We start from the raw sequence: 134828 nt of genomic DNA, 5'->3' as shown, positions 1-134828 counted from the left end.
CAATTGTCATTTTACAGACGCTTTTATCAAAAGCGACTTACATTTGGCGAATACATAAAGTGACTCTTCTTAAAGAGGCAAACAGACACAGGAAGTGCTCATAATACCAAGTTTCAGACATTTTTCAAGTAAGTACAAGCTAGAAAGGGAAATAATAAATAAAAGAGAAATAAAAGTTTTTTTTTAAATTTATTAAGAATGAAATCAAGTAGTGTTGAAAGAGATGAGTTTTCAGCTGTTGCTGTTAAATTGTCAGGGATTCAGCATTCAGCAGGATGATTCCACCAGCCAGATATAGTGAACAAGAATGTTCTGGAAATTGATTTTGAGCCTCTCTATGATGGTACTACTAGGCGTCACTCACTCCTAGATCTCAGACTTCTGGAGGGGATGTAGATTCGTAATGGTGAAAAAGTGAGTTGAAGTACGCCAGTGCTGAGCCTGTGGTTGTACTATATGCAAGCGTCAATGTCTTGATTTATGTTGCCACAATTGGTAGCCAATGCAAGGAGATAAAGAAAGGTGTAACATGGGCTCTTTTGGGTTTGTTGAAGACCAGTCGACCAGACTCTGCTTTCTGAATTATTTGTAGAGGTCTGATTGTGCATAATGGAGGTCCAGCCAGAAGGGCTTTGAAGTAGACCAGCCGAGAAATAGGAAGGGCCTGTACAAGAATTTGAGAAAATAATTTTCTGTGAGAAAGGGCATGATTTTTCTGCAAGATTGCAATGTGGTCTTTGAAGGTCAGCGGGTCATCAAAGATTACACCAACTAAATTTGACGGTAACTGTAGATCCTTACTGGATGGTGAAATCATGCTGTACTGTAGAGTTGTGGAGTGGCAGGGAAGATGAGAAGCTCAGTCTTTGCCAGGTTGAGCTGTAGGTGATGTTTTTTTCATCCATTTTTCATCCCGTTGGATCATTTGTTTGAAATGAGAGATAGAGCTGTGTGCTAGCAGCATAGCAATAATAGGAGAAGCCATGTGCCTGTATGATGAAACCCAGTGACATAATGTATATGGAGAAGAGGAGGGGTCCATGAACTGATCCCTGTGGGACCCCAGAAACCAGTTGATGTGCTTTTGATACCTTCCCTCCCCACCCTAAAAGACCTACCAGTGAGATAAGATTCAAACCAGCGAAGTGAAATCCCACTGATGAGAGGGCAGACAGGAGGATCTGATGATTGACAGTGTCAAAAGCAGCAGATAGGTCCAGCAGAATAAAAACTGATATTCTGAAATCAGCTTTTGCAATCTGCAAGTCTTCCTTGACTGGTAGTATTGCAGTTTCAGTTGAATGGCCACTCCTAAAATCTGACTGGTTAGTGTCTAGTTTGTTGTTCTGTGAAAGAAACTATTGCCTGATTGAAAACAACTACTTTGAGATTTATTTGCTATGAATGGAAGGAGAGAGACAGCTATCTATAAGTGAAGTGATTAATGTACATTCTTTGAGCAGTGGGGTTACCCGAGCCTGCTTGAATGCAGTGGGGAATGTGTTGATGATGTGTGTGAGTGCTTGTAAAAGTGTGGGGGAGATTGTTTTGAGAAGGTATGAGGGGATTGGGTCTAGAGGGCATGTTGTAGGATGGCTGGAGAAGAGAAGTTTTGATACAGATACAGTGAGTGGACAGAAGGAGAAGATGTGAGTTTAAGCAGTGGATGTGGTTGGTTTGAGGTCCTTTGAGTGGGGCTGAGAATTGACTACTGATTGTTCTAGTTTAGTCTGTAAAGAATATGGATTAATCATCAGCTGTTAGAGATGTGGTGGGAGGTGGTGGAGGGGGACATAGGAGATAATTGAATGTTTTGAAGAGATTACATGTGTCTGGGGCGCTGTTGATCATGTTTTGGAAATATGATGATTTGGCAGTATGGACTTCAGAGAAAGATGAAAGCATTCATACTAAGGGTTGAAGGATCTTTTGATTCGTACCATTTTCACTCTGCTACCCTGAGTTTAGTCTGATAATCAGAAAGAACATCGGATAACCAGGGGTTAGAAGGGGCAGCCCATGCAGGCCTGGAGGAGAGAGGACAAATATCATCTAGACAATAAGTTAAAGTAGAGCATAAAGTGTCAATTGCTGCATTCACATCCCGAGATGAGAAATGGGTAGGTGAGGGAAGAGAGGAGGATACTACAGAGGAAACATGGGAAGGTGAAAGGGAGCATAGGTTTCGTCTAAAAGTAAAAGTATAGGGGTTGGTGGCACACAGGTAGCAACATGTAGGTTAAATGTAATGAAGAAATGATCAGAGATATGTAGAGGTTTTACCAAATTGTTGTCTGCAGTACTATTACATTTGTATATTAAGTCAAAGTTTGTTGCCTGATTTGTGCGTGCTTGCAGTGGTAAGTTGTTTGAGATCAAATGATCAGAGAAAACATCTGTGGTTGCCTTCTAAATAGTACACCCAAGAGCCTATAGCAGGGTAATTTCTGTCTCTTCTGCGGACTAATCACTTCTCTTGACATTGGGTAAAACACAAGGGGGGCATGTATAATCCCTGTCATGTGAAAACAGTCACATCCTTTAATCCAGCCAAGTTAACAAGGGGCCACTCCCGAACAGGTCTGGTACCGGACCTAGTTGAAACACCCAGGCATGCATCTAGCAAGTTGCAAGTCATTGCCAGCGCCATCAGCTAGACAGAACAGTGCCATGCAAAAGAGGTCTCATGTTATAAAACTTAGCAAATGTGTTTTGTAAAGACAATCATGCTGCCAAGAAAATGTTCTAAATAGAGTTACATTTAGAGCAGGCCGATGATGACACCAAACATTAATCGAGTTTAAACATGTATTGGAGAGTTGACATTCTCTTTTTTTGTGCCCACAAAGCAGACAAAGAGCTGCTCGGTCAAATGGAACTGGCTGGTTTGTGGCTGTACACTTTGAGCATGCAGGGCAGTCACTGTCCGAATGCTCTAGCATAAAACACTACTGACAGAGATAAGCTAGACATATTTTATTTTAGGTCCACTGATAAAATCCAATTCCGAAGCCGATTCACTTCGTGCTCAACAGGCAGCTCGCCACTCGAGGGCAGGGTCAGCTGAGACCATGTCAACTAGATAAGACACAGAGACCTATCCCCTCCAAAGACCTCCACACCTAGTTTGTCATCAGGATAAGACCACAGGAACCAGATGAGTCCTCTGCACTTGTTGTCCTCTGTCTTGTTGCTCTGACTTTGTTGCACCATATAATTAATCTGATGGTTTTGTCTGGCCAGAGGAGAACGGCACATATTTCCGGTTTAATACTGTGAAGCTGTTTTGACAAAACCTGCATTGTAAAAATCTATTAAATTACATCAACGACATTACATGATGGTTATCAATTTCAGATCCCAGTAGGAAAAAAAGGCTGTTCTGAAGAAAAGATGGGAAACATTAGTTAAACACAACAAAGCACACACACAGAGAGAGAGAGAAAAAAAACTTGTTTAAAAGATTGTAAGGTTTGGACAGGAGCCCTGGCTTTGCAAACACGTGCAATTGTTTTGTCAGTCACTGTTTCCATTAAGGGCTCTTGCTTGACCCACATTTCCAATGTTTTTGTTGTCCGTATGTGGAAAAGCTGGAATTAGAGTTTGACACACGACTTCTTTACAGACCATTACAATTTCTGTAAATATATAAAATTAGTTTTAAGTACAATCCTGATAGTTAGTGGTACTCTCCAGCTGTCCTAAGCCATTTAGTTTACATTTGTAAAGTGAATCCATGCCGTCTCACTCACGTGCTTGTAAGATCACATGTGAGACAGGACTGAGCCCTTTCTGAAAGTTTTCAGTTGGGCTTACTTCAACTAGTGAGGCACACGATTCAGCACTGGGTGTCTTTGGAAACAGTGATGCATGTGAGATGTTTTGGTCATACCAAAACAGCTTTGAGAGAATTAGCTGGGTTTATAATTAAGTAAAGACAAACTCCATCTTAAGGTACTACCATATGGATATGCCCCAGTTTAATTAACTTCTCTTGACATTTTATGTAGCCTAAAGGTCCTTTTTATTCCTCCATGATAATGGACAGTTCCAGGTCTTCTAAGGAAGACACGGCTTAAGGGTTTGACCAAATCATGTTTGTACTTAAATAGTGATTTGCGCAGGTTTCATTCAAGTCAAATCACCTTTATTTATACATATCTTGTAACAATACAGATTGTATCAAAGCAGTTTTACAGTTTTAAATAGAAAAATAGTTTGTCAATAATGCAAAAAGAAAAAAGGGTTAGATTTAGATTAAAATAATTTTAAGAAATATGATGTTTTAAACAACTGATGTTTCTTAAGTTATGTTTTTAGTTGTTATGATTTCAAATTCTATTCAGTGACCAATACATTAATACTTGTATTCAGTGTGCTATATAGAATGTATTTGAAATTAAGAGAAGAGTAATATTAAGCAAACACACAACACCAAGGCCAATCATAATTACAGATTAACAAGTAAAAAGAACATTTTTTTTAAAGAAGAAAACTGTTAATCAGTTTAAATTATCTAATATGATTTACTAATTCACTAATATGTTTTTCATAAAAAATCCCTGCAAAACAAAAACTATACGTAAAAACATTGTCACAAAATCATCAGCTCTTTATCTTTGAAAACACCCAGCAATTTATCTTTAACTGACCTATGATTTCAAGAATTACAACATCGTCTAGAGCACACAGTAGTTTATAATCATAAATGCCTGAAGGAAGAATAAATTCACATGGTATGATTCTTCTATGACCCTCCAGACAATGTCTAATATGTTCCCCAAGTTCCTTTCCAAAACATTTTGGCATAAATATACAGCATGCACATGACTTTCCAAGGTCAATTTGAACAATCCTAGTGAAGAGTTAACTCCCTAACAGTTTGTTTGTCAACAATAAAAACATATAGACTATACATTTTGGCACAATATGTGCACAACATAGCTTATTTTTCCTAACCAAAACAACCCGTGACTTGTCATGTTGCTCTACATAAAATGATTTAATTCTTCATGACATGCAGATGAAGTCACGTTTGGCTAAATTCAGCTGGACTTGTGTTCACATTTTTATCAGCCTCTTTAAAATCTGTGTAGAATTATGTGAACAATATTAATGCCAAATCCCTGTTTCTGTCATTGACAGATGAGGTGAATTTAATTCAAAAACATCCTTGCCTTAACCAATAAATTGACCCTCATTATTACAGAGATCTCGAAGGATGAAACTTCACACAAAAAATGTTGGATTGGCCTGTAGCTTTAGCATGACCAGAGTCCAAGAGAGAGTCCTGCTCCAAGTCTCAGGTCTTGAACTTTGTGTGAAACAAGCATTGAGATGCGAAATTATAAGGTTTAAATTTAAGACAACTACAATCATATCTATATAACACACATTTCAAAACATGCTTGGCCCAACCTCAAACCAGTGCTTAAAATTCATATTGAGTTGCCAGGGATTTGATGATGTCTCGTGGGAGGGTTAACAGACAGGGCACGATGATTGGCCACTGAGGTTGAAGAAAATAAAAATGTGTGATTACTCTTCCATATGTACATTTTAGCTGTCCAAAATAAAGAACAAAAAGAAATGGCTTTTGGGAAAAAATCTAAATTATGATATGAGCTCACAATCATTATCTTCTTACAAAATTATTTCCAGTATGAACATTAATTGATTTTCAGCATCAAAGGACATTAGTATTTCATTAAGCAATATTACACAAGCAGTATACATCGTCCAGTTATTTATTTTTTTATTTTTTTCACCAAAGAAAGCTGTTTCAAAAGAATTTCCATTTGATCAAGTATCATACGAATTGGAACAATACATAAATATAACTGATCAAAATGTTCCTCTCATTCAAATTTATTACAGTTAACTTTATTATTGCATTTAACCAAAATATGATCTTATTTTTTAACTGAGTGGCCTAATAAACTTTTTATTTTTATTTTTTATTATTGATTTATTATTAAATAATTATCTAGGGCACTGGTTCCCAATCCTGATAAATACAACATTAGTGGGCCCGAAATCACTTACTGAGTAGGTATTTGACCATTCAAAAAGTGTCACGCTGTCAGTCTCTGTTTTCCTGGGTGTCCACTAGTGAGCTCACTTCTCCTTAGGCACTTCACCATAGGCACTATAATTCCTCTAGTCTGGTCCTGTCTTCACAGTAATTGCACTCCAGTTAGGTGCAGGCATCTATTGTCATTAGTCTCCTTATAAATACCTGTCTTTCCCTGTTGTTTGTATGGAGTCCTTACCCTTTGTGTACTGATGTTCTCGTCTCCCGAGACTTACCCTTGCTATCTTGTCCTCTGAGTTCCTGTTCCGTTTCATCCGATTCCCTCTTTTGTTTTGTTTGTCACTTTGAACTGTTTATGTTGGATTACCCTTTTTGTCAAATAAACGTACCTGCTATTGGATCTCTCCCTCTCCTCATGTTTTCCTGGTGCACGATCATCACAGAAGGACTCCATCACCCTGAGATCCAGCGGTATGTTTGCTCCAATTTCCTCCTCAGCCATCAAGCGGGAGAGAAATAGTTTTGAGGGTACTCGCCAAAGTGGGGTTCCGTGGAACCAGGGGAGGTCGCTCCGGAGCAAGTGGTCGAGATGAGATCCGGCAGCGATCCCCACTGTGGGCTCCCATTGACCCGGGGTTCGGTTGGGAGCCGCCATTTCCCCATTATGACCAAAGAAGGGAGAGGAGACGCAAATCGGCTGAGCCAGCGCCGCTGTGCAAGATGGCCGCCAGTGCTGTGCTGCTGCACAAAATGGCCGCCAACCCAACGCCGATGCGCGGCATGGCCGCCAACCCAGCGCCACAAGGCAAGATTATTTCTCCAGGCTGTCAAAAATCCTAGAGATTCCCAAGACTGTTTACGTCACATCTGCGGAGCCAGCACCACTGCACAAGATGGCCGCCAGCCCGGAGCCACTGCAGAGGAAGGCAGTTACAGTGGGCTTTCCTGAGTTGAGTCAGATTCCTGTTGACCTTCCAGAGTCGAGTCAGGTGCTCGTTGACGCTCCAGAGTCGAGTCAGGTATTCATGGACCTTAAAGAGTCAGGGTTAGTCACCGTCGACCTTCCAGAGTCAGGGTTAGTTACCGTTGACCCTCTAGAGTCAGGGCTAGTTCCTGTTGACCTTCCAGAGTCGAGTCAAATTCCAGTTGACTGTCCAGAGGCAAGTCAGGCTTCTGTTGACCATCCAGAGTCGAGTCAGGTGCCTGTGGACTTTCCAGAGTTGAGTCAGTTTCCGGTTGACCCTCCAGAGTCGAGTCAGGTGTTTATAGACCCTCCAGAGTCAGGGTTAGTCACCGTCGACCTTCCAGAGTCAGGGTTAGTTACCGTTGACCCTCCAGAGTCAGGTTTAGTTCCTGTTGACCTTCCAGAGTCGAGTCAAATTCCAGTTGACTGTCCAGAGTCAAGCCAGGCTCCTGTTGACCTCCCAGAGTCGAGTCAAGTGTCCATTGACTTTCCAGAGTTGAGTCAGTTTACGGTTGACCCTCCAGAGTCGAGTCAGGTGTTCATGGACCCTCCAGAGTCAGGGTTAGTCACCGTCGACCTTCCAGAGTCAGGGTTAGTCACCGTCGACCTTCCAGAGTCAGGTTAGTTACCGTTGACCCTCCAGAGTCAGGGTTAGTCACAGTTGACCTTCTGAAGTCAGGGTTAGTCATCATTGACCTTCCAGAGTCAGGGTTAGTCACCTTTGACCTTCCTGAGTCAGGATTAGCTACCATGGACTTTCCAGAGACAAGGCTAGTAACCGTTGACCTTTCAGAGTCGAGTCTAGTAACCGTTGACCTTTCAGAGTCGAGTCAAGTCACCGGTGATCTTCAAGGACAGAGTCAAGTCACTGGTGATCTTCAAGGACAGAGTCAAGTCACTGGTGATCTTCAAAGGGGGGGTGAAATGCTCGTTTTCACTCAATATCCTGTTAATCTTGAGTACCTATAGAGTAGTACTGCATCCTTCATAACTCCAAAAAGTCGTTAGTTTTATTATATTCATAAGAGAAAGATAGTCTGTACAGATTTTTCACGGAAAAACACGAGTGGTCGGAGGCGTGACGTGTGGGCGGAGCTAAAGAATCACGAGCGCCAGTAGGCTTTTGCGTTGAGCGCGTCTGGAAGCTGTGACACCGTGTTGACAAAACTAACCAAAACAAACCATGGCTAACAGTCAGATTCAGCGTATATTTATGATCCAGAATCAGATCCAGAGGCTGAAAATGAACAAGAGCAGCATCAGCAATCAGTCTCTATGTGGTATGTACTGAAACTGTATATATTTGCTTAGCGGTTTTGGAAAATGGTTCCACTTTGTCGTCTTTTTTTTTTTTAAGCTGTACATGTGGAAAGTGCAGTTTGATGACAACATCACATGTTGTTTACTTGATGTGCTTACACGCTGATAGCTAAGTTAACAACACAGAGATATTTGAAGCAGTTTTACTCGTGCAGTTTGATGACAACATCGCATGTTGTTTACTTGATGTGCGGCATGTTGTTTACTTGATGTGCGTACGCGCCGATAGCTAAGTTAATAACACAGAGATATTTGAAGCAGTTTTACTCACCGCCTGCGGTTCCAACACATGATCGTGACCCTTTTTCGTTGGGACTGCATTATCCTTAAGAAATAAACGATGTGCAAATCTGGCGTCAAACTGGACCTTGTTTGTAAAACAACATCTTCGAACTCCGTTGATGCTCTGTAAAAATAAACTCCATCCACTGGTCCCTTAATGCGGTTTCTCTTTTGGTAATCTGTGCAGGGTTGTCTTGCCCTGGCAACCAAAAACACACTCCTTTTGTGACATTTCGCGACGCTCTCGCTCTGATCAGTGAAGTCTGTTGTGCTCTCAGTGCTGTGCTATATGGGAGCGCGCGCTCTTCCGGCAGACATGCCCTCAGGACCCATATAAGGAAATTCCGCTCCATCTAACGTCACACAGGGCCATACTTGAAAAAAACTTTCCGAAACTTGTGATAAACCGGAAGTAGTATTTTTGGAACAGAAATACTCCTTCAAACGTACAACTTAATTTTTTTAACCTTGTCCAGGTTTAGCATGGGAATCCAACTCTTTAACAGTGTAAAAAACTCAGTATGCATGAAATAGCATTTCACCACCCCTTCAAGGACAGAGTCAAGTCACTGGTGATCTTCAAGGACAGAGTCAAGTCACCGGTGATCTTCAAGGACAGAGTCAAGCCACCGGTGATCTTCAAGGACAGAGTCAAGTCACCGGTGATCTTCAAGGACTGAGTCAAGTCACCAGGGATTTTCATGAACAAATGCAAGTCACAGATAATCTTCATGAGCAGAGTCAAGTCAGCACCGATCTTCTGGAATCCAGTAGAAACACCATAGGATTACCAGAGGTTCGTCCTCCCGTTGGTCTGGCCACACGGATGTGGTGGTCTTCTGCTCCGCCCTGGGGGACTCCGGCATCGACCACAAGGACGTGGTGGTCTTCTGCTCCGCCCTGGGGGACTCCGGCTTCAACCACAAGGATGTTGTGGTCTTCTGCTCCACCCTGGGGGGCTTCTTCCTTGACCACATGGTTGTGGTGGTCCGCCCTGGTGGGCATCACGTGATGTCCTTCATGGACCTATGTTTTTGTTTTCTTTTGTATTTCTGTCTGTTTTCTTTTTTGGACCTGGCCCTCCGTCCCTCGCCCTGATCCTCCGCCAGTTCACATCCCTCCTGGACTCCTTGTTTTGTGTCACACTTCTCTTGTCTCTTACTTTCCATTTTACCTGGTTGTCTTGTCTCTGTCTCCCCATTCTACCTGGATGTGTTGTCTCTGTTTCCCCATTCTACCTGATTCTCCTGACTCTGTGTACTATGTTTTCTGACCCTCCGTCCCTCCCCCTAGTCCTCTGCCGCTCCACCTCCCTCCTAGCTTCTTTATCTGTTGGGTTTCCCTGGGTTTCAGGTGGAGCATCTGGCAGCTGCTCTGTGGAGGAGGGGGTAATGTCACGCTGTCAGTCTCTGTTTTCCTGGGTGTCCACTAGTGAGCTCACTTCTCCTTAGGCACTTCACCATAGGCACTATAATTCCTCTAGTCTGGTCCTGTCTTCACAGTAATTGCACTCCAGTTAATCGCACAGGTGCAGACATCTATTGTCATTAGTCTCCTTATAAATACCTGTCTTTCCCTGTAGTTTGAATGGAGTCCATACCCTACGTTTACCGATGTTCTCATCTCCGAGTTCCTGTTCCGTTTCATCCAGTTCCCTCTTTTGTTTTGTTTGTCACTTTGGACTGTTTATGTTGGATTACCCTTTTTGTCAAATAAACGTACCTGCTATTGGATCTCTCCCTCTCCTCGTGTTTTCCTGGTGCACGATCGTCACAAAAAGTGTCACATGACTACATCCGCCATCACGTGACCTACCAGCATCAGTTTCGTCACTTCACTGCAATTCAGAAATCCTCTCCCGTGGCCTTACGGGATAGTAAGGTGTCCATCAGATGTACACTTCAGAATCAAAGTAGTAGGTCATCCGAGTACTTTTTGCCTTTCATGATAATATTATACATTTTTATTATACGTTATTTTCCATCCAGTTATTTTTCCTGATGTAACCAATACTGCCCACATTTTGATTAAGATGGTCTTTAGGTTCCCAAATGTTTTCGTAAGCCGAATATCAAAAATATTTACTTGAAGTACCTCTGAGATTTTAAGTTATTATTTCAATAATTTAACAGCACATGTTTCACAGTTCTTTGATGTTGGTTAATGGTCATGACATGTTAAAACATGTTTATTTTTTTTATTTTGTAGAGGTTTACCGATGTATACTGTTAGCTTTCACTGTTATGCTGATGATACTCCGCTCTATATTTCTTTCGCAGCCCGGTGAAACACACCAATTTGAAAAACTAATGGAATGCATAGTCGATATAAAATATCGATATCAAACACAGATTTTAAAATCTTGCTTATTACTTATAAAGCCCTGAATGGTTTAGCACCTCAGTATTTGAATGAGCTCCCTTTACATTATAATCATCTATGTCCGCTACGTTCTCAAAACTCAGGCAATTTGATAATACCTAGAATATCAAAATCAACTGCGGGCGGCAGATCCTTTTCCTATTTGGCGCCTAAACTCTGGAATAACCTACCTAACATTGTTCGGGAGGCAGACACACTCTTGCAGTTTAAATCTAGATTAAAGACCCATCTCTTTGACCTGGCTTACACATAACATACTAAAATGCTTTTAATATCCAAATCCGTTAAAGGATTTTTAGGCTGCATTAATTAGGTAAACCGGAACCGGGAACACTCCCCATAACGGCATTTACGCTAATATTTGTCTGTTTCTCTCTTATTCTGAGGTCACCATAGCCACCAGATCCAGTCTGTATCCAGACCAGAGGGTCACTGCAGTCACCCGGATCCAGTTCGTATCCAGACCATATGGTGGATTGGCGCCTAGAAAGGACCTCTACAGTCCTGAAAGACAGCGGAGACCAGGACAACTAGAGCCCCAGATACAGATCCCCTGTAAAGACCTTGTCTCAGAGGACCACCAGGACAAGACCACAGGAAACAGATGATTCTTCTGCACAATCTGACTTGCTTGCAGCCTGGAATTGAACTACTGGTTTCGTCTGGTCAGAGGAGAACTGGCCCCCCAACTGAGCCTGGTTTCTCCCAAGGTTTTTTTCTCCATTCTGTCACCGATTGAGTTTCGGTTCCTTGCCGCTGTCGCCTCTGGCTTGCTTAGTTGGGGTCATTTCATCTACAGCGATATCGTTGACTTGATTGCAAATAAATGCACAGACACTATTTAACTGAACAGAGATGACATCACTGAATTCAATGATGAACTGCCTTTAACTATCATTTTGTATTATTGACACACTGTTTTCATAATGAATGTTGTTCAGTTTTGTTTACAGCGCTATATAAATAAAGGTGACTTGACTTGACTTGACTTGACGAAAAAAAAACTGGAAACTGTGTGAATTGGTAAATACATTTTTTAAAGCACTTCCCAAAATTCACATTAAACTTACTGCACATTTACAGTCTTGTAATGTTCACTTCATACTATCCATGCAGTTCCTGATGGATAAAATCCAGTCCTGTTACCCATACCACGTACCACATTAGAGCATGTTTCACATTGACCATAGTTCGCTGTTGAAATGTGACATATAATCATTAGGTTTATTTGATGTACCTTCAAACTGCTAATGCTTTTTAACTTGTTTTACACACATGAATTCGATTAACAATTTAAAATGTTAAACTTCTGTCAATGCAGTGTTATCAGGATTAAAATGTGTCACATAAGGACTGGGTGTAAACTTCCACAAAACACATTGCCAAGAACATACTTTCCAAAAGCTATTACAAAATGCAGGCTAGTCCCAACTAGCTATTGCAACGTTGCTAAGAAATCATGTTTGTTAGCAGAAATATTATGCTTGATATAACACTCCCAATGTGAGGGTCACTGCACTGACCCTTAATTTCACATCCTCTTCTGCTGAAGGGAAGTGGCTGCACAAAATGAAGATGAAATTGTCTGTTCAGCAGCTATGTTATGGTGTATTGACTTTTGTACACTAAATACAATGAAAACCCATTAAACAACCTTGATCATACATTTTTCATATACTGTACTTTTCATGACCATATACTTTAAATGTAAAACGTAATATCTTTATTGGTCACAACATTGCTCAAATTGTGAGATAGATAGATAAACAGCCCGGAACAACTCAGCAGACTCTAGGAAAACCTCAAAGCAGAACAATAAACCTGGACTATCACTTTGGATAAAGAACTAATATGAAATGTTGGCACTGGAAGTAGACCTTAAAATACTTTTTCATATGTCTTGTTGCATATGTAATGAAGTGCCTTTCAAGAAAAAAAAAAAAAAAAGAAATATATATATATATATATATATATATATATATATATATATATATATATATATATATATATATATATATATATATAAAATGTAATCCATCCCAGGTGTTTCTTTGCCCATGGCCCAGGACCCTGAAAAACTGGGCTGTGGTTACAATGCAATCAGTCTTGCAACCTATTATCCAAGTAATTCTCTTTAAGAAAAGTCACAAATAGACTTATATCTCTCTTAATTAAAGCAAATGTTAAAATAGTATAATGCGTCTTTTTTTCTTTTCTTTTTTGCATTCATTGTCCTGTCTCACAGCAGCACTGAATTGGTAAAGACATTAGGATTGAGTGGGATTTTTTTTTGCAAATTATGACCTACATTTTGGCCTTTTTAATACTCTCTCATGTATTTATTACTTTCTTAGACTTATTGTTAAACTTGTGTGATCAATCCAAGCTAATTTTTATCCACTTTCTGTAGTTTCTATTAATATTTCAATTAGTCCATTGTGACCAAATGGAGTGACATGTGAGACAACTCAAATGAACAATGAAGGATGGTTGACAGAAACTGACCCCAGATTGAGACAGGCATAAAACACATGTCAAACACATTAGATGTCGCAATCCAGTTGGACCAAAGCCTGATTTACAACAGAGGAATATTAAAAACCCTTAAAGCAAGCTCTCAGAAATGGAACTGGTTTGCAGAAAACCACATCCAAACAGCTCTCAGCAAATTAAGTGTCAAGAAACTGGAGAGAATTTGAGAAGGGTGAGCGGCAAAACGTGAGCATGTGGAAGCAATTACTGGCTGCAGGCGGGATCTGTTAGCTTTCGGCTTACTGGGTGCCTCCACACTGCTGATCTACCAGTCAAGCCTGTTTCTACAATCAACAATCCCCACAATATTACCTCCTCAACTGACTACCAAACCCTCAGGAGCTTCATATATTGCTGCTTTCTCTATGCATCTCTGGTTGCGAGAGGAAAAAAAGTGTGAATCTGCTGAGACCAAAGGGGAAATCCCAGATGGAATTGTAATGTAGAGTGTGGAGAGTTCGATACTACATCTGGGAGGGGTCAGGAGGTTATTGATATTGTTTGAGTGTGGGGACCACTGGAAACGCATAAATAGCTGGAAGACACACAGTAATCTTGCAGTCTTCCTCTGAATGCCTGGGCACAGGTGACCTCCACTCAGCTTTTCTGCAGAAAATTTCATCGGCCACTGCAAACCCAGTAAGTGTTTTCTTTAACTAAGTTTTATTCATGCTACACCAGGTTGAATGTCCTTTTTTAGGACATATGCATTTAAAGGTAGTATTTTATATGGCAAATACAGTACTACTGTGAATGCATACTAAATTAATTATACTTTTAATATAAAGTCTAAATTAATTCTCATGCTTGGTGCATGTAGCTAGATAATACTAATATAAATTAATGCAACACTTCATGCTAATATAGTTATTATATCATAGTATTATATATATATATATATATATATATATATATATATATATAATACTATATTAAGTATCGCTTAACCAATTTCATTGTCAGTCACTCTTTTGCTGAGTACTGCATGTAAGAGTGGCTGGAAACAAAGAGAGTGAATATGGTTACCCTGACCTACATTCTTTCCTACTTACTCAGTGTATGACACAGTTATACAAAATCACTCATACAGAAGCTTATGTGAAGTCTTTAATTCCCCTGTTTTACCATTGTCTGTAGTTTAGTAAGGAAGGAGTGAAAGCTTTTAAAGCTGGCTATGACATGCATCCACATGCCTGGTAAAACAGTTCATTGTTCCCACACAGAACCAGCATGGAAAAGATGACATCTTTGAAAGTGAACTGCTGGCTGCGGTGGCTTACCGTGACTCTGGCCCTGCTGAGTAAAGTCCCTGCAATGCCGGTCGACGTGGATCGCGTGTGCATGGCACCATCTGCAGCCAAGTACAGACTGACATTTACTGGCCAGTGGACTCAGACTGCCTTCCCCAAACACTACCCTCTGTACAGGCCGCCTGCCCAGTGGTCCCCAATCATTGGTGAGTGGGCTGATCTTATAAGTAAGGACAGGGTATTCTTTTAAACATTTGCTACACACTTTTTGGGTCTGTTCACCCAAACCTTTCACACTGTTCCCGTTGAGGGGGTTTGACCCAGTTTAACCCCTCCGAGGGAAGTAAAAACAAAGGTTAGGTGATATATGTATTCAACATAAAGGTTCAAAAAGAGGGTTTTTACAGTAATGCCATAGAAACATTGATTGGTCATTGATCATTATCTATTACTTTCTTACATGTTTTTGTACAATATTACAAAAGTACATTGAAATAGTGTTAAACTGTAGTTTTCATTTTAGGAGTAACTCACAGCTCAGACTATCACATCTGGCAAGGGAACGAGTACGCCAGTAATGGGGTGAGAGAGTTCTCTGAGAGAGGAGAGGCTTGGACCCTGATAAAGGAAGTGGAGGCAGCTGGAGAACGGATCCAGAGTGTCTATGGCCTCTTCTCAGCACCAGCTGTGGTTGGAGGAACCGGTCAGGCAGTCACAGAATTTGAGGTCTTTGCAAGACACTCTTTAGTAAGTACACTGTGCACTGCACTGCAATATTAAATTCAATTAGAATGGTTTTCGGTTACCTGATTGGGCTGAAACACCACCAGGTTGACCAGATAAACCAGCTAAAATATGATTTGGTTGGGATACATGCTAGGCCATCGTTAACCATCTACAGTAAGACCAGCAAAGACCATAGGCTGGTTAAAGCTGTTTTTAGTTTAGTTTTAGTTTTTTCTGTTTTTTTTTTTTTTTCAGTTGTTTTTTAATAAAAAAAAACACAGATGTTTTCAGTCAGACGATGTGAACACTTGCATACTGTGTCCAAAGCATTCTTCTGGAACTCACTCTCTACATGCACATACTTCACTGGCCTCCCAGGCATTCCATATAAAATATTATAGAGAGAATTGTAAATAATAAAACTTTCCAAATGAAAAAGAGCCAGCAGCTTATACCAGCTAATGAGAAAAAGTTAAAACCACAGCACAACCCGAACACTAATGATCTTCTTGTTTTGCAGCTGTCCTTCATTGTCCGCATTGTGCCAAGTCCTGACTGGTTTGTTGGAATAAACAGTCTAAATTTGTGCGAGGGTGATAACTGGATAGAAAACATAAGCCTAGATCTCTACCCCTATGATGCCGGCACAGACAGTGGTTTCACCTTCTCCTCACCAAACTTTGAGACCATTCCTCAAGACAAGATCACTCAGGTAATGTCTAAAATGGACAGCCCTACAAGCCATATATATTTATGAAATTTTCCATGAAACAATTCTTCAGTGAGCTGGTTTACTGGTCTTTTATGGTTCATTAAGATGCTTTCCCAGCCTGGCCAAGCTGGTGTTTAGCTGGGCAACCATTCTCACAAACTGAAAAGTTTTCCAAGTCCTTCTAAGGGAGGGCTTCTAAACCAGACCTGGAGGCCAAAGGAGACCTGGAAACAATATTATGCAAGTTTTTTCAGCACAGTTAGACCACTTTGGGAACCAGTACCAGCTGAAAAAATTATAATCCATAATAATATATAAAATAAAATAAAAACTGGTTTGCTGGTTTATGCTGGTTCAGTTTGTCAGTAGTCAAAATCCCTCATACAATCAACAAAATGGACCACTTAATAGACCACCTGACCACCTTTTTTTCAGCAGGGAAGTAGGTATCATTACAATTCTTGTCACAAACACTGTATATCTTTTCTCAACAGATAACAGCATCATTCCCAAGTCACCCTGCAAACTCCTTCTACTATCCCAGACTGAAGCATCTCCCCCCAATAGCCAAAGTCTCCCTAACAAAGATCAAGAACAACCAGATCTTCAGCTTACCCATTGAGCCGACCCACTCCAATCAGATTCCAAGCGGGAATGAGATAGATGGGTCTCTCATAAGTAAGCAATACAAATTGTTTGTAAAATGAATTGTGATGTTGAATGTTGCAATGGTCTGGCATGGTCTCCTCATACAGAACTTTATAGTGCAATAGACAGAGTTGACATACTTGCATTTGAATCTTAAATTCTGTTTTCGAGGGAAACACTACAAATCCATAGAGATAACTTGTGGTGATTAAATTGCAGGCTGTAGAAAGGTTTATCCACTCCCATGGTAACCAACACAACAAACTGCAAACACGATAATGGAGGCCAACCCGTTTAAAAGTTTTCTGCCACTCAGCATTCAGGAAGTGTTTGTCATAGAAGTGAAATGTGTGCTTTGATTCCATCTTTCTGTTTTCCTACTTGTACAGAAGTCTGTGATACATATCAGCCTTTTACAAGCTCAGGGTTTCTGGAAAGCATCAGTGAATCAGAAAAAGCAATTATTTTAGCAAAATTGAAAGGATTTACATTTATTGTCTGAGTTTAATTTAAATTCAGCCTCAAAACTTTTATTTAGCATAAAACATTAAATAAAATTCTAAATAAAATTGATTCAGTTTAGGTAACTGTCAATTTATTTATGCTTCTCAAAATATACTAATGCAATCTTTATTTTACATCATAGTGTTTTATTTTTTATTATTTATTTTTTTTATCATAGTGTTACCTGACAAAAAATTGCATGGCAATTGTAATTAATGTTTCGGCAAATTGGTGGAAAACTCATAGAAATTATAAATATTTGCATTCATACATACACTTTCATGCAGTCTGGGTGCATCATCCTTCATGCTTTTATTTTTCTGCATTGTTTTTTTTTTCTCAAATAACTAAAATAATACAAATTTAAACCAATTTGTCAAAAAACATAAACTAGTTATTTTTAATCTTGAGTTGCTTAGCCTTATTAGCCCTATTCAAGGAATAGTGCACCAAAACATGAAAGTTTCAATGGTGATTTTATGATGATTTTAATTTATTGAACTGTAATTTAAAAAATGTGCAGACTATTTCTTTAACAAATGATTTGTTCCCAGTAAGGTATTAGTACTAATCAACATCTCTTTTTCTACAGAGACCCCTCTGGACTGTGAGGTTTCTGTCTGGTCCCCTTGGGGTCTTTGTAAGGGCCAGTGTGGTACGAAAGGAGTAAAACACAGAACTCGCTATATTCACATGCATCCTGCAAACAATGGGGCTGCATGCCCACCCCTAGAGGAAAAGAGGCTATGCATCCCTGACAACTGTGTGTGAATATAAAGAGGACCTACCAACCATACCTCACCAACAGGGAACAATCTACTGGTTAAACAGCTTTAAAATGAGACATTATAAATGGAATGACTTTGTTATTATAAACTATGATGTCATGGGTTAACAAGCTTAAACTTGGTAATGAATGCTCTACGCAACATATCCCACCTTAAAAAGAAGACTGAAGTACCTAAAGCAAATTCTCAGTAAGTGTATCACAAATGAGAGTGAAATATGAGGAACAGCCGATTCTATACTTTCAATACAGCAATATTTGCTGTATTTTGCAAAATAGCAGACAAACAGAGTTTTTTGGCTGGGTTTGCTGTAAGTTTCACACACTGTCCTCATGCACTGTTCATGGAGTCTGGTGCTCTCTGGTGGGAACATTACTGACATTATCAAGCTCAATCATTGAGACTAACATCTTCAGTAAAAAAAAATAATGTGTTCTCCTCAAAACATGTTGCATCAGTGGATGATATCTGTAAATAAATTGCAAAACTGTATATAAAATTGTACATACAAATAAATAAATCCTTCTGAATTGCTCTGAATCTGTCATGCTTGTGTGAAAAATTATTATACTTTCCTTAAAAACAATAACTGCAATATAACATGTCCATCTATTTGGACATGTAAGTCATACTTAAAATGTCTGAAAATCAAGGATCAAATCAAATGATGCCAGATATTTTCTTATTTCACTATTCAAAGCCATTTTTGCCATGTCTATTAATAAGCGTTTTAGTCAATGTAGCCAGATGTTGCTCATCACAATGATTATAGACGTAAATTATGGACAAAAAGTGTCACCAAATGTTTTGTCTTTATCCTATTTTGAAATGTTTTTGTGAAATATTTAGCTCAAAAACTGTGATGTCTTTCTAATAAATGACATCTGGTTTGATATTTTTTTATCTAATGCACAACATTTTCAAGTGTGGTTTGATAATAGATTTTGAGCCCAAGTATACAGGCTAGATTGTCTTTAATTACTACATATTAAGTTATATATCTTTTTGAAGCAAGGCATGTAATAAATTGACTATTTCCATCAACATATTTAGGTCTCTCCCTAGTCTTATCATGACTTTCTATTTACCTTGTTTAAACATGACTTTACAAACAGCAGCTGCAGATTTCTCACACTAAACCTGCTGAGAACATAAAGCTTTACTAGTGTCCTGTTATTATTATCTGTAGCTTTGTTACCTTAAAAATGAACTGTTTTACAGCAATGTATATGAGGCTGACAGGCCTGCTGCTAGCCAGTTGTGTCATTTTGGCTCCGGCAATGTATTTTGATTTAGGGGAACAGGAGGAAAAGTGTATCATTGAGGAGATTCCAGAGGACACACTTGTGTCAGGTCAGTGAAGATCAATCTTGCTGTTATACATATTTGCTCTATATTACACAATATGAAACAGTTATTTGATCCTAAATAGTCCCAGAACACTTTTCCTCACATGCTGCTTAGACTAACAGGTGATTTAATATCCAGGTTGAAAATGGAATCATAGTTTTAATATGTGTAGGACATTTATGTCTACTTTTTGTATGCAGTCCAAACATCAAGATAAACTCTAAAGGCAAACATAGATAAATTGTGTTATACATTTGGTTTATCCTTATCAAGACAATGACAGCTTGTTAACCACATTAGGTCAGAGACTATTTGGGGGCTTATACCTACTAAACTGAACCAAAATACTGTAGTTCAGTTTAATTTCAATTAAAGTGTAGTATCACAAGTAAATAAAATTTGTCATAACATGGCATTGACAATTAAAAAGGAACTGAAATATAATGGTTGTGGAACCTGCACAGACCATAGTTATTCCCTTCACAAAACTTGAATTAAATCACAACACAATGATAAAAATGATCCATTTAATTCTGTATTCCAGCAGCTTTCAATAGGGTATTCAGTTTTGTGAGTCATGGAGTAAAGGTATTGTAGTGCTCAAAGCAGCTACACTGGTCGTGGAGTACTGTAAAATCATTGTAATAAGGACTATAGTATCATGTTCCTCCCTTCAGGCGTCTTTCTGCTAGAGTACTGGGATGAAAATAAGAAGACCAATATCCCACACCTTGGTCTGACTGTGACTGTGAGAGATCCTAACAATGCGGTCTGAAGCATTCAACTCTTCATGCATAAATGAGAATCATACAATAAACTCTTAATTATTTCCATCTGCATCAATTCCTCTGAGACATTCTGTCATATGCAGGTGGTCTTGTTAAAACGCTTTGGGAGATATGGAAAATTCACCTTTAAATCCCATGCTTCGGGTCAACATTTCTTGTGCGTGCAGTCCAACTCCACCAGGTTCTCTGTGTTTGCTGGAGATCGTCTGGTAAGTTGTGAAATGCTGTGATCTCATATATTAAATTTAACATGCTTAAAATGTCAGCTAGTCATGCTCTTACTTTTCTATTTATGTACAGAAAGTGCATTTAGATGTCCAGATGGGCGAGCATACCATTGATCCTAATGCTGCAAAGGCAAAAGACACCATGAAAGCAATGGAGTACAATTTGCAACATCTCATTGACCAGATGCGTTACATTAGCAGGCAGCAAAATTTCCAAAGGGTAAGCAAACACAGGCAGGACGGTCTGACAGCAAAATGTTACCATATTAATTGCTTGCCAGGATCAGAATAAGAACCAGACCAAGTGTCATCTGTCCACATTTTCCAAGGTGCACTTACTCTCTGGTGATTATGTGCTATTTGTATCTGTTTATTTTACTGCAACCAGGAACGTGAGGAGAAGTTTCGCCAAATGAGTGAGGAAACAAATGGAAACGTTTTGTGGTGGGCCATTATTCAGACATCAATACTCCTCTCTGTTGGAATCTGGCAAATGAAAAACCTCAAAAACTTTCTCATTGAAAAGAAGTTGGTTTAGCTTTATGAAATGCCTAACTGTGTGTTTGGATTACTGTAACATTGTTTGAAGCATTTTGATAAATGTGTAAGTCTAAATTAAGTCGTCTGAGCACAATACCCTGCAATGAGCATGTCATTCTAATCAGTTCAACTGATTTTAATAAATTAATAATATAGCCTTAAGAAACCTACAGATTGTATTATTTGTATTTGTGTGTGTGGGTGTGTTTGCACAAAAAATGCACAAAGTTCCATGTGAGGGTTATGGTTAGGTGTAGGGTTGGTGTAGGGCCATAGTATATACAGTTTGTACAGTGTAAAAACTATTACGCCTATGGGATGTCCCCACTTTTCACAAAAACAAACATGAGTGTGTGTGTGTGTGTGTGTGTGTGTGTGTGTGCGTGTGTGTGTGTGTGTGTGTTATTCCACTCTAACAGTGTGTTTAACCTTGAATGTCATAAGGGTCTCTTTTTTTTATTATTATTATTATTATTATACATCATATGATAGTTGAATGAATAAGCATTTAATTTATGTTTTGTTACGATAGGAAAATATTTGGCCGAGATGCAACTATTTGAAAATCTGGAATCTGAAGGTGCGAAAAAATAAAAATTTGGCTTTGTGGTCAAGGGTCACATTTATTAAATTAAATAAATAAATAAAAATCTACATATTTGATTTAGTTTCCAACGAAATTTCAACCCCTTTAATTACCACAATTATTAATAATACAATAAAACTATCAACACCAAAAAAAAAAAAAAAAAAAAAAAAAAAAAAGAAGAAGAAGAAGATACAATAACAGACATTTAAATTATGTTTGATTGCTTTAACAATAAATGTTAAATTCATCATGATTATGAAACTACGGTCATCTTTTGTTTCATTTATTTATTTAGTCTTTTTTTAATGAGTGCGCGTGCGCGGTTACGTCACCGTGACGTTGTCGTTTAAAAAGCGTCAGAAAATCTGCTAATCTGTTTTATGATAATTAGTAAACATACAATTTTAGTGTACACGCGACTGATATAGATTTGGGTAACGTGCAAAAAAGTTACAGGTAACGTAACGTTATGTGTTTTATTCTAGAGTTTAGTGACCACAGCAACTATGAGACACTTTCGTGAAGTCCTCATGGACATTTTATATATTATTTTGTATAACGTTAGTTGGTTCAAACGCTATACATCCACCTCTATTTTTAGCCCCGTTTGATGTTCATTTAATCAGTTTGTCTTCTTTTCATATTTTAAATCAATCATACTTCCCTCAGAAGTAGAGAAAAAAAAGTGTTTTAAACGGGAAAAATTACTCGATATTATACTAACATAGATCGGTTTGCTATGAAATAATATGTGTGACCCTTGCAACACATAGGCTGTGTCTCAAAACCGTATAAGCGGTCTAACGTTACCTAGAGAGTGTTCTGGCAATAACGGGTAACTTACATACAACATTTTACTGGCATAACTTACAGTAGGCTACATGGTGAAAGCAGCAGTTTTGGTATTAAAGGCAGCTCTACAGAAATTTTAGATATGTATAGCGCCTAATAACTACCAGAAAGGCTATGCAATGTTAGTTAGACAGTTCACTTGTAGAGGTTTTAGCGCACAGCTTTGATGATGTTGTTGTACGTAAACAGAATAATGTCTCACTGGATCTGCTGTAACTCCTGCTTCGTGTCTCCTGGTCCTGAGCGTCAGCTGGCTGTCACAAACTGCGGTCACATCATCTGTAATGTTTGCTTTCAGAGAGGTAGCACACTCAAATAACATTATACATTATATATAACATGATTATTTACATTGTATTTATATATAATATAATATACATAATTATACTAATTATCAATATGATATATGACACTGTAATTTAACAGTAACATTTTATTATATTTAAATTATATATTGTCAGATTTCAAAATGGTATAAATGGTGCTGGCTTCACGTAATAGTCAGAACATCAATTAAATGTGTGCATATACTTCCCTCTGCTGGAAGTAATATCGTTCTACAGAGAGGGTGTATTTGTTTTCCCCTTTAGGAAAACAGGGTGTCTGCCTCATTTGCAAAGCAACGTGTCAGATCTCCCCACTGTCTGATAAAGTAAGATACAAGAGATTTGTGTGTGTGTGTGTGTGTGTGTGTGTGATAAAGATTCATTTTAATGAGATGTGATCTGTGTATTGTTCTCGCAGAGTAGCTCAGAGGTGCAAGAGCTTTTCTCAGATATCAGTGCAGTTGCAGTCAAATACTTCTCAGAGATAAGCAAGGTAGTCCTATTCATGAAATGAGTAGATTGCAGGCTATTGTTAATCATGAATTTAAGGCATAAAGTCATATTTATTATGCTTTGTAGGTTTTACAATTCCAGGCCAGACACCAGAAAAGATTACTGGCCCACTATCAGCAGAAGGTGAGAGCATCTTGTCCTTAACAGGACTAGCTCTGAGACTTGGATATGGTAGATGTGGTTGATGCTAATATGGCTTAGTTAATCCAGATCGAATTAATGTCAAATAAAACAGATCGAGAGAATGAAGGAGGATGGACTGAAAATGCAACAAGATATGCAGAAGATGTCCAAGTATGTATGATTACTACATTAGTGCAGCCATTTCTATTTCATTTTTGCATTATTTCTATTGTTTTCTATTTTGTGCAGGAAAATTTCAGAACAGAATGCTTACATATCCAAGTTAGAAATGACTGTGCAAAATCAAAGGTATGTCAACATGATAAATGAAAAGAGATAATATCCCTTCATATCAAATGAAAATATTCCTTCATATCAAAATGAAATCACATTTCTGTAAATTGGTATATATATGGTGTGTGTATATATATATATATATATATATATATGTATGTATGTATGTATGTATGTGTATGTATATATATATATATATATATATATATATATATATATATATATATATATATATATATATATATATATATATATATATATATATATATATATATATAATATAATAACTATAATAGCATAAGGTGTTACATTGATTTATATTAGTATTATCTATCTCATTAAATACAAATCCTTTATGGCAGTCTAGTTCCAGTCTTTAGTATACATGGAAATTACTTGTCTCCAGGGTAATTTGAGCTTTATTCTTAATGTTTTTTAAAACATTAATGCAACTCACTCAGAAAATTTAAAATAAATAAATAAATCTACTGAAAGATGACTCACCATCAGGCCATTCAAGATGTAGATGAGTTTGTTCCTCATCAGAGCAGATTTGGAGAAACACTTCCTCACGTGCAGATGTAATGCTTAATTAATCCAAATATGTTCTGATGAAGAAACAAACACTCATCTACATGTTGGGTGGATTTAGGCTAAGTACATTTTCAGCAAATTTTCATGTTTGGTTGAACTATTTCTTTAATTATTTTATTCAAAAAATGATACAGTAAATTGATCAATAACGAAAGTAAAGAAATTTATAACATAACAAAAGATTTCTACTTTTGAAAATGCTGTTATGAACTTTCTATTCCTCAAAGAATCCTAAAAAATATTAAGCATCAGTTTTCAACTGTGATAAGAATTGTGAAGGATCATGACACTGAAGATTGGAGAAATGGCTGCTGAAAAGGCAGCTTTACAAAGGAAATATATTCAAAATATATTCAAATAGAAATTAAAAGCCAGAGGCAGCGAATGCTTTTCATGTCCACTGTAAATGGGGCATGTCTACTTCTAAGACAACATGTGATACCCGTAGAAGAGAACACTGTAAACATGTACTGTATTAATGTAACACGTGTCTCTGAAATCATTCCAGTTCAAGACTGGCTTTACAGTCCAACCGAGATTTACAGTCATCGAGTCAGAGACAAGGTGCGTTTAGCTTGCTTGTTTTTAGATGAACAGATTGTTCAGACTGTTACAGTCTTGTAAGCAGTTCAAACTATTTTACCCCTCGTAAATCGGTCAATTTTCTGAGCAGTTATACCATTTCCGAAGTGCTGTTCCTCTGTTTATTTCAGCCTCCCCAGTGACAAAAATTCCCTATTCTTCCCCACTCTCGATGTCTCGATCCTTGTCCTCTGCTAGCCTGTGAGTAAATGTTCAGCTTCCATCTCTAAAGAAGGTTTAAACTAAGTTGTCATATGTAAGTAAACATTTAGAACAACATTTTAAAAGTCCCTTTGTTTCACATTTCACATGGGTTCATAATTCTTTCTTTTTATATTTGATTCAGTAACACTAAACTGTTTCATAATCAACTGTACAGAACAAAACTGACGTGATAGAGAAATGTATCCCTTTTCTGATTACATTCCAGCCGACTTTGTTTGATGGTTTCTAATTCCCATGGAATGTCTATGAAATATTATCTGTTATGGCTGTTTTCTCAGAAGAGTCTGGGCTTTAATCACTGAATTATTAATTGTGATTGATTGTGATTGATTGTGATTGTTCTTTCTCAGAGCTGACAGCATAGAAATCACCAGCAGGGGGCACTCTCACAAAGTAAACTCCATTTATTTTTCTGCATACTGTGTCATTTACTGTAGAGTATAGACAGCCCTGTTGTGATTATATATCTGTTTTTCCATCTAGCCAGAAGTCCTGAGTAGAATTTGTCTCAGAAGCTCACCGAAGGACTGCCGCATAGGTCTGTCATTGCAAAATCATTGCTGGTTTTTGTTTCAGTGTTGTGGATATTCTGGGCCAATGCTGGGGCAGGCTGTATAAACCACTTAGACTAGTCTTAAAAAGTTAGTCATCTAATTTTTTTCTTTAAAGCTCAGTTATAAAAAGTGTGAATGATCTAATTTGAATAAAATAATACCATTTATCTCTTTGCAAACTACTAGTTGGTCGAATTAGTACTTAAGACACCGTCTTAACATAACGGCTATGTTTATGCAATTTGCCCCTGATAATTAACAGCTTGTTGTGGCCAAAACAAAAACCAGTGTTTTTAATATTTACATTTTATCCATTTCAAGAAGAATTGTTAGCTAATTTATTAAAAGCAACCAACTTGACACAAAATAGTCTTTTAAAAAAGACTTTACAATAAATATACCAATCCAACCTAGTACTATTATTAACCAATCATTTTCATTTACTGAAAAAAAATTAATAAATAAACTTTGGTAAAATACATTTTCATTATCTAAAACTAGTAAAAAATAATAATTGCAACAAACTATTGGAGTCTTTGATAGATGATATATTATAATACCATGTTACAAAACCAGAAATCGAGGTTTAATAAATAGATTCAGTCTGTATTAAACTTGAAAAAATGGCACTATATGGGAGTGCTGAGAAATAAAAATCTAAATACTAAATATGAAATACTAAAACTAACATAAAAACAAAATAAACAGAAACTAGTAAATAAATCAAATAAAACTAACAATGATATTGTGAAAACTGTAATAAAAAAAGGGGGAAAGTTTTATTTAGTAATCCGTTGTAAGAGATTAAAACACATTAATTGGGTTATACTGTTTTGGACTGTTAGTTGGAAAGGTCTAAAATATATCAATCAAATGTCTCTACAATAACACTAACTACAGTGAGTATTTCTATATATACATGTACACTTGTGTTCAAATAGCAACTGATTGAAACAGAATGCAGTTGTTTCAAGTTGAACTACAGTCCATTTAACTCATGAAATCTGACAAAACACACACACGCACACACACACACACACACACACACACACACACACACACAAACCCTGTGTAAAACAATAACCGAAGACATTTATCTGATGCATATTTACATAAACCAACAATTACCTAAGAGAGCAGACAGAATGTTAATCGTTTGATGCTAAATAACTGTCATATCAATACTTCAATCCATTTAATAAAAGACTAAACACTGTATTTACAAACTTTCATTAAAAAGCAATTGGTTTTGATAATACAAATTACATTTTCCCATTGGCAGATATATTCCTCTAAAAAGAGTGGATAGCACTTTTGACATGTAATTTCTCAATGATATCAACAGTCCATTTATACAGTGTCTCTATATACTTTGTTCTGCAATGAATGGTCTCCTCCATTTAGGTTCAGTTCTTCACAGAGCATCAAGTCAGAGCCCCTCTATGGGTAGCCATTCAGCACCATTCAGCGCCACTGTCAGGTATTTCTACCACTAGAGAATGACTCCACTGTCTTGTATCCTGGAATACTATTCTATCTAAATATGGACACCCAGAGTAACAGGAGAATGATCTCTTGCAGTAGGCAATTCTCCATTGGTCTACGGGAGCCGGTGATGAATCCATCCCATAATGTGGCCTACCGCAGAGAGTCAGCATGGGAAACGCCTGTGTTCAAATTACCCTCGGCCTACAAATACGGCTCTGTGTCCTCCCTGGGACCCCCACCATGACATACACTCCGGTGCAAAAGCAATACGGATAATCACATCTCATAATCTCATATGTCACAAAGCTGTGCTATTTTTACCGGATACTTTTAGGCAAAAGGCATCAGGCCTATTAATGTAATCACTATCCAGGCCTGTAGTCAAACACAGTGCAGTGCTGACCTGTAACTGACTCTGTTAAGATTCCGCAATGCATTAATGCTAATGAACAGTGAACATCTGTGCTTTTGTTTCCATAAATGTATTGTAGTAATTAATCACAGACCCTCGTTGAACAGTTTGTGAGTGTGAATTTTAATATACCATTTTAGCGCATGACTCGCATTGTGTTAGCAGCATGTGCTGTTAATCCGATCCAGAGCGTTCTCTGCAGCATGTTTCCTCGAACACACTGATGCCATTGTACTGAGGTGTTCAAACCTTGTTCGCATTGATTAAAATGATGCATCTGATAATATGGATTGAGTTTGTTTGGGTTTTTCTGTTGTTTCTTGTTTGTTATCTTGGTATCTCATCAAAGATGAAGTTGTGAGAGTCATCTAATCAAATCTTGGGTTCAACCAAACAAATCAGCTGGGGTTTGGAGGTGGGCTGTGTATGGAAAATGTCTGTGTACATATTTCACACTACCAGATAAATATGAGCAAACAAGGACTAACTGAAGGCCTGCTGGAAACTTGCTAATGCTAAAGTCTCTAGGATTAAAAGGTCAAAGTCCCACCTTGAGTGTAAGTTTATTCGATTTTTAAGAGAGTTTGTTAGAGCTTTATCATCCAGCAGGCAAAAATCATATTTTTTTTTCCGATGGGGCAACATTCAGTTTACATAATCAAACTGAAATAGAATATTAATGTTTTAGTCCTTACAACGATATATATATATATATATATATATATATATATATATATATATATATATATATATATATATATATATATATATACATACATACATAAATTTCAACATGCTTAAAAATTAATATATATATATTTATTTATTTATTTATTTATTTTCACTTTTAAGCATGTTGAAATTTATGTATACCGGTTTATAACTATTAAAAATATTTTTGTCATATGTGAAACAAAGGTCAATGGGTTCCAAAACAATAATGGACTGCACCGACTTTCATAGTTTAAAAAATAAATTAAATAAAACTCTTTTGTGTTCTACTGACAAAGGAAAGTCATAAAGGTTGAGTGAATGACAGAATTATAATTTCTGGGTGAATGATGCCTTTAAATATTTGAACAAACCCTCAACTACAAGTTTAAACAATAGTAACAGCAATGCTTGACTTGGCAAACAGCACTGTTGGTCACTCCCCTGCTGGTCTCACGGCCAGGGTGTAGGCTAATCTAATGTAACATTTGGAAAACTAGCCATAATGCCCATAGAGGAACAAGTAAATGAGGAATATTTACAGTCGCAGCGCTCCTTCCTGCTGCAGTCCCAGAGCTCTTATTACTTATGGAAAAACCGCAAGAAGCTAAATGAGTTCCAGCACCTTCAAATGTCAAATGCCACAAGGTACTCCAAATATTTTATATAGTCTAAAAAACAATTCTTATAAATCTAGTGGCTGCATGCAGTAGAGCTGATGAACACTTTAGCTCTAAGTAAATCTGAAGAGCTGTGACAGCGTAAAGTGTGCAGTGAAAGAAGAGACGGTTATTCCTTGAGGGCCTTGAATGATCAAAAGACAGGAGAGATTGTTCCACTGTCATATCTGCCATGTTGCACAAGCTGCTGAGAAAGATGGCACAATTACGCTGAGTACAGCTCCTTAAAAGTTTGTCTTTGATTCGTTTAGGAAGTGAATGTCTAAAGGGGACAGGATATTAAGAAGACAAATGTTTTTAAAGCCGCAGACGCAGGTGATTACGTAATTGTATGGTTTTGTCTTATTTAAACCAACAGTTCTATTATATATGTACATTTATATGCAAGCGTGTACACACACACACACACACATATATAGCCTATAGTATATATGGTGCATGCTGTATATGGTGCATCCAGTAAATGCAAAATGTTCTAGTGATTTGCTGTGCACTATGCATCACTTCATATTACACTTCTTCTCACTCTACCTTTAATAGTCTGTGTTTCCTCTGGTCATTCTGCTAACAGCACATCTGGTTGCCGTTTTCTCCTGATGTGGTGGTGTACTTTCATATGGAGTACTGTGAGTGAGCGTGTGTGTGTTTACAATAATCACTTCCCACAATTACTACGACTGAAGGAGAAAAAAAAAAACCTTGTTGGAGGCAGTTAAGTTTCCAGGCTGCTCACCTCTTTGGAATGTAAAAGAAACTCACAAGAAATCCCAGATGAAGCCGTACCGGTGTGCACAGACCCTTCAACAGTTTGATAAAGTTAAAAGTAATGAAGACAGAACTGAATTAGGCCTGCCTCACTTATTAACGTGGCATGTTTGGATTCAGTAGGGGGAGCTTAAGGTCCCGTGCGTATGAAGTGCAGTATGAATGTTATAATAGGTTCATCTGAGACTTTGGCACACACACACACCTGGAACTCATTAGCCATCCATATGCAGAGAAACAGTCTATCACGAGGACTCACAACTCCATCTCTGGGACTAAAACTTTCAATTTCAACAATTGTACACAGCTTATATAGCACTAAATGTGGTGGGCTAGTCGATGTTCAAGGTGACTGGAATGGTGGTGGTTTTGTGCATTTCATTGCATCACCACAAATCAAGCAGCGGTTGGGCATAAAGTTTCAAATGGCTAACTATAGCTCGATTAAATGGCTGTAATTGAATGCCTGGTCACATATGTTTGCCTTATGAACTTTGTTAAAGCAGTGGCATGATTGAACAGTGGTTTAACTGTGTTGAACAGACGTTGAGGATGCATTATGCGCTTCATTAAAAGACATGCAGTTGTGTAATTTCACTATTAGGATGAAGTTGACAGTGAATGTGAGAGACAGTATGGAAAAGACTCACTATTTTTGGAATAGCAAACTACCATATGCTACGCATACTATAATCTATGCAGATAATGTGAATGTTGTGAATGTTTTTGTGTGGTACACTGCATCCCAAAATGCACTTACATGTGCTCAATATTTATTTTCCAGTGTGACAACTGAACCAGAAGAATCTGGACCTAGGCTTATTTTATACCACCAAAAGACACATGTATTACACAAAAGTGAGGTAAAAATGCAGAAATGGTTATATTTCTATATTTATTTATAAGTGCTTATTTCTTTATTTTTGCATACCACAGTAGTAGGTAGGATAGTCCCTTTAAAATTAGCTGTGTGTGTGTGTGTGTGTGTGTATGTGTGTGTGTGTGTTTAACATCTAAGCAGGTCCTAAGTACACCTTTACACAAAATTTCATGATTCCTGTGTCACTGAAATATGGTTATAGTATACTGCTGAATGTACTGAAAAAAATTTATTATATAACACAACAGTTACAATTATAATCAAGAATCTGATTTAGTATATTAGTCATCTCATCTAATTAACTGTACTTTATAGCATGACAAAAGAGTAGCCTATTAAAAAAACACTTATTTTAAATGTTTTAAGGTAGCACTCTCTTTAAGTACACTAAGTACACTTACAAGTCTCCTTTCTCATTAGTATTATATTATAACTTCTAAGATTAGCAGCACAAGTTGAACACTTCTTTTTCAGAGAGGGTTTTCTGTCTAGTGTATGGTAAGCAGTAAAGTCTTATTCTGAACATGTTAGTTGAACTCGGATAATGAGATACACACATAAAATATTACTGTGGTGGTCCCATGGTATAGTGATAGTATCACATGGTAATACCATGGTACTTATGATATACAATGTGATTTATAAAGTACCTTTTTGTAGTTTTTTTTTAAATAGTTGTAAGTGAAAACACATTCATTACAGACATATATCAAGCAGTCTTGAGATTAGTGTAGAAAACACATGAGCTGTGAAGAAAATTACAATGAAGAAAGAGTGAAATTTTCAAAAACATGCCACACAAAAATCACAGAGCGAAAAAAGAAATGAAACTGTCATCCAGTAACCACAGAAGAAATAACATCATCATGGCAGTATGTTAGCAAACACGACACTCAAGCACCACATCAAAGACGCCGACACACGCAATGAATCGTCAGACTGACACACAACATGCTAGCCACCAGCCAGAATAAAAGCAGTGACATCAAGCCCTAATTACAGTGTTATTCTAGCTGAAACTCTCCAAAAATATAGACTTTATGTTTTACATTACAGAATCTGAATCTGAATTGAAATGGCAGTGAAGTTGAGTTATTTGCACTGAGCCAGGGTAAACGGAGGGGAATATTTAGATGTAATGCATGTCAAGAGACAAATACATTACCAACAGGAACATTAGGAAACTATGTGTCAGGCACCACTGAATCACTGAATCATTTAAACCCCTAAAGCTTGACAGAAACACATGAAACCACATGATGAGCCTCATATTTCATACCACATACCATAAACTGAATCCTCCACTTAGCTGACAGGTAGATAATCAGTCCATGAAAAGACCCACATATGATCATTTATATCTTCAGTGAACATCACTAATAAAAAAAAAAAAAAAAAAAAAAAAAAAAAAAAAAAACTATACACTATTACGAAGACTATTACTATTACTGTTTTAAATTATTTTTTCATATGGTATTCATCAAAGTCCCTCAAGTACCTAATGCATAATTAAATCACTATTACTTTTGGTTAAAACGTAATATGTGGAGAAAGATTATTAAAATACATTGTTTATAAATTATTCATAGATTAATTCATTCAATAATTATATATTTATTTAATAAATAACTAATACTTTTTTAATATATCTTTTTTTAGAACAAATAATACTTTGTTAGGTTAATACGTTTAATTATATAGGTAGATATTAGTAATTGCTAACACTTTTTGCAATTAACAGTTGCAGATTTGCATGTTAGTATTTATTATTATTTTGAATTACCTTTCATTCCTATTTTTAATTTTTATTATTCCTATCATGTATTTTTGTTATTTGTATTATTTTTTTTTGTCATTAACAATAACAAAAGTGATTAATAACTGATTATAAAAAACTAGTACTACTACTGATAATGATAATAATAATAGTACTAAATACAGTAAGTATATAATAAGAAGGTATTAATAACTTCAATAATTAGTCATTAAAACACATACTTTATTAGTAGTATTAAGTAGGCTGTTAATTGATTATTAGTATTTTAAAATAATAAAGAGTTTTCAGTGTCTTGAGTTATTTATCTATACTCCTCATTCATTCTCTCTCTCTCTCTTTCTCTGTTAGGGATTTCATGCTTCATCCAAAACATGGCAGGTGATGCATGTGAATGGAGAGTGATTATCATCACTCGGCCTGCCGTGATCTGCCCCGGCTGGTAATTCACTGTCTTGTGTCGTGTGTTTCTTGAGTTGCCCAGTGCAACCGTTTCCAACAGTACGTCTGTTTTGTCAAGACATCCAGCTCTCTAAGAGGGGCGAGGTGCGAACAGACAGTATTGTACATGTGAAATGTGCCTGAACTCCAGGGCTTCAGAGGGATTTAGGGTAATTTCCTGTACCGGGTCCAGCGAGAGAGAAATTCAGCCCTCGGGCAGGCTGTCATTGTATCACGAAGCCTGAGAAAAATATAAATCAGACTTCCTTTGTACAGCCCCAGGGTGTACAAATGAGTTGTGCTGCTTAAATGAGATAAAGAAAACAGTTTGAGAGTTGGCATAAGTGATTGTCCAACGTTAAAACAGAGAGAGTCTTTGTGCTTTCAGCGGTAATGAAGTGATTTATGTTCCATGCTTCTGACCCCAACATATTGAAACGCTTAACCAAAGCAGGTACAATATAATTTATTGATTTGTATTAGGCTAAGTTAGCTAAGCTTTTATTAGGCTAAGTTAAGCATCTTTTCCGTCAGAGTAAACACAGAAGCAATTTTCTTGAGAAACAGAATTCCCGAATTAAACTTTGGTAAGGTGTAGACTACTTTAGCCTGAAATGACAACAAAAAGATGTCAACATTTAAAATTGACCTTGTTCCACACAGCACAAACGTCAATGTTAGTTATCAACACAGTCATGAATCGGCCCCACGTCATCAACTACTCATTCTAGCCACAGCTGTGATTAATGATATTGTAATTTCACAATGCGGCCGGTCATGACCTGCTGTCCTGTGAATAATTACAGGAAATAAGTTAAACGATGAGGATGCCCTTGGATGGTCGCATTTAATGCAAACAGTGTGTGGTAACACCTGTCAAACACAATGACGGCACTTCCTCCACGCTGAATCCTCTGGTTTCTTTCAAGGTGCTAAAGGGGGTTTTATCTGTGTGAATGGCTTTATGGAACTTCCTGTTTAATTGTTGGCACGTTTCTCCCAATTGCCTAGGATGATAAGCATCTGTATTATAGATCGAGGCATTTCAGATGTCTGTTGTGGCTTCAGAGGTGGTCTGAAGGAAAAGATGGACAGGTAGGGGTTGGAAAAGCACAGCGCTCGTATGTTTTAACACACTTGCACAGATGTCCCACATGTGAATGGCTTTGATGACCCTGATTTCATCCCGGGCTTTCATGATGTCAGCGGGGCTGTAGAAAGATTCCTTTCCTCTAAGGCAGCTTGGCAGGATGTGTAAAGAAAGGCCGAAAGACAACACCGAGATTAAGCTGCTTTTGTCATGGTTCTGTGGCGGACTTTAAAGGCTTTGGCTCTGGTCCCATATCACAGACACTTTTTTTTGTCCCTCCTCTCGCTCTCTGCATCTTTTTCTTTTTGTACGCAAGGTAAACATTTAAGGAGAGCCACTGGCAACGAGAGCGGGTGTGTGTGTGTGTGTGGTTTTTTTACACTCTTTCAAATGGCAGCTTTGTTGTTGAGGGAGCCATTATGACTGTTTGAATAAGGAGGAAAGCAAACAGAGAGTTCATTCATTGAAAGAATCAGCCAGGTATTCCCAGGTGTTGGTCTTATAGACACTCACGGTTTCTGTGCCTCATTGAAGACGCTCACTCATCGCTATACATGAAGAACTGCAGGAGCAGAATGAAGCGATTGAGAAGCAGCGGTAGTGCTTTCAAAGCTGTGTGGTATTTTAGCTTCCTGATTACGCCAAATCCTTCCTGATCTTATGCATACAAATGCTCAATTTGCAATGGCTATATATATATATATATATATATATATATATATATTTACACTGCAAAAAATGACTCATCTTGCTTGGTATTTTTGTCTTGTTTCTAGTAAAAATAAAAAATGAATAATAATAATAATAATAATTTATATATATATATATATATATATATATATATATATATATATATATATATATATATATATATATATATATATATATAAATCAATAAAAATACATAAAATAAAAATTAAATCAAGATACCTTTCCTATATAAGCCAAATGACTTAAGATATTTAGTCTTGTTTCCAGGGGGAAAAAGTACAGTAAATTAAGTGTATTTTGCTTAAAACAGGTAAAATTATCTGCCAATGGGCTAAGTAAAATATTCTATAAAACAAAAGTATTTTAGTTACCCCACTTGCAGATACATTTACTTGTTTTAAGCAAAATGCACTTAGTTTAGTTTTTTTTTCCCCTAGAAACAAGACTAAATATCATAAGTCATTTAGCTTATCTAGTAAAAGAATCTTGAGATAAGAATTTTTAAATATTTTGACTAGAAACAAGATAAAAATACTAAGATAAGCCTTTTTTCAGTGTATAGTATTACACTAAAATATAATGAATTAAAAATAATTCATAATACTTTATAATAATCTTTTAATAATAATAAAAAATCAACACTAGAAAAAAATATTGTAAAATTTACAGTAACTTACTGGCAATTTAGGTTGTCAGTAAGGCTATAAATTAACAAAAGTACTGTGAATCTTCAACTGATACTGTAAATAACACAGCATTTAACAAAATGCATTTACAGTACGTTACAATAATACTATCGTGTTAATGTATTTTATTTAAGGAAAATCATTTTCTTAAATTAGCAAATTACCATTTAATTAAAACAACAACAAAAATAACAACAAAAACGTCTCCGCTTACAAATGTAACCATGGTTCCCCAATGGACACTGCGTCCTCTAGGGGTCGCTATGGGGGGAACACATTATCGTGACCCGTGTCTGAAGCAAACATTGAAAAAACACCAATGATTTGGCCGGCAACAGCCTCTGATGTCACTACCGGCAGGGCTATAAACAGGCACCGGGAGAACACTTCATTGACTTCCTCATCTGAAACATGCGTCCAAAGCATGGCAAGGAGCTAGAGGATGCAGTGTCTCGTTCCCCTCATTTGTAACCTGAGATGTCCCTTTCAAGAGAACTTCAAACTGCGTTCTCTAGGGATCGCCATGGGGAACTGTATACCCACGCCGCCATGCTGAGGGGAGTGCAGGCCAAAATCATGGCGAACACTAAGTACCAACTCTACCATTTCCATGGGAGTTGCCCCTGGAACGTTTAGACAGCTGTTTGTGACAGTACCCCTTACTTAATTGTTAGGGCTTGGCACGGGGTAGAGCTGAAGGCTTGGAATCAGGAATGATTCCTTTAAAGGGATAGAGCTGAGAACCTAGCATTCTATGCTAAGTCTTGCCTGCCACACAGGGGATACTTCTTGCTTCTGCGTAAGCTTGCTGAAGGAGCTGTCTCAACAGATCTCTAGTAGCAACAACCTGTTTAGATAGGTATCTGAGGATACATAGGTGGAGTGGCGCCCAAGATGAACTCAAGAGATGGCCCGAAATAACCACGCCTCAACATATAGGATTTTAGAAAGAATGCAGAATACTAGTGTGCAAACTTACCACAGTGTGGATTTCAGAAAGTGCACAACGAATTCACGTGCACACTTACCATAGCATGGATTTTCCATATACAGAAGTATATACAGTATATACAGAAAGGGTTACATACCCTGGGGGAGGAGCGCGAGTCGAGACACTAGCCTTCTGTGTCCGTCTTTGAACCTCAGATCGAGACAGGCCAGGACCCCTATGTTGTTCGGGCTCAGACCTGGACCTTAGTGGAACGAAGGGTCTGAAAGCAGTGGAGCATGCCTTCGTCTCCCTGAACTTCTCGATCACTGTCTTAACGAAAATAATCGCCTCTATCCTGGTCTCTTAGCAGATCAGTCTGATATGCTTGTTAGCACGCTTCCATGGCAAGTCCAACTTTGCCGTGGCGCGATCCATAAACTCCAACAGCTCTACATACGCAGGGCAGGAGGATTGAGAAGGCTCAGCCTCAGCTTCTTCACCATCCTCAAATATCTCCTGCTTTTCCTGGGTAAAAACCCAGCAGAGCACTAACCTCAGTATCAGAAAGTGTTAAAGATATAACATCATCCTACCGAGGCTCTCTCTCGTCCACTGTCAACGATCATGAAAGGGAAAGTCCCTCTCTAAACCATTCAGACAGATCCACCTTTAATTCTCACAAGCTCATTCTCCTCCATGCCTCAGCAGTGGCAGGTCCTGAACCGCGGGAAGCAGATGGCAGCCTTTTTTTTCTCTTTTTCCACGGAAAGAGAGGCAAATGAGAGCAGAGCTTTTTCATTGAAAAAAAAAAAAAAACGCTCACAATGCATGTAACTGCCTCCTCAAAGACATCGCGTAAGTGCTCTAAAACAAATGAAGCAAAGATTGTGTGTGTCATCGGGTCAAATAACGCTGACATGGATGCACAAATTGTCTAAATGCTTGCTAGTAGTCACCATGATAGACAGAGAAAGCTCACTCTTACCAGTTCTTTCAGATGCACGCTTCAAACAGAACAGTCAGTGAAGACGAAGAAGAGAATGACGTGTTCTCCTGTCGCCTGTTTATAGTCACCACCGGTAGTTACGTCAGAGGCTGTCGCCGACCAACTCATTGGTGTTTTTTCATTGTATGCTTTAGACACGGGTCACGACGAGGTATTCCACCCATAGCGACCCCTAGAGGACACAGTTCAAAGTTCCCTTGAAAGGGAACTAATATTTATGCTGTGTTAATAATGTGAGTAGAATTGTTCTGTGAATTCATTTAATTTGAGTCCACTAAAACAGAATATATATATATATATATATATATATATATATATATATATATATATATATATATATATATATATATATATATATATATATATATATTTTTTTTTTTTTTTTTTTTTTTTTTACTGAATTAACTATAAAACCACTGAATTAACTCATTTAATTAATCTGATTTAACAGCATACATACATGCAATAATGAAATTAGCAAAGAACTTATCACTGCATCAGAAACTGCCTTTACATAAAGCAACAGCATAAGATTAATGTTTCTCTGCTCATCCTTGACTTAAACAGAGGCTCTTTAGCTTTATTCTGCTGTAACCCCCAAACCACAGATAACAGAAACCCTATTAATTCTAAATCCCTATTTTTTTTGTGTGTGTGTAAAAAACACAAAATACATACTGTAACACTTCAGTTTAACATTTACTCCACTGATCTGTCTTTGAATTTGCATAAAAAGTTTTTGTACTAAGTGCAATGAACTTACACTAATATTTGAGTGAAATTAGCTTTAATAATTAGTTTAATATTTAGTATACATTGCTTTATTACCTGATTTTACTGTAAACTATATTGACTTGCAAATCGCAGCCTTAGATTAAATCAACTGTAAATAAAAGAACACCAAATTATTCATTAAATACTGTGCATAAAACATTTTGAGGTGTATAATTACATAATTTAAACACAGAGAGATCATTTATCATCATATTAATTTAAATACTGGTGACATAACAAAATAATAAAAATGTAATATAAAATAAAATAATAAACAACTAATGACCATAATGGTGAAGAAACAAATCATTGTCAATTAAATGTCAACATTATCTAGAGCTATGTGCTACTCACCTACTATATATAAACTACCATTCAAAATCTTAGGGTCATTTTATTTTTTTAAGAAATTAATGGGCAACTTTAATCAGCAAGGACACATTATGATGAAGTGACTGCAAGGACATTTTTGATGATACACTAAAATTAAGTAAATCTATATATTAAAGGGTTAGTTCACCCAAAAAGGAAAATTATGACTCACCCTCTTGTCGTTCCAAACTCGTGAGACCTCCGTTTATCTTCGGAACACAGTTTAAGATATTTTAGATATAGTCAGGTATACTGTCCATGTCCAGAAAGGTAAGAAAAACATCATCAAAGTAGTCCATGTGACATCAGAGGGTCAGTTAGAATTTTTTGAAGCATCGAAAATACAAAAAAAAACTATGACTTTATTCAGCATTTTCTTCTCTTATGGTCTGTTGTGAGATTTCAAAACACTGCAGTTTAGTGATATCCGGTTCACGAATGAATCACTCAAACAAACCAATATCCCGGAGTAATTAATTTATTCAGACAGTACACTGACTGAACTGCTGTGAAGAGAGAACTGAAGACAAACACCGAGATGAACAAGATAACGAACGAATGACTGACACATTCACGAGTCAAGAACTATTTCTGTCAGACACGTCTGATTCTAGAATCAAGGAGCTGATGATTCTGCGCATGTGTTGTGTGATTCAGCATGGAGCAGACTGACACAGAGAAAAGAACTGATTCTTTTGGTGATTGATTCTGAACTGATTCTGTGCTAATGTTATGAGCGCGGGTAAACAGAAAGCTTGAATCAAGGGCAATCATTGCCAATGACGCCATTAGGTCAAGAGCAAAAGAACCGGTGAACCGTTTTCTTCAACCAGTTTATTGAATCGAACTGTCCGAAAGAAGCACTGGTGATCCGAAAACCAATGCAACTGGTTCTTGACTCGTGAACGAGTCAATGTTTTGTTCGTTATCTGGCTTGGCTCGGTGTTCATCTTCAGTTCTCTCTTCACAGCAGTTCAGTCAGTGTACTGTTTGAGTACATGAATTACTCCGGGATATTGGTTTGTTTTAACTCAGAGGGAGTGTCAGCCATATCAAAAAAGTTAACAGCTTAAGTAATTTATGGATTAATGCGTATTGGAGACGCGAAGCATTTCAAACGATTCAGTTAGATTTGGTGAACTGGTTCAAAAAGATCCGGTTACATCGAATGATTCGTTTGTGAACTGGATATCACAAACTGCTTTGTTTTGAACGCTCTCTCACAACAGACACGGAAGAGAAGACAATGCTGAATGAAGTTGTAGTTTTTGCTATTTTTGGACCAATATGTATTTTTGATGCTTCAACAAATTCTAACTGAACCTCTGATGTCACATGGACTACTTTGAAGATGTTTTTCTTACCTTTCTGGACATGGAAAGTATACCGTACACACAGCTTCAATGGAGGGACAGAAAGCTCTCAGACTAAATCTAAAATATCTTAAACTGTGTTCAGAAGATGAACGGAGGTAAAATTTAAATGTTTTTTTTGGGTGAACTATCCCTTTAAGCAGCACAATGATTGATAATAATAAGAAATGTTTCTTAAGCATCAAATCAGCATATCAGAACATCAGATATATATCTGAATATCAGACATTTAATTTTCTCATCCAACTTCATCCGAGGTCGTTGTTTTACCTTTTTTTGTAAAGGGTATTTGACTTTCTTTGCACTTCGCTTTGAAAACATTGGGTTGGCACTTCTACCTAGTTACGTGCAAACTTTCCAAAAAGCAGATCGTTTCGCTAGATAAGACAGTTATTCTTTGGCTGAGATCATGTAGAGCCATTTGAAACTGCAATGAAACTGCAGTTAGGACCTTCAACCCACTGGATCCCACTTAAGTATATAAAATAAATTTTTCCTCAAAATCCTTAATTTCTTTTTGAATGAAGAAAGACATGAACATTTTGGATGACATAGAGGCGAGTGAATTATCAGGAAATTTAATTTTGGAAGTGAAATAATCCTTTTAAGGATCCGCTGCTAATCCAACCCGATCTCACGGCAATTCGTAGATTTTTCACGAGGTGTCTTATTCGTACGAATTCGTACGACCACACTCGTACAAATTCATAACATTTTGCCAAATCGTATGTATTTTACAGGTTGCACAATTCATTGTGAATTTGTACGAATGACCTACACCTAACCCCGCCCCTAAACCTAACCATCACTGGGGTTTAGACAAATCATATAAAATCGTATGAGTGAGGTCGTACAAATTCGTACGAATAAGCCACATCATAAAATACGTACGAATTGGTCGCGAGATAGCATTGGCTAATCTTCGCAGGACATGTTCAGAGGTCATGTGCAGTCATTCCCTCAACACATCAGAGCTGTTTTGGCAGCACCTGCACAATATTAGACTGGTGGCTTTTGTATAATATTTTGTTACTCCAAGGAAGTATGTATAAAATTAGACAAATTTAATGGTATTCCAAATAAAGATACAAGTTGTTAAATTTGTAACAGCAGACATTTTGTGACTTCCAAAGAAAATGACACTCAACACATTTTCATACCTGGTGAACAAGAGCTTTATCATTTTATGATAATTATAAAATGATTTTAATGTTTCAATGTGACAAACATATATATATATATATATATATATATATATATATATATATATATATATATATATATATATATATATATATATATATATTACATAAAAACAGGCCAGACTGTACAAGATTGTCCATACAGAGATAACTAATTATAGGACCATTGTGTTATTTTTTTTCCCCCACAGCACATAAATATTTAACGCTTGATATACTGTATGCTACATAGCTTACACTGCAGCTAAGGGAAGACAATGCTAAGTATACTCATATTTGGTTTAAAACATCTAGATAATGCCCAATTCAAAGCATCAAAACATTGCTTACAAATAAATTAACTATGTTAGAATCACTAAAGTTTGACAAGGTTTCCTCTTTTGGCTGGCTTTCTTAAAATAACAGGGGCAATGAATTACAAAAAAATGTTATGCTGAAGTAGCTAGCAGTGCATTCCTGTATTCCCGCAGTCCTTTCAGGATAGACCTTTTATCATGAACAACACGGTAAACACATGCACGGACAATGAGTTTCAGTCTAACGTTTGTTTTTGAAACTCTGACTCACTTCTGTAAATATTAAAGGGGAGCCATTACATGAGCAGTCAAAGGCATTTTACACAGTCTTCATTATAGTGGTCAAGCTTATGAAAATACAACTCCTCTTTCACATAAACGAAAAAAAAAAAAAAACAAGGCCATAGAGGAACTATGGGATTGCGGTACCTCTGGTTATTCAGACCAGGCCCTGAAAATAAAAGCACAAAGTTAATGAAAACACAAGGAACCCTTGCCAGTACACACAATGTCAAAATCTCATCATATCTTTAGTTACGATATAACCAGAGCTCAAGGATATTCTCTTTTCCCATTAAAGATACAGTTAGAAAACTAGATTGAACCTACACCATTTCTTAAAGTTGAAACATGGTATACCATACCTGCAAAAACAACACGCACATACGCTCTCATGCATTCAGGCGGTCTTTAAAGATATAAACCGTTACAGGAAATAAACTTTAATGGGATCTCTCAATATCTGCAAACTATTTTCTTATGCATGCAAACGAATGTTTCACGGAGATTTGGTGAGAATCCAAAAAAATCCTTTTGGCCCCATCCACAAGAATAGGCAATGGGCTTATGAAAAAATCGTTCTAAAACACCGTAGCATCAGCAGTTTGAAAGCGAATTGAAGAGACAATACATTTGTGTCTTTTGTCCCATACAAATCTGCAAAAGTGTTTACTCTGTCAGCAGTTTCTGCGAAAACATTTCTCCATTTCAAAACAGACTCAAATATCGTCATTTGTTCGCTAGCCTTGCCCTTTTCCACCCTACTGTTCATAATGTCTTTATGCTTGCGGTATTCAGAGCGAGGGACTGGTTAGACTGCAACAACGTGGCTCAATTGTCTTTCCATTCACTAGGTTTTCAGCAGAAATGTTTGTTTGAGAAAGCCCTTGCCCATTCTGGCCAAAATGCTGCCCTATTTTGGTGACAAAATGTTTGGTCAGAGACTGAAGAGATATGTGAAGAATGAACCAGAGTACTGTAAGTATGAAGGCTAACATTGGTAGTGGATGTGTTGGTGCTGGTGAATTTTGCCGTCCACGTGTGAGTGGGTGTGTGTGTGAATGTCTGAATAGATCTTTGGATAGACTTTGGGAGCAGCTTGGGCCAGCAGAAGCTGTTGTTGTTGCTGTTGAGCCAAATACTCCTCGTAGGTGACAGAGCCGATGCAGTCTTTATCGGCAGCCGCGAGCGCCCGCTCTCTAGGTGGCTGCCGGTGGCCATTGGGTAAGGTCTGGGCTGAGATTATGGCTCCTGAGGAACAATGCTTTTTGGACTGGCAGAACCAGAGCAGGATGGTGCCCAGAATGAAGATCACTCCTGCCGGGATGCCGATAATGACAGGCCAAGGAAGGCTGGGAGGCAGAACAGACGGGATCGGGGAGAATGGCGGCTTTGGGTCTGGATAAGGACAAAGATGAGAAAACCACAATATAAAGAACAACAAAATTGACAGTGCAATTTAGCAGTGTCAGATTATCTTTGTAATGAGGAAGAGTATCGCACGAGACATTTAGGCTGGAAACACACTTAATTCCTAAATTATTATGGTAATGCATGGTATCACGACGATGAGCACATCAACACACCTGCCCAAATCTACATGCTTATCTAGTATTGAGCACTTGCAGGAATATGGACTAAAGGTGCATCTAAAAAATGTAGAATATCATTGAACATTTTTTTATTAAAAAAAAAAAGCTAACCTTTTTATATTCTATATTCATTTCACACAACCTGAAATATGTTTTGTTTTAATTCTAATACATAACATTAACATTTTCGATCAAATAAATATTGAACAAAATAAGGAAAAATATATTGAATAATATTATTAATAATAATATTCATACATATCAAACTACACTCTAAAAAACGCTGAAAACAGCATTTTTAAGAGTGTACTATATTATTGCTAATATAAAATAAAATACAATATTAATTGTCTTTTAGCCTAACAAAATTAATGCCAGTATCACCATCACCAATATGATACTGATAGTAACACCTCCATTAAATCAGTAATTATAGGCACTAATTTATCATTTTTGTATTTTTTAGCCCTAACATAAGTCTGTCTTACCTTTATATACAGTATATATTTACACAACTGTTCAAAAGTGTAATAATAATGCATGCTTCCTGAGAACCAAGTCAGCATCTGAATGATTTCTGTAAGGACCATGTGACACTGAAGACTGGAGTAACAGCTGTGAAAATTCAGATTTGCATCACAGGAATAAATTATACTTATAACTATATTTAAATAGAAAACAGGGACCCACTTTATATTAAGTGGCCTTTACTACTATGTACTTACATTTTAATTAATAATTTAGTACAATGTACTTATTGTGTACATACATGTTTTTACATTGTACTTATATTTAAAAAAAAAAAAACTACATGTTATTACATCTGTATTTAATTTCTGTAATTACATTTATAATTACACTGTTGACCCATACTTTACACCTTAACCCACCCTTAAACTTACCCATACCTCCAACCCTCTCCCTAACCTTACCCCATCCCACCTCAATAGCAGCAAAAGTGTTTTACAATACAATATGACACAATAAGTACATTGTACTTATTTTTGTATGTAAGTACATAGTAGTTAAGGCCACATAATATAAAGTGGGACCGAAAACAGTTATCTTAAATTGTATTAATATTGCACAACATTTATATATATCTATAAAACATAAATGCAGCATTGGCTTTGAGATTTCTTTCAAAACATAAAAACCAAAAACATCAAAAAACATTACTTCAAAAACGTTATTCATAGTGCATGTTTGTTCATGCTTTTAGCCATTGCTACAGCATGAGAAATGATGATTGTTTTGGAACAAGAAACATTGACTAAAAAGCCTATTATAAGTGAACTTCAAGGAAACATTAAAATGCTACATCACAGAAAATAATACTGACCAGGAAGAACAGTAAGGAAGGCACTGCGGAAGCTGTAGCCCATGGTATTGGCCCCAAGGCAGATGTACATGCCAGCGTCCTCCTCCTTGGCTCGAGTGATAAGTAGCTTGTTCAAATAGGAGCCGTCTGGTCGTGACCACACATCACCCGTGGGCAACACAACGAAGCGATGGTCTCCGACCTCAATGGTGGAGTTGTATTTGCTCTCACCTCCTGGTTCGACCCTCTTTAGCCACTGGATAACTGGCTTGACGTCACTGCGTACTTTACACTGGAAAGATGTGGTGCCACCGTAGTCTACTGTAGTGTTTACTGGATGAGTTCCTGTCAAGATGGGCTTGGAATTTGTGCGCTCTGTAATGAAATAAGGACAATTTTATTTTCTAATCAGTATTTAACACAATTACGGGTCTATAATGCACAGATTGTTTTTCTATTTTGTGTCCTAAGATAGTTTTAGGCTATTTTGAGTATGGAAACAAAAATCACATATGACTCTACAGAAAGCAAGATTAATTAACTTCTCCCTGTTAGGATATGGTTGTAAAGTAAGCAAATGCAGCAAATTAATTTGAAGCAGCAATAAAAACCAGAAGCTGCAAAATAATTTGGTTGAAATAAATTGTATAATATGTGTGTGTGTGTGTGTGTGTATAAACATACACACACACACACACACATATATATATAGAATTAAATGAAACAATTCCTTATCATGGATATAAAATAATAAGCCATTTACTGATTGAGACAGTTTGGCTGATGCTGCAGTGTGTTAGTGCTGCTAATAAAGAATGCTAACGTTATTTGTTAGGAATGATTGGGTCCTAAACTCTGACAGCATGCCAGACAGCTGTTAATTCCCCTTGAAGAGCCTTCAGCAACGAGAGAAATAATGTTAAACTGTTGTTAAACTGTTGCTGCATGTTCATTCTTTCAGTATACACTATATAAGTGAATCATTAAAAGCTCCATCACATTCCAGGACAACATCAAAGAGATGAGGGGGATGACTCACGGATGACTTCCACTTTATAGGTGGCGTTGATCTCCCCAGCACGGTTGGACACATGACACGTGTACTTGCCGCTGTGCTCAGGTGTAAGATTCTTCAGACTGAGAGTCCACTTCTTCTTTCGGCCTTCGCCCACCTCCTCGGGCGTCAGAGGCCTGCTGTCTTTCAGCCAGACGATGTCAGGTCTGGGGTTGCCGCTAGCGGTGCACTTGAGCCTTACTGAGCTCCCCACTGGCCGGGCGATCACACGCTTTCTCATTTTGGCCGGCTGTGTGAAGCGGGGCCGCACTACAAAGAAAGACAAAAGGTTAGACAGCACTTAAGTTTTTTGAAATACAGTAACTTAAAACCTGATTGGAATAGTATTCTCAGGTTTAAAGCCTACTTTAATGGTGCCATAGAATGCAAAAATCACTTTTATAAGGTGTTTGAACAGTTGTGTGGCCTCAGTGTGTAAAAACAACCAGCCTATAATGGTAAAAACCCACTCACTCATTGTTTTATAATTCCAAAAATCATAAATAGTCTCTCTACACAAGCAGATCCAGACTATAGCCGGTGAAAGTCCCGGCCATTTATGACGCTCTCTTCTCTATTAGCATATACACAGCCCTGAGTGAGAAGCTGCGGTCTGCCATTACTGTTCTCTTGCTGTAGCTGCTTGGAGACAATGTCAGTGCCATAGAGCCATTAAAAGTGTTGTGTGTTGGGATGCACCAATGAACATAGGAGTCTCCATAAACTGCTGTGAACATAGTGGTTATCTTTCATTCTCGAAGGAAATGTCCCGAAACCCCTCCCCAGAAAAGTCCTATACTTTGTGCTAACATTTTACACCGGACTGCCTCACAAACAAGGGTCAGTTTAGCGCTGGAGTTGTGGAAAGATTGCTTCTGAAAGAGGGATCGATACCAAACCTTCGTGCGCAAACATCCAGACTACAGACAAAGTAAGCATCACGCATAATATTTTGTTTTCCAAAATAGTTTTTTGGCTCTCTGTAAGGCTAATGTTGCTAAGGCTACCATTGTGTCTGACTGTTTTCACTTATCCTGCCTTCACGTGCTACCAGAATGATCATGAATAGGAATGTGGTAGTTAAAAATTGCTTTTGGAAGTAATGTGTGAGATCAGTAAAACAGTCACAGTGACACCGGTATATGCTCTTGAAGCTCCACACTTTTCTGAAAAGGAAGCAGGGTTGCCAGGTTATCGCAACAAAACCCTCCTGCAGACATGAAAAGCAACCCTTGGCTCATACCCTAAATGTGGCAATTTCAAGAAGTTATAAAAAACTATCTGTGGGGCATTTTGAGATAAAACTTTGGCTACTTGAATACTTGGCTGAATGTCACTTCACTTCACTTTCACTTTATAAAGGTGACTTGACTTGACATCACAATTATGAGAATTTGGGGCAATGAGAATAATATACTTGAATATTCTTTAGTGATGTGACATTCAGCCAATTATGGTGACCCATACTCAGAACTCTTGCTCTGCATTTAACCCATCCAAAGTGCACACACACACACATTGGGAACACACACCCGAAGTCCTTTAAAAATGTAAAAAAAAAAAAATTTTGATTTTGGTGTAAAACATTAATTAATATTAGTTTATTAGTGGAATAACAGTTCTATGACATTTGTCCAATTTAGTTTTAATTTCTAAGTCCGAAACTAAATAAAAAATAAAATGATCATGCCTACTACTTAAATAAATAAAAGCAGAAAGACTGATTCATCATAAGAATTTACACAACACCACTAACATTACAAAGAAAATAAAGCATAAAAGAGCGGACATGAAGTTCTTGTGTGGGCAAATTTACTGAGCAAAGCAAAACACCATGAATGCAATCAGACAAAGCAAACAGCAGCTCCTCTGCAGTTTCATTCTATAGTTCCCTGCTGACTGTTACAGCTCACAGCAGACTCTGAACAAACACCCCAAAAGCAAATACAATAGTGAACTAAGCAACTCCCACTAGCAGCCATCATAACTGCTATGCAACACAGTACAAAAACAAGCAGGTCAGGCCCTCTTTAAACACCGCTGAGTTTAGCGCTGCTCCGATATCAAATCAGATGGCAGCTGTCAGAGGCGAATGGAATGCTTCCCCCCTCACACTTCAAGCTCTTTGGCTTGTCAAATGTAATTACCAAAGCAAACACTGGGCTCCAGAGGTAGGAGTGTGTGACTCCAGGGAGTAATGAGCAACAGGAAATATTGTGGGGACCTTCCAATCCCAGACCACAGGGCTACCTGTCAGTATCTGGGAAGATTCAGACACATGTGTGCCGGTTTGGAGACGGGGATTGATGGGAAAATAAAGGGGTGACCAACTGTACATGTTGTCCAAACCCTCTGTGACAGGCTCAGTTTCCACTGGCCACATGTTTATCCATCAGGCCACAAATGTAGAGCAAATGTAGAGCACCAACACTCATCCAGCAAACACCATGCTGTCATATTTTGTAAGACCATGGTGCTTTGAATGCTGTAATATACTAATATGTTACAACAAAACAGCAGCGATGCTTTGCTACAACTAGATCTCATTACTACCGTACAAAATTTCATTGTTACTATACTACAACAGAACAGCAGCACTGCTATGCTTCAATTGATGTCATCGCTACTATATTACAAACAAAAAAGCAGTACTGCTGTGCTGCAACAAATTTTAAAACTACACTACAACAGATGTCACCGCTACTATACTACAACAAAATTGCAGCATTGCTTTGCCACAACAAAAACCATCGCTACTGTACTACAACAAAACGGCAGCACCGCTATGCTACATTTAAGTTCTACAGTTCTATTTTTTCCCGCTCTTTAAATTCTAATACAATCTAAAACTAATAGTTGCATTTCATGAAAAGCAGCTTATGAAACATCTTGGCAGCTGCAGCGCATATTTTCAGTGACTTTCTGGGCAGCAATTATAAATACCAGGAATGAAGGAGATCAAAGGGGATCAGAGGACTGTAGCACCTTACCCAGTTTTCCCGTCAGGTCAGTCGAGTACTCGGTTTCACCAGCTGGTCTGGCACCTACCCTCCCAGCACTGGAGTCATCTAGAGACAGAACGATAGAGGGAGAATGGAGTATTTACATATCAAAACAACCAAAAAAAAAAAAAAATGAGAATCAACTCTGAGATTGTTCAATAGCGTTACTATAATTCTCCGGCCAAATCACTGCAATCCTTCACCACCTAAACTGAAATGAACATCTGTCTCTTGGTCAGCTGACTAGTAAGCAAAACATGATACTGTAGCTGAGAGCTTTTAAATACCAACACTGCATTTTAGGGATTGAGAGTAATCCGGATGTGTTCTTGTTCAAGTTTACTAGCTTGTTGATACAAGCCAAAAAGATTATTTTCACTGCTGACATTTCAAGATACATCATCTTGCAGAATTCATGATCAAATTCAAAGAGTATGTTTTAGGGCTAAAAGTGACTAACACACAGTTTACATGCATTAACTAACAGGAAATAAAAGCCTTTTAAATGAACAGGTACAAAAGCAGAAGATGTTACATCATATCTGAGGAAACAAAAAATTAAGATCTTTGAAAATTTAGAAAAGCCAAAAGGATTCTTGGTTTATGTTTCATTTGTGCATTTGATGGAATTCACAAAGATCTTCACTCACAAGCCATCATTTATTGTGAAATACCAAACCTTCTAATCTGAGAAGACATGATAATGAAAATCTCATTAATATTTGTAAAGGCAAACATCTGAAGTCACGTGTGGTGAAGAGTGAAAACCATGGCTGGAAATCTGTGGCCCTTCTGCTCTAGTTACAGCCCCTGCTCATCCGTTCACCACATGACTGGCATTTTCAGGCCTGACAGCCCTTTGAAGCTGTCGGCGGGGAGGTTTGATCCGAGAATGTACACAGTTTAACACTCCTGCAGGAGAGGTTCCAGTTCGGGCAAAGGAAAACAGCTCATTGCTGGGCTAACAGCTTAATTACTATGGCTCATACCCTTCATTGAGCCCCTCAAGTTATGGTCACTCTACACATAGCTCTTTTGTTCGTGTCAGGCTCACGCTCATTGCAACCATCAAGCGTGCATTTTCATTGGCACCTTAACAGCGGTTTTAGAATTACACCTAGGTTTTTCATTTTAACTTCATTTATAAATGTAGCTTTCAGGCAAAAAAAAAAACCCTCCAGAACTTTCTTAACATATATAGCACTCTGTGAGCTCATAAAACATGCACACCTACTTCAAGACTTCAAACTGGCTATAAAGGTGTGTGAGGAAAAACTGAGCATGATTCATGGAAAGTCAACAAATCTTGGGTTGTCGGGTTTCTAAAACAAACAAACTCCTGTTTCCCTTTCATTAAGATGAAGTGACACCACAGCGTGCTGCATTTCACACATCTAGGTATGTTCATAATTTCGAACAAGCTCAATATGACTGAGATGTTTGCATAACCCTTCAGTATGTTTTCTTTCATGTCTGCAGTGGAGACGGCAGTAGAAAACATGCTTTTTTCCATAGGAAATCTGAGCACAGAGTTTCTGTTCCACTGGGTTTTCACCAGTTTTGTGGTCTTCTTCTTGTAATGTTCATTGGTGAGGTTGTGGACCAGGTACCCTCTTTTGCTCCCTGGCAAGGCTGGGATTTTCTGTAGATTTTGGCTAAGGCCACTGGTCCCTCGCTAAGAATGAAACGTCCAACTTGGCTGTGCCACGTCCGTCAGGGGCAGCAAAAACCCTCTGGTGTCCAAGATTTATTGAACTTGAATGTTCTGCTTACGACCTCCAGTGCTGTCAGAATGGTTACATCGATGAAGTTGTACAATTACCTCATGTTGTTCTGGAAGCAAAGCAACCACCTTCGCTCAAAGCAAAACAGTGTTTCTGAACACAACATGCTAATTAGGCTGTCATCCTTTACATCTATGGTGAAGTCAGCCATGAAACTGGAGATGGTTTGGAGACAATCCTTGTGAGTGAAACCTTAACAGGAGAGACAATATAGGGCTCTAGCTGATAGCTGTTACCTTGGCTTTGATTTACTGAATTCCAGCACTGGCTTATGGAAACCATTACCAACTCTGCTGCTACACAGCTCTATATTAACAGCCAGCTCTAAACTGTGAAAATTTATGGGCCGTGGTCACAGCAGAGACGTTACTACATTACTGACTACAGACTAACCCGAGAATGAATAACACTAAGAAGTTGACAGATTAACTGCCTGCCGAGCATATTTATGTTTGATCGCACCAATGTATCTTTTGGCCACTGCATACTTGGGAAATAGAAGAACTATGCTTGTGGATGTTTCACAATACGAAAAACTGTGACCTGGCCCAAATGTCTCTATTTTTACACGAGTCAACCTTTTGAATTCTGTCACCATGAACGTAGATGGCTGTATGATAGCTGAAGCGTTTACACAACAACACTTAAAGTCAACATGAAATTAAAATGAAATTACTATTTACTTTTTTAATACACAAACAATGGTTTATTTTGAATGTCTTTGCAATCCTGTTCTACTTGGAAATATGTAAGTGCTGTAAAATGAGTTGTGAACATCCTATATATATATATATATATATATATATATATATATATATATATATATATATATATATATATATATATATATATATAAATATATATATATATATTTATATATATATATATATATATATATATACAGTGTCTTGCGAAAGTATTTAACCCCCTTCATTTTTTTCTCATTGTTATGTTGCAGCCTTATGTTACACTGTTTTAAATTACTTTTTTTCCACATCAGTCTACACTCACTGCTGTCAATCACTTAAATCACGATTAATCATGTAAATGACACAATACATGTACGCGTATGGTGTATATTTATTAGGTATATATAAATACACACAGTATATATTTTGAAAATATTTCTGTGTATATACATTTATACATTAATATTCTTATATTTTATATTACATTTAAATATATTTAATATTCATAAACATATTTCTCTTAAATATATACATGCATTTATTTGTATTTATATATACATAATAAATATGTACAGTATACACACATATATTGTGTAAACAAGAACTTTTATTTTGGATGTGATTAATCGTTTGACAACGCTAATATATATATATATATATATATATATATATATATATATATATATATATATTCAGAAGCTGACATTATGGAACAGGCCTTTATATAAATTTACACAAATTAAATTTTTTTATTTGACCTCTAAAAACAAACTATCATTTAAATTTATTGGTCACATTTAGCTATTCTATGATGTATACATAATATATATACACACACACACACACACACACACATATATATATATATATATATATATATATATATATATATATATATATATATATATATATATATATATAACAGCATATCGGAGTGTTTCCAGTAGGTAAAAGGACTGTTGAGATCATTCACTAGTTTGCTCCAGCGGCTCCAGCATTGATCTGCTCCATAACAAGCTCATAATGAGTCAGCCTGATCACCTACAGTCATTCCTGCTTTGGCACAATCCCTAACAATCCCACTCCTGAATCCGTTTTTCAGCTGCGGAGACCCAGGCAGATTTAGAGAGGCCTTCTTTCCTGGAGCTGAGGACTGACCCTGCATTAAGTGTTTCCGTTTCTCTTTTAAGGATTACCGGAGCAGAGCAGAAAGAGGAGTGAAGACTCTGGCTGAGACTGTGTCGACCCTCAGGGCTTTTATGAATACCAGCTGAATTCACATTACAAAAGGAAAAAGTCAAGGAAGACCTGGCTAGTGTCCTACCTGGGCAATATGTGGTATTACATTTATACATATCAAAACAATCTCTGTTTCTTAAAACCTTCTTGCTTGCTGTGGAAACAAAATTGCGTTTGTGTAGAGAGAGAGAGAGAGAGGGAGAGAGAGAGAGAGAGAGAGAGAGAGAGAGAGATATTGAGGAAAGAAATTTGAACTGCCTTTGAAATCTACATTTTCTACTTCAAAAACAAAAGTTTTTTTTTTTTTTTTTTTTTTAAATGTAACTTACGTCTCCTGTTTCAAATACTCTAGCCAAGTACAAATTTCCTAAAATAACAAGTATATAATTGAGGCTTAATTACTGCAGTAATTACACGTTTAAAAGGTAAACTGTGGAACTGTCATGAGCAGTTCATACACTGTCCAGTGTACTTTGGCATCATACGTGATTCTATACATTTAAAGCATCAGGGTTGTACAAACACTGAAGTAGAACACTATGAAAGAAACATCAACAGTTCAAATGTGGATCACAAAAGAATGTTTGGGTCTGAACTAACAAATCTTCCAAACTTTCCACATTAAAGGGCCCGGACCCCAAATACAGCCCCATTCCCATGATTGCCTCACAATGTCAAGAGCAAACTGAAGGCTCCCATTTGTGTGTGTCAAGATGTACATCTTTGTTCAAACTCTAAATGTGTGCAGAGCTCTAGAGCGGCTTGTAACAACAGAGGTTTTTGATGGCATACGATTGGTGGGCTCAGTGGTAATTGCGGCCACCTGTGATAGAATAAAGAAAAACCTGCCTTACAGTCTGTGTTGTGGGGTGGGAGAGCACACAAAGTTCAAAAAGGTGCTTGCGCCAATTCCCATCACCCCTTAAAAATTGATTGTGAAGATTTAGAACTTAAAATGGACTAATAACCAAAACAAATCTCTAAAATGTGTTATTTTATTCAAGGTTTGTGTAAAAATGTCTAAACGTTTGGGAGTCCATTTAAAAGTAATTCAAGATGCAGATGCTAAAAACAAAAATCACTCTGGTTCAACCATTTTTGAAATAGAATGTAGTGCAATGCATTGTTGCACATTATTCCAGATTTAAATCTCTTCTACTTGCTTCTAAATTAACTTTTAAAAGTTATTTACAATTTTTTTGGGGAAAAAAAGCATTAAATGTTGATTGTGGTCTGTGCTTTGGTATATTTGTAGTAACTGATTTACTCTTTGCCAGCCTTTGCACGGCGCACCAGTTGGACAGCACATTCCCCTCGTGTCTGCATTCAGCGTCTGCTTTATATCATGTTCACACTTCATTTATATGTCACGAAATATGAAAGCTGAAAAATGTCCAGCTTTCTATCGGCATGGATGGACTGCTGATCTCAAACTATGTGGGATCGTCACGGCATGAGCTGTGGGAGGACTAGCTAAGACAACCCTACGCCCAAAGCACGGCCCATTCAAAGAAGCATTCATTGTGCTACTTCTTACAGAACAAGCTTTTAGCAACAAGAAAGCCTCCACTGTGGCATGCTGTGAAAGAGAAAGACGTCCCATCTTGAGTCTAAAGCTCTGGTGTTTGTACACTAATTTAGCGGGGGAACAAAAGTACTTGAGAAACTTTAGAAGACGGCCGTGTAACTCTAAAACACATCTATAAAACATCCCTTTGAAATGACAGGGGCAAGCTGGCATCCATTCTCCACAGTGCCAGGTTGAAAGCAGCTTAATGGCCTCTCTCCATGCTGAGCTGTCAAGACGAAAACAAGTTTGTATGGATGGCGCTGAAGAAGATTCGTGGTACGTTTGCAGGGGGTTGGCACAGGATCCCGCTTCCACTGTCCACCATTGGCGTCCCAGCTGCCTGCCTGTAACTCTAGCAAACATCAAGGACAGGACGGAGCTTTACCGAATTAACATATCTCACATATTGATCGTGCGGTGCTCTCTTTGAAACCGACACCTCCTCCCCTGCACTTTGAACTGGCCTCGGTTCTGCCCAAATTATTTCTGAAAAAAAAAAGGCTCTTAAAGGAGCAAGGCGTGGGAGCGTCAGTTACTCGCCGGCTAAATTAAAATCAAGTAAACAGGAAACTGCGCACACTCTAGAAGATGTTTGGAAACAAGCTGCATTTCACTGATAAATCGAGGAAAAAAATAAAAGTACAAGACTATTTTATCTGTTTCCAGAAAAAAATGATAAATCTGCTCTTAGTAATAATACTTTGCTAGACAGGACCGAGGTACAAAAAAGTTTTGGAATTGCATTGGGTAAATCACTCCATCCTCTTATTTCATTGCATCTAATTCATAAAGCACTTGTGTTTGCAGCCTCTTGGAAAGCAAGATCAATTGTGTGAGTCCATTTATGCCTTCAATAAATAAATTGAAGTAAATGTGCAAACTTTAAAATGCTGTTGCAAAATGCCAGAAATAGTATTGCTTGATGTTGTCATTCAACACATACTTTCAGTGTGAGACTGCAGCAACACCTCCTCACCTTTGAGGCTGTCAGGAGGAGTTGACAGATAAAGATATGGTGCCAAAACTGTTGAGTTTCTCCCTCCAGAGCCTTTTTTCTACCCCTCTTCTCTCTCTTTCTTGAGCTTTTTGCAGACTTGTACTGTGAGTTCCAGAGCACATCACATTTAGAGAGAACATAATACAGTGAAGGGTTTAAGACCACATCAAAGCACACCTTAAAAAAAGGGGGAAATATTGGCGACACTGGCTTCATTCCACGAATGGTAAATTTAACTACACAAGTCTCTTTTTGTTAACACATTTAAGGAAACCTTTGCATAAATTGTTGGTGTGTTGGTTATGGACTCAAAACAAAAAACTGTGAAAAACTACTTTTCATCCAAACTAATCACGGTCATCCATCAAACATACTTCAGGCATCAGTTTCAGGTTGCTGACCTCAGTGACGGCTTTGATTGATTTAAATGTTTAAATATGACTTATAAACAGATTTTTGAAGATGTATCAACATTTGCAATGAGAGTAAAAGTACTTAATGCCATTTAAATATTTTAGCCAAAGGCTCAAGGTTTGGCTGCTTAGCATAACTTTTTTAGTTAGTTTTCTAACTAAACTTCATCATCCAGATTTGCTCAAAATTGGGTTTTGGTCTCACTGTACATACAATAATGATACTACATATTACAAACATTACACAAACTGGTAACACTTTAAGGCGCTCTTGTTACACGTTACATGTACTTACTATTATAATTTATCAATTATATAAATTATGCATAATTACACGCAAGTAACCCTAATCCTAACCATATAATAATTACGTGTATAACTTGGTAATTAAATGTAGAACTACAGTGTAACAGGAAACCTTACAATAAGATTTTCTTCAAAAGATTTACGGTATAAATCTGTTTATATTTTGATATACTTGGTTTCCTATAATACTGACCAGATGGTAATAATTAATAAGGCATAATTAATCTGGGTGAGTTGTGTCTTTACTTATAAAAGCTCCTTTTCCGTAGACTCCCATACCATAGAATTTATCTATTGAATTTTGGTATTGATACATTTTACTTGCCATCCTTATAATTATATTTATTTTTACTTTATTTGCAGATGCTATTCATCCAAACCAAGCTATTGTGTTATACCTTAAAATAATCTCAACTATGCTGATGTAAACCATTTGCAAAACACCAGGGCTAACAGAAAATTCTAAATTTTCTTTCTTACAAATAAGTTCCCGTCAAGCCTGTTTACCAAAATTATTTGTGAAAGCTTTTTAAAGTGTGAAATGGTATTTTTATTTTTATATTTTTCCATGTCAATTCAGGATAGTCACTAGTGAGTAGGGCTGTCACTTTTTATTTGATATTCGAATATGCATTCGAACATGAAGTGAAATATCTGTAATCGAACTATAAATAAATTATCCGGGTTTTAAAATGCCATGTGTAGCGCAATTTTTACAGTCTATGATATTCTAAGTTGATAACCCGCTGTTTCAAACATTAAGTAAAAAATAATAATTATCCAGATAGTCCTGTTTATGACTCACTGGTAATACATTTGTAATTGAATCTCCATTATGCTACGGTGGATTTTTTTCTCATTTTTTTTTTTTTTTTTTTTTTTTGCGGGGAGCGGGCACATAGATATTTGAATATATTCAAATACATTGCATGATATTCGATATCCGTTTGAATTTGATTTTTCTAAAAAAAGTGACAGCCCTACTAGTGAGGGATTTGGCACTGTGTGCCAGAGGTAGACATATTGTCATTAATTTATTTTCCTGCAGCTCCAGAGTAAGTCACATGACATTTATGGCTCAGGTGATTGGCTCTAATTACGCTTGCAGCAGAACTGAACGCCCAAGAGCACAGATGACAGATTTTATATAGCATCTATGCCTTGTGCCAGGTGAGAGGAATTAATGGGTTCAATGCAAAGAGGAGTTCATTGCAGTATGTAGTTAATGACCATATTTATACAAGAAAATGTTTGGCAATTATGATAATTATTTCTGTCACACAGAAACACATCTATTACAGTTGAAACAAGTACTTTACAGGAATAGCAATGCATAGTAACAAGATGCTACAAAGAGTCTTCAAGTTCTACTTCACGATCAAAGCAAAAGCATCATTACCATATTTCTAAAGGGACAAACATGCAGTGAACAAAACAATACCAAATAGCAGGGCACTCCAGTGGAAGAGTGGAACAAACACAAAAAAAAGATTGTGAAGACTTCAAAGCGACTTGTCTACAGACCCTGTATCCTCTCCTCAAACACATCTAAACTAATTGGTGCATCTTTTCTCTCTGACCTCACTCTACTTGTTTCATTTCTTACAGGTTGCACGACTACGGAGGCGAGGTGCGGCATTCAGTGACCGGACTTACAAAAGCCTACAGGCAGACGAATAAAGGCTATGTCTAATGAGAGAGGATTCTTCCACTACACTAGCTACCAACCACAGAGGAAAGAAAAGCTATTATGGATCTTTAAAAGAGTGGAAACTCTGGATAGGTGTGCAGACACAGGCCTCAAAAGGAGTGAGGCACCTCCCTCTGTGACAGACCTTTGGTTTCTTCTCTGGGAACAATGAAGGAACAAGCTTAATCCAGCTAGCTTATAATGAGCTATAAGCTTTCTTTTCACAGCAAAAATGTCCTCCCTTACTATGGTGCTAATCAGGGACAAATGCCCGGTCCTTTTCAGGTCTGCCGAACCGCATTTTCAAGTGTCCTAGGTTGAAGATGAGATGGTTTTGAGATCCGTGAGAATGGTTGGCCTTTGGCTCGACGTATAGAAGCTCTATGTTCAAGAGACGCCATTCACAACTCATCTTTCCAATTGCGCAGGAACAATGGAGAGTTTGCAATTGTGCATTCGGGACAGTAAAGCAGGAATGAAGTCGGAGTTGCTTTCAATGCTAAAATTGCTAAAAACAGGCTTTTTGGTTGCAGTGTTGGGGCGCTGGTGTGGCCGTTTCGACACTTAAATGCGTCCACGGTCTGCAGTGGACCAGAACAACAGCCCGGGAAAAACAACAAAGAGCTCAAACCCCATTCACACTGTGAAAGGACTAGCATCCAGCCGATGAGGCATGTAGTGAACAGGCTTTTTTCTTTCCCTCCACCACACAAGAAGCAAGAGAGGTGTATGAGGAATCTATTAAAGCAAAATGACACGTAATCGGCTTATGAAACAAGGCAAAATGAAGTATTCTGGGGCCTAAACCTCACATTACAGTTCAGCTCCTAGTGGTGCTTCCAAATAACTCCAGGGGGTTACAAAAAGACGGCCATTACAGAGATGAGGGATCTACAAAGCGCTACAAATTAATAGACCCTCTAACAGGAAGCTTTATTCCAAACAGCACCACAAGAAACATTAAACAACCCAAAACAACCTAATATCAAATGTTTCATTTTTATACTTACACGTGTTCTTATTTATTTAGTGCTTGGCATGTGAATATTTGTTTTGACAATGATTCAAACTGATTATTTACTGATTCTTTACAGTATGATCAGGATATCAGTCTCATATGCTACAGATATTATGAAAAGATTATGCATTATTTCCAAAAAATACTTTAGAACTGTAACTGGAGAAACAATTTGCATATTGAATAAAAAATAAAAATAAATAAATAATAAAAAAGGCTTTACATTCACAGTTTTAAAATATGAACTTTAAGAAATAAATAAGATTAATAAATAAATAAGAAAAAAAATACATTATTTATTCAATAAAAATTCAGATTAATATCATGTCGGCAAAGTATCAAGCAGATGCTTAGTTTGCATAACAGATAAAATTAACAGTAATTTACATAAAAGATCAAACTAATAGTAAATTACCTGTCATATACAGGGAAATAATGAGTGCATTCAAATAAGCAGGGTCAAAGAATTAACTATATATTAATGGTGTGTAACACGCAATTAACAAATAATCATCATGTCAAAGCACGTTTCGGGGTATTTTCTCCAAATATTCTAAGAACATTAATTTAGCATTTGCCACATCTGTTGTAAGGTAGTATAACTACTAAAGTTATCGTAATCAATTATTAATTTTACTTTTTTTTTTTTATGCCAATTTCTATTACTGAATTAAAACATCATAGAAGCACCATTTAGTATAACGTCATTTGAGAACAATATATTAAGCATGTTTTTAAATCGTGTCAAAATGTTGCAAAACTCATTTGACTCATCAATCATTATTTCTTATTCATCCAAGGGTTCCTCTTCATCTGAGATTCCTAATCTATGACTCCTTGGAGTCCATCATGTCTCTTATGTGACTCATATATCTGGCAGACCTATCTGAGGCGCGTCTCATCAATTCTCAACCCTGCAGATCGGAATGCACCTCCTCTTTCTTTCTCTTTCTGGTGTCTGTCTTCCACAGAAGGTGAAGCGATGCAGAACGCCCGTGCTGGCTGGATGGAGGCCCCGTTAGACTTGCCTGCCTTTGCAGGACTTTCATAAACAGGGGGGAATGAAACGTAATCCCAGGCCTCGTGCATTCAACCGGCCTGACTGCTTCAAAGTTTTGTTTGTGTTTTTCCCTTTCCGGCTCTTTGAGTGTCTCCCTCCACCGGTGCCTTTGAAACCCAAGCTCACCCCCACCTGTAACGGGACAGGCGCCATGTTTTCATAATCGTATGTTTAAAATGGCATCTTTATTTCCTGAGCCCTATTTCCGGAGGAATTGTTCACAAACAATGAGAAGGAGGAGGATTTGCTTGTGGTTCGGCTGTGATATAAAGACAGTTGAAGGTTTAACAACAAATGTATCTCACTTTGAAAGAAATGATGCAATGGCAATTATTGTGGATAAGTATTTAGCAGTGTTTTATACACAGATCTTTTGTGAGCAAATTCCAGATAATCTCTTCCTCAAATTATTATTATTTTGGGGGGGGGGGGGGGGGTTAAAGGGTTTGAAAGGCCACTAATCTTGGTTATGATAAACACATACTATAAACCACGATCAAAGAAAGAGATGTTTTGTATTAGATTCTATCAAACCAGACTCGACTCAATTTGTATCTTCGTTGTAAATTCACAGACTTGAAATTCGAACAACATATTTTTATTTCCTCTATGTTTTCATAAGCCACTATTTTTCATTATCTCTCTCCTTTGAACCACGCCATTACAAAAAGGCCTGTTTTTCATCTTGAAGAAAACTGTGTTGGGGACATTTTATTCAACTTCACGCATACATGTCACTTGGATGGGTCATGGTGCCATTGGTCACATGACTATTCAGGCCTTGCAGAGTACAATAAAAATCTGCTCAGTTTCTACTTTGGCTTAGAACAGGGTTTCCCAAACAGGGTTTGAGAGGAAACTGCAGAAAACCATGAATATGTGAATGTGTTGTTAAATTATTGAAATATCAACTTCTCATGGAGTACTAACAGGGGTAAGTTTTACACCTTAAGGGTTTGGCGGAAAGGAAAATTATGGGAAAAATATATGAGAAGCCTTGGTATAGGAGGCACATGAAAGATGCAGGGGCGATCCATCTTTTTCATAGTACTTCTCGTTTCGATTAGACCTGGCTCCCCGTGAAATAACAGCTATATACCATAACGGCAGACTTCTGGAAGTAAAACTTCCATTCAAAATCTCTATAGAAATTGATTTTTTGTGTGATAAAATTTCAACCAAAATTACTAGCCTGAGCTGGAACAGTTTAAAGTGATTGTGTGTGCTTCTGTATAAGCTAACTGATTTCAATAATACAGTAAAATAATGTTTTAATGCCAGAATCTTTACAGTAGTTTACTGTCAAACTATTTATGGGACATAAAAACAAACTAACTAAAAAATACTGCCTCCCTCTTAAAAGAAATCATATAAAAAATATTGATTCCATCAAATCGAGTAAGGTTTTATGGAATGAGAATTTCATTCATTCTCTTACAAATCCTTTTTTATCTTTTTTGACATTGAAATACATTTGTCTTTGATTGATTTGTTGTAATGTACTGTATATAATTTTGGAGACCTATGGTTTGATTTAAGATCTACAGTACAACCCTTTATTGAAAAATACTTTAAAATACCAAGAAAATTGATGGAAAAACACTTCCTGAAACCATCTGTCTTTTCCTTCTCAAGCGTTTAGCAATCCCTTGGCCATAATTCACACATAGCATCCATAGGTATAAGATGGACATTCATTCTTTGGTATTATTTTTCAAAAATTTGGAAGCAGTACCGTAAAAAAAAATCATATATCAGTCAAACCGGTAAATCTCATTTTTTAGAAGAGTAACTGAGACTTAAGATATTACTGAAGTGTCACACAAATCTAATCTGGGAGATACCTGCTGCTGAGAAATATAACACAGCTACGTTCTTTGAGACGGGTGTTTGACGATGAGACACAGATTTTTCAATAAAACTGATGAAACCAGATACATGCCTTCTGGATCTTTGAATTTCATTCAATATTTAATAAGCTCTTTCAGATGGACTCTTATGAAGCTATCAGATCTGTTTACTTTAATTTATCCTCGAGACAGCTGTGCAATCTGACACTTCCGTCATGATGGAGAATACAGATTCCAGTGCAAGTGGTGGCTCACTGACTACACAGTTCAAAAAGCAGTTTATTTAAAAAAGTAATCTTATTACAAAAATATTTTAATATTGAAGTCCTTGCTTCAATTTAACCGGTGATGGCAAAGCTGATTTCTTTTTTTTCTGGAATCTTTGATGAATAGAGTTTCAAATTACAACATTTATTTGAAATATAAATCTTTTTTAACATTATAAATTTCTTTAATTAACAGTAAAAATTGTATGTATTGTTGATGAAAAAAAAAAAAAAAAAAAATATATATATATATATATATATATATATATATATATATATACATATATATATATATATTAGGGCCGGGACTCGATTAAAAATAATCGAATTAATTAGAGGCTTTGTAATTAATTAATCGAAATTAATCGCATTTTAATAGCATATAAATATTTGACCTGAGAACAGTGAGAAGTAATTTTTTTTCACATGGATTTATAGTATACCATTGAATAATGACTGAATACATAAGCTTAAGCAACAAAATATTGTTTATTTTTGTTCAACCAAGTCTAGCAGTGCAATTTTTGCCATTAAGTGTAGCAATAACATATTTAGAAACAATTTAGAAATAGTACATTTCAGAAATTCAGGAAGCTTATAGGTGCTGGAACCTTCTGTAAAGTGTTTTTTTAAGTAAAACACAATACTGTCAATTACATTCAGAACATTGGAAACACTGACTATTAGAAAATATCTCTCTGTTGCTTCAGAGGCCATAACATACTAAGTCCAACTCTCAATAACCTTGGCCAAAACAATAAAGAGTTCAACATAAACTGCCAGTTGCACCAACAAAATAATACATAGTTCAACATAAAATGTAAAGTCCACGCTAGCTGCTATATGTTTTGCGTTGAGGTGATACTTGAGGCTCGATGTGCTGCTGCGGTGATATGCGAACGCTAGTTGGTGCTCCAGTATAATCGGTCCGCCGAAACTCATCCAGTGAGAAACGTTCCGCGGTGCAAAAATAAGTTATCAAAAATGCGGGAAATTTTTTTCTGTAATTATATATATATATATATATATATATATATATATATATATATATTTGTTTTGTTTTGTTTTGTTTTTTTTGTTTTTTTTTTCAGTACAGACCAAAAGTTTGGACACCTTCTCATTCAAAGAGTTTTCTTTGTAGAGTCACACTGAAGGCATCAAGGGCTATTTGACCAAGAAGGAGAGTGATGGGGTGCTGCGCCAGATGACCTGGCCTCCACAGTCACCGGACCTGAACCCAATCGAGATGGTTTAGGGGTGAGCTGGACCGCAGACAGAAGGTAAAAGGGCCAACAAGTGCTAAGCATCTCTCGGGGAACTCCTTCAAGACTGTTGGAAGACCATTTCAGGTGACTACCTCTTGAAGCTCATCAAGAGAATGCCAAGATTGTGCAAAGCAGTAATCAAAGCAAAAGGTGGCTACTTTGAAGAACCTAGAATATGACATATTTTCAGTTGTTTCACACTTTTTTGTTTTGTATATAATTCTATATATTATTCCACATGTGTTAATTCATAGTTTTGATGCCTTCAGTGTGAATCTACAATTTTCATAGTCATGAAAATAAAGAAAACTCTTTGAATGAGAAGTGTGTCCAAACTTTTGGTCTGTACTGTATGTGTATATATATATATATATATATATATATATATATATATATATATATATATATATATATATATATATATATATATATATATATATATATATATATATATATATATATATATATATATATTTATATTTACCCCAAACTGTTAAAACATATCTTTTTACATTTAAACAAATCAGCAATTTTGGAAATGTCATGAATTTGAATTTGAAAGATTAACAATGCTTCCAGTGGCTTTTTAAAAGTTTTTCTGTTCAGAATGTACACAGAAAAATAAAATACCAGGAATAATGATTTGTTCTTTTCTTCTTGGAAAGACAATTTTAAGCTTCTGGTATTTACTGGAAACCAGCAAAAGAATGGCACTTAAGCAGGGCAGATTTGATAACTTTTTTTCAGCTTTTTCCCCTCCGAGATGCAGATATATGACGCCTCATGAACATGCCATCAGCGACATGAAAAATGATCCTCTACTGATAAAATACACATGCAAAATAAATGCCAGTACTGCCATCATGTCTTTTATTTGAATTGTCCATATTTTGGTAGTTCAAACAACAGAATGCTTTATGATCTGAAGTCTTGAGATATCCAGATCAGACTTTCAATGGAATGACGCCTGAACCCACAGACAAAACCAGCAACAGTCAGAACCATCAGAATAATGTAAAACCAACACGTTAGGAGCAGAATGCTGACAAAACTGAACAATGACATGAGTGTTAATAGTGATGTTCCTTAAACACCGTTTCAGAAGAGTTTCACACAACAAATGCTAGGGCCTCTTGAAGTCCAGAGGGGAACCCTGCGTAGAGATCAGTAGATATCTCAAGCTCCAGTTTTCCTGCACCACGATCATTACCAGATGTTGGCTGAACAGCAGCTTCTAGGGCCCAAGCAAACTGCACAAATGGCTATAAATCACCAAGCACTTCCCAGCAGCTTCCTACATGTCTCAATTCCACAATCATGTCGGCGCTGTCATTTCAAACAGACGGTAAATCTAGTTTTGATCATTTTGTTTTTCTTGCGATAGTCAGTTTATGCAGGTGAGGGCCAACAAACACAACAGTCGGGCACAGAGAACTGAAACAAAATATGAAATCTGTTCTTTCAATCCTTCTTTTCCTTGCTTCCGCTGGACGCTCTGAGAGCCACCTTTCTTCTTATTATCTCTGCCAATGACGCATCTGGTGCAATAATACAAATGTTAACAAAAAAAGCTAATAAATAAGGAGAGGAGATGGCAGTGAATGAGTAGGAGTAGGCATCCAGGGAGTAAAAAGAAACATAGGAGACCCAGCGGACTGGGAACATGCTTGGAGTCTGTAAGAAGAGAGAGCAGCTTAAAGCCAGAGCGGCCCATGATAAATGGACAGTAATGTCTTTCCCATCTGGTTTGAGGAAGGGCAAAGCCACTAATGAGTCCTATCAACACAGGTCTCCTGTCTTCACAGGGACATTTGATCACAGAGCCACACAGTACAGAAAGAGACTACACATGCTGTTCTTCTACGCAAAAGAGCCCAGATAACTGATGACTGGACCTGATGTTAGGATACAAGGGCTGAGATGAAGATAACGGCTAGATTTGGAATAGCAACACAATGCTCTATGTGATTACATTTGGTTTGTAACCCGTCCTGCACCACACGTGCTTGCAGACATAAACGATACCTCAAATAAAATGTCTTTAAAATGATTGTAAACCATAACAACTGCACAGTCAAATCATTTAATACTAACTTTGGTAACACTTCAGTATAGGGACCAATTCTCACTGTTAACTAGTTGATTATTAGCATGCCTATTGTTAACATATTGCTTGTTTATTAGTACTTATAAAGCACATATTCTTCACAAGCATATTCGACATCCCAATCCCAATACCTAAACTTAACTAACCACTAATAAGCAGCAAATTGAGAGTTTATTGGGGCAAAACCAGTAGTTAATGGTTTGTTAATAGCGAGAATTGGACCTAACTTTTTTTATTTACTTAGTAAGAAAATTGACAGACGAAAGAAGACAAGATCAGAAAAATTGCTTGCGAATTTAACCACAGATTGACTAGATTTAAGTGGAAATGTGTACACATGGCAGGATCTGATCTGAGATCTTTCTTAATGTAACATTCTTTGTGTACACATGCCACTTGAGTGTTTTTAAGCTTTAGATCCATGAACTAACAGAACAGGATCTGGAAGTGGAGGATGAATTAGAGGTTTCAGAAATTGTCTTGTGAGTTGTTGTTGAAATAAAAAAGGAGACAGTGGAAAGCAAGCCAAGCGAAATAAATAAATAGGAATAAAATATCGGCAAGGTTTTTTTGTTTAGTTTTTTTGTCCTTACAGCTCATGGTATAATGCACGATTTGGCTTCTGTGTAGAAACGTGCTCTGGTGCCATGAAACAAAAAACGTGGAAAGGAAAACTGTGAAAATATTTATACAAATTAAACGCAGTTTGAGACAGATTAATTGGCAGGGTAAAAAGGCAGCCATAATACGAAAAACATGTCAATATTCATCACTGAATCCAGGCGTGCAAATATAAAATACAAAAAAGTTCAAATGGTCTGGACTTATTATTATAACCACATCTTGAGAAATGAATAAATTGCTAAAAATCCCGACATTCAAAGTTCATTACTTCCACAGCATGAAACAAGAATGTACTTTACTGTGCAGATCACATTATTTTACTATATGGAACACCATATAAAGAGCACAATGCAGATGTTATGACATCCTATAAAAGGATTCCACTAGGGGAATTATTTTTAAAAGCCAAAGCCAATCATGTAACAATCTGACATCTACGAATACAAAAAACTTTTTATTCTAAATACAATACCAGCCCAGAGAAATCAGTAAAACATTTTGGTTTTAAAATTTCTTAGAAGCATGACAAAGACTTTTTCGATATTTTAATATCTGTATTCGCACACTATAAAGAACATCTAGGCTTTCCAAAACACTACAAAACAACGTAGCTAACACCTATCAAACTACACCTCGGCCTCCACTGGCACGGCTTGAATTACACTGAGGGTGGGATGTGCCAGCAGAGGGATTAACAAACAAGTCCAAGTTCAAGGGCCCTGACTAAACAGCATGGCGGAGATGGTTGCGGTGCATCAAAGCCGTCCTGGCACATCTTGGGCGTCCCAGCACAGTGCGTGCAGCTGCTCAACTGAGGTCATCTTGGCAGCTGCCCCTGTCGCCCCCCTCCCTACCCGCCCAAAGTTCAGGGGTTCGCTTATTGCCTTCAGCTGCAAAGCAACTTCTCATTCATGCTTAATTATGAGAAGACTTTCTATACATGCTTGTTTTCTTATTCTCATATTGCCTGCTTCAATTCTCCTCGCATGTTTCGTGATGTTTACTCTTGATTTTCAGCTAGAGAGGGGAGGGAATTGGTAGATTTCATGCAGTATATTTATTTATTATTTATTTTCCTTGAATATTGTAAAACAACTATGAGTTCATGACAACCCCATTAACATTCTCAGGTAAGAATTTAGCTTTTGCAGTGAAACAGAGTGAAAATGACATTTCTCAACTCTTTTAAACATTTAAGGTATTAGAAATCTTGCTGTCAGAGAAAACAAGCGTCAATTGTGGACATTTTCATTTTCATTTTATTTTATTATTTTATTTTATGCTGTCCGATATTGTGACTCTTGTTTGTACTCTGAGTGTGCATTTTGAATAATATATATATATATATATATATATATATATATATATATATATATATATATGATATTAAATATTTCACATAAAGAGAGTGACAATATCCAAAACATGGATATGTGCTTAGTTACGTTTTCCATTAAATCACACGAATGCCCAAAGTGGATTTCACTTTCATTGACAAGACTGGCAAGGAATTACTGAAGACGTTTGTTTGGATTGTCATTTCGTTGTGCAAAAGTGAAAATGATGATTTAGAATAAGCTTTACTTTGTTTTTATATTTCAGTCAGATATTAAATCTGAGATTATAAATTAGCACGCACACTTTGACAAACATTATACATTGTCCTTTAACAGGAAATACAATAATTAACAGGGCAAAGGAAAATGATTTTCTACTTCCAGTTATCAGTAGGGAGACTAGGATACACAGGCTTCAACAGAAAGCAGGTTTACTGTATGCAGCCGCCACTCTAAGAGATGGACATGCAGGGGTCAGGATCACTAATGACCCACTGTATGCTACAAAACAAACAGTCCATTCACCGCTGGGGATGTTCTCTATTCCTGTAATTCAGCTCCATTGTCTTGCATTACATAGGGCTCTTCTGAGAGGCAAATAAAAGGATCATTAACTTAGTCCAGCTAATATAAAACTCATCCTGAAAGAGGCACTCCACCAGGGCCTCCATTTAGACTTGGCATTGCTTTAGATGGATGCTTTTGCAGTCCCAAATTACCCACAGGTTAACATTATCATCCTTACAGTTTAATGTGACTACACGCAGAAGTAACATTGCTGGGAATTTAGAAGGTATGGCTTTGTCGGTGTACCATCTATGATGAATGTACGTGGAGCAGGGTTCATGTCCTCAGAAATATGGAAGGGGGCTGGTGAGATCACAAGACTGGCCCAGAGCCCCTCCTCACACAAGTAGATGGATCACTATTTGGAACGTGGCCAAATTAGGCCCTGATTAACTTGGCGAGTGGCCAGGGTGCTCATTCAGCCCTCTAAACTTTAACACACAGTAGAACAAAGGTCCAACTACTGGACGGCAGGTCTGAAAAAAAAAGGCCATCGAAATTCCAGAATGATCAGTGGATTATGAGTTGAGTTGTGGATTAAGTATTTTAAGGACCCTTCTGCTCAGTTTGATTTGGCCATTTCTGGTCGGCTCAAATCAACAAAGGAAGTTGCTGTTCATGGCTACAGATGTCATATTTTATTGAAAGATGAGGCTGTTAGTGACAGTATAGTCTATTTAATATTTTTACAAAAATAACAATATATTTTAGACTGTTTCTGGTTGTTATTAGTTTTTGTGCACTTGCAATGCTACAAAACAGTATCTTAAAATGAATTAAGTTTAGGAGATAATGAGTTTTATTTACAAAGTGTGCGTCCATAAAGGCATGAATACCCTCAGTTGTAATAACAGTATACTGGTGAAAAAACATTTGTTTTTGCTCTTATTTCTGTTTACAACAGTTTTTGCAGCGTTAAGAAATGTAACCATTCACAGACATATTGTGTTGATTTGGCCCCTATTTGGCGCCTAAACTCTGGAATAACCTACCTAACATTGTTCGGGAGGCAGACACACTCTTGCAGTTTAAATCTAGATTAAAGACCCATCTCTTTAACCTGGGATACACATAACATACTAATATGGTTCTAATATCCAAATCCGTTAAAGGATTTTTAGGCTGCATTAATTAGGTAAACCGGAACTGGGAACACTTCCCATAACACCCTATGTACTTGCTACGTCATTAGAAGAATGGCATCTATGCTAATATTAGTCTGTTAGTAATATTAGTCCTATTCCGAGGTCACCGTAGGGACCAGATCCAGTCTGTATCCAGATCAGAGGGTCACTGCAGTCACCTGGATCCAGTTCGTATCCAGACCAGATGGTGGATCAGCACCTAGAAAGGACCTCTACTGCCCTGAAAGACAGCGGAGACCAGGACAACTAGAGCCCCAGATACAGATCCCCTGTAAAGACCTTGTCTCAGAGGACCACCAGGACAAGACCACAGGAAACAGATGATTCTTCTGCACAATCTGACTTTGATGCAGCCTGGAATTGAACTACTGGTTTCGTCTGGTCAGAGGAGAACTGCCCCCCCAACTGAGCCTGGTTTCTCCCAAGGTTTTTTCTCCATTCTGTCACCGATGGAGTTTTGGTTCTTTGCCGCTGTCGCCTCTGGCTTGCTTAGTTGAGGTCACTTCATCTACAGCGATATTGTTGACTTGATTGCAAATGATTTGCACAGACTCTATTTAAACTGAACAGAGATGACATAACTGAACTCAACGATGAACTGCTTTGACCCAATGTATTTTGTTTAAAGCGCTATATAAATAAAGGTGACTTGACTTGATTTTTTTGTACACAATGACCAATCAAAAGCATCAGAGGCAGGCGTTTTTGTCCAGTGCTGAGTGAATAAAAAGGAAGCACTCTTTGTGTGCTTTCTAGGATTGATAAATTTCCTTTTGAATTTGTATAAGACTTTTGGTTTCATGCTTAAAGGACCAATGGTGCCGTACACACTGCAAAACTTCCACCTTCAGTGGTTTGATTCTGGAACCGGGAATTGATGCAGATACATGCATTTACAGCTGGCTAATGACAGGTGTATAAAAGGTGTTGGTATAAAGATGGTGTATAAAATGATGATGATCGTGTTTGAACAAATTTTGCACACTTAGCATTGCTTGAGGATCTTGCTGTGCATCCTGAAAGAATATAATTTGCTTGCTAAAAGTGACGAAGGGCTGTAAAGAAAAGGTTGTGGAAAAGCCCATACATGGAGAGGTTTTGGCAGGTTTTATGCAAGTTATTAACCTTGAGAATGTGGTCACTCTCTCTTTTAATTTAGAATACTCTCAGTAACATTAGAACAAGGTTAAGAACATGTATTGTGAACTAGGCAGAAGTTCTCCAAGCAATTATTAGTGTATGTGACCCAGTGTCATCAAAATAAACTGATATCTTGAGAGGTTTGGTATAACTTACCAATGACAATGAGGGTGTAGTTAATGTTGACACTGCCAAAACCATTGGTGGCTTTACAAATGAATGTCCCAGCATCCTCTGCCTCCACCTCTTTGATACGGAGAGCTTGCTGAAGGACCCTGAAGCGCATCCAACCACTGTGGATGTTTCGTCCATCTTTGGTCCACATGATGAGGGGTGGTGGATCGCCCTCCACAGGACACTGAAGTTTCATGGTGCGCCCAATTCTGACGGTCTGACGGTGAGCTACCTTCTCTGCTACACGTGGAGGACCTACAGAGAACAAGATGATTATAATAACTCTCATTATATAAAAGGGAGGACACTGGTAAAAGGACGCGCTTTATATACATATATATCAATCTATCAGAATTCTACCTCACTTCGTCAGTAGGTACAATGTACAGACAAAACTTGGGCCCTTTTTGGCATGAAGAAAGGGCATGAATGTCAAAAAAAGGATCATTTAACTCAAAATCTAAAATTCATTGTGAGATTGTGTTCACATGTACCCAAACCTTTCTTTTTTTGATTCAAGTGGTTCTTCATTGCACAGCTTCAGACACACTATACTAACAAACCAACCAAATTTAAGGGTAAATGCACATCAAAACCTCTTGTGTGAAAGTTTTGTAAGATTGCCCACACTTATGCTAGATAAGATTTGAAAGTGACCATCAAATCATAATGGACAATTCCTCTCTTCTTCATCCTGTCACTCACATGAAATGATCGAGAAAATAGCACTTATTACAATCAAGTGTCACACTACTTTCTTCTTGTTCGAGAAGCCATTACAAAATAGAAAAGTCAATTTGTGTTTCATACTTGCTTTAAGCTTTTCTATTCTAAAAATCAACATTTCACTATGCTGGGGTCTTGTATACTGGCTGTTGCACTGAGGTAAAAAACGAAAGCTTCAGTGCATTCAACTAAATCATTAGCTTTTCAAGAGATGAGACGAAGCTTTCAAGAGTCTTGGCCTGGCTGAGCAGAGCGAGGCTTCCCCCTGCCCACGCACAGCCCTACTTGCTCTCGTTAAAAGACCCAATGCAGGAAATTGATAGTGTCACTGTTTATGTCTGTGGGGAAATTGTAACCGCAGTCCCCTGTCAGCCAGCCATGTTTCGCTGGCGTACTCTGCTACTGGACTGCATTGTTTGTATGCTCCTCAGTTGGTGGCTCCTCCAAGGTTAAAAAGGTCAGAGACTGCAAATATCGTCCGTGCTCGTTCCTCTCAAGGCTGTGTGAGTCACTCTAATAGCTGTTTACGTAAGGCTATTGCCAGATTGGATCCATTTAGCTGCCACAAAACAGGGCTTAAGAAGATCTTGTGGTGAAAAAATTGAGAAACAGATTTCCACATGTAGTCATACGTATGAAGGATATTACGCTTTACATAAAACACCATACTGGTAATTGCAGCCATCACTCGGATAAATGAAGAGGAAATACTTTTATCTCATTGTCAGACGTCCGTCCAGCACTTAATCATTTCCAAATCCATCTCAACAAATTAAATCCTCAATCTGATGAAAGAGATCCTCTGAAAAAAACCATTAGGAAGTAGTCTGAAGCCATACGTCAGGTTAATATAAGGAACAGATCAAAATTAGCGGCTATTGTGTAGACAGGGTGTAACCGAAAGTTGTTTAAGGTTGCAACTTGCCGCAATAGTAACTCAAGTGATCACTGGTCTGCAACTCTGCGTGTATCTGCTATTTTATAATGGCCTCAAACATGGCTGAGATAATTGTATTGACAATGTATTATCGTTTTAAGTATTTTTTACTCAACTGTTACAAAACTTAACAATTTTAGCAATTTATTATGATTGTTAGTTTTTATTGTCCATTAAAAGGTTTACAAAAGGTTTTCCTCACAAAAATTTTCTTAAAAGAAAACAGTTCATCAAGCTGGAAAGTTTAGTATATAAAAATTATGTAATTTACAGTAACTCCATAAATTAATGAACACACTTTTGCTGGAAACGATGGCATACTCTGCAAAATATTACTATATACTAGTCTGTAGTTATAAACACATCTTTTTAAACATGCATTCAAAAATATTTAACTCATTTTGGCAATCTATGGCTACGTTCACACTGCAGGACTTAATGCTCAATTCCGATTTTTTGAAAAAATTCGATTTTTTTGCAATGCCGTTCACATTTCCAATTAAATGCGACATTTTGTGATCTCCTGTGTGAACCTGAAATGACCCAGAGGTGATCCGCATGCGCAGAAGAGTATTCAACAGTGAACGACGTCACTCGTTATTTGCGGAAGTACGTTAGCTAACGGTAAACCTGGATGTCAACAACAGTGAAACTTAGTCAACAGCGGAGCTCTTTTTGCAATAATTGAGTTATTTTCCCAACGGAGCAAGCACTATTACAATCTTCTCGTTTTAAGAAGAAAATTAAAAAGAAGGAGGAGAGTAAGGTTTCTGGCCATGGCGTTTTGTGGAGCAGTGTTAGCAACGTCGGTACAGAGAAACGTGTGGGTGCGGAGTCGAGTGGTGGGATACTGATGTGGCTCTTCTCTTTCCCTCCTAATTCAACGCAGAATTATTATGTTTGTAGTATATCAATGACGTACGGGTCAGATTCATGTGGCCTGGCCGTTCAGACGGAGGTCGCATTTCAAAAGATCAGATACGTATCGGATTCAGGACCACATACCCAAGTGGCCTGGGTCACATTTGAAAAGATCGGATCTGTGTCGTTCAGACTGTCATGAAAAGATCAGATATAGGTCACATAGGGGCAAAAAAATCGGAATTGGCTCGTTTCAGCATGCAGTGTGAACGTAGCCTAAGTTAACGAGCTAGATAGGATTTTCTTAGTGACGTAAAACCAGAATCTGACTGCAATAACTTAGCAACATAACAGAAAACCAAACGTTTAAGGTTGCGAGGCATGAAAATGTTGTTTCTTAAGCACAATCTTGAGATTTAAGAGCTCTGGCATTGTGAAGATTATCAGTATTACAATATAGTGCACAAGTGCTCTATTTTATGTCCTTGTTTGAAGCTACACGCTATCTACTATCACAATCTACTTTTGTTGTATGGAAAAGAGCAATGCAAAAATTCTTTAAAATCTTTTATGCTGATAGATATCAATTATCCATGAACTGTAACAGCAAAACTGTTTGATGTTGAATCAAAGGGGACTTTTCTAGTGAAAAATCTCATGCCTGGTTTCACACTGCTCTGATATGACGTGGTGCCCAGTGGGAGTGTGAAGGAGTCCCTGGCACAGGTATCAAGTCAGTCTGACTACAGCACACTACTGTGTTTCACAGACAGCAGTGGGTAGCTGACACGTTGATGGATGATGTTTGAAAGTGTGAAAAAGAAATTAGTCACAGGCAGGAACTCGACGGAGTCCTGTTTTCCCGCTCTGCTTCGAATGGCTTTCTCATCAGAGTTAAACCTTCCTGGTGAGCCGTTCCACAGATTGAAATCTCATTCTCTTTTAGGAGGCCCATACACCCACACTTTGACCAGATTTACGGCTCTCCCGCTCCGGGCCTTCTGTTCGCGGGTCAGTCCCGAGGCCTGTCCTCCTCGTGGGTCGACAGCACTGCACGTTTCACAGATCAAGAGGTGCGTGGTAGAAAACAAAGGCCCTGAACTTTCACAAGCAGTGCTCGGTTTGCCTTCCAAGTCTTCTCCCTTTGGCTCAAAGACGGCTGTGATTAATGTAACGGCTCCCACACAAGTCACAAAAGACGGAGCCAGGGTCAGGAAAGCATTGTTTTAGCCCGCCGAAAAGAAAAACGGCAACACAGAGTAACAGTATTTACACTGTGTGAATAAATAAATGCATTCCGATGCCCATCAATACACACTTCAAGAGCAGTGTGTGTCTGTGTAAATATTGGGTGTGTGAGTGAATTTGTGGGCTGAATTAGGGGAACGGCAGGTCGAACTTTTTAAAAATCAATCTGTTTTCTCCATTCAACATAAACGCATTCCCTTCTATCGCAGCACTATACAATACGGAGGCCAGCCTCTTATTCGCCTGTGCACCGGAGAACTCTCAGCGAGTTGCAGTCTTCCATATCCCTCCTTCCCTTTTACGGCTAGCTGGCTTAAGGTATCCCAACATGCATGCTTGGAATGTCGACTAATGACAGGAAGAAAAAAAATTCTGTAAGAGGCCAAGGCAAGTAGCATTCCACCATATATTCTCTTTTAACTCCAGCCCTCTGCCAAAAAGCCTCTACACAGCGATTTGCGTAAAGAAGGCTTTCCCTTAAGAATAGATCTCTCCTTGAGCCAGCAAGATAGGGCCCTTTGGTGCAAAAGACGCTGAGGCATAATATTTTGGTTGGCCTCGTGTAGGGAGCACAGGACGTGATTTGGAGCACAAGAATGTATTTGATTATAATTTCTTGAGCAGGTCTGAGCTCACGAGTGCCAATGTATTCACCTTCAGGAAGCAGGTTGTGATAGAGTAAGATAACCCTCTCCCTGCCTTCACTTCCTCTTACAGGGGGCTTCTTTATTGCTAATTGTATTCTTTTTCACCACTAACTCCAGGAAACCCTAACCCTATACTGTGAATATGCCCAAAACTAACACCTCTGAAGTTATGCAAATTAACTTAATATTGTAGGTCAGATTCGATAAGCTTTATTCACAACATCTTATCATGTGACCAACAAATGTGATGTAACTACTAAAACATTCACAGGAACGCAAAATCCATGTCTTCCAAGAAAATCAGTCACCTCAAAAGGCCGATTTAGAGATATATTATGAATAAAAATAATATATTCATGCTTCAAATTTTACTTACCAATACTCCAATAAATTTGATTAAATTGTAAGTACATTAAAGGGTTAGCAATCCAAATCGCTAAGATTTTTGTTCATCTTTGGACAACAATGTTATCTCATATTTATTTCATATATATCTCTATTTCTGTCTTTACAATAAAGCTCTACATAATCAAATTCATAAATTTATTGTAAAAGTAATAAATATGACCTGAGAACATCAAACTCTTCTAAAGAGACACAATCACTTTATACAGTGGCGTAACTTTGTTTTAAAAAGTTGGTGGGGCAGGAGCGAGTGTCAGTGTGTGTGTGTGTGTGTGTGTGTGACAAGTTAAATATTTTACTTCAGATCAAATGTGCCAAATGCATAAAACCAAAAGTGTAAAGAACATATTAAGATTGCATTTAATTTAGTGAACCTTTCTAAATATTTAATGAACTCTATGACTGCCAATCTCTAAACACAATGTCATAAATGAAAATCAATTTATATAAAAAGTATGTTATCAGTTTGATTGTGTTAAAATTGGAGTAATTACAGTGGATTTACACCATCTTGATGGATGGATCATGTCTGGCTGAAAATGTAGAACAAGGAATGTAAACATACTCCATTTATGATGTATGGTATGGTCTCTAACAGCTGCCGTTGGCCTTGTATGCATACTAAAAATTTTCCCAAGGTGACACAATCGAGATGGAATCAAGTGACTTCACTTGCATTTACAGACCCTTAACAACTAGAAAAGACAGGAAAACAACATCAACATTTCTCATAATAATTGTTTTTTGATTGTTTATAAAGGATTTGAACATTTTGGGGTCCAGGAAATTAGACCAGCAATCAACATCTGAACGCTCTGCTCAGTGAGCTCCAGATTCTGTTTACTAAAGCAGGCCAAGGACGGAAAAAAAGCCAATGAGAGTCGGATGAAATGAAAAACCTCCTAAAACATTTGCCGGATTGAGTACGGGTCTCCCTCGGGGAAAGCTGCAATGAGGGGGATTGTGGGATATCATATGTTGCCACCATGAGGTTTTCAGAGCCAACAGCTACACAAGGAAAAAGACCACTGGAAATGGAAGGAAATGACGTTCAATGTTCTAATATATATATACACACACACACACACACACACAAACACAAAAACACACAAACACACAAACACATACACACACACACACACACACACACACACACACACACACACACACACACATACTGTTTTTCTTTAATTAGTGAGACTATTGTTTGTCATGAAGGTTTATGACCCATAGGAATATAAAAACTTAGAATGCAAACTACTCTATAATCTAACTAGTGTTTGGAAAGTTACAACAAAAACTGTAATTGCTACATTTTTTATTTTATTTTTGGAATCTTTTCATATTTTCTATTTCTTTTGGAAAACAAACCTACATTCAAGGTCTTTTTGACTTTAGGGCATCGGCGTCTTCAGTTTTAAAACGAAAACAGAATTCAGCAACTCAATGACTATAATCAATCAATGGTAATCTATTTACACTGCTAAGCAAAGTTACACACAAACACCAAGGAAAGAAAGGCATCAGTATTCTTCTAAGATCACATTTATGTGATACTTAATCCGCAACAAATCAGGCATTTTAAGGCATGACCAAAATCAAAACTCTTCTCTGATTGTCTTGTATAACTAGGATCCTTCATTTGCAGTTTATATAAATACAAGGAATATAGCATGCAAAAGATTATGTTATTGAATTTGCATTTCCAGAAGGAAATACCAGTGCTGGAAGTGAAAATATAAATACATTTAGGCCTGGATTCATAGACGGGTCTTAGCTTACATCAGGCCTTAGTTAAATTAAGATATTTGAGCAGCTTTTATAAAAATGCCTCAGAAGAAATCGTTACATGTGCGCATCTTGAGACAGAACAATGGAATCGTCATATTAAAAAATTTGTCAGAGCAAGATATTTTCAGCTCAAACATGCATTTTAGTCTGGGACTAGCCTTAATCCATGTCTGTGAAAGCGGGGGATAAGGAAATACATGCAAGGAAGACCATTCACAATGCAAAATCTCCACAGAATTATTAATTGATAACCCCGCCCCAAATAAAAAAAAAGAGCACCACTAAAGCCTAAAATGTATCTACAAAGCTCAGCCTGAAGGGAGTTAATACGCTAAGTGGTTTAGGCCAAATTAACTGCAGAAGTTAAAATGTAGGGGTTTAGATCAAACCCTAACTACAACATAGGGCTGCAACGATTATGACAAAAATCATAATTGTAGATTATTCCCTCGAAATCGTAATTGCGTTTATTAATTATGATTATCACAATTTACATTGAATGATGTTTATATCATTGTTTGATGCAACTGCATGCAGTATTTTTATATGATAATAAGCAAGCTGAAACCTTTTAGCTGAAAATAGTATTATGCTTCAATTGTCAACTATACATCGGATTGTTTTTTTCTTTATATTATAACAAATGAATATATGACTGAAGAATGGTTTCTGTCACACTGGTGCAAAAAAGAATATTATAATACTATATAAATGCAAGTGTTGTGAATATGTTGCATAAGAAAGACTGTATATCTCCGATATGACAGTGATATTTCTATGCTGCTTTCTCACACCTTTTGGTTTCTGTCATTGCCTGGGGCGACAAGTGAAAGTGATGGGAATATTCTACTCACACAGACCGTACTCTATTCAGACAGGTAAAGAGCAGCCATTTCCCCTGCTGTCAATAGGTCAATTGCTACCAATTGCAAAAGCATGACAGTTAACGTCGCCCTAAGGCAGTGGGCTGCTCGTATTTACATCAGACATGCACAGGACCTTCAAGAACTCTAAAATGCATTCTGTTTATCGCAAGTACCAATAAAGTAAAACATAGATTTACACTTAAACAGAATATTATAACACCTTACCAACCATGTGGCAACAACTTGGCAACTACCCATCTTTATACAATGGGGTTTTACAATATATAAATTAATTAATTAAAAAAGCGCTGTACCACAAGCAGTAAAACACCGCACTGGTAATGCCAAGAACACTCATATTTTAAATTACACATTGCATTGTGTTGTGTCTTCGGGCTGATGAAAAAGTCAGTAAAAATTACATTAACATTATGCATTTTCCTACAGATTTTACATTTTGTTAACATTTTTAAATGGAAAAGTCTCTACTGGAAAAGTTGCTTTTACATTGCACATGAAAATCAAAAAATGAAAAAAAACTATACATGTCTAAATGGAAGTTTCAAATAAATAGCTATGTAATGAATGGTTACGCAGGCCTTTTGTCAATATAATAACATGCAATCAATAGAAAAACAGATAAAGTACAAAACAGCTCCATCATGTATTCGGCTTCCAGATGAGGGGAAAAACATGTTGTGAATGGCACAGGATCCCGCAAACTAGAGCAGTGATTGAGCGAGTGGTTTATCTAATGAACGGCTGGAGCGGTGGGAAAAGAGAGGTTTGGCTGGCTCTCCCGTTCTGCCACTGCTCTTGCCACGGCCCCAACAGAGACACACTTTTCTGGGAATCTCAGGACCAGAAGCCAGTAGGGTGTTGGGTGCCGAGCGGATAATGTTGCCATGTCGACAAGTCAGCAGATTCTTTAAAGTCTTTAAGTTCCCTTTGCTGTTCTGGCAATAAAGGAACACAACTACATAACGGAACATAGGAACATAAGGAACATAACTTCCTCCTTAAAACAATCCCAACATATTTATATTAAAGTGTATAATAGTAGATTTTTTAAATCAGATGTCATCTTAAGAAATTATCTTGAGTAAGAATTATCTTAAGAAAAAAAAAAGTTTTCTGAACCAGTTTTTTTTTTTTTTTTTTAAGATATGAAGTACCAAATTGTCAAATCTATTTTATATATTTTAATTGGTTACAAAAACTGTCAATAAGGCAAGATCAATAAAATTAATTCAAGATATATTTTCCTAAAACATGATTTTAACGTAATTAGAGCTATATTTAGTAGGGCTGGGATAAACGATTATTTTTTAAACGATTAATCTAGCGATTATTTTTTCGATGCATCGATTAATCTAACGATTAATTTTTTCAGACCGATTTGATTTCGATTATCTCCCCATTAATTGACTACTAACACTTTATACATGTTGATTTACATATCTGAATGAAAAAAAAACATGAATTCCTTAACATTGCAATATATGTTTTTTGCTCTTAAAATTACAAAATAAAAGACTGACTAAGAATGCATTACTTTGCACTTGTATAGAGATAGCATTCAATAAAAACCTTGAAGCCTTGAAAACACATAGCTTACTGAAACAAGCTTACTGAACACATAGGGCCTAGCTTACTGAAAAAGTTCTTCTTTCAGATGAAAATAACAACAACTTGATGTCTAGCATTCAATAAAAAAGGTCACCCAAAATACTTGTTTAGAGCAATTGAAAGAATACAGTAACCAATGTAAACTTGAGGGCTTTAAGCTAATACAGAGAGTGTTTTTCCAAAAAATAAATAAATAAATAAATAAATTAACAGTGGGAGCCAGCAGCCTGTCATGGAGAAAAAAAATCTCTTAATGCTCCACGTGAAACTTTGGCGTTTCGCCCTTTTTCTATCATGTTTAATGATTTTGATTAATATGCACAAGGGAGAGAGAGAACAAGAAGCGCTCTTGTTGTTTGAAGACTGTGAGTGCGCGCGCTGTACGCGCCCTGTCAGGCGCATCAGTCATTCTATTCTACATCACTCACCGATCAAAAAATAAATGCAGAAAAACCCCTGGCTTGGTTATATAACGTTGGACAGAATGTTGATCCGGCCATTGCGTATATTCAGCACACATAAGGTAAACGTTTTGCAAACGTTTTTTTGAGAAATAAAAACAGGTCGACGAATCGATGCGCATATTTTGCGTCGACGTATATTTTGCGTCGACGTCATCGATGACCTCGACGCGTTGTCCCAGCCCTAATATTTAGTGGGTTTTTTTGTGTGTGTTTGTGTTTTTTTTACAGTGCAAAAGGATAAAAAGTGTTTAGACCATTTTTTTCCATGTAAAGACTGGGGCAATATATAATTGTCAAAGTAGAAAGAGTCTTTGAAGGGAAATGAATAATGCTGGTCAAAAAACCAGACCTCAATGGGACTTACTCCAGAAACGTTTAAAGCTGTCAGTTCTGAGGAGTGTAAACCTTCATCTCACCTTATATAACGGCCACAGGTTCACTGGAAACAAAGCATGGTCTGTCCCTCCAAATTAACCCAGATCATGTTGGATTTAAACAGCACCTGTCTTCTCGGTGTAAAGGAATTAAGGAACTAAATGTTGCAGTAAAGTCTGGAAATCAGAGTGCTGAAAAGCTATGAAAAGGACATGTTCAGAAGGCGTTGTTTTCGCAGGCTAATGAGCCAAGAACCTCAAGGAGTTTTTAAAGGACGACATACTTCCACTGGTTATAAAGACTTTTATGATAGCTCAATAGAAGAAACTTGGGCCTGGATGATAATTATCCAGATGTATTGTATGTGAAAGGGGGGCCTGAAAAAATACAGAGGGAGCAGAGCATTCCCTGGGCTGTGACCTCGGCCGGGAAGCTGAAGGAAAAGCCACCTTCTTATTGTGTGCTGGCGAAAACTGTGTTAAAGGCCACCACTTCAATTACATGTAGCTGCTGTGGGGGCTTTATGTTTCACAGGGGGGAGATAAAAATGACCTCTACAGGGTGCCGCGTTAGCTGTGTGTGGACTTAGCGATGGGGACACAGAGGGGGACAAAATTTGAACAGGGAACAGACAAATGGATGAGGACGACATGCGGCAAAAGAAGATTTGATAAGAATATTTCAATAATTTCATGACACAATAACATTCAGTGATGTCTGTTAATGGACACATGATGTTTAAGTAAACTGATCTAATACTTTTTTTTTTTAGTCAGGGTTTTGTTGGTATTTAAATTAATTTATTTTTATTATTATTTATATAATCCATAATTATTATTTATAAATTATTTACATTTTTTAATTATTTATGTTCACCAAAGGACAGAAATGTTGGCAAAAAATAAATAAATTGTTATATTGGTAAAATGCTGTTAAATTATGTCCACAGATAAATTCCTAAAAAATGATGCGACTGAACCTAGCACACATTGCATTCTCACATGAGTGTTAAACTCACATCATTTGCCAAGATGGAGCTTGTGAGATCAAGCATTTACTGTGAACTTGGGTTATTATCAGTAACTAAAACTAATACATAATAAATAAATATAATAAAATAAAATACAATACATACAGTAACCCCCCCCCCAAAAAAAAAACATTTATTTACTTTAATTAACTTGAATTAAAACAATTATTTTATTTCAGCATTTGTTTAGTCTCATTTTTGTTTCATTGACATACAAAAATACAACATTCAAAAATGAATAAATATACATTTTAAATTTAAAATATTTAAAAAACAAAAACTAAATTACTAAAACTTTACTAAATACTAGAATATACTTCATAAATAATCTTTACTAGATACTAAAATGCTGTGAATCAAGCCGCTCTGAAAACACACTATTATCAGCTGCACGCGTGTAAATGAACACAGTGCTGCTCTTCACTGTGAAACACAGGGCAATGAACTATACTTTGCTAATGAAATCAACGGCTTTCGCAATTTCATCAGATTTTATTTTGCTATTTAAATTTTTTAAATTTTTTTATTTTAGATTTTGAAGCCCGATTTTAGTGTTAGATTTGAACGAACTAATTATTAGCTTTTCATCAACTCATGGACGCCCTGCAGTTCCCTCACGAACCCTCGTTTGGGAAACTCTGCACTAGGAAAACACGCCAAGTCAGTCACACATCCTAGTGTGTGCTCTTTGGCTGGGCAGACCAGGCTAATTCCATTTTACCGCTCAGACAAACAGCTCACAGAGGCCCGGAATGCAGGGCATGAGAATATAAGGTATCCGCTCCTTCACTCCCCTCAGATGACAACGAATAAAAACAAAGCTATGAATGGCAAGCCAACTGGTGACTATCACAAATGTTAGGAGATGTTCGGTTTAAACAGTGGCTTGAGGTTGCAGTATTGGTAGAGGTACAGATTAGGGTAAGCGGTGAAAAAACGAAGTGGGGAAAAGCACAAGAACAGCTGGATGTTAAACTGTATTGCAAGGGAAACCTATTAACAGTTTGTGCTGCAGAGAAGAGTGCCTGATATCTCTATGGCTAATATTTAACGTTGGCGGCCTCCAGCTGCCTGATAAAAACGGAGACCAGCCTCTCCGATCACACTTCTGTGACTTATCTGTACTCAGGGCACTAACCCCACTTCAGACAGGCGCTCAGCACCTGCAATAGCTCACTTCTGTGATTAACTTTATATTATTCGTTAACTAGGAGCCCCATGTTTGCACTACAACATCAGATGCAGGTCAAGGGCGTTTTATAAAGAGAGGCCTAATCCATATTGTGGTGATACCCATGGGATAAAGCAGAGTTTGAAATGATTTGATACGAAGATATTGTGGAACAAAAGTTTAAAGGAGTACACATAATAACTTTATTATTATTATTATTATTAGCGGTGCAAAATTATTATTATTACTCACACTAGCTCAGAGTTCAATCAATCAATCAATCAATCAAGTACATTGATCACATGTATTTGCACAACTGTTTTCAAAATAACACAACATAATAAGAAATTATTCCATGGTAAGTTATTCAAAATCTAAGAATGACATCTGAAGGATCATGTGACACTGAAGTCTGTAGTAATGTCTGCTGAATATTCATGTTTGTCAAAGCAAATTTAAAATGTATTTATATAACTAGAAAACCATTACCGTATTTTCCAGACTATTAGTCGCACTTTTTTTCATAGTTTGGCTGGTCCTGCGACTTATAGTCAGGTGCGACTTATTTATCAAAATTAATTTGACATGAACTGAGAGAAATGATCCAAGAGAAAATATTACCGTCTACAGCCGCAAGAGGGTGCTCTATGCTGCTCATTGCTCCTGCAGCCTACACTGTTTTCTCTTACATTTACATTTATTCATTTAGCTGACGCTTTTATCCAAAGCGACTTACAATTGCTATATATGTCAGAGGTCGCACGCCTCTGGAGCAATTAGGGGTTAAGTGTCTTGCTCAGGGACACATTGGTGTCTCACAGTGGATTCGAACCTGGGTCTCTCACACCAAAGGCATGTGTCTTATCCACTGCGCCAACACCCACCCCCTCATGAATGCGAGTTATAGTCCAGTGCTACTGTTATATGTTTTTTCCCACGTCATGACGTAGTTTTGGACTGATGCGACTTATACTTAGGTGCGACTTATAGTCTGAAAAATACGGTATTTTAAATGGCAGTATTTCACAATATTACTGTTTTTTTTACTGTAGTTTTGATCAAATAAGAGATAAGAGAAATAAGAGACTTCTTTTAAAACACTTGAAAAAGACCCAACTCCTTTCAAAATCAAACCCCAACTTCCACTATCAGTATCTTCTCCTTCCAATGTAAGAGCGGTATTCCTGCCCTCCGCCTGAGTCTCCTCCTGCCTCGCACATTCCACACCGTGTCTCAGCCATGACTAACTTCATTTGTTCTGTGCAGGTCTCCATCGGAAAGCGTTTCATCTACACGCTCTGTGGGCACCTGACCAGGGCAAGAAGGCACACAAGACACCTCGTGTAAAGCTGACCCGTGAAAACGGAAGAAGTATGGCATCCAGCACAGAGATCTAATGTAGACTGAGTGTTTCACGAGCACGGCCCTCCATTTGTTTGGAGAGGTAGTGAGATGCACAGGAGGAAGGGGGCTGCAGGACATTCCTCTCAAAGCTCTTACACTCAGTCGACGGCAGCTGGGAGTGAACCGGGTCGATGCTCAGGCCATGTGCTACATGTGTTCTTAATGTGCAGGGTCTTTGTATCATTTTCAGATTTTTAAATACAAAAGGAAAGCAATTCAAGCGTTGTTTTTTTGGTTTAAGGCTTATGGCGTGCTATTTGCATAATGGGGTCCACATGAAGTACCTGTATAAAATTACAAACGTAGCACTCCTGTAGTTTCCTGTTCCAGTCTCCCCCATCCCCCGTCAGCCTGTCCTTGTAAAGCACTTTAGCCCTGTATTCATTGTGGCGCCACAGGAGAAGAATACCCTGACCCGAAAAGCAAGGCCAGATCCGACAAAGTGTCCATTGACTGAAGGGGAACCTCACGTGGCCGGCAATCCTGCAATATTGTCTCAAATGAATCCGTCGTCATGGCACTTGTACCTGTCAGTGGACATCGAATTTTGCCCTCGCGGGCCGCTGATCTGTCATCTGCCTCGCGGTCATTTTCCTTTCCATCGCCGTCACGTGAGGGTCTTTCACTAGCGGTTCCGTCCCATGAACAACCTTAGTCTCCGTTTCCGCTCCAGCTCAAAATAAAATGGTCAGGCCCATGGGAGCCGGCTGTGAATCAGCTATCCTGCCAAATATTTTTAGAAACAGGGCCTCTATATGGAACACAGCTCTAGTGTCTGAAACACATACTATGTCTGTTAAAAGAGCATTAAAAGTGTCTTAAAGGGAGAGATCAATCAACATGCAAGAGCTTTAATCATTTACAAAACCTCACCCTCATTTCTTCTGTGAAACAAAAAAGGAGAAATTTGGAATAATGTGCTGGTTGTGCTATTTGTTAAGCAATTACTATGAAGATTGAAGCTTTCAAGCTTCAAAAAGGTTGCAAAACACCATGATAGTATCAACTTATGTACTACATAGAGTTCAAATGAAGTCAAGCAATACTTTTTATGAGGCAGAGTTTATCTGGACCTCCAATATACAATGGATTTGAGGCTGGAAAAATGACACCCACACCTGTTACAAAAGAGCCCCTTATATCCCCATATAGGTAATTTTATCAGGCCTGATCCTTGGAGTGGCTGAGAGACAAATAACAGCCAGCAGCAGATGAAGACTTCCACAGGTGCAAGCCAAACCTCTCTAAACAATACACCGATTTGACACTAAAGGCTGTTTTTCTCTCTCTCTGTACTGACCAGTATTTTAAATGCATTTGAAATATTGAATGCTATAAATTGGTAAGCTGTTCCGAAAATCTCTTTGACTCAAACAGATGCAGATTTGACTAGTGCAATGCCCGAGCACTGAAACCACTCCCACAACTCTCACACACTTCACACATTCCAACTGCTGTGTGGATTTCAACCTAACAGCTGGCTGTGCTTTTCACTCGAAATAACACACACACACACACACACACACACACACACACACACGCACACACAAAATCCCTGCAAAATATTCAGCTGGGGCAACCACGCCATAAAATAACAATTAATAAATGAAACAAATTTAAATATATTATTTAATTTAAAAAAAGAAGACAAAAAAAAAAAAAAAAAAAAAACACTCAAGTTGCAACTTTGTCTTTATGTTTATCCAAGAATTCCATAAGAGATTTAAAGAAGATTGTAAGCATTTATATTTTAAATATAACTAAGTATATTTATTTAGCTACATTAATGTTGGCAGCTAATAAACAAGGTGCATGTATTCTAAAATACACACAAAATAATAAATAACTAAATTAAATTAAAATAAATTAAAATTAGGCATGACCAAATGTCACATGTTCTGTATGACCATGGTGAGGAAATCTTTGTATATTTCACCAGTCACTTAATGTCAATCAACTCTGCGGCTGTTGTTTAGGCACGGAAAACCTTTCACCTTGAACAGGGGATGCCAGCAGGGGAGGCATGTCGTGATGTTCAAGAGACAAAGGGGTAGCTTGGTATTATGAAGGTCAGAGGGTTACATTCCTAATTGCCTTGAAAACAAACTGCAATGGCAAGAAGAAGAAAAAAAAAACTGGACTGCAAATCTCCCGAGTCCTGAAAGTAGGACATCCAAATACAACAGATCCAAAAAGTTTTTGGACATTTACATCACACTTACAAAATGTATAAATGTCACTGCATTAGGTTTTGAAAGCATTCATTTGAAAGAATGAACACAAATACATTTAAGTTTATTGACGGACAATTTGATGTATGCAAAAAGGGTTTAAAGGAAAAAAAAGCAATGCTTTAGACGCTCATAAAGCAGTATGTCATGCATTTCCCCACAAAATAACATTAAACGTTTGAAGATGCCGACATCTTTGACACATGTCCTAGCCTTTGCACCTTAGGATTGTACAGCGGTATTTGGTGGGCAGTGACGGCAGATTTCTTGACACGGCTGATATTTAGGGCAGGTCAAACACAACAGGCAGTATGGTTAAGTGCCCTACCTTACCTAAACAAACAAACAAAAAAAAATTCCGGGAAGCTGGCGCGCTTGCGTGCCAGGGGACGGCGTGACTGCAAGATATGCCTTCCATCAATCATGCACATTGCTTTTTTTTTTGTTGGAGACTGGCGTGGATTCTGCTGCACGGGGAGCATCAGAGCCCTTTCTGACATATGACATATACACAGCTGCTGGTGAAGCACAGGCCCCAACACAAACTGACACGCCAAATCCCAAAGAAAACAAGGGGAGCTGTCTCCAGTCTGAGGATTGCTTTTCAACATCTCATTTGTAATGCAACCAAAAGAACAGCTGGGGATATGGGGGCGGGAGCCATCCCAGGCAGAAGAGCGCCGAGCCAACAAGTCAGAATCGCAATACACTGGAAGCGTTTGGAAAAGTGATGCACAGCACAGGCAGACAAAACAGCAGAAGTGTTATTGTAAGACCTCTGGTGTGGGGGTCAGGCATGCGACCCAACCTGGTCCTCCATACTGACCTTTGACCTTTTCTGCTGAGCACTGGCCAAACACAGACCACCGGCCCACAACAATGAGCTATTCAGCCTATGCTATGACCAGGAAGTGCGAGTGAGCGTGCGAAACGTGTAGGACTGATTCCCAGCAGCTATCAGCGGACTGTTTAACAAACTTCCCATTTGACAAAGATTTATTGCTTTGGGACACAGCATTTGTAAATCTGCCATTGTAACGGGAATATAAAAGCTGGCATATGCGTGACATCTGTAATCGCCTTTCCAATTCCAGTCTGGGACAGCCAAAATACTGGGCACCATGGCTGGAAATTAACAGGGGCTTAGAGGAAAAATAGGACCATAATAAATTAAAAATGTTAAAATTACAAGTCCACTCCACAACTGAAGTCTATAATGGCTGTTGCGATTAATGTAAAATAAAAGAATAATGAAAAGTGTTGATTATGGCAAATATAATTTTTTTTTTTACAAAGTTTCTGCTGAGCTTATGAATGCAATGCCCACTCACTTAAGTTCAATCAACATTAATAATAATTATTACTCATTCATTAAATTCAGGAGCAATAATCAAAAAATTCTCATAATACTGCAGGCATTCCCTATAATGAAGTCTTTTTTTAAATTATTATAGTTCATGCAGTTGTTAATACATATTACCTTTGAGATGATTTAAACAGTCTGTGTAAATAAACATAAATGTCATGTCAGATGCAGCTTCTGTCCCACCTTTGCAGTGTAAAGATGACTTCTGATATCAATCAAATGTAATAATTTAACAGTCTATACAGTATTCTGATTGATTGAAGTAATTTGTTAAATTCAAGTATTTGACATAAAAGTCGACAAGGATAAGTTTAATAAGGCAATAATAATAATAAAAAAGTTTACTCAATTAAAATAAATAATTAAATAAAATCCCCTTACAGGAAAAGTAATTTACTGAACTTGCTGGGCATGACTATTTGGTGGACTCATGCTCCTAGTCACACATTTAGCTAAATGTTTGTACAACCCCCAATTCAAATTGGGCTGTTTTTCTCTTTTCACACTCCCATCATTACGAGCACCTCCCCCATCGAGTAACAAGATCCCGCACCAGCATCTAGGCACCGTGAGGTGCCAAGGCCAGAGAGGGAACTCCCCAACCTGCACTGCTGGATCTGTGAACTTCAATTAGCCACCGCAAGATACACCATATGCCACACACCCCATGGTCAGAGACCTTTTGGTCTCTTTTTATGGTCTAATCAAAATCACATTAGCCAGACTGACATAGATCAATATTTTTTTAGATGACTGGCATCAGTTGCTAGCCATCCCAGGTGAACAAAAATGTGTTTGCATTCAAAATCTACAGTACTGACAATTGGTCATTTTCATTTGAAATATTTGTAGTGATTTTTTTTTTTTTTTTTATTAAACAACTGAAATCTAGCATTTGATTATGTCTCATTGATAAAACTATAAAAATGCACATACACTTACATTAATTATTTGATAAACAAAAAAGTTCAGAAAATGAACAGCATTTATATAAAATAGATGTCTTTTGTAAATTTAAAAATATCTTTCCTCTCTTTTCAATCAAGTTAATGCATCCTTGCTGAATAAAAGTGTATACATTTGAATTTAAACTAATAATGTATGCAATATACTGTACAAACTAACCAAAATAGTCAAACAATATACTCTTTGATTTATAAAGAATTAATTAATAATGAACGAAAAGAGTTTCAATAAATTTGAAGGCGTTTGATTTTTTTATGGTCTGTTAGCCTATATACTTCAGTATCACACACGGAGGTTTGTATCTTGTTAAAGCAAATGAGACCATTTATTTTCCCCAACCATTTTCCGCCTCATTACAGAACAATGTCCCTCACAGTCTATCGCAAATGGGAGTAGGTGACACAAAAATGGCCACTATGTAAACACCATTTGACTTCACAATAAGTATTTTATTGGGCCCACTTAACAACCATTCCTTGAGCCTTCCTCAATGGAAATGAGATTTATAGCCTTCTTTACTCACACGGGCTATCTTCATGGTAAACCAAGCATCCAACCATCTAATTGGTACTAGTGACTGTGTTTCTAAGGTTTAGACCATGAGCAACACATAACCCATGCTACACAAGTAGAGGAAATTTGAGGATAAAGGGAAACTGATAATAATCAACCCTTCCACTGTTCTGAGACACATTAAAGTGGGATGAATGGAGTTACCAAGTGTAACACTGTGTTTCTTAAACACAGTGAATTCATTTCCTGGATGTCTGATGGACATAAACCATGATGTGGAAAAAGGAAAGGGTAAAAAAAAGAAGAAGAAGAAGAAGACGTAGAGAAAAGTGAGGGGGGTTGGGAAAGGTGAGAAAAATCACTGTTAAGTTTATGACTCCAGGGTTTTTTCCCCAGAGATGCAGATTTAATGTCCATCAGATTGGTGTTCATAAGGGTGTTTACTTTGCAAGCAGACCATCTTACTGTTTGCTCCACTGAGATTTCGGATCCACACATCTTCACGAGTATATCTACATTTGCTGCAAGGGTGGTCTACATCAGTGTAAACAAATCAGCCCGTGCCTACAAACACTTTCAGCCCATCTTCAGAGCTCAGCCCCCACTTCCAAGACCCCATATGTTCCCAAAAGACTCCCTTAAACTCTTCTCCTCTGGAAATACCCCCCACACAAGCCCAACACTTGAGTAAAAACATGAACAGCAATGTCTGCATTACTGATAAAGAACCAGACACAAATGTGTTTTTGTTTACTGACGTTATTCCTGTCAGAGGACATAATTCATGTCGATATCATCTGAGAAAACAAAAAATGGGAAACTGTAACTAACAAGGCTTGAGGGTCTTAATTACAGCCTCTCAGTGTCTTGCATACAATGATCTCCATTCAAGCTATGAGACCATTGCATCATATAAATGGCACACTTTAAGGTTTTTCCCGTGGACAAATTGTTGAAATTCCACATGGGATTGTTAAACTCTGCTTTCTGGCATGGCTGGTTGAACGGGCCAAAAGCGATTCAGATGGGATTGGATGCATATTGCATTTACAAACATTCAAAATGGCCAGCTGGAACGAGTGGACAGTGGATGGAATCGGATGTTGAGTCGTCTACTTTGAGACGCCTAGACCAGTAAACATTGCAAAGGCTGCACAAGTGTAATATTTCTTTGGCAGCGCTGCACGAACTGCACTTCCGTTAACAACAGAAAATGTTTGTCATGTGACGTGAAGCACTCCTCTCACGTCAAGGACAAATGAACCTTACTCCACAGGTCCTGCACTAACTATCTTTCCCAAATGACTTGAGTGCTGTTGTGATCTTAAATAAAAGTGCAAAATGCTACAGATGCCGTTAAAATTAAAACTGACTTTATTTAGTTTTTTAATGAATTTTATTGCATGTACTGCTTTGCATTAGGCTTTTATCTGAATGCACTAGATTAGCCATTAAAACATCTTTCTTTTTGGCTTTCCTTTAAACACCAGACAAACAATTCTGGATGGGGAAAATGCCTTACAATTGGGTTTTCAATGTTGACTTTAAAATATTGTTCCAGATGCAGCTGTTACATTGTAATAAAGTACAGAAAACAGAGTACAGAGTATAAATGTATGTAATCAGTTCACCCAAAAATTATATTTGAAACACAAATTTGAATGAAATCTATGAGATCACTGTGCCTCTATTTATCCAAAACTTTCAAGTTTTAAAAAGTGCATTCACATTCCCATATGAATTGATATGTCTTCTAAAGAGAAACAATCACTTTATATGATGAATACATTTAATTAAGGCATTTCACATCAAATATGCTCACAGGCAAATCGACCTCACTGGTCGTCATATGACAAGAAAACATGTCTTGATTTCCATTTACCATATTTGACGTCTTTATGCATTGATCAGTGTTTATGTGTGAATAAAGCCTAAATTAAATCTTTGAATAGAGGGGTAGAAATATCCATGGATCGAATAAGAAATGTCTTCTTTTGTGTTATGAGGATGAACAAAAGTCTTAGAGGTTTGGGACGATATAACAGTAAGTAACTGATGACAGAATTTTATTTTTTGGATTAACTAATTAGCTTGTAAACAATTTCTAATAATTAACCCCCCCCCCCCCCTCCCCACCACCGTTTTTAGAATTTGTCACAGAGAAGGTAGTATAAAAAATTAGACCATAATACATGAACACAACTACACAGGAGTCTTTATCAAGGCCATTTTAATTTGCCTAATCACACATCTGTATACTGAGGTCTCCCTAAAGCAGAGATACATTTTGGGAGAACTGAGATCTCTGACCATTCAGACTGCCACTTCATTGCGTCTCATCAAAGAAATGAATCTATGCTGAAATGCTGCAGGACTATAATTTGAGCAATCTTCAATGGACAGATCCGATTTGTGTTCTGTCAGGTGCAAAACAAGTGGGTAACAAGCGCAACATATCAAACATACCCGCAGCTTCACGTTCAGATACGATCAAGGCGGCAAATTGTCTGCGTTTCCTTACAAACACAAATCTTCCTGGCTTGGGAGGCACACCTTCGCTATTGCACAGCAAACAAACATAATTGGCTAATCTAATCGCATTGCTTTCTGCATTTCTGTTTACTTTTGGCTAAGCGTCTCCATGAAGGCCAGGGCTATGTGACCGTGAATGCCACATTGTTCAGGGCCCCTCACAGATGCAATCTGCACAGACGTCGCTTGGCCTCTCTCTCCCTCGCCCGCCAGCTCCGGTGACAGGCTGTTGAGTCTGAGGTGTACGCTAACGCAAAAGGGAGACTCCATCACGCTTCACATGCAGCCCTGATGGAGTGGAGTCAGTGAGCTGTACTATCTGCCCATCAGCGGCCCTGGCCCCCATTCAGCCCATTATGAATGGAAATGATGGTTCGTTTCAGTCCGAAAGGAAGACCAGAGAATGGCTAATGCGAGAGGACTGCATTCAGCAAACAATGCCAGCTACAGAACCCGAAAGTCTCCAGCTCTCATTCTGGACCTGAACTCAATAGACAGGTTAAAAGAATCCTTCAAGGTCCAGGATGATTGAATTCCAACTCGGCAGATGAAAGAGATGGACTAAACTGAGATGTTTTCGGGCCTTCACATAATAAAATACATTTTGAATTAAGTTTAGCCTGTCAGTTGAATATAACATCTTATTAAAAAGTCTTACACAAGGTTTTTTTTTTTTTACCAACGACTGAACTTTGACCATGATTACTTTTCTATGCACCAAAACCAAACAATAAAGATACATAAAGTCACATTAAGATAGAAAAACTTAAAAATGAAAGCAGCTTAATTTTTTTGAATGTTGCACAAACAAGATAAACAATTCTTTAACTCTAAAACGTGAGTGTTAAAACAATTTTGTTAAGCAAATATGTTGCTGAATTCATTAAACATACAGTGGGAATTAGTCTAAAGATTTGGTACCTTACAGATTTGTTAGCTAATGAGCTTAAATTTAGTTAAACGTTTTAATGAAAATCTTGAGCATACAGACAAGCACACATGACATGCATGTGACTGTAACTAGAACACAACTGTATAATGTTCATAAAATCAACATATAGTGACACAATTACTATTAAACTATGTAGTATTAATCAAGAATATAAAAATATCAAAACATTATTAAAGCATAAGAATTTTGACAGCAGGTCACCCTCATCCAAGTTTTTAAACATCTAAACTTTTTAGGACAAATATATTTGTACTCACCTCTAGCACAGTCTGCCATGAGAATAATGTCAAAAATGAAGAAAACTATCCAAAAAAGTTCCATGATGTCCCTATTAAGGTTCTCTGGTTATTCAATCTATGAAATAAATAAAGCTGTTAGTGAGAACAAGGATTGGTAAATAAATAAACAGGGCAATTTCAAAACACTTATGAACTTAATACTGCACTTTTGTAAATGTGTGTAATTGAATTACATTTCTAACACCACTTAAGTTGTCTCATAAAAAAAGCATTGCCTCATTAAATCACAAGACGGCATAACCTGCTACATTGAAATATTTTATTTTGTGCAGTAAAAGCTACGTGCACTAAAAGCTGTTCCAAGTGGGTAAAGGGTACTTTTTAAACCATAAAACATGCAATAAAATATTCGAAGTCAAACATGCAAGACTTACCAACAGTTGAAAACGTTCATAAATCGGATCCTTGCGACTGATAGATGAAATATCATGCTTACATCCTCCTAAAACACTCCAGACAATTCATGCCTACATAAAAACTGGGAGCTACATCAGAAATCCTCATGCACGCAACACTGGATCCAGCGAATTCAAACTGTTTAATTATCACGCAAAACTGTATTCCTGGACGCTCTTACGTCATGTATTTTCGCGCGACACTTTTTAATACACGCGCTGATCGCTCGCTGTAAACTTCTGTGGATGACAGTCGCCGCGCACTTATCGCCCAAGCAGATCAAATACCATTCGAATGATCTCCATACATTCTTCAGAAAACAAGTCACAACCGACAAATTATTTATAGCACCTAGGTTTGTACCAAAACTGTGTTTTAAATACCGTTAGCTAAATATTTCGCCGTCCAGACACACGCAACACACACACACGCAGGATTGTTAGACAGTCCAGCCCTACGGCCAACTTTAGACCAATCACAGCGAGCCTATTCACTCTCGCTGTTTAACTCTTTCACAATAATAATAATAATAATATAGAAAAAGCTTTATTATTTTAAATTATTACTAATAGTCTTATCGTCATATCATTAATAAATAACAGTCTTTATCAAATGAAAACAGCGTATAAGTAAAATCTCAATTCCAGTTGTAAAATATTATATATTTTTCCACGTACAGTTACTAAATCCAGTAGTAGCCTACCGTTTACTGAAAACTGACTTGGACAAATGCCATTTGAACAACGGTCTGACATTCCAAAAGACCTATAAAAATAATTACACATTTAATCACAATAGTTTGCACAAGAGTCTGAGTGGCCTAAGCGATAGTATCAACTAAAGTCAGCAAACAATACTAAAAGAGTCTTAATTTGGGAAGCCCTCGGTAAATACAGGTTGAGACGGCTGGATTAACATCTCACATCTGACATTAGTCGTTATTAATTATGATGATGTACATGGTATAGGTAACTTTAGAAGTGGTGTTTTCAAATGTATCGTTATACTCTGTTCAGCAAGTCCTGAGCATACTAATAAGCACATGCCATGCATTTTCATTTAGGGTTTATACATAGGCTACAGCCTATAAGATGTTTACATATATAAGAACGTTGTAAAGCACATACAGTATAGTTATCCACATACTCTACATACATTTAAATGGGGTTTAAGTTATTGTGGACTGAGTAGGAGTAAAAAATCTACGCAGCAAAAGTCCCAGACATATAGTTCTTTGAAGCCGTGCTCATCACTGCCCTCAGCTGGGGGAGAAACGAGCCCTCTAACCGGCCTTTCATAAAACCTGCTTTACATGTGTGGAACACGTGCTGACCTCTCGTGGTGGTTTTTCAAACTGACAGTGACGTGACCAAGGTATTTTAGACAGACAAAAATAAAATAAATAAAAATAAAGTATATATATTGGAATTATAATTATAAATTATAATTCAAATAAATGAATTATGACTGTTGACAGAAGAAACTGAAAAAGCTAAATAAATAAATGAAAATGAGAAAAATCTCAAACTAAAATTTAAAATGAAACTGAGAAAAACTAATAGAAAATATTAATAAAAAATAAAATAAAATACTGGTATACATAACAGTAAAATCTCGTAGAAAATACTTAACCAGAAGTAACTAGTTGCACTGTAACTTATTATAATTTAAACATTGTAATTAGTAAGGTCCTAAATATGGATCACTTTTTTTTTTCTATACCAGTTTAAGCTTGTAAAATATCTTTAGTTACAAAAGAGTTGTTACAGTATTTCATTCTGAAATCTGAGATTTTCTATATATTGTCTAGCAAACAGACAATATATATTGTTAACTCCCCAAAAATTAAAACTGTTGTTTACATTTACATTTATTCATTTAGCAGACGCTTTTATCCAAAGCGACTTACAAATGAGGACAGTGTAAGCAATCAAAAACAACAAAAAAAGAGAAATTATATATAAGTGCTATAACATGTATCAGTTAGCTTAACATAGTATACATAGCATGGGCTTTTAAATAATATAATAAATAAAAAGAACACAAAATAGAAAAAGAATAGAGCAAGCTAGTGTTAGAAGTCTAACCCTAACCGTTCTGGATTAATTGTAAAGGTTTGATAGAATTGGCTGGAAGAGCATTGTAATAGTCCAGCCTGGACAGAACAAAACCTTGAACAAGCTTGTTTACAATAAAGTCTCTGCAAATTTCATAAATTTGCAAATAAAATAAAATAAAAATCAAGTACTTCTCAAAACATCTTAAATCCCATGAAATAAAGCGATCAATCAGCGATCAAAATGTTTATTGAAATAAATGTCATGGTTTTTACATTACTAACCCCTCTTAACTTACAGATCCTTTATACATTAAATATATACAAATATTGACATTTAACACGTATAAGTTGGCAAACAAGCCTTGTTAGCTGTAGTCCTCCAGTCACCTTCTGCTAACCAGTCAAGAAGTATTTACCATTCACTTCTCTGACCAGTGTGTAAACGATCAGTTGAAGAAGTCTTCAGAGATGAAAAAACATTTACAGTCAGCATTTATAGTTTCCTCAAAAACTTGTTTGAGTGCAACAATATGCTTGATGACAAAGTAAGAATCTGAATCTGAATTCAGATCAAATAAACAGACAATGAATGAAAACAAGTTAACTGTGAGTGACAGTTAAAGCTAACAAGGCTGGTACGAAGGCTATACATTTAAATGAGAAAAGATACGGGGGGCAACTTAAGTTACCCACCAGATGAAGGCAATGCACCCAAAAATATCATTACAGGCTTATTAATCTCACTTAACAAGAATGGAGACCATCACAGCAGGAAGCTTTTTTTGCTCAAGACTAAACTAACATTACAAGATCCAACTTGTGACAGTTGGTCATTCATTTTTTTTTATTTGAAATGAAATTTAATGACGTATTCAACACTACACACAGTACAGTTGACAAAAATAAAACAAAAATATTAATATAGCAGCCTTAAACCATAAACCCAGACTACTCAATGTCAGGATATATTCCCAAAACTCCTTCACAAAATATGTATATATATATTCACAATTTAAAAATACTTAATTCTAAGTGCCCTTTCAGTTCCAACAGAATCCCACAAGTCAAAATAATGCCAAATATCATCTTGGCATTGATGTGTAAACTTTCAACCAGCCAGTGAAAACATGACGCTGTGAGGTTGTTTCATGAGAGTGTACTACAGGACTTTGTCAGATGGGCTTTCACCATTAGATATATATTGGGTGATACTGTTTGTGTGTGAGTTTCTTTCTACACGTCGGGCAGCTGTGAGCTCTGCTGAGAGAGTCGCGGATGCACTGACTGCAGAAGAGGTGGCCGCACTTTGTGGACACCATGAGTCGACCACTGTCGATGATCTGAAAATGGGATCAAAACCAGATATCGGAATTAACCAGAGAAACACATTATATTATAGAGTAAAATAAATAATTACAGTTCAATTAAAAAGTTGACTTCAATCCAAAATCAAAATGGTTTATCGATTTTCTCATTCTCATGTCATGACACAATGTTCATTCAGGTATAGTTCAACCGAATATGAACACTGTCATCATTTACTCGCCCTCGTGTTGTTCCAAACCCTTGAGACTTTCTTATATCTTCAAAGCATAAATGAAGACATTTAATGAATCCTGAGAGATCTCTGTCCCTCCAAAGTTCATTCAGCCAAACTTTTAAGCTTCAAAAAGCGACATGAGTGTGAATAAATCATGACAAAGTTACAGAACTATATAAATGCACTGATTATGTGATTAATTGCACATACAACAATTTACCTCTGAATAAGCATCCATGCAAACAGGACAGCTTACAGCCCCTGGTGTAGACCTACAGACAGCACAAAACAAATCAACTCGAGAAGATGTGTAAACCTTGTAGTGCATATTAACTGTCAGATGTAAAAATTCACAAAGCTGCATCCACAAAATCTGCATACGAGGATGAAGACCTATAGATCTAACGTGTGCGATAACGGATGGACTGTGTGTACCTGGCCCGAGAGCTGGCATGTAGAGAGGACAGTAAGCCTGGACTGAGTCTAAGACTGGACTCTTCCTCTTCATCACTGCTCAGTACATAACTCTCTGTGCCCTGTCCGCGTCTGCTGTGCACACCTGCACACAAACATCAATGTAAAAGCGGCTTAGTAGGACAAAAACACACGTATGACATTTTTTGATAAAAAATTCACTGCCACTACAATAACTGTTCCCTGGCACACCTGACCCTAGTTTGAATTCATATTTAATGAAAACTACATTTATCTGTATTTAAGAAAAATGCTTTTATCCAAATTAACAATTTAATTACATTAATAAAAGAAAACAGAACGATACATTACCATCTTCCACAACCTTTATCCCATGGGACGATGAGAGAAAGGCCAGGCAGAAAATAAACAGAAGGCATTAAACATTCTCTTAATAAAGCACATGCTTCATTCAAACCGTTACTGCACAAAGTGTTCAAGACTCACCACAATGGAGTCATTATTGGTGAGGTCAACCACCGCAGGTTCAGACCCTTCACATGTTAAATCCACCACATCTCCACCTTTGACAAGACAACGTGAGAGAGAAACGTTAGAATTTATTCTCAATTAAATTTACCAAAATGTTGTTATCCAAAATATAGAAATATGATCCGTTTCCTTATCTGATTAGACATATCATGGAATAAAGGGACATAATTAGTTAAAATTTGTAACACAATTAGTCACAATTTGTAATGCAATTTCTTGGTTATGTGAATTTCAGTGTACCATAATTTCCTATTCCTGTCAATCATCATCAGAGTATATTTTTCATTCATTTTTCCAATAGGGACTTTTAAAAAGACTTTGATAAAGAGTTGTAAGCTGTGGACTGAAACATGACTGTTGTACTCTAAATAGGATTTTATTGGTACAAATTTAAACTTTCTATTGGAAAGGTATACTCTAAATTCTGAATGTCGCCCACCAAATGAGTGTGATAGACCATTGCTTGGAAGTTTCTTGTCCATTGTTTACAAATTTGCAAAAACAAGGAATTGCTGTTCGCAGGAACTTTACACCAAACCACTCCTCGTGCTGTTTGTGAGGCTATGAAATAATTTGATCCTACATCATCATTGAAGGACACGTATCAAACTCACCATTAGTCCTGTCACTTTCCAGCACGTCGATGGTCTCCATCGCTGTTTGAGACATCTGGGTCCGGCTCCTCTTGCTGTTTCCACGACGGGAACATGCAGCAGATGATGTTCGTCTTTTTCTCTGTGTCTAAAAACAGGAGACACAAGTGGTTAGAATTACTGTTGATGTTTGGTAGTGCACACACAGGAAAAGAGCAATACAACAAGCTGCAGTTATTTAAATGTAATCAGAACTAATCACGTGGTTATTCATACTCACAGCAGTACTCATGTTGACTTGCGCTGATCACCGAGAAACTCCAATATGCCTTCAAATATTACTGAGCCACCAGATAATTCCTCTACACGTATAATGACTGTTAAAACACAAGTTAATCATAAGACACAAACTCTATTTATGAATCTTAATCGCCTGACAGTGTGTTAATACAAAACAGCAACTACAAATTTAATCAATCTCTGCGATTTTTAGGCATCGCGTTACAAGCACTCGTTTGAAATAACGTATAGCTTTAGTCTCACAAGTTAACACGCTGGTGTCAAATATCGTGAGTAAATAAAGGAATGAGCTAAATATCTCAGCATTTAGGCCAGCTAGACTTATTAACAGTCATAGAGACCATGCAGAAGGCATTGAAAATGGTTTTGTTATTTTATTAACAATAATAAATACTGAATAAGAATTCAAAAAATAACTGTCAAAGTGTTTAAATGCCAGCTAGTTCGCTAACAAGCTAACAGGATCTGTTCATTGTTAGCTGACAGCTAACGTTAGCTTGATTCTTACTGCTCTAGAAAATTCCGTTTGATTAAATTATTGTTTTAAAAAATCAGTGTACAACATTTATAATTAAATTATTATGTATTAAATCATCATTATCGTCAGTTTAACAGAACAGCCGGTTACATACTCAGCACTCTCCAAGCCAGTCCACAGCACAGCACAAAAACAGCAGAACAAGACACACAATACTGAACACTGCGCCACCTGTGGGACTGTATGTATGTATGTATGTATGTATTGTTTGAATTTTGTAAATCACCATGACATTACAAAATACAAAACACAAGCATCTAAGACGGGCAGAAAATGAAGGAGAAAATTACCGATATAGGATAATATAGCTATTTAAATAAATAAATAAATAAATAAATCTGTCCTCAAATTCCATTTCATCATATCAGAATAAAAAAGATTTGTCAATATCTCTAAAAAAAAAAAACAATTCCTGTCTCTATACATTATTTTGTAATATTTAGTGTAAATGTGTTTAATAAAAAAGCATAAAATAAATAGATTGAATAAAGAAATAAATGCATCTAACAGTACTATGGAGAGGTAAAGCAAAACATAATATTAATGTACCTGAATCTATCTTAAAACCTTCCAAATACTATTTTAGACATATTTACAATAGTATATATATATATATATATATATATATATATATATATATATATATATATATATATATATATATATATATATATATATATATATATATATATATATATATATATATATATTATTATTATTTTTTTATTTTTTTTTACAATGTAAACAGAGTCTTTATAGAAGAAAGTATGTCTTTTAAATTTTAGGTTGGGTTCCTACACACAATTATGAACATATCTGGGGTTCCATAACATTTATATATATATATATATATATATATATATATATATATATATATATATATATATATATATATATATATATATATATATATATATATATATATATATATATATATATATATATATATATATATAAATGTTATGGAACCCCAGATATGTTCATAATTTATATAAACATACATATAAACATATAAACATACATATAAACGCACACACATGCATGTATATATTTAAGATTTTTTTTTAAGTTTATACATTTAAAATAGTTATATCAATTCAAAATATATTCAAAATATATACTGTGTGTGTATTTATATATACATAAGAAATATACACAACACACAGGGGTTACATAAATAATAATAATAACAATAATTATATATATATATATATCTCAAAAATATATCTAAATTACGGCCTATGCTCCCAATGTCAAATGCAGAAATGTTAATCCATGCATTTATGACTTCAAGGTTAGACTATTGTAATGCTTTATTGGGTGGTTGTTCTGCACGCTTAGTAAACAAACTACAGCTAGTCCAAAATGCAGCACCAAGAGTTCTTACTAGAACCAGGAAGTATGACCATATTAGCCCGGTCCTGTCCACACTGCACTGGCTCCCTATCAAACATCGTATAGATTTTAAAATATTGCTTATTACTTATAAAGCCCTGAATGGTTTAGCACCTCAGTATTTGAATGAGCTCCTTTTACATTATACTCCTCTACGTCCGCTACGTTCTCAAAACTCAGGCAATTTGATAATACCTAGAATATCAGAATCAACTGCGGGCGGCAGATCCTTTTCCTATATGGCGCCTAAACTCTGGAATAACCTACCTAACATTGTTCGGGAGGCAGACACACTCTTGCAGTTTAAATATAGATTAAAGACCCATCTCTTTAACCTGGCATACACATAGCATATTAATATGCTTTTAATATCCAAATCCGTTAAAGGATTTTTAGGCTGCATTAATTAGGTAAACTGGAACCGGAAACACTTCACATAACACCGTACTTTCTACATCATTAGAAGAATGGCATCTATGCTAATATTTGTCTGTTTCTGTCTTATTCCGAGGTCACCGTGGCCCAGTCTGTGTCCAGATCAGAGGGTCACTGCAGTCACCCGGATCCAGTTCGTATCCAGACCAGATGGTGGATCAGCACCTAGAAAGGACCTCTACTGCCCTGAAAGACAGCGGAGACCAGGACAACTAGAGCCCCAGATACAGATCCCCTGTAAATACCTTGTCTCAGAGGAGCACCAGGACAAGACCACAGGAAACAGATGATTCTTCTGCACAATCTGACTTTGCTGCAGCCTGGAATTGAACTACTGGTTTCGTCTGGTCAGAGGAGAACTGGCCCCCCAACTGAGCCTGGTTTCCCCAAGGTTTTTTTCTCCATTCTGTCACCGATTGAGTTTCGGTTCCTTGCCGCTGTCGCCTCTGGCTTGCTTAGTTGGGGTCACTTCAACTACAGCGATATCATTGACTTGATTGCAAATAAATGCACAGACACCATTTAAACTGAACAGAGATGACATAACTGAATTCAATGATGAACTGCCTTTAACTATCATTTTGCATTATTGAGACACTGTTTTCCAAATTAATGTTGTTCAGTGCTTTGACGCAATGTATTTTGTTTAAAGCACTATATAAATAAAGGTGATTGATTGATTGATATATAAGCAGCAAAGATGATTCAGATTCCTTGACTAGGACTGAATAACCCTATTTTAAATGTTTATTATGCCAATATATTCATCCCGTGATGTACTGATTTTGAGTGCTTAAAAATGAAGTAGTGTTTTTGATCTCAGAACTGGATATTCTCAATGAAAAAAAGAGTCACATTACTACAGTTTGACAAGCTCTACCGTTAGATGTGTTCAGTAATATTAGGGGAAATGTGAACTGTACAACAATGAAGCAGAGACACTATACTACATACTGTATACAGTATTCTTACACGAATAATAGCCCACTTATATGGGCCTGATGTCATGTGACTACAGTAGGATGAAATCAGACAAAACCCCAATTCAAAGCTGAAAGATGTCTTCCAAACATGAGTTAATATATGTAGTATGTTCCTCAGCTACAGACTTTTTTCTATAAATAAGTCTTACACAGTCAGTTGGGAAGTACAGTTTTACACGAATGTTCAGAAGTTATAAAGCAAACACATACAAAAATCAACTGAAAACACACACACACAAAAGTTTTTGTTGTGAAGTACTGGATGGTCATATCATGCACCATGTTAAAATGTTATTACATTCCTAAAATGATGACTATGACCCTTATTCCGAGATTAGCTTTGTCTAAGGTAGACAATAAACACTAAGGTTCAGTTTCTTGATACCACTGTGCTAACATACCCCTTAGAGAATCAGTAAAAAGTCATAAAAATCATAAAATAATAAAAATGGGAACAGAAGAGTAAACAGCTGCTCAGGATAAACCAGTAACTCATGCACACCTATCACAAAAGACTGGAGTACACACACACACACAGACACACAAAGAGTACATTAATTAAGTCATAAATCTCAATAACAGGAAAATAGATTATGAAAATAATACATAAACAACATTTTGAAATATTTTAATCTTTATTTAACATCACTGTGAAAATTTCATTTCTTAATCCCAACTATCGTATCACTTTTGTTACAAATTCACAGAGAGGTACATTAAAATATTAGGGGTACATTGCTTATCGCCACATCTATATGGAGAGAGCTGGAAAAATAGAGGGAGTCTTTGGAAATACCATTCACATCTTCTGATATGCAACACTCACAGCATCGATGTGAAGAGTTACGCTGATTCCACAGATTACTCTGGCAGTGCTAATGTACACGGTTAAACTTTAAGCAGAAGAGAGGAAGATCTGGCCTTAATTTTCTCCACAAATGCTGTACTTATGAATCTAACCAGCAAACCTGTGACAAGCAAGACATAAAATTACAATTTCAAGCATTTAAAAAAAAAAAACCTAGCTCACTAACAAAACTGCATGTTTCCACAATACAGAGACACTTCCCACTACTTAAAAAGTCCAATACCCCCAGTACAGTACAGTCTACACCAGTGCAAACAAATAATCAGGATAAAGGTCTATGTTAAGAAAACATCACGGTTGCCCTTGAGAAAGATGGGTCAATTTCAGCTGAAAGCACTTAAAAACAGAACCCTGATCAAAAAACAAAAAAAGCTTCAGCATAATTAATTGTAGTGCCTTTAGCTCATACTATGAATGCATGTAGTCTGACGCTCTGAAGAGATGTAGTCAATCCAAAGGTGTGTCGCTGGGCAGAAAGAGTGTGTGTGGTGGCCGAGCATCGAGCCTGTGCTAACAGCATGCTGTTTGCAGCGCAGGCCTTCATTATGCCACAGTCCACTGTCCCGCTGACCAGAGAAACAGCTCCAGAGACCTGCAGAAGACATCAGCACACTCAATGCTGCTGTTGTGTTCAGTTATGCATGTTGTTTGACACAGTGGTGGAGACAAAAGCTAATTTTAAATAGGTTTTACTTAAGTACATACATTGGAAACAAGACTCTACAATTAGATTATTATGTTTTTTTTTCCTTAGACAGAAATATGTGCAAACATCTATGAAGAACTTCCCGCATCTCTTTTCTATGGCTGCCACTGCTGAATCTCCATGGCAAAATGAAACATATTTGAGCTGTGAATGTAATTTTGCAGTCTGAATGGGAGGACAAAAAAGCCAGTATGCCGCAGAACCAGTTCAAGGAACAAAAACTGGAAACAAACAAAATTTTGACTGTAACAGAACCAGAAAAAATAAAATCTAACATTTCTTTTTTTTTAAATAGTGTAAGATGGATTCAACAGATCACACGCACCTGCAGCAATTCTGTGACCGGAGAAAACAGAATAAAACTGTAGGCTTACATAAAAAGGAATATATAGGCCTATACACAAAACATATTTCACTTAAATCACTGACAGAAAAAAAGTTTCGGTTTTTTGGGACACAATCTAAAAGTCCACGGAAAGGAAAAAGAGACTGCAGAAAGTCGTTTTATTTATTTTGCAAAAGCTTGACGGATTTGAATGTCTTGCTTCTAACTTATCGGTACACACAGCGTAGGATACAGCGTCTTCTCGAAATGATGTTAACCACATTACTGTGTTTGTGGGCAGGCAAGTTGGCGACCTGAAACGTGGGTGGACATTATGCAAATGTATTTCTTCGTGACGTAGAGCCATAACAGAATAAGATTCAAATTCCTGCCAAATTGTTGAGGCGATTACGAGCAGACTTTTTTTTTTTTTTTTTTTGACAGACTAAAAACTTTATCCATCATGCACTGTTGACTTCACAACTTTGCAGATAGTTTATGTTCACATACTGCTACATGACACATTGCATGAAAGGTAGAAGTCGTAAAGGCATAATAGGGGCACTTTAAAGTGGTTTAGCCTAATGGACTTCTTTCAAAAGCATTCAAAATCTTACCAACCCCAAACTTATGAACAGCAGTGTAAATTTCATTTTGACACTATTTTAGCAACAGAAATAATATTTGCATATAGCCTCTAAGCCTGGGAACAAACCTGTACTGAAAACAACAACAAAGTTATTGTTAAGCACCTGCTATGTTTGTACATGCTGTGACATACATGCTGACATCATTGTACAGGTTTTACCACTCACCTGTCTCTTGGCAAAAACAACAGCACTACGGGGAGGGAAAGTTCATCTTGTCAACCTGATTCATCTTCAGGTGGTTATCCAAGATTTGGAAAAGCTCCTGAATGTTGGGCACATATCCTGATTGCAACTTGGACCAAATTGGTACATCTACAACGGAAAGGAACAGTGATGCTTCTTTGATATTCATATATTCTTCACATAGTTTCAACAATTTTTTTCCTAAGTGTAGTAGCCATCCAAATGACATTACCATTCAATGTAACCTCGAAAGCTCCTGTGGAGAGGAAATGGGTCTCTAACATGTTACTAATGAAGAATGCCATGAGGCAGGAGAAAATCTGCAAAACAGACCCATCAAATGTGAGAAAATATCTTCCATATTATTAAAAAAACAATATGCAGACAAAATACAGTTTTTTGTTTAATGGCACACATATTCGTCTTTCGGTTCGGTATGCATGTGTCCTGAATAAATCATTCAATATGTTGCATACAATTTCTTAAGTTGAGCATTGTTAGATTTAAAAATGAATAGTAATTGAATTTAAGTTTGGGCTCTGTTGTTACTAATAACCTTATAGTAATCAGGGCTTGACTTGACATTGAGCGTTCTCATGTGGTTGTCCTTCAGACAAGTTATTTTGTCATTTACTTGACAAGAAGAAAGTAAAAAAAAAAAAAATTACATGCCCAGAGAGAAAAATTAATTTAAATTGAGTTATAACAATTATTTTTTGCTGTTATAAAAAACACAATAATAGTGTTATATGTAGTATATATGTATATGTGAACAAGTCCTATTATATTTAGTTAAATGTTTCTTTTGAAATAAAAATAAAATACAGAGAAATCAGTATCAACAAAAGTCAAGCTATATGGCGTTCATTTTCAACAATGAATCGCCTGCGATAATGAAAGCTGTTTGCGTTGTGTAGTAAATGCTGCTCCTTCTGAAAGCACGTTCTGGCTTTACTGACGAGATGCACGTGAAAAATGCTTACGATTAATCGTGCAGCCCTAAAATAAAGTCAAATTTGATTTTATTCTTTTACACGTGTTTACAATCGCTACGTCATCATACAGATTCCAGCCATTCCGGGCATGCCCTTCACACTCAGTGACGCAGTTATGGCTCTGAAATGCTACTCATTCCTCAAAACAGGATTTGCTTCAGTTTAACTATGACACAGTCACAGTGTAAGTTTATCTTCAGCCTAAACCTAAACCTAATAAAATTAGGTTAAAGTCCAAGCACTTCAACAACGTTACCTTATTCTCCTGTCCCCAGGACCAAATTCTTGGAGTGTCCATACCGAACATTTGGAAAGGGTTTTGTCCAGTCACAATCAAGGCAATGGCAAGCAGTTTGAAGTAGGAGAGTAAATTTCCAACATATCTGCAGACGGAGACACAAGACAAGTTAAAGCTAGGACTAAACCACTGTCTAACAGAGGGCCGATTCCACAGCATCTGGAAACACACACTCACTTGTTGATGGGTTTGGGAGGGTAATTCTCTCCCTCGATTCGGATGTCCGGGTACAGCTGGCTGATGGACCGGGAGTACTCCTGGAACACCTTGCTGTACCCTCAGGATATACTTAAAACACACACACACACACACACACACACACTTAATGATGGTGATAAATCATTTTAGAAATGGCCATTGATATGACAGTCGGTATGAAATGAAAGCTCATCCTATTTTTCTAAAAGCATATAATATCCAAGCAATTGTATAATTCTTTTTTTTTTTACCTTAAGGGTGTTAAAATCAAAATGTCAAATGTCTGTTCAAATTGACAGACTTCTCTCTGTTGATGTGTGCAGGACTTCTCAAATCATTTAGACCTCTTAAACCCAAAGTCACATTCATCATCCCATGAACAACCAATGTATATAGAACTAAGTAGAACCTTATAATTGTTATTTTCTGATAATCTATTACACTAGGATGGCACATTATAGAAGAAGACTTTAACATATTAATGGCTACATTAATATTTAAGAACCAATTCAGCATCTTCAACAGGTAGAACGAACAAACAAGTAAATTAAACTGGTAAATAATGTCAATCAATAACAAAAGACATTATTAGCATACAGGAGTATTAAAGGTACAGTAGAAATAACAGCCTGTTTAATTTTTAAGGGTCATAGAGATGATGTGAAAAAAGAAAAACGCATTACTTTAAGTTGCTTTAAATCACACATGTACATTTACTAATTCAGAAAAGAAAAAAAGAAAGATATTCAGTCAAAGCCTAACAAATAGTAGTCTTCGGATAAATTGTGTTCTTACAGGGCAAAGTAATCTCACAGGAGCTTTAAACAGATTTATAATAATCTGCTTAATTCAACACGTTTCAATTAGACACATGAACGCAAGACAACCTGAGCAGTTATCGCAGCAACGATGTTAATTACGCAAGTAAATGACATAAATAAATACAAAATGTTTTGAAACAAGACGTCTTTTAATACTTCAAAGACGTCTACATTAACAAGGTCCAAAGACGTCTACATTAACAAGGTCCATTGAGGTAAATTGGGGTGGTTTTTGACATTAATCTCATGACAAAAATGGTCCAATTTATGCAAATAAATGTATTATTCAGAATATGGATATTTAATGCATATTTATCAACTGAAGTATTTTAATACGTAACAGTTAATATTTTCACTCATTCAGGCATGCTAAGTTAGCCGTATTAGCTTAGCATCCCCTGTGGGTTTAAAACAGACAGTTAAAACACTGGATAACATCAAGGCTTGTGGAGTTTCTCACCAGAACTGGAACTTGAGAACCGGACCAGTGTATAATGTGTGTTTGTTCTGTCTCTGTGTGTTTATTTCGGGTCCAGCGCTGTCCTGTTGAGTCATGCTGTTACGGCCCACGTAAATATCCTTCACGGTTACCACAGTAAACAGCAGCAGGGCCGTTAATATACCTGTTTGACTGTACTCCGCCATCTCCGGCCCCGTCCACGGCGACAGAACCGAACTCAAAGCCCTACTCGCGCTGCCGTTACCGCCGCCGCGGAACTAAACATTACCCACCCAGTGAAACCGGATAAAGTGATAAAATATGTTTCAAAATAAAAGTCTCCCCAGGCTGAGTCACGACGGAGCAAGAACAGCGACATACACTGGTGACGTGCGTCCACATCACATTTCAGGTTTTTGGCAATGAATGAATGAATGAATGAATTAATGAATTAATGAATGAATGAATGAATGAATGAATGAATGAATAAATAAATAAATAAATAAATAAATAAATAAATAAATAAATAAATATTTAAGATGCAGTAGTTATCAAAAAAATAAAAAATAAAAAAAATAAAATAAATAAATAAATAAAATTAAAAAAGGTTCCTCCCTGCTCCAGGTGTGTGTGAACTTTGGATGGGATAAAATCAGAGCACTAATTCCGAGTACCATACTTGGCCACATGTCAATTCACTTTTAAAAAACTGTGTTTTTATAGCCCATCTAGGCCTCAGCTTAGGATCTTAAGATAATGTATTCATTTGCATTACATGTACATTTATTCATTTAGCAGACACTTTTTTTTTCATTTATCTGTTCATTTTTTCCCCCAGCATTTTGTACTCAATATTAAGACTTAACAGTTCAAGACAGCAAATGTAATAATCATGAGTTAAACTTTAAAATATGACATTTAAATATTTCTGTAACACATTATTCAATAGTTATGCAAATACCCACTTCTGAAATGCAATAAATACAAAATGTTTTGCAATTTTCATTAGAGAGTATATCTTAACCTTAGGCACTTTTTAATAAAGTATAATTTTACTTTTAAATTTATGACCTGTGAATGTGTGTACCAGTCTAATATTCTACAGCCTGTATTTATTTGAGCATAAAACTGATAACATAAGCACTCTTCATAAGATTTATTATTTCTTTTTGCACTGGTTTATATTTAGTACAGTCAGTGGAAAACCAAGTCTTCCACATTCAAAACTTCTATGTTTAACTCTTCTTTATTCTTAGCAAATGTCTATATTTATGACATTTATGACAGCAGGATTATTGTTGCATGCTCCTTTTTATTTAGTATTGTTTATATTGTCCTTAAATAATCAATGAATAATTCCTGCGGAATAGGATTTTACAAATGCATCATGGTTAGTTTAGAACTCTTTTCAGCATATGTTAATTTACAGCATTGTGTTGTGCATAGGGGAAAACACATATGCATGTTTTTCTCTAAAACATGAAATCCAACAATTCTCGGCTATTAAAAAAAATATGTGCTTCAGGATATCAGAGATTTAATTTGGTGCTCAAAATCAAACATACACACTGTAATACAAACATGTCACACAGCATATATGGGCACAAAACAAGACAAATCATAAGGCTTCAATCTCTTCAGCAGATATAAGGCTAGCACTGTTGAAACTGGAGAATTCTCGTATGTATCTGAAAGCATTTGAAACCACACAGAAAACTGCAACTTCTCCTGTAGAACCAAATGTACTGAATAAGCAGAGGATAGAGGTTATACAAAATCAGAACAAAACAATAACAAGTGCACCAAATTGCACTCGCACATTCCAAAATCAACAGTTCCACATTATCAGCAACCCCTTCCACAGAAACACGCATACTGTTATTCTTTGTCAAGTTAAAATCATTCTTTTCTGGGTCTTTTAAATAACAATCAGTGGCTTGTTTGATCCTTGCTTTTGTACATAAGTGTTTATGCATTTGGCAGAACAACCTTAAGCTGGTGAAATACTGTGATGCTACATAAAACTACCCACACAGTTTTATTCTTTCCCAAAGTGCATGGAAATTAGCATGTGGTGAATTATGAGTGTTATCAGATTACATGAACATTAAGGTCACTATTTAAAGAGTATAGTTTCATAATTTGAACGGGTTTCAAATGTATCCATGCAGTTATTTAGGGAGAAATATTAGAAATAGTTTAGCAGTGAGTAACCACTAGGCGTTGAGAAATTATTTGCAATGGTGGCAAATGAATATGTTTTAAGGCAATACAAACATTTTAAATGATCATTGTGACCCTTCAGATTCTACAGTATGTGCAGTTCCTGACGGCTAAAACATTAAGACCATCAGCCAATTATGCTGGAGATGTTATGCCATATTCCACTAAGTAATATCTGGATTGATTATATGCTGATGGATATACCAAACAAATGTGTGATGGAAACAAATGACTGTAAAACAGAAAACATCACATTTCTTCAAACCTTTAAAGATTGCACAAGTGGTAAAGTGTGCCTTGAATTAAACACGGGGGACCGAAAATATATTACACATGAAATCGTGTGTAATCATGTCCAGGTTGCTTTGTTATTTGATAAATAAAATAAAAACATATTATAGGGCTATCAGCATTTTTTGCACTTTGACATTATTATTTTTTTTTTTATTGGAAATTCAACACATTTCCTCACCAGAAATCAAAAAAAAAAAAAAAAAAAAAAATGTTTTTAATGTTTTACTTTTAATGGATGATTTTAAAACTGATGATTGTCATTAAAGTCTCATTTTTATATTTTTTTAAATCAGCATAAATTAAAGGAAGTACATAATATATTTATATCTTTGCATTATGCTAATAGGGAAAATGTGCTTAATTGTCATAAAAATAATGTCACAATGCAAAAACAAAGGAATAAGTCTTGAAAGGCATAAGTGTTTGTTTGTTTAGCAAAATGTAATTTCTCATTTCTTTCTTTTGATTTTGCGATGACACACAACTTGAACATGTTCTTGACAGGTTTTGTGGGATTTGCCTTTTTAGTGATGGTGTAACTGAAGAAAAGAACATGAAAGATAATCACTCACACACTCTCTCACACACACACACACACACACACACACAAAAGAGTTCATGGAGCAGCTGTCATAAAGTAACTAAAATTAGTTGCAGGCACATTCTTGCATTGTGAATTATCAATGTTAATAATTTCACACTTTAGGGTCCTCAACAAGGGCAGTTACTCTTAGGGTCGGGCTGATGTTTCAGCCTCACTCTGCCGTCTTCTCTCTCCACGTCTCTGTAGATCAGGTATTTTTGGGCTTTTAGACGACACGCCAGGCACATGAAAATGGAGTCCACGTTCTGGCTCTCCTTGGGGTCTTTGGCCGATGTTTCAAACAGTAGCATGTTATGGGCATCGGCAAACTTGAGGGCGGTGTTGGAAGGGACCTGGATCTGTTCAACTAGGTCACATTTGTTACCCACCAGAACACGAGGTACTGAGGATGACACCCCGTGCCCGTTACACTCCTGAATCCAGGTCTTTAGGTTCTGGAATGAGGCCATTTTTGTGACGTCGTATACAAATACGACAGCATGCACATTGCGGTAGTAATGCTCCACCATGCTCTTCCGAAAGCGCTCCTGGCCCGCTGTGTCCCATACTTGCACCTGTCAAGAGTAGAAACAAGTCAAACGACAAATTTCAATGTTGGAGAGAAAGTTAAAATGAGAAAACGGATGCATCAGAGAGAAATGGATTATAAGGTAAACAAATAAATCTGCTTTGGACATTTTTAAAAAGCTATTTTTAAAATCAGACTGTGATGTTAAATCCAAATTCATTGCTTTGAATTTTATTTCTATATAAATAAACATTAAGATTTATTTGTTTTTGATTTAACAGATTATTAATTAACGAGTTAAATTAACTCAACTGACTGAATTCAAATCACATACACAGATTATATATATATATATATATATATATATATATATATATATATATATATATATATGACGTGTTATATCTATATGTCATATCATGCTCGTTTCAAATAAATAATGTGTTATATATACAATGTACAATATGCTCTTTTCACCAGTCTATTATATTGTGTTGTATGAATACTAATAAATTAAAATATAAGACTACTGGTTTGCACTATTAGTTTATTGATCGTCTGAGCTGGTCAAAACAGTTCATAAGCTTTTGAAAACCGGTTTGGACCAGGTAATTAGGCCAAATAAAAATTTAACTGTCTACATCATGATACGTATTTTGTCTTAAAAGAAACTAACGTTGTGCATCTGATGCCTCGTGCGAACAGAAAGAGACATTCATGTGATTACTCCTAATGTAAACATTGAGCTGTCTGTCACACTTCCACTGAAACACACACAATACAATCGTGATGCAACGAAATATCGGCCTGGTCGTGACGAGACCAACACCAAGAGTAAATCCCACCTTTATTTTCTCGCCCTCGATTTCCACGGCTTTCTCCCTGAAATCCACGCCGATGGTGGCTTCAGTCTTACAGGGGAAGGCTCCGCCGGTGAAGCGGAAGGTTAAACAGGTCTTGCCCACATTTGAGTCCCCGATGACAATGATTTTAAAAATCCGCGTCTGCACACTGTGATCTAGAGACGTGCTCAAGTCTAGAGACGAGGTGAGGTTGGCATGGCGTGAGTTGGCAGTTCCTTCTCTGCTTACTGGGAATTCATTTGCCATCACGGTGAAATGATGTACCGACTCCGAGGCTGGTGTTCACTGGTCCGGCGGTGATGGTGGTGGTGGTGATGGGGGAAGGGATGGTGGATCCACTCCCTTTGCAGCTGCAGGGAGTTCACATAGACAAGTGTATGCCGACTGATGCCTACTTTTAACGCAATTAAAAGTAGGCAAGTTAAAAAGAAAATAGTTTGTAAAAAAATAATTACTTTGGTATCGAATAATTGTGACAACATGGTTGCACTGGTTAAATTTAAAGGGATAGTTCACCCTAAAATGAAAATGATGTCTTTATTTACTCTAATGTTGACTTGTTTGCTAGTATTGCAGTGGAATACGAAAGGAAAAACACCCACAAAAGTATAAGCATAAAAAAAAAACAATAAAAAAAAAACCAATTAACCAATTGTTAATAAACAGTAAGAGTAGGCTGCATATACATATATCTTATGTGTACAAAATAGTTTCAGACTGTTTGGAGTTCTTAGAAGAAGTTAATAAGAAATGTTTTAAATAATAATGTGACTTTTTTAATTCATTATTATTATAACTTTTCTATGGGGATGCACAAATGCTATGCTATGCATATTGTTTAATTAATTGTGGTGTCTTGTATTTAAAATAAAATACACCCCAAATTCCAAAATGAATGTATGGCCTTTTGTTTGTCTGGTAATATTGTGCAATCGTGGCATTTTTTAAAATGGCTTCAAAAGTCAATTGATATTCAGTAATATTTATATTTATATATTACCCTATAAGATGAAAACAAAATTCAGAAATTTACCTGGATGATGACACTAACATTGCAGTATCAACACTGTTATTGAATTGAATCAACACTCAAATGACTTGAGCTCAATAATGATATTACATAAAGCTGCTTTCATAATTGATGTTGTTTCATAACTGATGATAAGTCGTTTCATAATTGATGAATTTTACAGCATTAAATCTTTTCCTGTTTTTGGTATGTTACCATTATGTGAAGCTGCTTGAACAATCTGTATTGTATAAAGCACTGTACAAATAAATGTGATTTTACTTGATATTAAAGACTAAAGACCAGAAATCAAATATTATTATTTATTTGCCCAGTGTGGCAGTAAGTGTCTTACATACTGTGTTCTTGTCTTATTTATTTGGACAACTAACACAATGCCAACATTTGTACCATACAAAGCCCCGTTCTGCTCTGACAAGGCTATTTTGTTCTAATCCACTGAAGAATGCAAGAAATTCAACAGACCGAACATATCAGACAAGTCACAGACATTCTGGAATGTTTTATGTACAATTTATGTAATAATAATAATAATAATAATAATAATAATTAAAAGTTTCTGTTTAATCTGTGGAATATATAAATATGTACAAACCAATAATTTCATAAATTAAATACAGAATACTAAAGAAATCTTATCCTCAGGTCAGTTAATGGGCAGATCCAAAGACAACAATCCATTGCTATTCACAAAAAAACATTAAAGATAAATGCCATTTAACAACATTGCTGGGGGTATTGTAAGCACATTGGTGCACTTTTAAAGTATTACATTTGTTTTTAAAGAAAGGTTCCCATTTATTTTTCTTAGTGACCTGATGGATTTCTGTTTGCTGCTCAGATCACTTGAAGGTATGTAGCTTTGAAGTCTGTTCCCAAGGCGTTTCTAGCATTACATTTATAAATCCCTGAGTTCATGAGGCCTGGGTCCTGTATGACCAAATTTCCCTCCTCTGTCATGTGAATTCCACCCTGTGCTGTGAAGCGACTATTGGGTACAAGCGTGGTGCGTCCAGGCAGAGTCCAAGAAATGTCTGGTTTGGGTATGCCAGCAGCTATACAGTTCAGAATAACAGGCGAGCCCCTGTTAACTCTGGTTATTGAAGGCGGAGCATGCGTGATTTGAGGTGGAAACACCATAATACTTACTGGATATGACAATGTTGAGGATCCGAAGGTGTTTGTGGCTTTGCAGGTATACGTTCCTCTATCAAATTTGGATGTTTCTTTTACCTGAAGTGTGCCGTTAGATAAATATGTTACTCGTCCAATAACTTGGGGCTTGTCTAAGACCAGGCCATTTGGAAGAGTCCAGGTAATTGCTGCCTGAGGCCAACCATCAACATTGCATGGCATATTTAGCGTCTGTCCAAATGATATCTTCATTGTTGAAGCTGTACTTCTAATTTGAGGCCTCTGTCCAGGTTCTAAAGCATAGCGCTTTTCAGCTTGTCCAGCAACATTTTTAGCTAGGCACCGATACACACCTTTGTCAGTGACACTTGGCTGCATAATGTGTAAAGTCCCATTTCCCAGGTAGTGAATGAATCGCTCAAGTTTCATGCCTGGATTCAGTGCCGTTCCATTGGGTAGAATCCATAGAAATTCTGGCTTTGGTTTTCCTGTAGCACGACACTCCAAAGATATGTCATAACCATCTGCTTTGAGAGGAAGAACCTCTATGTTTGGTACTGGAAAGATTGGCTTCTCAGCAAGTGATGCAACTTCGAGGTCAACTGCGAGACTCGCTTCCCCTAAGTAATTCTTGGCTATGCACAGAAACCGACCTTCATCAGTCTTTCGAATGCCCCTCAATTCAAGAGTGCCATTCCTGTGGATTTGGAACCTGCCTCCCAAATATGGAGTGGGTAGAGACATGCCATAAGGTGTGGTCCAAGTGATCTGTGGTTCAGGCTTACCTTCTGCTTTGCAATCCAGCAGCAAGGTCTGGTAATACACTGCTAAAATTTTGTTCTCAGATCGCCCACTGTGCCCATTAATTTGCGGGCCTTTAACCTCAATTAGAAGGTTCACGTTCTTGATGTTATCTCTGTCTGGGTTCCGTGCAACACAGGCATACTTTCCCTGGTCAGCCAAAGTCAGTTTCTTAATGATCAGAGTCCCATCATTTAGTATTTGGTATTTGACTGAAGATGAGGGTATTATCTCATTCCTTGGTGAGATCCATATGATCGTAGGTGGCAGCGCACCTGTAGCATCACACTTCATTTGTGCTGACTGTCCGAAAGGTGCCCACATGGATACCTGCTCTTTAGAAGTTATTTGGGGTGAGTTTGGCATGACTTGGACACTTACTTTCATTGCATCTTCCCCCAGGGTGTTCTTAGCATAGCATGTATAATTGCCTTCATCCTTCTTTCCCATTTGTTGCAACAAAAGTGTTCCATTCCCAAAGATGATATAGCGCCGGTTACGGATTCCGCTGTCATCCGACTGGAGGGCATTGTTGATCATGGTACCATCTGGGAGGCTCCATGAAACCTCAGGGTCTGGAAGGCCAGAAGCTACGCAGTCCACCAGGAAGTTGTCTCCATTAGCAACTCTTTGATGTTGTGCCCCATTGTTCTCTATCTTTGGTGGCCTCATGAGAACCTCTACTTGGAACAGCTCCATGTCCTCACCATTTGGTCTTTGATACATACACAGATAATTGCCTCCATCTTTCTCAGTCAGTCTCAGAATTCTCAGAGTGCCATTGGGGAAAGCAGTGATGTGTCTTTGTGGACTGAAAACAAAAAGAGAAAAACTGTTTACATCTTTTTATGACAGCTTGTATAGCAATTGACTATGATAGGATTAAAAGAGCTTATAGAATTCTTCTTAAGTACTGACGTATTTAAGAAAGAGTTTATCACTGTGCTGAAGAGTGCACAGCCATTACTTTTTAAATGAACATACTTATAGTCTTAATGGTGTTCGGTCAATCGTCAACAGGCATTTTTTTTTTTTTTTTATTAATACACATATACTGCAAAATATTGAAATATATAAGCACTAGTTTCTCATTTGTGGAAATGTATTATGTAATATAATATTGATTTATATTTCACAGTATATTCCCCCATATTTCTGTTTTGTAAGGGTAGTTTCCCAATTTATGGAAATGTATTATGTATTTATTTATTTATTTATTAGCCTACATCTTAACTACAGTCTTTTACAGTTAATTTATTTTTTTAATTGAAAATACAGTAATAACAAAAATAATGATTAAGGTAGGAAACAGGATGTAGGATTGCAATGTGAATTTGAATGTAAGGGAGTACAATTTAAAGGAAATCAAAATAAATTCATATATCTGTTATTTTAAACATTCCTTGAATGTGTTGACAAAAGGTTTAAAGGTTTTTTAAAAAAGCCTTGAGTTTTAAAAAGTTATAGGTCCTATACAGAACAAGAGAAGAGAAAGATAAGGGATATTTGTTGAATATTCATCTGTAAAAAAGAGCAGTATAGACATCTCTCTAACATCTCTCTTTCACACACACACACACACACACACACACACACACACACACACACACACACACACACACACACACACACACACGCACATGGAGGCTGTACTTCTGTGAGACTCTCTGGAGGCGTAATGGATTTTATACTGTACAAACTGTATTTACCACCGCCTTTCTGCATTTTAACATGTTTAATAAAACATTGTTAAGTATGTTTTTAATTTTAAAGTATGATTTACATTTTAATTTGAGGACGATGGGGACATTTTTCCATAAAATATGTTTATGTTTTTATATCAGTGGCCAATAAATGTATGTCCTCATGAATCACATAAACATACACAAACATCATCATCATCATCATCAACAACATCATCATCATCATCACCATTGTCTGTGTTTCTTATTGCTTCTTCATTAAATTATTTATAGTAGCCGAGGTCATACTGCAGGATTATGAACCAATATTTAACATTTGTGAAAATAATTTTGATACATTTTAGTTCTCGATGTAATAATGAATTCCTAATGTTAACTTTATTTGTTACCTAACTGCTTTAAGTAGCCTGTTGTATAGATGACTAAGCACCAGAATTCCTAGCAATGGCCCTGCTAAGCATATGAATTAGACAAATTGCCCTTGCGTCTCGCTCAGTTACTGTATTGTCTGCATCAGCGGGGTTTGTTTGGGTTTTCCAGTTTGAGACAGACAGCTTGTTTAATCTAAACCATATATTGTTTGAATTACACAAGTGATGAAGTTGGCTAGCTGTGAGTTTGACAATGTATGGCAGACAGCATGGTGTGAACAGTGAGAACCAATATTTGGCTAAAAGAGAAAAATTAAGCTATCTTATTAAAGGACAAATTACAAAAACGCTGTGACGGTTTGACTTAAATACACCCTCTATATGGGGTGCTTCAAAGGGGAAACAAGCTCCCACATTAATAAGCAGAAAAAAACTCTTTCTTATTTTGTCAAACATTGTCAGATTCTTGCTAGATAGAGGCATTCTATGTTTAGCTTGTCTTCAGAAGCAATATATACCTGTACTGATGTTCCAGAATGATTTTCGATGGTAGTCTCCAGACTGTGCCCCTGTGGGAACCTACAGACTCTGGACAATGCAGGAAAACTGTGGATCCATATGTTGCTGTGACACTGTGTTGCTGATATAGGCCTTTCCAGGGGCCTGGAGCCTCTTGCCTAACATCCATCTGCACCGTTCTTTTAGCAAACCCCACTGGATTGGTTGCTGAACACTCATACCTCCCTGAATCACTGGGATTGACGTTCTTTATATAAAGCGTTCCATTCGGGAAAATAAATATCCGACTTCCAATAAACTGTGTGGGCATCATTTGTGAACCATCAGGGAGAACCCACTTAATTAGAGGGAATGGCTCTCCTTTAGCAGTGCAATCCACATATGCGTTTCTTCCAGCATTCATAAATATAGTCTCATGTGAAACCTCAACAATCATTGGAGGCAGAGCAGCAACACGAATGTGGTACGTGAGTGTATCAGCACCTGCTGCATTGCTGGCAATACACTTATAATCACCTTTATTAGAAAAGTTTGCTGAATGAATACTCAGTGTTCCGTTTGGAAAAAGAGATACTCTTCGGTCAAGGGTACCAATGTCTCGCACAAATGTCCTGTCTGGAAGTATCCATGAAATCTGAGCTTCTGGTTTACCCACCGCAATACAGTCCAAGCTGACTGAGTTTCCCAAAAACACGGAAACATCTCTGGCCCTTGAACTCATGATTTTCGGAGGCTGAGTCTGGACAACGAGGGTAACTACCACGCGGTCTGAACCAAACTTATTTTGAGCTGTGCAAAGGTACTGGCCTCTGTCTTGCAGCTGGACATTTTTAATCACAAAAGTACCATTTGAAAGGACCTCAAATCTTTGTCCAAGTTTTGTGTTGGTTTGAATTGTTGCACCTGTAAAAGAGTTGAAAAAATGTAAATACATCAATAGACTTATCAAATAATGTCAAAATATTATTGAACTATTTGAATCTTTCTAAAATAAACAGCACAGTTGGGGTATGTCCCACTCTGTATGTTTTGATTTGGATTATGTATATCTCTCACAATGGGGTCTTTCAGCCTTTTTTGTAGCTTTTAGTAAGCTGTTAGATTAACCTCTAGGACAATACAAATTTATTGTTATATTTTAAACAAAATGTACCTCTATGACTTGATCCAATTTATGTCAAACATGTAAGTGTTGTATATAAAATTTCTCATTACAATGATTACTGATTAGAGCCTTTCAACCACTAATTTAAACACAAAATTACTGTTTCCTTTTATAAAGTGATTACAAATATTTCTGAGATCAAATAGCAGCAGGTAATTTGATAATTACCATAAGCTGACAATTTTGCTTCAGTTGCACTCCAGACTCACTCAGAAAATAGAAAATTGCATGCAGGCCCTTCTAAAGAGAATAATAATGTAATAATCATAAAATAATAACAATAATCTTGGGCACTTATAAAAGATTATAGCATAGTTTGATAACTATCTAAGGTAAGCTGGGAGTGGGCACCCTAAAAAAAGGTTATTTTCCTCCATTCAGACAAATGCATCTGTAAAAGATATGTAGCCAAAAATCTCCTAACCTGTTGAAACTTTGGTCCATGAAACAATAGGTTTGGGATCCCCAGACGATCTACAGGACAAGAGCACATCTGTCTCTGCTAAAGCAGATATAGTAACAGATTCAGTTGCTGTGATCCTTGGTTTGGCGCCATTGCCCATCAGGTTTGGAAAGGGAATAGCTGTGCTCAATATCTTTGCTCCAAACTGACTATAGTGCCAGCGACTGCCATATGGTATGCTAGCTGTGAAGGTTGGTTTGTTTGTATGTGCTAGGATGGATGGGGGAGTCACAGGCTTGTAGATGCTTGGGATATTTGGAGCTCGGTGAGGTTGTGGAGTGGGACGATATGTCCTTGGCTTAGAAGTGACAAGCCTTCCCATCTGGGCTAGTCGATATGCATCAAGCTGTGACTGTCTATATCTGTTTCTGAGCCTGTTGAAAAGTAAGTGGTCACGTACACGAGATGAGCTGACATGTGGGGCTATGGTCCTCACAACGGAAGTTGTCACTGACCCCGAATTATTAGTTGTGGGCTTTGCTGTTTGAGCAGTGATTTCAGGCCGATTGGTGGCCCCTGCAACCCTGCCTCCTGTTTGTAGGAAATACCATGCTTTGTCTTGCGAGTGGTGGTGCTTTGAGCTATGAACTGTGGGCCAGAGGGGAGACTGGTTGTAGGGATGTGGTGTAATTGAGATTTGTTTTTTTGGTGTAGACTTTTGGATTAACCAGGGGTGTATAGGTACTCCTTCAGGATGCATTGCCCAATTGTAAACTCTCTGCTTGTCCACATTACTTAAGGTTGGTTTCTCAGTCACATGTGATATTTTTGTCTCTGGAGGAGTTATGTAGCTGATTTGATGATTAGGAATGGCAGTTGCCGAAATCTGCCTTGTCTTATCCTCCTGGCTATTAGTTCTCAAAATGATCTCTCTGTTTTCATTTCCATACCTGTTGATCTGTCTGGGTGTAGCATGAGTAGTAGGAACTGCTTCATTTTCTCGGGGAGATGTTGTACTTACAAGCTGAACTGACTCAATGTGTTTTGTTTTGCTTTCAAGTTCATTCAAGTTCTCATCCTTTCTGAACATTGTTATAGGAACTTTAAGAGGCTCCTCTGTGACTGCCATGGCAAAGCTTTCAGTTACTGGGTCAAGTTCAAGGGAAACCTCTAAAGTCTTTGATACTATGACATCTTTGTTTTGGGCTTGAGTATAAGACTTGGTGGTCATTGCAACACTACTGTTAGGCATCAGTGTCTGGACTGGAGATTGAGTGGATGGCACTGCTGTAGAGGTAGCTAGGGTGAAATTTGGTCTCTTTGGACGTGGTCTACGTGAAGGAGGCCTGCGCTGCCTATATGGGAATCTTCGTCTTTGGTTCCAGATGGAGTTATTGTTAGCCCTTATTTTCTCTTCTATTGTCTGTCTGTCTACCTGTTTTACTAGCTGAGTTTCATGTTCTGGTACCGTTGTTGTGTCTATGTGTTCTAAAGTCGAATATGAAATGTTATAATCACTTGTCTTGTGTTTAGATTTCTCTCCCTGTGTAGTTTCTTGCACATGCTCATTGTGGGGTGGTGGTTCCAGCTGTTTCACATTGAAATGTTGGATGCTTGAACTTGTGCTGGTTTGGCTAGCAGTAACATCGCTTTTAGTAGTTTTAAAGGTATCAGACAACAGAGTTTTGGTGGTTGTAATCAGTGAAGACTCAGTCACTGTTTTCAGTGTTTTTGTCAAGTCTATGTGCGCCATAACTGGTGAAATGGTTGAGAGTTTAGCATTAGCTTTTGCAAGAATCTTCTCCCAGCGACTGGGATCAAGCTCTTTGACAGAGTTATTAGGTTTTCTAACACTCTCTTTGATTTTCTTTCCTTTTGAATTTTGTCGGACGTGTTTTCCATCAACCCTCTGAGGTGTGAGTTTAGCAGTTGGTCTCTTGATTTCTTCGTATCCTGACCCTTCACTGTCCTCATTTTCAAAAAAGAGTAATTCACCCATTGATACTGTAACACCTCTTTGAGTGTCTTTTTTTTCACCAGTAACAACAATTAGATGAGACAACATATCAGCCCCATAGAGATTAGCTGCTAAACAACTATACTCTCCGGCATCCTCGTAAGTTACTTTTTTGATGGTTAAAGTGTTATTCTGTGATACATACATCCTTCCTTTCATGTCTGATGCTTTAAAAATCTGATTGTTTGGTAGGAACCATCTTGTCTCAATTGGATGAGGAGAAGTTACTAAACAGGGAAGACTAAGAGTGTCCCCATTCTCCACAGATATCTTCTTACCATTTAAATCACTGGGACTTAGGAGACGCATCCTGACTGTGAGTCTATAGGTGACAATATCCACATTAGTGTCAGTCCTCACAAAGCAATGATACAGACCAGAGTCTGCAATACTTGTGTTTTTGATAACTAGTCTGTAATTCTCCAGCCTTAATTTATGGGAATCAGTTTGATCCACTGTTGTTAAGTCTGGAAGCATCCACTCCACAGGCTGGTACCCCGAGCTTAGCACACTGCAATCCAGGCTGACCTCAGAGTGTTCTAGCACTGACTGGATTCTCCCTGGGGCTCCTCTTTGGATCATAGCCCAGGAGGAGACTACATCCTCCTCATGCCCTCTTCCAGTGATGTGCTTTGATATAAAAGTAGAGAAGTTCAGCACTAGTTTTTTAGTTGTTGTTTTGCGTCGGTTTAGCTGAAGGGTTACCCTTGGTTGTAAAAGCCAGGCTGGTTCAGCCAATAAGTGTCCTTTGAGCTCTGTAAAATATGGAGATTCATCATGTGAGGCCTGAGAGTACTGATAAGTCACCTTTGAAGAATTCCCAAGTCTGGTTCCCCGTTCCAAAATGGCTGGGCTCTCGTAGTAGTAGGCAACCAACCTCCACAGGTTCTGAAGAGCGTCTCTATCGATCTCACACTCCAAAAGTGTCCGTAGAGTCACATTTACAGCAATCTGATCTATTCTCCTCACTGGCTCCCACTTCATGGAGGTGTCTTCTACAGGACGTGTTACATTACAAGCCACGTGTGCCCGATTCCCATGACTGTCAGAGAGAATGAATGTCAGATGGCCAAGTGGACGCTCCAGGTCCTTGATGTAGGGGGCATCTGGCTCCTGATTTTCCCACATGCTACCCTCCCCAATTTTAAGTGGGGACTGAAGGGAGGGTTGGTCACAGGTGAGCTGGCTGGTTGAAAGCTGCAAGATTTGGCTGTTGTTTAAAGGCTTTGGTGAGGCACATGCAGCACAGTTGCCAGCATCTCCAGAATCACGGTCCTTTTTGCACTTTATAACTCCTGCAAAGAGAGGGATAGAGAATGTAAATAATAATAATAATAATCTTTGTTTTCCTTGTAATTATTTGCAGTCAGTGGAGACATTTGTACACATTTACCCTTAAATGTAATGTAACAATACAATGCGTCTAGGACTCTGATGATAAACACTACGTGCAAAGTTCTATATATTTGTGCACAATGGGATTTTATTCATTGCCATTCCAAAAACTTCTGAGTGAGTGGTGCAAAGTTTGGAAAATGCAATCAAAGAACTTTCACCCTCATGATTTTTGTCCCACTCCAACAACCAGTGTAAGTGGCAGTCACAGGCCCAGGGGTTTCCATGTAGAGAGAGGACTTCTAGCTTGTCTAAGTACTGCAGAGTTCCAGGCAGCAGGTATTCTAGTTGGTTGTCTGCCAGATGCAGATGCCGCAGTCCTGAGCTCCAAAATGTGCCCAGGACTGAGACAGTAATAAATGTGTGAGAGTGGATGTCCTGCAGTCGGTTCCCCTCCAGTTGCAATAGCTTTAATGATGTGAGTCCATTAAATGAAAAAGGCTCAATGAAGTCAATGAGGTTGTGGTCTAAGTGAAGCCGTACAAGGCTGGTCAAGCCTTCAAACAAGCTGGGATCGACTCTTTTGAGTTTGTTGTAGCTCAGCTTGAGTATCTGTGCCAATAAAGAACATCAATTACACCCCAAAGCAATTTCATGAAGTCATGAATCTTAACTATTTATAGAAAATAAGAGACATAAAGATGCTATAGTATGAGTTTAATGTGTTTGATGTGCATCTCATATGAACTTATACCTGGAGGGAACGGAGGTGGTAAAAGGATCCAGAATTGACAGAGGAGATATCATTCCCATGGAGCATGAGCATTTCCAACTGCCGCAGGTTTGCAAAATCTGAAGACCCAACCGTGCCAATGCTGTTATAGCTTTACAGTACAAACAAACAAAAACAGAAACGAAAACAAATGTTAGATTTAAACATATCACATCAATTTTGTGAAATGCAGAGTAATCAGCAACAATTTTGGCTATCATTTACTTAATTTTACTCAGTAAACATGCATGTTCAATGGAGCTAAAAAGGACATAATTTAATACTATGACTTTTAACCAACTGGTGTTTTGGTGATTATTAGTTGCTGTAATCCTCTAGTTCCAACATTAACCTCAGGTGTAGCTCAGCACATTAAAGTGATCGTTCACCCAAAAATAAAATATGACTTTCTTTCTTCCGTGGAACAAAAAAGAAGATATTTTGAAAAATGTTGGTTCCAGACAGTTCTGTTTACCATTGACTTCCATTCCACGGGGAACACAAAAACACTAAATTTGTTCTTTTGTGTTCCACAGAAGAAAGTCTTACAGTTTTGGAACAACATGACCAACACAATCACAAAATGTGTCAAAATACTTTTTTTCTTAATTTTATGTATATCATCTACTAAAGACAACAACACAGTATCCTACCCTAGGTTGAGTCTCTCAGTGTCCTTGGGTAGGTTTTGTGGGGCAGAGGGTAGGTGACGGAAGGTACAGTGCACCTCTTTAGGGCTGGGGCAACTGCAGGACCTCGGACACGCAAAGAGGCATGAGGGCAAGATGAACAGCAGGCAAGATGCCAACATTAAGAGAGCAGGTACACCCACTGGAGCCATGTCCCTCTCATGCCATTATCTGATTTAGGAATGGTGTGACTGCAAAGCAGAGTTTTACATTGCATACGAAGTAAACAATTTGTTGATACAGCAATCATTCTAAAAAAATGTTACTTGCATAAGCTAAAAATAATTTACAGTAAAAAGCAAGCAAATCATCTGAACATTTGAAATGATGTTGAATGCCTCATATAAGCTTTTTTTTTTTAGATGTCATGTGACACTACTATGTGACACTATGATGACTCATCAACCCCTGAAAGTTGTGACTCGCACACATAACTTATTGCAACATATTGTTAGTCTGGCATTTTTGTTTTTAAATATTGATGCCTCTTTGAGAGGATAATTCTAATTCAATAAACATATTACATATCAATTTAGTATTTCTTTAAACACTGTAAAAACACTGTGCAAGTTGTTTTCCTTTACTAATAATCTGTGGACACTGTGATGTAATTTAACTAAATCCTGTATGATAACTGCACATATTTATGAATATTTAGTGTTTTGTACATACAGCAATTATATTGTAATTTTTAAGTGTAGTATCTGTCCTTTCCCATAAAGCTGCTGAGCCCACACAAAATAAATCATTGCTTAAGTGTCTCAGGAAGAACATTGCATCAGTTTCCTACCACAAGCTGGCAACTCATCCACAGCTTAATTACACAAACTGCGTTTAAGAGGAAGAAAACAATTGCTGCACTTCCTAAATACAAGAATATTTGAATTTCAAGGCACAGAATTATGGTAAGGCCCCTGTTTTGCATTTTTATTACTTTTCCTTTCTGCCAGCTTATGTCACTCATATCTGTTGTTTAGTTCAGGGTGGCCAAAAGGTGAAACGTCAGGCATGATTTATTCATCTGTCAGAGGCCCGATAATGACCCATGATGACTCAGACCATTTTGGACAATTTTATTCCCACTGCATTCCTGTCTTTTCATACTGTTTGCAACATTAGCCTGTAAATAAACCAAGCAATTTACATCCAGTATTTTGTGGATTGGTATTTTAATCCATTATGATTAACCTAACTGTTTCACAGAAAACTACTTACATTCCTCCTCTAAACTTATGTTACACATTAATATTTCTCTTTCCTGTAGAAAAATTCTAATGGTTGCTTATGCAATAAAGCACAATCATAAGTTTCCTATATCTTGCAAAGGAAATGGTCTCTAGTAATATCAAATTTTTATACAGATTGGTTCTGTTTTGACTTTTGAGAGCATAATTTATGTTAAAATTAATTCAGATTGATCTTTGGTGGCTTGAATTACTGTAGAATACTGGCTGATGATTGCCATGGACCTCAGACGGAGATTTAATTAATATTAACTGAATTCATACATAATTATATCAAAGATATTTTAAGATCATCAAACCTTAACACTTCTTTTGAAGTTAACTCCTGCTCAGGGTTCAGTTCTGTTTAAGTCAAAATTTATGGGAATTTATTGGAATGAGATCGACTCAGATTCTAATGACCGAGGGGAACTACAGTGAACTCTTCAATATGCACTGGAATATTTATGACCAAGAAAGTCCAGAAGAAAAAAAATGGCATGCTATTTCTGATAATTAGATGCTGAGACAGATCTCAACTTGAGTATCTTGGAACAAATATCGCGTCTTACCTCAAGATTGCTGTTGAGAAAACGTTACAGGTGAAGACGAAGTGTGTAATTGTTTGCAGACGACTCACAAGAGTTCCGTAATTTTGTTTATCCCTGTACTGGACTGAGCAAGAACTGTTGGGAACGCCGAGTGATGGAGGCTTGTCTGGAGAAAGTCCGACTCCAGGAGCAGCAGTCAACTACATCTGGAGAAGTGCTTAACTCCCACCTACACTCCTCCTCTGAGCTGGCCTGTACAGGGGGAGGGAATGCTGAGAGACTTGGCTTAAATCCATCCCCTCTCTTCCTCCATTACCTGCGCTGTAGCTGAAGCTGTTTCTTTCATGATGTTTCTCTTTTTTTCTTCTGCCTGCCCTTTGCTCTCTTCTAACACCACTCATCTCTTACTCACTGTTCTGTATTCTAATTTTTAAACACATTGATGGGTTCATGCATATGCACACACTCACACTCCTATTCTGTTTCAGACATCGACATTCTGTTAATCACTTCCTCCTCTGCTCTCCAGCTGTTGTCCCGTGAACTTTTAAAAGGCCACAAGAGCTTATTTTCTGAGCCATAATTAATGCATGAAAGATTAATTGCCAGTGACAAAACTATTGTTAGCAAAATATTAATCAGATCACTTAGTCATAAAATAATTTAATTGGAAAAAGTAACATGAAAGTTCACGTCAAAAAAGCTAAATATAACTTTGCTCATATGGTAACCTAGAGTAAATATGTTAAATATGTAAATATGTAAAGGAATGGAAGGATGCAGTTTCAAAACTAGCAAGATTTTTGTTTTTGCTAAGTGAAGGACAAATCTAATTGTTTTTCTTTGGTTGTCAACAGCATCTGTGTCATGCTGTCATATGCCAGAGAAAACAATTTTACTTGTCCCCAGTAATGCATTTACATTGGGAGATCATATTTTATTAAAGTGCTATATTAATTATATTAAGTGCTATATTAATTCTTCTATATAAACATGTGTATTAATCAGTTAACAAAGGCTATTTTAGTGGCATGATTTAGATGCATGGACTCTTGCACATAATTGTAATGGAGTTTTTCTTTCACATTCTGGTATTAAAATGTGAAAGTTGTTGGTTTTACATTACTGAGGCAGCAGACAATGTTAGTAAATAAGAGATGATTTATGTACAGTTCAGTGGTCAATAATGCAACAAATATCTGACTGTACATACTGTACAACTCAACAATAATAAACATTTGACAAAAAAACTAAATAAAAAATAAATAGCGATTCAATAGTACTTTTTAAAAATAGCCCACTACAATGCAAAACAATCTGCCTGGCAACTAGATAAACACCGCAACAATATTATAATAATACACTGAATTCATCTGAGATCATTTTCACTACAACTGATAACTGTGTGAGAAACAAGATAGTGCCAGCTGCAGTTGTATGAAATAAAATAGAGTGAATTTTGACACTATGTTTCTGACAAGACGTGGGAATTTTCAACCACCTCTAAACATAACCGTCACTGGGGCATAAAGAGATCATCTATAAACCTGAGAAAGAGATTATATGATTTCATATGAATTAACCACCAATGTGCCAAAAATTTGATTGTGTTGGTATTAAAGGGTGATTTTGGAGTAGTCTGAGAGATGTAAAAGTATGGGAGGTTTCAGTTACCCAGATGAGTGGACTGATAAACAGCATTGCCTTTGACAACAGGGATTATTAGGAAAAATTTGACCGTTATTGATTGTATCAAGTATTCTTGCTATGGCGAGTTGAGATGAAGAAAGAGTAAAGGTGGATGATATTAGCAGTCATTTATTTATTTTTATAAGCAAAACAAAGAAGGCAATCTAACAATTATTTAAACTTAGAGAAAACTTTAACCTGTGAAACTTTACAAACATTAGCAAAGATAATACAGGACGATGAACTGAACCAAACCGAGGACTGAAATGCACACAGGATAACAAGAAACTGAACAAGACACAGGTGATCATAACCATAGCAACAATCAAGGCACTGGGAAAACAATAAACAAACACTAACGAATGAAAGAACTAAAGAAAATCAAACTAAATGTTTCATTTCCAGATAGCTTTGCAACAATTAACCTATTTAATCCCAGTCTTTTCTTTATCATGTTTTGCGGCTTTATTTCATAAACAGTAAGTTTTATGATGTTTAACCAAGTGCAGTGCATTTCCCCTTCGACAAATTGTAAGAGCATTACTGTAAACAGGTCTTTTTTGCTTGGTTTTACAAACTGTTGGACAAGTCAGATTTTTCTTTGTAATTGTAGAGTTTAAACTTGTACTGAACCTGGAACAATTTATTGTCAAGTCATATAAATTACCACACAATATGACAGGTAGCAGTTATCTCATGGGTCCTATTAAAACAGCCTAAACTGCTAGACCAAGCATACCTTAAACGAAACCACACATCCCCTTAACTAAAGAAGAAGATCTCAGATTAATCTATCACCATACAAATACTCCACATTAACACTATACAAGCCTGGGCTAGCAGTGCACAAACAATACGTTGTTGGTTTCCTGTCAGTTTGTGCCCATCAATAAAACTGCATTCCTCCCTTTCTTGCACCCTGTGAGGCGCATATGGATCCTTCATTTTGCTTTCTTTTCACGATCCCCCCTCTCTCTCTTTGCTGTCCTCCAACAGCGGGAGGAAATGCGTGCTTTTCATCATTCCAGCCTTGTCTCTAAGCCACAGCTGGCAAATTAATTTAGGTGCTTTCTACACTGCAGCTCAGAGTCACATCTGAACGCAGAGCATGGAGCCAAAACAATCAAATAGTCGAGGGAAACCTTGAGAAACCTTTACCTGAGGACACACAGAGCATTTGAACACACTGTCTACCTCCTGAATAGGTAGGCTAATGAGACACAACAGAAAAAAAAATCATAACATAACAAAGTATAGTATACTATACATGGAACAAGTTGGTCTTTTGCCCAGTGAGTTATTATGCATTGAATTGTTATAAAGCATTGCTTAATACTGTAACTGACATTTTCCATTGTTACTGCACACTAAACGGGTTCGTTTTGGCACTTTAAATAATGTTAAATTCCAAGGAAATGTTAATTATCGAGCTTTGGATGTGAAAGCAGCACTCAATAAAGCATGTGGTCTGTGAGCACTCTCATCTTACAAAAATAAGCTTCTGTTACATTTCCCACGGCATTCTTCTCAGCACTGGTGAATAGCTTTAAGCCTCAATATTAATACTTCTGAAATACTTCAAGAGTAATCATAGCCTTGCCAAGTGGGGCCCACTAAGTTCTTCTATGGTATAGTCTATTTACTGGGTCTGGAAAGGGGCCACATACATAAAAAAAATAGGAAAGTTAGAGAAGGCCCTGAGATTAATTTACACGGCCTAAGAAGTTTGTATTAATCTCAAGTTTTAGCTACTGTAAATCTAGAAGTATTTGTGAAATGAAAAAGCATTTTGGAAGGAAGTTACATAAAACAATGCAATGGTAAATGTGTGTTATTTTTTATTGTAATAAGAACAGCTTGAAGCGCCCTGTTGGTGGCTGGAGAAGTGGCTTTGCATAATATCTCATTATACAACTCATTATACACCAGAATAGAGGCAATGAGCACCGAGAAATTCAATCACAGCTTAGTCAACCGCCTGAAAACATACTATTTTGATTGCAAATGTGTGTTTGGTGGTACACACTTTTGTCGACTGGAAATGTGATGGTATAACTAAGATTATTATTATTATTTTTAATTCTATATTGTTTCAGTGACAAAAGGTTTCAGAAACATTTTTTCCCCTTTATTTACAGTAATTATAGTCTCAAACATCTTGCTCAACAAATATTTGGGTGATATTTGTCTAATGTGATAAAACTGAGACAAAAGTGTCCTTCAATATGCAACACATTCACATTCATTAAATAATGTTTATGCTATATACATGAAATAGCTGAAATCATATATGAGTAGGGACTTGACATTATTCACTTATACAGACAGATTTCGAACCACTTTTGTTGTATGAACAGGACAATAGTAAATATGGTTGTCAATCATAAACACTGACTGTGTTAACGTAGCTGTACTTGAGTAGGGGAAATATGCAATTTTGAATCATTCAGAAACCACACAAAACTGGCAGTTAAAATGTTTAAGTTTTTATAAAAGCTTCCTTGTTACTTTAAACTTCTTAGTCATCAGTAACAAATTTTTAGTCACTGACAAAAACTAAACATGGCACATGCTGAATCCTTGGCATGAGAAAATAGGTACACACATAAGAAACAGGTGCACAGACGGGCTTTTAGGACAAGTCCCTGTTTTTTCCTCTTTTATTTACATACATCTGCCTTGAACTGTTGTATAGCCAGTGTTGCTAGTAATAGCTGTGTTATGGACATACAGGTATGTCAGGATGGCTATGATAACCTTGTAACCCTTATCATTGATTATTACATAGGTTTATTAGTATGGGTTTGCAGATATTAACATACTGATCTCTGTAGCAAATAAAGGACATTGAGAGATTAGAGCCAAGATAACTTTGAGATTTCAGTATGTGATTTGTGGTGTAGGCAGACAGCGTGGGCAGCAGGCATTGAGCCAAGTAGCCTCTGGCTGCCACCAAACACAGATTTCTCCAGGCTTCTCTGCTCATTAACTGGGCTGAACATGATACCAATGACTGCTGATCTAGCATTGTATCCTGTGCCTGAAATCCTAACAAACCAGTGAGAAATGGCTCAACAGATCACAGATATATATTATTTCCCCGAGGAAGCTGACTGTATTTGTGCTGAAGGCTTTTTAATGTGCTGGATGAAGTTCACTGTGTGTAATCAAGTGTCTTTCGGTCTTGGCTCTCTCATGTACTATCCCTTTAAGACTGGTTTTGTTGTCCAGGGTCACAAATGAGTCTTAAATTTGAAGATTACTATACAGTACATGTATGTTAAAAGCTGTCCAAAGAAACTGAAGGAAAAGTTCATCAACATTTGTCAATATTTAATCACGCTTATGTTGGTAAACCTGTTTGACTTCAGAAGAACATCATTTGAGCATATTAAATCATTCATTCAATCAATCAATCAATCAATCAATCAATCAATCAATCAATCAATCAATCAATCAATCAATCAATCAATCAATCAATCAATGTATTGTGTGTGAGCAATATAAATATAATTCTACAAATACTACTGTTGTTGTGTCACCAAATGCTGTTTTAATGAAAGCTTTTAAGAAAATATACAGTAGTTGTTTAAGATTCAAACATGCAATTGTTTTCTTTTGCAAAGCAAGACTATTTTCAGATTACTTATCATTTTTATATCTACTTGCTGTTATAGGCTACAACTTGTGACTTCCTGTAATAACGGCAGCCAGTTATTTCATCTCTGTGCAAAATTATCCAAACGGATTCAATAAAGCATTCCCCGGCCTCTAATATTCCTATTTATTCACTTTTCATTTTGCAATTATAATCGGGTCTAATGAAAGTGCAAGGACTTGCGTCAGATTCTAATTTTGAACAAAAATCTTAGTCCTCATCCAGAAGGTACTGAGAAAGACCTCCAGTGCCTGTTTGCATGAGACACCTTTCATTTTTGTCTGAGGTCTCACTTATCACCAGCAGCAGAGAATCAAGAATTGAATCAACAAATTAGACAGGAGATTGCTGGACAGGATTATTGGAAGAGACAGACTCTGAGGTTTGTCAGGACTCTGGGGTTGATGGCTTAGCTCTGGGCAATAAGCACTGATAATTCACTAGCTTCTCACTTAGGACCATCCATTACACTCCTACCAGACACTCATTAATTTCCATAGAAACGATGCATCATCAATTCTGTCCTCTCTCAAGTGTGTGGCAAGTTCATTTACAACCTGCAGAAGTGTGGAAGGGGAAACTTCTCCAAGGTCTTGATGGAAACAGCAAGTGGTATTTATAGCTGTCCAAACAAAGGGAAGGGGGATTTATGGCAATGTTGTGAGCAATTCTTTTTGATAAAGAAGATGGAAGAACGTCCTGTGAGGAGGCCAAATTGCTTGAATGCTTTGGTTAATATTTGTTTGCAGAAGACTTGAGAATGAATGCTTCTGTGTTTTACTGGGCTTCATTTTTCTCCATATTTACCCCCTTCTTACAGATTTTGTTTTCAATAAATCCCAAGTGACTTTCTTTTCAACAGCTTATTTTTATTGATCTACATTAGCAAGTTTCAAGTTTATCATCATGTATTATAATGCACTCATTACTCATGAAGAAGTTTAAAGATGATGTATAATCTTTAGATGTCTCAGTGGCCCAATCCCAATTCTACCCCTTAGCCAGATAACCCTTCAAATGAACATTTTTCGGTACCATACTTCAAACTAAGGGGTATGAATTATCTCGGCAACATGGCTGCTACAGCGAACAAAATGACACATAAATGTAAGATTTGGCATAAATAAAGATTTTAAAGAAAAATAATCATTTGTTTTATGTTACATTGATTTGTGCATTCATATTAACGGTCAACGATGCATAAACACGATGGTTGTCACGGATCACAAAGGAACTAGTGGATGGATTATGAAGAAATTAGGTCAAAAAAGGTTATTGTAGTGCTACTTGAGTGCAGTAAACTCAGGCCTCATTTGTGTAGAGTGAAGTTGGTATTGCATTTAGTTGTGGTTGTAGATTTTATTCATGACCTTTGTTTTTATGGTCTTAAAATAATCTGCTTTAAATAAACACTTTTTTGGATACCAGCATCTCTCCCATGTTGACATCTAGATGTGTTTATCTTCTTTGTGACTTCTCGTGTTGCAGTCTCTTATTTCAGTGTTGTTGAAAAAATGCACTGCATATATTCTGTTATTACTTTCATTTCAATTGAGAAGAGTAAAAAGAGCAAATGTAATCAATCAAATGAATGCTGCATGTCTATTTTAGACCCCTCATCACTTGCTTTTTATGTTTCCATGCGACCTCAGATTATAGTGAATTGAAAGCACCTGTCCTATGTGGAACACCAAGATCAAAGACTGACGATCATGGGCCTCACAATCACGCATCTCACATCTCTCATTTGCTGCAACATACATTAGCCCAAATTCAACAAGGTGGTTTGGCTCCTCTCTTGAAGAACTGTGGAAATGGAGGTATGTATAACAAAGACCAGCTGCTGGTTCTTCTCTCCTGGCCAATGGACCCCAGCCAGGAGGACAACTCTTGGCATGATAAGTCTGGACAGCTGGGGTGATCTGTCGAGCCTTTCCAGAAGAGCATAATCCATGGTCTGATGAGTCTGCTGGGCTGTCATGCTCTTCCAATCATTACTGCCTGTAAATCTCTCTAGGATCTGGGTTCTGTAACTCAGGCTCTCCATGCATGTATACATACTCTAACTTTCCATATACTCTAAATTTTGGGTCCTTAGTTGAGTATATGGCAAAAAAAAAAAAAAAACAAGCCAGCCAAGTTCACTTAAATACAATAATTTTTGCTGAATAAAAACAGCTTTCCCATCTGTCGGTTTTTATAACTCATTCATCAGCTGTGCAGTGTTTCAACATTTTTATTGCAGAGAGTAAAGGATCAAGGACAGATGGAGTTACTTGCATAGAAATTAAATCCAGTGACTTTTTTTTTTTTTTTTTTTTTTACACGGAATTATTCAAAGCAATTTTTTTTCTATCATTAAAAACAGTGCCAACATAATTCTAGATCATTGTGGTGATTGCTAATGAGCTAACTGAAGCAGAAAGGAAACATTAATTGTTACTTTTGTGTCATGCAATCGATCAGACTCAATACGCTAATGAAGTAATCATCCATGAATATATCAAACCCAGAAAACAAAAACACAGCAAGAACCTCTCGCCACATTTTAGTATGTCTTTCCTGCCAAGGCCTCCAGGTCCTGAGGGAAGAAAACCCTCGCCTTGTGCCTCAGTAGGTGTGCCAACAGGTGTTGCCCTGCATACGGCACTTCATCACTTCAAGATGAAAACTGTGAAAGGATTTGGCAACTGCACACTTTTAATAACTTCCACCTGCCTCACAGGGGCAAGACCCCTTGTATTACCGCCTGAGCACCTCTGCTGAGTGTAATTGTCCTTGCCTGAAAAGTGCTTTGTGTGTAGTGCAAGAAGAGCTGAGGAGAAGAATCAATGATAATTGCTTCCATAGGAGAGAGAAGAGGCAAGAGAGATGGGAAATGCTGTGGAACATCTATCGAAAGGTGATCTTGAGGTTATTGTTCTCCCGAAGATGATGAAGACTCTTGGATGTGCTTGGATGTCTCTGATTTACTGTCCCATCAGCTTTTCTGAGCCTCTTCTGTATATTGGGTTGAGCAGCAGGCTATAGATAATAAGTCCCATGATAACATTGATAGCACGCATGCTAAATGACACAGCACTGCTTTAGGTGGGGTTTTATGGCTTCTGTCAGAGGACAATTGAACTAAGCAGGGTTCTTCTGGGCTTAGCATAGTGCACATGTGGAGTTTACTGGAGAATTTCTCAGATAAGCCCAGGATTCTCCTAAACAAGCAAAACTCATAAATAGCAAAGTATGTTGTTTTTACGGGCTGAATTACCCAATTTAATTAACAACCAGGCTCAAAAGAAACTGTAGACTTGGCTGTGGATTAATGTCTTGGATCAATGCAAGCAACATTCCTTAGATCAAGAAAATAGAGATTTCTTTGTCATTAGTGGTGCTCTATAAAGGGTTTGTTCTCCCCAAAATCCAATCCTGTCAATTACTCACACTAATATCATTGCGATATGACTTTCATTTACTTGTTGAGTAGAGATGTTTGTTTCTCTCATTTCACACAATACTAGACTAATGCTACCTAATATACTTCACATGAAAGCCATAGAGACCAGGCCCTGAATTCTAGAAAGTCTTCTAAGGAAAAGTTCTTAGAAAAAAATATCATGTCCAGAATGAAGGCAATTCTTTATTTTTCTTAACAAGAAAAATGTATTGCAAGTAGCAACCACATAGCAACACATTCTAATATTTTCTTAAAATGTAAAAATCAATTTTGCACCATCCAGTATATTAAGTCTCATAGTCATTTTGGGTTTGGTTGATGAATCTATATAATGAGTTGCCGAAAGGGCATGCTGTTAGTCTTCAGAGACAGGCCAAGATTCCATCTGAAGCATATGCTTCATTACAACATGAAGATGGATCCCAGTGGCTTTGGAATCTGTGTAATCAACTCTTTCTGAAATATGCTTTCAACAGACATCACACATGAAACATTTGACAAACCTCCATCAGGAACTATGATTCTTTCGCACTACCTGGCATTCTTCAATGGCTGGCCAGTGCTGTGTTTTGGCTGCTGTCCAGATGGATGAAGGTGCATCACAGAAAGGATTGTTGCAGCTTATTTGATGTGTGCTATTTATTTTCTAAGCAATCAGTCTGACAGTATTTTTTTCTATTAAATTTTATCCCGTTTAACTACCCTTGCACTCTAAAAGTCTGTAAAAATATTTCCCACATTCCTTGCCTAACCCTAACCCTAACCTTAACCCTAACATATCCCTAACCTTAACCCTAACCCTAACCCTTGTGTATTGATCTTTATAGGATTTTACAAATATTTTAAATTGCAGAATATTACATTGTTTTTCTACTGTTTTTCTGTTTTCTGTTTTTTCTACTGTTCTTTTTTCTTACAGTGTGCATTTTGATTTTTTTTTGACTGCA

The 134828-nt window shown here is 37.1% G+C and overlaps 8 protein-coding genes across 8 annotated transcripts; 3 read left to right on the top strand and 5 right to left on the bottom strand.

Annotated features, from left to right (window-relative positions):
* Positions 1-13931: 13931 nt before the first annotated feature.
* On the top strand, positions 13932-18682 carry spon2b (spondin 2b, extracellular matrix protein). The gene is made up of 6 exons (XM_052573791.1): positions 13932-14153; positions 14738-14970; positions 15288-15511; positions 16011-16202; positions 16697-16880; positions 17947-18682. The coding sequence occupies exons 2-6, from the start codon at positions 14745-14747 to the stop codon at positions 18123-18125; spliced, it is 1005 nt and encodes a 334-aa protein (XP_052429751.1). The 5' UTR covers positions 13932-14153; positions 14738-14744; the 3' UTR covers positions 18126-18682.
* Positions 18683-19260: 578 nt separating this feature from the next.
* si:ch211-255i20.3 (transmembrane emp24 domain-containing protein 11) lies at positions 19261-21205 on the top strand. The gene is made up of 5 exons (XM_052573797.1): positions 19261-19495; positions 20170-20261; positions 20364-20489; positions 20581-20727; positions 20896-21205. Exons 1-5 carry the CDS (start codon positions 19348-19350, stop codon positions 21043-21045), a joined length of 663 nt encoding a protein of 220 aa, XP_052429757.1. The 5' UTR covers positions 19261-19347; the 3' UTR covers positions 21046-21205.
* Positions 21206-21977: 772 nt separating this feature from the next.
* LOC127971032 (probable E3 SUMO-protein ligase RNF212) lies at positions 21978-27885 on the top strand. The gene is made up of 13 exons (XM_052573792.1): positions 21978-22092; positions 22678-22790; positions 23079-23140; positions 23233-23307; positions 23394-23450; positions 23563-23621; positions 23700-23759; positions 24847-24902; positions 25052-25121; positions 25496-25538; positions 25629-25683; positions 27104-27179; positions 27281-27885. The coding sequence occupies exons 2-13, from the start codon at positions 22682-22684 to the stop codon at positions 27429-27431; spliced, it is 873 nt and encodes a 290-aa protein (XP_052429752.1). The 5' UTR covers positions 21978-22092; positions 22678-22681; the 3' UTR covers positions 27432-27885.
* Positions 27886-40942: 13057 nt separating this feature from the next.
* On the bottom strand, positions 40943-93028 carry fgfrl1a (fibroblast growth factor receptor like 1a). The gene is made up of 7 exons (XM_052573778.1): positions 92568-93028; positions 92152-92248; positions 69763-70035; positions 48528-48605; positions 45523-45807; positions 44505-44858; positions 40943-42968 (listed from the first exon to the last, which is right to left on the bottom strand). Exons 2-7 carry the CDS (start codon positions 92213-92215, stop codon positions 42562-42564), a joined length of 1461 nt encoding a protein of 486 aa, XP_052429738.1. The 5' UTR covers positions 92216-92248; positions 92568-93028; the 3' UTR covers positions 40943-42561.
* A 1851-nt stretch (positions 93029-94879) lies between these two features.
* Positions 94880-98761, bottom strand: rnf4 (ring finger protein 4). The gene is made up of 8 exons (XM_052573799.1): positions 98680-98761; positions 98028-98124; positions 97769-97895; positions 97110-97186; positions 96975-96987; positions 96624-96747; positions 96409-96460; positions 94880-95988 (listed from the first exon to the last, which is right to left on the bottom strand). Exons 2-8 carry the CDS (start codon positions 98037-98039, stop codon positions 95839-95841), a joined length of 555 nt encoding a protein of 184 aa, XP_052429759.1. The 5' UTR covers positions 98040-98124; positions 98680-98761; the 3' UTR covers positions 94880-95838.
* A 3253-nt stretch (positions 98762-102014) lies between these two features.
* On the bottom strand, positions 102015-107201 carry selenot2 (selenoprotein T, 2). Its single transcript, XM_052573798.1, has 6 exons — positions 106903-107201; positions 105601-105711; positions 105382-105508; positions 104363-104450; positions 104113-104259; positions 102015-102858 (listed from the first exon to the last, which is right to left on the bottom strand). The coding sequence occupies exons 1-5, from the start codon at positions 107085-107087 to the stop codon at positions 104138-104140; spliced, it is 633 nt and encodes a 210-aa protein (XP_052429758.1). The 5' UTR covers positions 107088-107201; the 3' UTR covers positions 102015-102858; positions 104113-104137.
* A 1200-nt stretch (positions 107202-108401) lies between these two features.
* Positions 108402-111791, bottom strand: rab33a (RAB33A, member RAS oncogene family). The gene is made up of 2 exons (XM_052573796.1): positions 111356-111791; positions 108402-110556 (listed from the first exon to the last, which is right to left on the bottom strand). Exons 1-2 carry the CDS (start codon positions 111617-111619, stop codon positions 110110-110112), a joined length of 711 nt encoding a protein of 236 aa, XP_052429756.1. The 5' UTR covers positions 111620-111791; the 3' UTR covers positions 108402-110109.
* A 900-nt stretch (positions 111792-112691) lies between these two features.
* On the bottom strand, positions 112692-125344 carry si:ch211-159i8.4 (matrix-remodeling-associated protein 5). Its single transcript, XM_052573756.1, has 7 exons — positions 125108-125344; positions 123277-123503; positions 122606-122735; positions 122073-122463; positions 118521-121811; positions 116931-117834; positions 112692-115149 (listed from the first exon to the last, which is right to left on the bottom strand). The coding sequence occupies exons 2-7, from the start codon at positions 123462-123464 to the stop codon at positions 113241-113243; spliced, it is 6813 nt and encodes a 2270-aa protein (XP_052429716.1). The 5' UTR covers positions 123465-123503; positions 125108-125344; the 3' UTR covers positions 112692-113240.
* Between the last annotated feature and the right edge of the window lie 9484 nt (positions 125345-134828).

This window comes from Carassius gibelio, chromosome B14 (genome assembly GCF_023724105.1).
Source record: "Carassius gibelio isolate Cgi1373 ecotype wild population from Czech Republic chromosome B14, carGib1.2-hapl.c, whole genome shotgun sequence".
Classification (NCBI taxonomy): Eukaryota; Metazoa; Chordata; class Actinopteri; order Cypriniformes; family Cyprinidae; genus Carassius; species Carassius gibelio.
Note: the sequence above shows the minus strand (reverse complement) of the source record. Positions and strands in the feature narration are given on the sequence as shown.

Coding starts and splice junctions, on each gene's coding strand:
- spon2b (XM_052573791.1), top strand. CDS start 14,745: ATGGAAAAGATGACATCTTTGAAAGTGAACTGCTGGCTGCGGTGGCTT. Junction 14,971..15,287: donor CCAGTGGTCCCCAATCATTG/GTGAGTGGGCTG, acceptor TTTTCATTTTAG/GAGTAACTCACAGCTCAGAC. Junction 16,203..16,696: donor CTCAAGACAAGATCACTCAG/GTAATGTCTAAA, acceptor TTTTCTCAACAG/ATAACAGCATCATTCCCAAG.
- LOC127971032 (XM_052573792.1), top strand. CDS start 22,682: ATGTCTCACTGGATCTGCTGTAACTCCTGCTTCGTGTCTCCTGGTCCT. Junction 22,791..23,078: donor TAATGTTTGCTTTCAGAGAG/GTAGCACACTCA, acceptor TTTCCCCTTTAG/GAAAACAGGGTGTCTGCCTC. Junction 23,451..23,562: donor TGGCCCACTATCAGCAGAAG/GTGAGAGCATCT, acceptor CAAATAAAACAG/ATCGAGAGAATGAAGGAGGA.
- fgfrl1a (XM_052573778.1), bottom strand. CDS start 92,215: ATGGAACTTTTTTGGATAGTTTTCTTCATTTTTGACATTATTCTCATG. Junction 45,808..48,527: donor TGACCTGACGGGAAAACTGG/GTAAGGTGCTAC, acceptor CTTTCTTTGTAG/TGCGGCCCCGCTTCACACAG. Junction 42,969..44,504: donor CTTCCTTACTGTTCTTCCTG/GTCAGTATTATT, acceptor GTCCTTATCCAG/ACCCAAAGCCGCCATTCTCC.
- rnf4 (XM_052573799.1), bottom strand. Junction 96,461..96,623: donor CATGCCAGCTCTCGGGCCAG/GTACACACAGTC, acceptor TGCTGTCTGTAG/GTCTACACCAGGGGCTGTAA. Junction 95,989..96,408: donor GCATGGATGCTTATTCAGAG/GTAAATTGTTGT, acceptor TCCCATTTTCAG/ATCATCGACAGTGGTCGACT.
- si:ch211-255i20.3 (XM_052573797.1), top strand. CDS start 19,348: ATGAACTGTTTTACAGCAATGTATATGAGGCTGACAGGCCTGCTGCTA. Junction 20,262..20,363: donor TGAGAGATCCTAACAATGCG/GTCTGAAGCATT, acceptor TGTCATATGCAG/GTGGTCTTGTTAAAACGCTT. Junction 20,490..20,580: donor TGTTTGCTGGAGATCGTCTG/GTAAGTTGTGAA, acceptor ATTTATGTACAG/AAAGTGCATTTAGATGTCCA.
- rab33a (XM_052573796.1), bottom strand. CDS start 111,619: ATGGCAAATGAATTCCCAGTAAGCAGAGAAGGAACTGCCAACTCACGC. Junction 110,557..111,355: donor TCGAGGGCGAGAAAATAAAG/GTGGGATTTACT, acceptor TACTCTTGACAG/GTGCAAGTATGGGACACAGC.
- si:ch211-159i8.4 (XM_052573756.1), bottom strand. CDS start 123,464: ATGGCTCCAGTGGGTGTACCTGCTCTCTTAATGTTGGCATCTTGCCTG. Junction 117,835..118,520: donor ATGGACCAAAGTTTCAACAG/GTTAGGAGATTT, acceptor ACTCTTTTACAG/GTGCAACAATTCAAACCAAC. Junction 115,150..116,930: donor ATTCTGGAACATCAGTACAG/GTATATATTGCT, acceptor TTTTGTTTTCAG/TCCACAAAGACACATCACTG.